At 41.2% G+C, this 138,985-nt stretch overlaps 8 protein-coding genes across 8 annotated transcripts; 5 read left to right on the top strand and 3 right to left on the bottom strand.

Annotated features, from left to right (window-relative positions):
- Window positions 1-30,400: 30,400 nt before the first annotated feature.
- On the top strand, window positions 30,401-36,189 carry henmt1 (HEN methyltransferase 1; the record flags this gene model as incomplete). The annotated part of the gene is made up of 9 exons (XM_079157931.1): window positions 30,401-30,484; window positions 32,032-32,144; window positions 32,849-32,983; window positions 33,109-33,291; window positions 33,397-33,571; window positions 34,730-34,949; window positions 35,126-35,231; window positions 35,452-35,609; window positions 36,068-36,189. 9 exons carry the CDS (start codon window positions 30,401-30,403, stop codon window positions 36,187-36,189), a joined length of 1,296 nt encoding a protein of 431 aa, XP_079014057.1.
- Window positions 36,190-36,434: 245 nt separating this feature from the next.
- fam102bb (family with sequence similarity 102 member Bb) lies at window positions 36,435-58,753 on the bottom strand. The gene is made up of 11 exons (XM_079157595.1): window positions 58,538-58,753; window positions 47,760-47,880; window positions 46,886-46,915; window positions 46,373-46,489; window positions 45,983-46,029; window positions 45,044-45,138; window positions 43,031-43,132; window positions 41,194-41,428; window positions 40,449-40,585; window positions 39,708-39,777; window positions 36,435-39,133 (listed from the first exon to the last, which is right to left on the bottom strand). The coding sequence occupies exons 1-11, from the start codon at window positions 58,681-58,683 to the stop codon at window positions 39,091-39,093; spliced, it is 1,143 nt and encodes a 380-aa protein (XP_079013721.1). The 5' UTR covers window positions 58,684-58,753; the 3' UTR covers window positions 36,435-39,090.
- Window positions 58,754-61,084: 2,331 nt separating this feature from the next.
- Window positions 61,085-72,720, top strand: LOC306694863 (mitochondrial adenyl nucleotide antiporter SLC25A24-like). Its single transcript, XM_079157903.1, has 10 exons — window positions 61,085-61,557; window positions 62,776-62,902; window positions 63,006-63,093; window positions 67,596-67,707; window positions 69,352-69,510; window positions 69,841-69,993; window positions 70,129-70,236; window positions 70,635-70,802; window positions 70,976-71,126; window positions 71,726-72,720. Exons 1-10 carry the CDS (start codon window positions 61,378-61,380, stop codon window positions 71,905-71,907), a joined length of 1,428 nt encoding a protein of 475 aa, XP_079014029.1. The 5' UTR covers window positions 61,085-61,377; the 3' UTR covers window positions 71,908-72,720.
- A 487-nt stretch (window positions 72,721-73,207) lies between these two features.
- LOC306694539 (transmembrane protein 69-like) lies at window positions 73,208-74,958 on the bottom strand. Its single transcript, XM_079157440.1, has 3 exons — window positions 74,862-74,958; window positions 74,300-74,344; window positions 73,208-74,189 (listed from the first exon to the last, which is right to left on the bottom strand). The coding sequence occupies exons 2-3, from the start codon at window positions 74,342-74,344 to the stop codon at window positions 73,455-73,457; spliced, it is 780 nt and encodes a 259-aa protein (XP_079013566.1). The 5' UTR covers window positions 74,862-74,958; the 3' UTR covers window positions 73,208-73,454.
- A 4,114-nt stretch (window positions 74,959-79,072) lies between these two features.
- On the bottom strand, window positions 79,073-83,180 carry tm4sf4 (transmembrane 4 L six family member 4). The gene is made up of 5 exons (XM_079158344.1): window positions 82,727-83,180; window positions 81,605-81,694; window positions 80,365-80,507; window positions 79,639-79,819; window positions 79,073-79,333 (listed from the first exon to the last, which is right to left on the bottom strand). The coding sequence occupies exons 1-5, from the start codon at window positions 82,895-82,897 to the stop codon at window positions 79,316-79,318; spliced, it is 603 nt and encodes a 200-aa protein (XP_079014470.1). The 5' UTR covers window positions 82,898-83,180; the 3' UTR covers window positions 79,073-79,315.
- Window positions 83,181-84,746: 1,566 nt separating this feature from the next.
- LOC306694420 (glutathione hydrolase-like YwrD proenzyme) lies at window positions 84,747-96,938 on the top strand. Its single transcript, XM_079157273.1, has 12 exons — window positions 84,747-84,896; window positions 85,883-86,036; window positions 86,114-86,267; window positions 89,591-89,797; window positions 91,583-91,735; window positions 91,813-91,900; window positions 92,427-92,592; window positions 93,959-94,115; window positions 94,408-94,590; window positions 94,956-95,040; window positions 95,424-95,519; window positions 96,202-96,938. Exons 1-12 carry the CDS (start codon window positions 84,797-84,799, stop codon window positions 96,345-96,347), a joined length of 1,689 nt encoding a protein of 562 aa, XP_079013399.1. The 5' UTR covers window positions 84,747-84,796; the 3' UTR covers window positions 96,348-96,938.
- Window positions 96,939-98,811: 1,873 nt separating this feature from the next.
- Window positions 98,812-105,408, top strand: tm4sf18 (transmembrane 4 L six family member 18). The gene is made up of 4 exons (XM_079157276.1): window positions 98,812-99,036; window positions 102,163-102,231; window positions 102,855-102,997; window positions 104,108-105,408. The coding sequence occupies exons 1-4, from the start codon at window positions 98,857-98,859 to the stop codon at window positions 104,304-104,306; spliced, it is 591 nt and encodes a 196-aa protein (XP_079013402.1). The 5' UTR covers window positions 98,812-98,856; the 3' UTR covers window positions 104,307-105,408.
- A 1,169-nt stretch (window positions 105,409-106,577) lies between these two features.
- Window positions 106,578-117,243, top strand: cp (ceruloplasmin; the record flags this gene model as incomplete). The annotated part of the gene is made up of 24 exons (XM_079158528.1): window positions 106,578-106,738; window positions 107,870-108,114; window positions 108,197-108,409; window positions 108,855-109,028; window positions 109,110-109,201; window positions 110,213-110,375; window positions 110,497-110,635; window positions 110,848-110,987; window positions 111,549-111,689; window positions 111,798-111,842; window positions 111,933-112,147; window positions 112,377-112,533; window positions 112,662-112,874; window positions 113,154-113,358; window positions 114,312-114,451; window positions 114,590-114,718; window positions 114,941-115,047; window positions 115,157-115,212; window positions 115,374-115,445; window positions 115,834-115,925; window positions 116,057-116,196; window positions 116,297-116,353; window positions 116,820-116,925; window positions 117,033-117,243. The coding sequence occupies 24 exons, from the start codon at window positions 106,578-106,580 to the stop codon at window positions 117,056-117,058; spliced, it is 3,228 nt and encodes a 1,075-aa protein (XP_079014654.1). The 3' UTR covers window positions 117,059-117,243.
- Between the last annotated feature and the right edge of the window lie 21,742 nt (window positions 117,244-138,985).

Genomic DNA, 138,985 nt, shown 5'->3' on the forward strand with positions numbered 1-138,985 from the left:
CCATATGTTCTGTGTCCTTCCTCTACAGAGCCCTGCCCTCCCTCCCAGCTCAACGTCTCTGTCAACTGTGCCAATAGCTCTGCCATGTTAAGCTGGAGCAGCAGCCCCAATGCAGTGTCCTACACTGGCAAAGCAGCGAGCGCAAGCGGACACAATGTGACATGTGACGCAGGAATGAAGCTCGGTTGCCAAATGGATGGTCTGCACTGTGGCAAGATGTACACCTTCACTGTGTCAGCCTCAGATGGCGACTGTCAAAGTCCTGACAGCAAGCCTGTTGTCCAAACAACTGGTGAGAATGAGTCGCATCGCTACTTTCTTCCTGTGTCTTCTTTCTGCCTTCATAAACCCTTTCTTACAAATCCTCAATACCGCTTCATTTTCCTTGCTTGTCCTTATTATTCTCTTTTTTTCCTTCTTCTGGATGGCTCTGTGAAAAATCGCCCTTTTCCTTCCCTACCTCTGGTTCTGGAGCTCAATGACAGCTTGGCAAAGTCAATCTGCTGAGGAATACAATTGAGGATACATCCGAAAGCTCCAGAACAGCTCCTAAATGGGCTTTGTTGTAAAATGATTTTGCAAGCTACTGTTTTCAAGGTCAAGAACATATTTTCTTTCTGTACCAAAAAAAACAACTCTTAATCCACCGTGTTTCCTGTGCTGTTGGAAAACTGAAAGAGATGAGAGAAGTAGCCAAAAAACAAAATCTATGAATGAAATGAAGTGATTCAGTGACTACTACATGAATGTAATCAAAGTACTACCGAGTCTCACTCTCTGCCTCCTCTCAGCCCCGTGTGTTGTGAAGAGTGTGCTCAACACCCTGAACTGTAGCACCAACATACTGACCATCAGCTGGGCGCCTGGATCCATGCCATTAAACTACAGCACCACCGCCCTGGCTGGAGACGGCACTGTACTTCGCTGCTTAACAGAGGATTCAAGTTGTACGCTGACTGACTTACAGTGTGGACAGAGCTACAATGTGACGACCAGAGCCGTCAGCAGCACATGTGAAGGACACAGCAGCGTCCCCGAAATAGTCAATTCTGGTAAGTTTTGCCAGTCGAGCCACCAGAGCAGTTAGGCTCTATGGAAATACAGAAAGCACAGCAAGCTAAAGGACATGGTCTCTTGGTAGTAAAATTGTTCCCTCCTTCCTCCTGATGTGCCTATTTTTCCACCAACATCATTTCTCTCTTAGTTCCTTGTGTTCCTGTGAACGTCCATGGCGTTGTGGAGTGCTCCACTAACACAGTGGAGGCGTCCTGGGATGCAGCTGCCGGCGCAGCGTCCTACATCTCCGCATTGAACAGAGCGGGAGGTTTCTCCTCTTCCTGCCCTACAGCTGACACAAGTTGCCTCTTCTCTGACCTGCAGTGCGCTCAGACGTACAAGCTCAGTGTGGTGGCCGTGAACGACAGGTGTAACAGCTCCACGAGTGCCAATATCTCAGCGAGAACCGGTAACTGCACACTTTTGATTACAAAGACATCTGAGCCTTTCATTTCAGGCAAACAGCGTGAAAGCTATTACTGTATGACGTATTTTTTTCGTGGATTTTTTTGTTGTTCTGGAGGCACTTGGAGCAAAACATTTGATGTTCTTGCTATATTGTTATTGACAATTAATTAGGATTTGGCTCAAAGCATAGCTATCAAAGTAATGCAGATGCCGCAGTCACACCAGAGCTACCAAAATATACTGACAGTTGAATTCCATCATTTAAGTGAAACAATTCAAGTCATAGTATAAATACAGGCATAATAGTCATCTTCCCCTGCCTCCTCCAGCACCCTGTGATCCTACAAATGTGGCCTCTGCTTTGCACTGCCTCTCTGGTGTGGTGACGGTGACTTGGGGGGCCAGCGCTGGAGCAAACCATTACACAGTTCACGCCAAGGCCAACGGACACATCGACGACTGTAACTCAAACGGCACTTCCTGTGAGCTGACCCAGCTGCAGTGTGGGAAGGACTACGCTGTGACTGTGCTGGCAGGGGACGGGAACTGCAACAGCTCCATCCTCGCCAAAACCAATGTGACAACAGGTAAAGAAAGACACAATGGGAGTGAGGAGCCTTTGTTTGTTGGAACCATTGTCGCTGATGCTTTTGAATATATTGATGAGCCAATTTTAAGATTGCTATTATAAGTTGTGTTTTTTTTTTAATTGAATGTATGGCTTTTTATCCTGCTTTGAAATCACGGATTGTGTTCTCATTGCGATCACTGACTTCACCGCGACAGCTATCGGTGAATTCAGCTGTGCAAAGCTGGTGCTTATGAGCAGGGCCTTAGCCAGGATATCAGAACTACTGATGTCACGAGTGCCCCCAATCGCAGCCCTTACCACTTTCAGAAACTAGAAATATACATACTACCCCACTTCAAAACACCTGAACTATCCCTTTAATGTTTAAATGGGAATCAAGACCCTACATATGTGATATAGTCCCGTCTTTGTCCTTTTGAGAAATAAGTCGTATTCTGATGAAGGTCTTAGGTTTGATGATCTGATAACTGCGTCTTGAATGCAAAATCTTCCCCAATTACATTTTGAAGCTTCTTTAAACCAATTTGATTTAAGGCGGACAGAAAAAAAGGGACATTACAGAGATTTGATATAAGACAAACAATGAACAACCAAAAGATTCCTCTAAAAGGCAAATTTGAAAAGTATGACAATCCCTTGCCCAGCCCCCTGCGCTCCAGTGATCCAGGGTCACTCCCTGGACTGTGTCTCCAACCACGCCGTGGTCACCTGGGTTGAGGACGAGGATGCCATGAGCATCACGGTCAACGCAACCTCCAGCCTGGGACACTCGACGTCCTGCAGCTCCTCCACCAACAGCAGCTGTGTCCTGGATGAGCTGCAGTGCGGACACACCTACACCGTCCAGGCTGTTGAACGAGGAGTCCAGTGTTGGAGCAAACCCAGCTCTTCTTTTCAGATTGTCACAGGTAAGTTATAACTTAAGACTTCTTTGTGTTAAGGCTGTTGCATTCGGGGCCACTTTATGTTGGCGTAGTCTTATAAAGTATTCAGGAAGTATTTAAGTATGAGGTGTTTAGGAACTGACTGTTTACTCCACTCTCACCCAGCGCCCTGTACCCCTGCAAATGTGGACTACACATTCTCCTGTGAGACTGGCATCGCCTTCCTGAGCTGGGACGAGACTTTGGGAAGAAAGAGTTTCTACGCCTACGTCTATTCTGGAGACAACATGACCTCCTGCAGCACCAGCCAGACGACCAACTGCTCCCTGTCCTCACTACTCTGTGGTCGCATGTACGATGTGATCGTGATAGCTGTGGCTGACCACTGCAACAGCAGCGTGCCAGGTGTAACGCAAATACAGACAGGTAAGAGAGCAAGGATTGGGTGATGGGACATCTACGGGGTGTGTGTGTGTGTGTGTGTGTGTGTGTGGGGGGATGATTTAAAATGACCAGTAACCTGAGTTTCTGTGGGTGTGATCTCCACTCCACTCTAATCTAAACCAGTGTGTTTGCACGTAATCTTTCTTAACTACAAAGCATGTAAACTTGACATTTTGGTGGACCTTGAATGTCAGCAATGCACTTTTGAAAGTGTGAGGTTATATAATACTGTAGGCGCTAACCTAAACTACCTGCAGACATGAACAACTATTAGCATAGCATAGCTAAAACATAGATTTAGCTAAAAATCTGATTATAGTTACTATGGAGGGCTACAACGACATTATATGTGATTAACACCTTACAGACACAGTGTGTGATTCAAGCTAGCAAAGGTAGATGGGTAATTAGCATTGTAGCTAATCACAGTGCTTGCATGTTTATCTGTTTAAAAACGAGACTGGGTTTTGGCATATTTTCAGAAAGACTCCCATGGGCACAGATATTATAGCTCCTGTCTTCCCAGTTGAAATCTAGAAAGAAATGCAGGAGGCAAACTTTTCCCTAAAATGAAGGAAGTGATTAGTGCTTTAGCATGAAGACTCAGTTGTGTTTCTCCTCTTGTTTTTCCCCATCAGCCCCCTGTGCTCCCAAAAATATCAGTGCCTCCCTGGTGTGCGACAACAACACAGCGGTGGTGAGCTGGCAACAGAGCCCCAGTGCTGTTTCCTACAAAGTGATGGCACAGGGCAGAGACGGTGATGTCAAACAATGCACTACGAACGACACAAGTTGTCTCCTACCCAACATGCAGTGCGCCCAGACCTACGTGATCACCGTCACCCCCTTCTCTGAAGGCTGCAAGGGCTTCGACAGCAACCCACACAGTTATATTGCAGGTGAGGTGGAAAAAAGCACTTTGACACACTTTGATGTGATATGAACATTGAGTTTGTCTTCGTTCAAACCTATTAAAAAAATATTGTCTACAAAAATATTTTACGTTTTAATACTGCCTTTCTGTTAAGACTCAAGCAAAGGGGGGAAACATGATTTCGCTGGGTTGATCGTTTATACTGTGCTGATGCAGTTATTCTAGATGCCACCAGATGTCAGTGGTGGAAATTAACTAAGTACATTTTCTCAATTACATTATCGGAGTATTTCTATTTTATGCTACTTTATACTACTACATTTTCATTACAACATCAGTGAATTACCTTTCATGTTCAGATTAATACTACACAAATTGATCAACAAATAATTTATGATGTATTGTTATCAGTTAAAATACAAATTTATTGACAAATGTATTTTGTGAATTAACAAATAATTAGATTTCAATAATATTTATGACTCTAAAATGGGCCACTCTGCATAATGAGTACGTGGTACTTTGGATGCAAATATTTTCACTTCAGTAAAACTTTCAATGCACGACTTTTACTGAACTAAAATATTTCTTCTCTGAGGTATTACTACTTTGACTTAAGCAGAAGATCTGAGTACTTCTTTCACCACTGACAGATGCTGGCTTTAAGACAACTATTGACTACTGGATCTCAATTGTTCATAATTTCACTTCTTATTGTCTAATGTGTGTCTTGGTGATTGTGTCAGTCATTATATTGAATATAGGGTGATTACCTATTTTATTTATAATTGTTACACAACATATTAAGTATGTTTGCTACATGCCACAGTTCTTTGTTTGATATTTTCTAAATATTAAACATGTTTTTGCTTCATGCTTACTCCACTTTAACTTCACTCTTCCCGTCTTCTCTTTCTTCAGGCCCCTGCCCTCCCACCGATGTGCATGTGTCCCTGCAGTGTGTTACTAACGTGGGCCATGTGACCTGGACCGCTGCCCCACAAGCAGATCTCTATGTGGTCACAGCACTACCGTCTGCTGTGGATGAACAGAACCACACCTGCACCTCCAACGGAACGAGCTGCTCCCTCACAAACCTCAACTGTGGCGAGACGACCGTCGTCACAGTGGTCACCATAGAGAGGGGCTGCACGAGCGAGCCCAGCCCGCCTTCTACTTTCCAGTCAGGTCAGAGAATGTGTGCATAGATATTAGAGGAATAGTTTGACATTAATGTCAAACTTTTTTCGCTTTCTTGCTGAGAGTTGAGAGAGTATGAGAAGGTTTATATCGCCCCATGTCATGAGTGTGTTATCAATCTTCTCGTCAAGGCGTGTGTTTTATAAAATGTTTTTCAAAGCAGTGTAACAATATTAATACTTCTTAAGGCTTTACATATAGTTTGCTATTTGTATTGAACTGAAATGTCAATAAAAACCTAATTGTGGCATAAATTCTAATAGTTAGACTTTAATCAATGTGTTAATATAATGAATCAGTTTCATGATTCTTACTCTACATATTTATATATATTATATTTTAAGTATTTAACAATCATAAATCATATAATCTATAAGTGTCACAATCATATGAACTATTATATTATTGGTTTTAATTTGCAAAAATGTATCTTTTAATCAGTTAATTTATAAGATTTTCTCTCTCTTCGTCTCCTTTTCTTGTTCTCAGTCATTTGCCCACCGACTGGTGTGACCGGAGTGACAACTTGTAGCAACAATGACATCACAGTAAGCTGGAACCCGAGCTCAGAAAGTGGCGTTAACTACGCCGTCCACTCTGAAGAATATGGCGGGACCAACGCCAACTTCTCCACAACCCAGACGTCCCATGTGCTCACCGGGCTGCAGTGTAGCGAGTTGTATTCACTGACAGTCGCTGCCAGGGACAATGAGTGCACCAGTGTCCTCAGCAAGCCTATAATAAGTGAAACAGGTGATAACTTGGTTGCTCACTTACAATAATGCAGAGCTGTTCCAGTGAGAAAAAGCAATTTTCACAGTGCCATTAATCAGTAAACATCCATTTCTCTACGCTAACAAAAGCTAAAGAGTTAGTAAATGCAGTTGAGGAGCACAGAATAATTCCTTCCTGAATCTCTTTGCTGCCAGCTCCGTGTCCTCCGACCAACCTGACGGCCAGAGCCGAGTGTGGAACCAACTTGGGAAAGCTGAACTGGGCGCCAAGTATCCACGCCATCTCCTACACAGCTACAGTGACTGGTACCCACGGCCATGTAGTTTTCTGTTCATCCAACACAACAACAAACTGCTCAGTGAAGTTGGATTGTGGACGACGGTACTCAGCGGTTGTGGTTGCTTCCAGTGAGACGTGCAACAGCAGTACGGGAGCATCCGTAACTTTTGACTCGGGTAAATGACACATGCAGATGTCTGGGTTGCACTTTCACTGTTTTAAAGCTTAAAACCAACGATTGAATGATTAAATCAATCGTCCTCCCCTCTTGTCCCTTCCCACAGCCTACTGTCTGCCTGACAGGGTGGAAGCAGACCTGGACTGCAATGTCAACTCGTTCGCGGTTGGGTGGAGGGCGAACATCGGCGACATCGGCTCCTATACTGCGATCGCCATTAGCAGTAACGGCTCCCGTGCAACCTGTGACTCCGTGAACACAAACTGCGACATCCATAACCTAACATGTGGCTTCAACTACAGCATTGTGGTCACTACAGCATCAGTCGACTGTGGCATCATCGAGGGATCCGACTACATGATGCAGTCAGGTAGCAAAAGATCACGACTCACGAATCTTAGTAAAAACTCATATCTCCGCATCCTTTCTTATCACGACTCACTGTATTCTTACACCCCACCTCTCTTATTCATCCACCTCTTCACCCTTTCAGCCCCTTGTAAACCAGAAAGGGTGGTGGTGGATCTGCAGTGCAGCACTAACATGGCGTCGGTGACCTGGGGAAACTCGGGGCCAGACCAGACCCAGGTGGTGTCAGCTGTGGACAGCAGAGGAATGAACACCACCTGCAGCTCCAGCAGCTCCAACTGCACCTTCGACCAGCTGACCTGCGGGGAGAGCTACGTTATCAGTGTGGTCGGCCACACAGACACATGCAGCAGTGAGCCAGCTGTTGCAGAAATGCTCAACTCAGGTACTAATAATTTAGTAAATAATAATGTACAGCGAGCATCACATGGTCTACACACTGAAGCAGGACTGAAACCATAGGAACATGAAGATATAATCACGAGCAGAGGTTCTAGGTATGACAGTGTGACTGAAAATTACTTTTAGAAGAACAATAAAATGAATTATGGTAAGATGTAAACGTAACATTTTATACATGTATTTTATGTGAAGAGACATGACCTTAAAAATGTTTGTTAAAGTTTCAGCTCTGCATTTTTAGAACCATCAAGATCCAAAGGTTTGGACTCAAAGTATGAAATTTATTTTAACAAACTGACTTTGACTTGCCGGTCAAAACTATGAACGGTGGTTGAAGAATTATTCAGAATCTTAAAGTGGTAATACTATAAAGTAAAAATAAAAACCATGCATTTTAAAGCTTTATTTTATGAATGTTGCTGTGTGTGTGTGCTGCCTTTTCATGTTGTAGTTGATGGAGGTAATACAAAAACAGTCAATATACTACAAGCTTACTGGAATAATTGAAATCAAATGCTACAGAAGACTACACTGAAAGTGACTCCTTCCACATATCTACCTCTCTTTCTTCCCACCAGCTCCATGTGTTCCCACCCACCTCACGGCAGAAGTGGACTGCCAGACTGGTGTCACCGTGGTCACATGGGACTCAGCACGTGGTGCCAAATCTTACACCGTCTATGCTCGGGGCGATCTGGGCCACAATGCTGAATGTAACAACACTGACACCAACTGTAACTTCCCTGACCTGGCGTGTGGGCAGGACTATGCCATTACAGTGGTGGCTCGCCATGACTCCTGCATCAGTTTGGTCAGCGAGTCCATCAACGCCACCACAGGTAAAAGCCCCTTGAACTACACATCAGAAGCTACAGAATGCACTTGACTATAGGGTGCGTTTCAATACCCATACTTTTTAGTATGCCAGAAAAAGTCTGGCTATTCTAACCCACAATCCTCTGCACAGCTGTCTCTTTGAGGCAAGTTCAAGGCGCAATGTATTGTCGAAGTAGTATGTCCCAATACTGCATGCAACAATAAATACTTTGAAATGGCAGCTGCGATATGTTCTAAAAGTACAAATAAAAAGTATACGATTTGGAAAGCAGCCCTATCTAAAAACCTGAGTGAACTTTGCAGCGCTGTGGAAGGAACCTTGATAAACCCGATACCGTTGAGTTGAGAGTTGGCATCACATTTCTTGGAAAGGGAAGTAGTCTATGATCCAGCCATTTGTATTCCTGTTACTGTACGAGTGGTTTGACACCACTTTATCCGATAATTTGTACTTTCTACAGCATGCAAACACAATAGGTAGATATACACACTTTAATTTTATTGCTGTTTCATTGTTTTGTATCTAATTAACCTATAATAAGCTTTATTGTTATCTATGGTGTCAACAATGTGTTAATAGAAGAGCAGTGTTTCATGGGAAGTGTCTTCTTGCGTGAAAAGTTCACAAAAACCCATTCAGAATCCAACTACAAATCAACAGAACCAAATGCACTTGACAGACAGGTTTTCCAAAAAAAAATCTTTAATTTACAGAAATGACAGTTTTAGTATACACAGTACATACCCACATGAGCCTCTCTCTATGTATTCACGTTTTCCTCTCTACATACCTCTCTGTCTAGGTCCTTGTCCCCACAGCGGTCTGCAGACTACCCTGGACTGTGACACCAACACGGCTCTGGTGTCTTGGACGCCCGGCAGTGGCATCCGCTACTACAACGCCTCAGCAGTTGCCTTTAGCAACGCAGACGAGCAGACCTGCTCCACCAACGGCTCCTCCTGCAACATCAGCTCTCTGCTCTGCGGGGAGAGCTACAGGGTGAACGTCAGTGGACAGGGACAGAACTGCCCCAGTCCGGCACAGAACTGGCACCAAATCAACACAGGTAACTTCTTACACTTCATAGAGTTTAGCTGCCATCTACTCTGAGCTTATATTTTCAACAGTTTATCCATTGCTTTCAGCTAATCATTTAAACTCCATATCAACTACTTTTGGCTATGTATGCTATATTACCATATGACGTTTAGCATCCTTTTACTACTGTTTATCCTGATAAATGACTTATTATCTAATCTACACATATATATATATATATATGATGTAATGATGCATGATATAAATTATCTTTCATTCCCCCAGCTCCTTGTCCTCCAACCCAGCTGATGGTCGACTCTTCATGTGAATCAAACAACATCTCGGTGTCGTGGCAGGCCTCGAAGGGCTCCGCCTCCTACGTGGCCGTGGCTAAGGATGCACAGGGCCGCCAGTGGTCCTGTAACACCAGCAGCACCACCTGCCAGATATCCGGTCTGCTCTGTGGACAGCAGTACCAGGTCTACGTTGCTGGTGTTGATGACACGTGCATTGGTGCCATGAGTGATGTCAAAGTGATTCATACAGGTAATTTAACCCAAAGTCATGTTTGGTTCGTCTGTGGTCACTTGAAACTCTATATTTACTGTGTGAATTGTGACTGATACTACATGTGGTATTTGAACATTAAATTCTTTGGTGCCCCAAGTGGTTGTATTAAAAAAACAAACATGTGAAGGAGGTGGAGGAATTTTAAGTAACTTTAAAAATAATAATACAAAACCTCAAAGTAAGAATCAAAATGTGTCATAGAACGAGAAGTCAGCACATACAGTAAATACCTGAAGTAATAAACATTTTCAAGGTTTCAACATTTATTGTAGAGCCACTGAACTTCATCATCTCTCATCAGACCAGTTTTTCTTTTTACAATTCCACCTCTACTTCTTCACTATTTTATTCTCTATTTTGATGCTGATTGTTAATTTGTTTAATTCAAATTGTCTGTTTCCTTACTATCTGTGGTTGCAAACCTCAAGAATATTTCAGGTTCATCCAAGCAGCTCAGAACCAATCACGAGCAGTTCAGTGTCTCCCTCAACCACTCGCATACCTGAGGCGGAATCAAACCTGTGACCATACAGATGTGACAGATGTTTTCTCTTTCTCTGTTCAGCTCCGTGTGTGCCACAGAACATACAGAACAACCTCGACTGTGTGTCCGGTGTCCTTAACGTTACCTGGCAGTCGACGGGTGACGTTTCTCAGTTCTGCGCCTCCGTGGTGAGCAGCAACGGTCACGTCAGCATCTGCCAGACAAATAAGCTTCACTGCGTAGTGCTCAACATGCAGTGCGGTCTGACCTACAACGTCACAGTGGTGGCCCAAGATGAGGCCTGCAACAGCTCCCATAGCCCCAAAAAGCAGGTCCTTGCAGGTGGGTAAAGCTGCAGGTGATTGTTACAGCACATCTGATTACAGATCTGTTTCTCCGTGCTATTTGAATATTGTTACTGTGTGAAAATCTAAAATAATGCATTTTCCCATGTTTCACGACCACAGTGCATTTTTGTATTTATCCAATCAGTGAGTGATTCAAAAGACTAAAGGACAAAAAAAGCAAAACATGCAAAGTTTCAAATTTCGAAAAAATGTCTTTTTTTTTTTACTTCTATGAACTGTTTTCCTATATTCTTTCAAAAGAATAGTTTATTTTTGTGTCGTTGTTCATCCTCACCTCATCTTCTCCTGTTCCTCTCAGCTCCTTGTCCTCTCCCGACCTTCTTCCCCGCTGTCAACTGTGCCACCGGTGTTGTATCTGTGACCTGGAACAGCAGTGTGGCGGGGGTCGTGTACGCGGTGTCTGCGGTTGACGCCACAGGTCGCCGACACAACTGCAGCGGCACAAACGCCGGCTGTAATCTTACCATGCTGGAGTGCGGGACAAAGTACAACGTCACCATCACACCATCCATAGATGGATGCGTGGGCAGAGACAGCCCCACAAAACTGATCAACACAGGTAAGGATCAATATTTTAGCTTTGCTTGAATAAAGAGGCAGATGTAAACTACTGTTAGTTTTAGTTTAGCTTATTTTGTCTTCTTTTTTATTTACTCTTTTTAAATCATTTAAATGTGTAAGTATATTTTTTGACAAAGTGATAACAGTCGAGATGGATACATTTCACTGTCAGGGTGTTAAGCATAATAAAAATGACAACTCATTCTCTGACCTGTTCCTGGTTACCTCCAGGTCCCTGCGTACCTCGCCTGTCTGATGTGGAGATCGACTGCCTGGTAAACTCAGCCTGGGTGATGTACGAGGAGTCTGCAGGGGCTGAGGAGTACGTCATCATGGCGGCGGACAGCCAGGGCGCCGTCCAGACATTTGCGTGTAACTCCACGTCAGACGGGATGTGCGCTCTGCCGCCGCTGATGTGCAGCCAAAACCTCACCTTCACCATGGCGGCCCGCGACCAGCAGTGTCCCAGTGCACCAAGCAATGCCGTCACGACTGAGACTGGTAGATTGAAAATCAAATTTAACTATATACATAAATAAATATAAAAAAATAATTATAATTTAAAAACAAGAAGTCACTTTAAAAAACTGTTTTATTACACAGCGCTATTGAGCTGTAACGGTTGGCTTTTGTTCTGTTTACATTTAAAGGGTTTGCACTCAAGCTAGAAAGACAGCTAGGAAAAGAGGAGGTGCAGAATTGGCTCTGTGTTCAAATATGGCTCCATTTATTTATTTGCTCTATTTGTATTTCTTTAAAACATGATGTTTCAGATCTCTAGACCAAGTTTTTCAAGTGAAATGTGCTATTTTTTACACAGTAGTTAGAACTAGCCTCTAAAAGCAGCAAAAGCAATTCCTGCACCTTGGCTGTAAGGTGACATACTGAGAATCTTGTTTTTGTGGTGTAAGTATAGAACCAAGGTTCATGCCGTACGTTGGCAATAGTCAGGAGGTTGTTTTTAAATTGTACCTCACAGTGCTTCTCCTTCCCCAGCTCCCTGTCCTCCTGAGAATATAGAAAATTCAGTGGGCTGCGACAATCGCACGATCAGCATCGCCTGGTCAGCCATTCCTGGTGCGGTAACGTACACAGCCACGCTGGAGCAGATAAGTGGAGGCAGATTCTGCTGCAGCACGTCGGACAGCGGCTGTGACATCACCGATCTGCCGTGTGGAGAAATGTACATTTTGGTTGTCGTGGCCGAGGGACGAACGTGCAACAGCTCCCAGAGCGAAGGGGAAATCACCAGGACAGGTGTGATACATATACTGTACATGTCACCAAAATGCACACATGCATCATGAAAATAATGCAGAGAATAAAACAACTACAGCGTCCAGGCTTTGTGAATAGTCCATTAAGAAAAAAGGATAAATAAATGGTCTGTGTTGACCTCTCGCCCCTCAGTGCCATGCGTTCCTCAGAACCTCAAAGCCAGTCTGAGCTGCAGCGACAATGTGGCCTCCATGTCGTGGAACCGCAGCAAGGGAGGACAGATTTACAGAGTGAGGGCTGTGGGTACCGATGGCCACGTGGACGAGTGCAGCTCCAACACGGACCAGTGTGATCTGACAGGTCTGCGCTGTGGACAGTACTACACAGCTACTGTGATGGCAGAGGACCAAGACTGCCACAGCAAATGGAGCGACAGTGACACAATCAAGACTGGTACGTAAAGACTTTCACACGGACGTTATCCAGAGCTGCATACAACAAATAACGTTTGTGCATTTGTTTCTTTTCATCTCGGGTAACCTGGTACAGCTCATGCTATTTATTTATTATTACTGTATTTTCGTTAAAAACACCAAGTACACATAGTTTGACACTTTGGGAAATAAGCTCATACCACTCACATGTCTGTATGGTGAATATAAAGCTGCGTTACGTCTTGTTTGGTCAATTCTGTACAACACTTGTGGTTGACAGTCACTGCGCATGCCGAAGAAATAGTCACATTTACAAGCCTCTGTAAACCCAATACTTGTGGTTTTTATATGAAGTTTTTTGGTGCTGGTAGGTGGATTGTGTTACCTTCGGAGAGAGCCAGTCTTTATGCTAAGCTAAGCTGCTGCTGCCTGAAGCATCATATTTAGTGCACAGACATAATAGAGAAAACCAATAAGTATATATTATGTATAATAACTTATTTAACTCTGGTGACAAAGGTTTACAGAAGAAGACTTAAAGCCCCACAGCTAATCTTCTTTATCTCTTCTCACTAGTGCCGTGCACACCTGCAAACGTCTCCTCTGTGGTGGACTGTGAGGGCAACACTCTGACCACGTCCTGGTCTGAGAGCTCAGGAGCCGACTCCTACATCGCCACAGTGCAGGACAGCAACGGTCAGAACACAACCTGCCAGGGCACGACCGAGGGCTCCTGCAATGTGACGGGACTCGGCTGCGGTCAGATCTACCACGTCTCTGTGGTGTCCTCGGATGGATACTGCAACAGCCCGTCCACTCCTGTGGTTGACACACCTTCAGGTACAGAGAGTCAAGTGACAGATGCATATCTTAAAGGGGAACTTGTCTGTCTTGACTTTCTCTTCTAGTTCTTTTTAGACATCAATGTGGTAATACATTTAAAGCAAGCTAAAGTCAAGACCGTCATAACGGTTTTACCTGTCCTCTCAGTTCCCTGTGAGGCGAGACATATTGAGGCGGTGATGGACTGCTATATGCAGACAGCCATGGTGGGGTGGTACCCAAGTGATGGAGCTTTGTCATACATGGTCACGGCCACCACGGCGTCGGGCCTCAGCGTCACCTGTGAGGTCAACACCACCCACTGTGATCTGGAAGGGCTGCTTTGTGACCAGAGCTACTCCGTCTCGGTGAAAGCTGTGGGACAGACCTGCAGCGGCATCGCTCACATGACAGGACAGCTGCTCACTGGTGAGCCAAGGCACACGAGCTTAACAAAGCTGCAAGCATGCACGCGCAAAATGAGTCTTATTCCCTCATCGACGCTTTTCCTCTCCCCTCCAGGGCCGTGCATCCCTGAGCACATCGTCACCCTGTACAGCCCGACCATCGGCCAGGTGCTGTGGAACGTGACGGCAGCTGCCGATTACTATACAGTTGAAGCGGTAACAGAGCAGGGCCTGGCGGTCTCCTGCAACACCACTGACACCAACTGTGCCTTGTACAACATGAGCTGTGGCCAGACGTACACCGTTAACGTCACTGCAAACAATCCTGTGTGTCAGGGCGTGTCCACCTCGAACGAATCAGCTGCAATCACGACAGGTGAGAAAATGCGCAGAACTTGATAGAAGATGCATCTTTGCACTTGCTAGGTTCTAAACAGTCGGTGGACTTTCTGTGATGTTGTCAGCACGGCGATAGTGTTTAAGATTATGAATTGATTCCTTTTTGAAAGTTAATCATCAAGTAAAAATACAAAACTTTCCATTATTTTAACTTCTCAACTGTGAGGATTTGCTGTTTTATTTCTTGTCTTGTATGATAATAAACTAAATATCGATACGTTTTGGAGAGTTGATCAGACAAAACAATTAAATGAATCAACGAAATAATCAGCAGATTAATTGATAAGCAAAATAATAAATAGTTGCAGCCCTAGGACAGAGAACATGTTTGTAATTTAGGCTTAACGTGACACTTTCGATATTTTCAGTATCTGTTGATGTGAATATTACAATTAAAAGTAATAAACATACGAAGATTCACAGATAAAGTAGCGTATTGGTGTTTATAGATGAAACATATGATCTGTATGCTTCTTTTTCTGCCTTTAGAGCCTTGCCCGCCCAACAACGTGCAGACCAATGTGCAGTGTCACAACAACATGGGCACCGTGTCGTGGGAGGCCAGTTTTGGTGCAGTGGGCTATAAGGCCGTACTCGCCGGGCGTGATGGCCACTCCCTGTCCTGTTGCACCAACAACACTTTCTGTAACATAGAAGGCCTCCACTGTGGAATCGTCTACCACACAAACGTCGTCGCCATCGGAGAAAAACTCAACAGTACAGACTCCGATACTGTCCTTCTGGTCTCAGGTATGGCGTATTCATGGCTTCTGAGTATAATGTTTTAATGAGTTTAATGATATTCCACTGATGAACAGATGGCGGTAATGCAGCAAACAAGAATATGAACAATGCAGGTTTCAAGTATTAAAAATTGGCTTCGCAAATGCACTCAACTGTGTGGCCTCAGGGATACACACAATGCTTTTTGGTGAGAAACAGTGAATGTCAACGTGACTTTGTTAGTTGAAAGGAAAACTCCACAGGGTATCTTTTTAAAAACGATTACATCGTGTATGGATACGTCTACACCCCCCAAGAAATTAGGAAATAAACCTTAGAAGCAAAACACAGTTTATCAAACAGCAGTGAGCAAAGAAAGCTAAAGGCAGGAAACTTGTGTCGAGCCTCTCTAGTGCCTTTGGCTTGCATTTATTATGAAGCAATTAATGATAATCCGTGCTTGTGTTTACATAAGCGTATAGTTTACCGCTAGTGGTATTTAATGTTGCCAACAAAACAACTTTCTTACTAGATTTGCCAATTTTAAGACCTAGAGAGCCTGCAGCTTTAAAGTGTGATCAAGAAAAATGCATTGTGTTTCCTCTATGTCTTTCTGTCCCTTTTGTCTCAAGCTCCCTGTCCAGCTGGAAACGTGTCCGTGGATTTGGATTGCCACAACAACACGGCCGAGGTCTCATGGAGCCCAGCCAATGGAGGAACCTCGTACACGGTGACTGCAGTAGGAGAGGATGGCCACCGGGCTTCATGTGAGAGCGATGAGCAGCAGTGTGATTTGACTGAGCTGCAGTGTGGTCAGACGTATAACGTCAGTCTAGCAACCATCAGCGACCACTGCCAGACTGAGACACTCGCTAATGTCACCTTCAGCACACGTGAGTCGAGCAACATCTCATCACAGAGTAGTTGGGAGTCGAGTGAATGGGAACCACTGAAACGTATCTCAACTCAACATGTGGTCCAGGTCCCTGTAAACCTCTGCGCGTTGGAGTGGACCTGCATTGTGGGATGAGAACGGCCGACATGTACTGGGAGCAAAGGGAGGGAGTGGAGCTCTACATGGCCACTGCCACCTGCAGCATGGAAATGACTCTGCAGTGCAACTCCACCAACTCCACCTGCCAGTTCTCCAACTTGTACTGTGGGGACACCTACAACTTCTCTGTAACTGCATTCAGTGGCATGTGCTACAGTGAACACAGCAGCGCTGTGGAGATTCAGACAGGTAGAGCTCATTGTCAACTAAATAACTAGTTAGGTGATTGATTGATTGATTGATTGATTGATTGGGCTTTAGCTGCATGAAGGTGGAAATTAAATTAACCTCCTGATTGTCCACCCTCATCAGAGTTTAACACAATATTGTCAGTGTGTGAGTCTATATCTATGTGACATGTGTTTTAATTTTATTTATTTATCATTTCAAAACGTTGTCATTTTGTATATTAAGTTGCTGCTTTCCACCCAACTTTATGCAGTTACTGTCTCATCAATTTATCCTATTATCCTATTTATCCTATTTAATTATTAATGGATAAGTCGAATGACAGACAATTCAGCTGCAATTTTAATAATTGATTAAGTAAAAATACAACAAATTCACTTGATCCAGCTTTTTGAAATATAATTACTTGTTTGTTTTAGCCGTTTGAATATGACAACCTATGCTTTGGACATTATTTTATGAAATTGTCTGGATGAAATGACTAATTCAAAAGAGCTAAAGAAATTGTTATTTGGAGCCCTACACTGTAGCGATATTGGAACAAGCGCGTCAGAAGTGGGACCAGCAAAGATCACATCTGAACTAAAATAAGGACATTGTCTCCTTTTCCAGGACCCTGCCAGCCAACTGGCCTCACAGTCAATGGGTCATGTTACAATGAGACTGTAGTGTTGCGTTGGTCGGCAGCTGAAGGGGCATCAGTCTACGTGGTGTCGGCCACGGGAGACCTGGGATACGTCACGTCTTTCCAAACCGAGGAGACGACAGTGGAGGCTGAGCTGCTCTGCGGACAGCTGTTTACCTTCACTGTAACAGCTCAGGATGATCAATGTGACAGCGCTGTCAGCATGCCTGAATCATTCAAGACAGGTTTGTGTTTCTATTTATAGTTCTGCCTAATGTGGTGCACAGAATAATAAGTTCATCATGATGCCACAATTCACCCTCACCTCAGGTCCCTGCGTGCCCGGGCATGTACAGAGCTTCGTACAGTGTGAGAACAGTCTGGCCTCGGTCAGCTGGGCCATGAGTGACGGGGCGGAGTCCTTCTTGGCCATCGCAGTGGGACAGGACAACCACACCCACGTGTGCACCACAAACACCACCAGCTGCACCTGGGACGACCTGCACTGTGGCGAGCAGTACACCGTTCACGTCATTGCCAACGACCACCTGTGCAGCAGCATGCCGAGCAACAGCACGTCCATACGAATGGGTAAACATGCTTCTGTACTGTGCACAGAATATAAAGTAAGGAATAGAAAAAGAAACCTGAACGTGGGAAATTAAATGTTAGAGAAGTCCAACAAGAATTGACAAATACATCTGGCACGTTCCCCAGTTGTAGTGTCACCAAAGTAATTATTTGCTGTTTCTCTGTTTGATATAAAATGTATTATCTGTAGGTTTTGAACTGTTTGTAAGACAAAACAAGACATATGATGACATCACCTAAGAAAATGATAAGCAGAATAATCGAGAATTATTCACAACTAAACGTTTGTCTTCTGTTTTTAGCACCCTGTATCCCTGGGAACTTGACTTCATCTCTGAACTGCACTACGAAGGTGAACATTTTACTTTTATTAATTATTAAACTATTGCATCTTTCTGCACTGTGATGCGCTTTTGTTTGGATAGAGGCTTTTTTAACAAACTGAACATAAAACCATATTGTAATCTGTCTCTAAGGTGGGATCGCTGACCTGGAATGCCAGTGACTCTGCTGAGTTTTACATTGTGGCCGCAGAGAACAACAGTAGCCACAAAGTGCAGCTCAGCACCAACGACACCTGGACCTTCATCTCTGAGTTCCTCTGTGGCCAGAAGTACTTCCTGTCTGTTCAGGCGGTGGACTCTGTGTGCACAAGCATCCCCAGTCAGCCGTTAATGCTCGAGTCAGGTAGGTTACGATTCCATTCACCCTTGTTTTCAAACTATTTTTCCAAGTCAACCGTTTTAATAAAAGCTCAACTCTGATGACCCAGAGTTTAAGTTTTATTATCAAAACAAAAGAGTATACAGAGTTAACATTCCTAATTTTAAAGTTACTCTATTTTGTAGTTGTAGGATGACTACTACTTTCTTATTTTCTTGAATGCAATTATGTATTTTAATTATTTATTGTTTTCTTTTAAACTTGTTCTTTTATACTTTCAAACCACTAAACTTGGGGGATATTTTACTGGGAAACTGTAGTTGACAACAATTAATTAACATTTTTGTATATATCTATGTACATAGATATATATATATCTATCTATATATATATATATATATATATATATATATATATATATCTATATATATATATATATATAAATAGATATATTATTCATTAATCACAAAATCACAAATTTGTTGGAGAGGGATTTAAAATCAGTACAACCTACAACACCCTCTATTTTTCAGGGAGAACATCCAAAAAGAATAAACTCTGCAGCACTGATGTTTAACCGTAGTTCCGTAGACGAGGGCCAAAGTCAGCTCTCACTAACTGTCTATTTTCCCTTCCCCCAGAGCCCTGCCCGCCCACCGGCGTCACCAGCTTCATGAACTGCATCGCTAACATTGCGGTAGTCTCGTGGACCGGATCGGCTGGGGCCAAGTTCTACACCGCCACGGTGACGCAAGAGGACGGCCAATCACGAAGCTGCTGGTCTGACAGCACACAGTGTGGCATGCCCGGCGTCCAATGCGGACAGAACTACACCGTGACGGTCGTCGCCTCAAACGACAAGTGCGACTCTGACCCCAGTGAGGCCGACACGCTGCAGTCAGGTGAGACTATTTCATCCTCTAAATATCTTTGATCCATTTCCTGGCGTGTAAATACATTTGGTCCAGATTCTAAGGGAAGAAAATGTGTTATCCAATTGTTGCCTTAACTGGGATTGTTTTTATGCTCAGTTCACTTGATGACAATCTCCTCCTCCTGCCTTTCTCCAGAGCCTTGTGTTCCTACAGATGTGGACGTGACGATAAACTGCTCTAAAAATCATGTTCTCGTGTCCTGGAGTGCCAGCGCGGGGGCTTTGTCCTACAAAGTGACGGCTCAGAGCACACAGGGAGCCATGTCCTCCTGCGAGACGACAAACCTAATGTGCACCCTGACCAACCTGACCTGCGGCCAGGTCTTCTCTGTCCAGGTGGTGGCGCAGGATGACATTTGCTCAAGTCTACCAAGCCCAGCTACAACGTTCAACTCAGGTAGAACAACTGGATGGACATGAATCTCCTTTGGATGTTTACATGTGAACGTGTGTCACTGACTTGTTGCTGTGTACAAGTGTTACTCCAGTCCTCCCTTTCTTCCCTCCCCTCTCTCAGTTCCCTGCACACCTAACATTGGCTCTGTGGTTCTCGACTGCTTCACCAACTCTGCCCTCTTGGACTGGGCCTATGCCGAGGGCGCCCTGAACTACACCGCAACAGCTCGGTCCTCGAGCGGCCGTGTGTCCACCCGCACAACCAACTTCACCAACTGCGAGCTGAAAGAGCTGCAGTGTGGTCAGACCTATAACGTGTTCACTGTGGCCTCAAATGAGCAGTGCAGCAGCCCGCCAAGCACCCAGCTGCAGGTGGAATCAGGTGAGCTCTAAAAGAAAAAGAAAAGCAAGAAAAGCATCTACACTCAGTCAATTTAAATTAGAGTTTTGGGGGGTAGGGATTTTAAATACAGTTTTTTGGGGAATTTAACACCAAATTAAATCTAGTTTATCTGATCTGTAGTGGCATCATTATTTATTTTTTGGTTACAGGTGCAAAGTAGTTACGAGTCATTATTTTCCACTTCGAATTTCCCCCCAAAATTTGTACAAATATTAAAACAGTGATTAAAAAAGAAACAAAATTGGTGAAAATGTGATTGTAAAAATGCCGAGCATACACATGTAAACGTCAGACCGTAACAGACCCCCATCTGTTAAGATTATACTTCAGGAACCTTCAGATTTTTGTTGTTAGATATGATTAAGACCAGAATTCTACAGTTGAGGAGGTAAACATGGAGGAAGTAAAACCTATGATGATCAAAATAGTCTGATGACTCTTACTCACATTGGGCTCACTTTTTTTGTGAATTAAATAGTGAAAATAAACTATTACCCATTTTTCTGGGGACTCCCTGTAACTCCTTCAACTAGTGTTTAACATTGATCAAAAACCTCCCTCGTGATTTTTTTATTTCTCACTTTCCTCTTCCAGTGCCTTGTCCTCCGGAAAATGTTGTTCCTGTAGTGAACTGCTCTACTAACACGGCCCTCGTGGAGTGGCAGGCCGGCAGTGGGGCCGATTCCTACGTTGTCCAAGCCTTTGGCGTGGAAGACGATGAATCTCACTGCGAGACAGACTCGCAGTCCTGCGTCCTCACAGACCTCATGTGTGGCTTCACCTACAACGTCAGTGTGATTTCCGTCAACAGCGTGTGCAATGTGTCGCAGAGTAACATGACACAGCTGCAGGCAGGTGAGAATGATCACTGAGAATTAACATGCTGTGGCCTTGCCAGCGTGATCGATAGTATTCATTACAGATAAGGCTAATTTAATTATGTTAACTGTGATTTTCTAGTAATATTTGGACATTTTTGGGGATATATCGTATAAATGATGTATGTATGTACTCTTTGTGATTGTACGTACTACTAAACAATACAATATTTCCACAAACCTAATTTAGTGTTGGGTTTTCTCTGATATTGCTAATATTGGACGGTTATTGGACCTATATTGATCCTGAATCATTCTGTCTGTGCCTTTGCAGTGCCCTGTGTACCACAGCAGGTGGAGGCCCGGGTAGTTTGTGAGTCTGGCGCTGTGGCGGTCTCCTGGGAGCCCAGCAAAGGGGCCTCGTCTTACACCACAGTGGCCCAGGGCAGCGGCGGCTACGCGTCTATGTGCAACAGCAACGAGACGACGTGCCTGTTCGATGACTTGCTGTGCGGCCTCAACTACTCCATCACCGTTAGTGCTTCAGATGAGACGTGTAGCAGCGCTGGAAGCTCTGCTGTGGAGCTCAACACAGGTAGACTCACTTGTAAGGCACATTGAATGTCATATTTTAAAGCTCTATTTAAACCTGTCTTCATCCATACCTGTCTGTCTGTCTGTCGGTCTGTAGTGCCGTGCACACCACAGAAAGTAACAGCAGAGATGGTGTGCAGTAATGACACAGGAGTTGTGTCGTGGGAAGAGGAGGAGGGTGTGTCCTCCTACACGGTGCGAGCTTTTGGGCCTGATGGTCACAAGATTCAGTGCAACAGCACCACGACCAGTTGCCAGCTACCCAACATGCATTGCGGCCAGCTCTACAACCTGACACTGACAGCGAAGGATGGACAATGTGACAACAGCCACGCCTACCTCAACCTGCAGTCAGGTACGTTTTTCAGTATGTCGGGTGTCATTTTCCATGAGTTCAATGCTCCAGTTTGAGTGACGGTTGATAATCTTATTAGATATAAAACATTTCTGGGATAATGTTGCTGTTAGAAGTTAAGGAATGTCACATTAAACATCTGGAAAGGGCAGCCTAAATGGTTAGGATCGCCAGGTCCATTTGGATCAGGTTCCAGGTTGGTAGAGCAGCCAAATATTTTAAGTTCTGAGTCTTTTTATTTTAAATGTCAAACACAGAGCAAAACATAAAAAAGGGGGAATTAAAATGCCATATGTGGGCACCACCGTTAACTGATGCAGTAACCACTGGCATTGTCAAAAAGCTGAAATGGAACTAAATGTCAGAGACATTAAGAGTTTAATCGCATTTAATCGCAAGTCCTCAGTCCTGTATTGTATTTACTTAATGTCGTATCCTTTCAAAATCCCTTATTAAATACATTTAGATTTCATTTTCAACAAATTCTCATTAATAACTTCAATATTTTAGAGTCGAAGCCAAAAGATTGATATTTAAAGAACTAAAACATATATTGCATATTATAAAAAAGAAGAGATGAAACTTATAGTTTCCAATATAATACAGAGGCACACTGCAAGTACATCAATTCAATTTCTTTTTAAATAACAAAGTATAAAATAACAAACCCTCTCTGTAATCTTTTTGGCCTTGTCGCCGTCCCGAGAGAATTTCTTTAAGTGCTCTCCAGTGTTTGTTGCGTTGCCGTGTATGAAAGCTTGGAGTAAAAACACCTGTGTGACAGCTGACAAAAAATGAAGCATCGGATTGAGCTTAATATAGCTTAATACAGCCAAAACTGATGGAGACATTCCAACTTGCCGATATGTGAACTTTCTGATCGAAGCCACAGGAACTATATTGTCTCAACGCTCGTCCGTCCTCTTTCTCTCTCCTAGTGCCTTGCAGGCCAACCAACGTCAAGGCTTCCCTCCGGTGCCACTCAAACTCTGCCGCCGTGACATGGGAGCGAGCGAGCGGAGCGCTCTCCTATCATGCGGTGGGTGTTACAGCAGATGGAAGCCACACGACTGAATGTAACAGCACCATGACCAACTGTGATCTGAGCGACCTGCAGTGTGGAAAGACCTACAATGTGAGCGTGTGCGGCCAGGATGAGTCCTGTTCCAGTGTGGAGAGTGACACAGCATACGTGCGGACAGGTACTGTAAACATAGGGGGGGTATTGTGACAGCATTATTTATTATTATGGTGGTGGGGGGAGTTGCCGGGTCCAAAAGTACTTTCCGCCTCAACTTATAATAGTAGTTGAACACTATTACATCAACCTCCCCTCTTGGCTTCGTCTGTCCCCCCTCAGGCCCCTGTGCACCCCAGGATGTGACTATTGCTGCACAGTGTGATGATGGCGCCATGGCCGTGTCCTGGTCCCCCAACCCAGATGCCCAGTACTTCCATGTGGCGGCAGTAAGCAACACCATGGCGAGACTGTACTGTAACTCCAGCGGCACCGCATGCACCATCAGCGATCTACCGTGTGGACAGCACTACAACTTTACTGCGCTGTCTGTGAGAGATGGCTGTGAGAGTATGCCCAGCGCTGTGGTAGAGACTTCCACAGGTATACTTCAATATCCATTCGTTCAAATGCTTCATTTACGCAGGTTCCAGATCCTCCACAAGGATCCGTCCAGTTCTAAACGTAACAACCTGTGTCAGCTGTCGGTAAAGAAAAGAAATAGCTGCTACAAATGTAACGCTCGCATCAAATGCAGGCAACGAGTGTTTCAACAGCAGTTTTTAATATAGTGTGTTTCTTTTACTACCTGATTAAAAAATAAAATAATTGATAAAAACGTGTAACTGGCTTGCAGATGGTGCACATTGGCTTGTCTTTATAAACTAATGGTTCTGTTACTTCCCATGCCTATATGAAACAGGTTATCTACTGCTGTTGCCATGCGTGTCTGACATAATGTAACTCCTACCATCCCTGTGCTTCTGGAGAACGTCTTCAAACAAAGGACAAAATTAAGATATACATTTATGAATTCCCTCCACAGCTCCATGTGTGCCCAGGAATGCTCGGGGCAATCTGGACTGCGTGTCAAACGATGCCTGGGTGTCGTGGGACGCCTCAGAAGGAGCCCTCAGCTACTATGTGATGGCCCAAGAGGTCGGAGGTCACAACATCAGCGGCACATCCGCCTCCTCTCCCTACACTATCCCAGATCTGAAATGCGGGGCCCTTTACACCTTCCATGTCACTGCTGTCAACGAACACTGCCGCAGTAATCACAGCACCTTTGAGCTTGTGACAGGTATTTAACAAGAATCTCTACTCTCACTACACCAATTTTGAAGTGAAGTGCTGAAATGTTGTCCATGAAAGGTTACTAGGACCATGTTCTGCGTTTACCAAACACTAAATGAAACGCTATGACGTTCTTGTCTGGCACAAAAGTGCTGTTACGCCGATATCTATGGGTCAGTGGTTCCAAACATTTTCGGCTTGTGACCCCTTAAAATGAACACTTGTACATCAAATGGTGAGTTTTCTTTCCATTTGATTGCTACTGGTAAAACTATTTGATGTAAGAAGCAAAGCTTTGAGTAATAACTACATTTTTCTTTCTCAATTTGTGTAGCAAAACAATGTTTTTTCTTCTTTTCCATCCCAGATAATCATCAATTGTGACCCCTTAAATTCATCTCGTGATCCATTTGGAGGGGTGCTGATCCTTAGGTTGGGCACAGAGTTACAACTAGGTTATTCATCAGCAAAACAGGATTTACACTGCTTCTATTTTAAGCTATAGTTAAATAACTGCGTACACAGAGACTTCTGACGCTCCCTCCCCAGAATCATGGGTATTCAAAGGAATGCCATCGTGTCTTATTGCATTGTTTTTTAAAGGGTTTGATTCTATAAAGCATCAATGAAGTCGTTTGACAAGACGGGTTCTCTGAAAGATTAAGTAGAACAAGAAATGAGAAGGATAAAATGCTTATTTTTTCCTAAATTGACTAGCTTTTTAATTTGATACTGGTAGTGTTTTCTGAAGCTATTTCTTTCTTCCTGTCCTGCTCTGTAGATCCTTGCGCTCTAACAGCCATTACTGCAGTGACACAATGCAACAGCGACACGATCCTGGTTGAATGGGAGATGACGCAGAACACACCGCTCTACGTGGTGACCGCCGAGGGCCGCGACCAAACCTTCATTTCCTGTAACAGCTCCTCCCACTCGTGTGTGCTCCCGGATATCAGCTGCGGCATGCATTACAGCATCATAGTATCAACCTCTTCTGATAAGTGCAGCAGCCTCAGAAGCCCACCAAAGAAGATCACAACAGGTAGTTTTCAGCACAGCAGTATAGCCTGGTTCACTGGAACAGATTCATGTATTCATCACTACTTCTACACTTCATATATCTTGTAGAAGTATTAAACTTTCAGTATTGAAGTTTGTGTTTTATGTTGTATGTGAGGTTATACTGTATATTATGTCTGTTTTTTCTGGTTGCGCTATTGTCACGGATTTTGTGTTATTGTGAGATCTGTAGACTGTGAAACAAATGCTTGTGTGAACCCCAGGAGGAATTGCAGCTGCTAATGGGGGCCTAAATATACAAACAAACACACATATTCAAGGTTATGTTGTTCTCTCTAGCGCCCTGTGTCCCAGACAATGTGACAGTGGCAGCGTCCTGTGAGGAGAATGGAGCCGCAGTGATGTGGGGACACTCCCCTGTGGCTACATCCTACCTACTGACAGCCACAGGGTGGGATGGACATGGAGCGAGCTGCAACACCTCAGTGAACAACTGCACCCTGGCTGATCTGCACTGCGGACAGACGTATAACTTAAGCATCACCGCCAGTGGAGACAACTGCACCAGCGAGCCCAGAACTTCATCCTTCAGAACAGGTATGTGTAGAAAATACAAATAATCAAAAAATATTCAAATTGTTACTTGCAGCCCTAAATAAAGTCATGCTATAGTTTAATAAAAATCAATTTCTGGTGTTGAAAAAGTAGCTTTTCCGATTCTTCTTATATGCACAATCTAGCTGCTACTTTCTAAATTTGGTTTCTACATTACCACCGAGTTAAACTGACAAACTGAAGCTACCGTAGAGCAACCTGGATTTTCCTCCTGCTTGAATCTCTTAAGTTATTTTCTCTCTGTCGTCGCAGTGCCCTGTGAGCCCTCTGGTCTCGCTGTGGATATCGATTGTGAGAGCAACTCTGCCGTCCTGTCTTGGGGTGCCAGTGAGGGCGCCGTGGAGTATTTTGGCTGTGCCCAACCGATGGATGGAGACGCGCTCTACTGCAACAGCACAGTCGCCTTCTGCACAATCGATGGCCTGAGATGTGGTGACGTTTACAATTTCTCTGTTGAAGCCTCAAACGGCGTCTGCAACAGCTCGTTTAGTGCACCTCTGCGGGCGGGAGCAGGTAATTATTTTAAACTAAAAGATATAACTACTGCAGTTCACCATGAATATCAATGCTCCAATTAGTTAATTGAGCACAAATTCATTTTTACATGGAGAATAAAATATGCAGAAAACGTGTTACCTCTAGTCCTATGTATTTGCAAGAATTATATTTATTTTACTGAAAAACTTCCTTTGTTTGTTAAATATAGTACGTAGATATAAAAAATATTTAGTCTTTCTCAGGTAACAATAATTAACAACCAATCAATAAACTGATGCTATGTCTTTCCCATTTGCTTTAATACTTGCAATGTAGTACAGTTAGTCAAGTGGTAAAGATATTGTAAAAATCTGTAAATCCCACCAAAAAGTCCAGAGAGGAAGTTTTTTTTATTCTTTAAAATGTGTTTTCAAAGGACTAACCTTTACAAGTGGTAAGCTGGTAAACTCCAGAAATGTATCTGGGCTAATTCCATTGCTAAAATACTAATTTAATCTCTAATCCCTTTCCTCCTCAGCCCCATGCGCTCCGACTGCTCTGAATGTCCGAATGCAAAGGATAGGCAAAGCTCACTGGGCCATGACGTCATGGGACAAAGTCAATTGTTCTGATGAGTACCTTATGGAGGTAACCGGTCCAATCCAAAACAACCCACAGACCCTGATGCAGGTCTCTTCTTACTGGTTGCCAAGGCCATACTTTGAGTTCCCAATACCTTGCAGCACGCCGTATAACTTCACTGTACGCTCCAGAAACTCAGGCGGGGCCAGCGAGCCATCCAGTGCCTTTACTGGAGTCTCAGGTAAGTTTACACTGCACTCATCCCGGACTGTATACAGACTGTGAGGAGTGATTTTATCTCTACAACTAGGCAACTGAAAGTAAGAGGAAACGTTCATATGGTAAAAAAACAGTTGTAAGAGTATAAAATGTCTTCATAGGATGTTACAATTGTTGACAAATACTAGAAATCAATAAATATGTATGTGTCCTTATTCTGCTTTCAACTACATGTGTTGTAAACCATGTATTTAAGGACTATAAATGTGAAATAGGGGATATAGAATAGAGCTAAATGCTGTATGTCTAGCAATATTAGGGGGAATGACCATTTTTACAACATTATTCTTATTTCTGTAGTGAAACATTAAAATGATTATGATTAACAAATATTCTTTCATTTGAAAATTGCAGTATTTTGATAAAATTTCGATTAATTGTCCAACCCTACCTAAAAATGATGATGCATGATTTAAATACAACGTCCCCCAGTCCTTCTGTTAACTGCGTTCTCACCGTTTCTTTCCCCAGTCCCCTGTGCTCCCCAGAATGTGAGATACACTGGCAACAGTGCGTCTGCTGTGCTTTCCTGGAATGCATCGGTGCTTACCACAAGGTACACCGTCTACAGTGTGTCGGGGGCCGCCCGTGTCGAGCTTTGCAACACCACGGGACTCTCCTGCCAGCTGACCAACTTTGATCCGAACACCACTGAAGTGACAGCCAGCAATGCGGTGGGAGAAAGCATCCCTACCCGAGATATCACAGGTCAGACGCACGGTGAAAACATCTACAGCGCAAACACGATTCCCTCTATATTGCCACTTTAAAATCCAGTTTCTGACATTTGACACCATTATTTGTCACCTTCCCTCAGGTCCAGGAGGAGCTCGCAGAAAAAGAGATGCCCATTTAGATAACAGTAAGTGTAGTGTTATTACATCACCTAGAGAGAGTGTGATGCATAGGAATGAATCTGAAATCATCATAGGCATTGTGTACATTGTGTTCATTTCTCACCCATCTCTCTCTCTCTCAGATCTTGAACTCCCAAAAGTGCTGAATGTAACAGTAAGTGGAGTTTCCTTGTATGTGAAGTGGATGACGGTAAAGAATGCGACCGAGTACACAGTCGAAATTGTGGAGAAGCAGCAGACCAACTGGCCACCGAGAATGAGAACCGTGGAAGGTAATATTTACATTGAGACTGACCTCAAGCCGTGGACCACCTACTGCACCAGGATTGCAGCCAAAAACGACATCGACCACAGCAACTACTCCAAGCCAGTGTGTAGAACCACTGGTGCCTCCTCATGAAGTACCACAGACACACTGGACTCAGCAGAAACACCATCATATGTTTGTGCTCTTCTCTCTGTAGCATCCATAACACGATTGTTAACTGTTCAATCTCTAAGAACTTTAGAAGGAAACGTGTAAAAAGAAAGTAATTACAACTACAAAGCCACAACATTCTTCTGTTTGGGGGTACTTCTTGCATGTCACAGATAAATTATGATCGAACCTGAGGAGAACCTTTTAGATTTGAATGCTTATGAATCTTTGTTAGCAATAGCGTATATATACAGTTTAATAATTATGGCTGGTATCATAGCAGCATTATGACATTAATGCTGTCTAACAAAGTATTGCTGAAATTCTATTTATCAAAAATGGTTTTATTTTCAAGGTTCTTAAACTCTCTGGATGATCGTAGTGTAAACATAAGCTGATATATTTTCAAGCAATATTTTTAAAACCATGCAGTATATGTTCTAAATGATGTACTATGTGACTTCTCATTTTGTGAACACTTTGACAGATCTTTTTTTAACAATCACAGAAATGAGAGAATAAAAAACTAATCTGTGAAACATTAAAACACCCCTCTGTATGAACATTAGTGTTGAAAACTTTCCTTTGAGTTTTGTTACTTTAATGTTGGTATTCACTCCGTTTGGCCATTTAATCGATTCATACCTCATAATGTTTGTTTGTTCTATTCTTTCTTTGCAATGTCAAGGCTTCACCTGAACCTCAATTTTATGGGAGACTGTTAAGTTTTAAGGAAGTTTTAAGGAACGATAATGTTAAACCCTTTGACAGGATACCTTAAGGAAATAAATTAATAGCTTTTCTAAACTAAGGGTGTTAAAACTCAACTGGCAAAGGTAGCCTCAAAAACATAGTGCTTTACTTCCTAAATGTTTCTTATTGCAGTGAAAGAAAATACAGCTGTACATCACAACAATTGACTTCACTGTCAAGATTAGACAGAAAAAGGTATATATCTGAGGATTAAAACTAAAGGAGAGCCAAAGTGTAACTGGAGAAACACCACCTGTGCTGTCCCGTGCTGCTGGAGAAGGAGTGTAGTATGGACAGAGACAAAGTTGAAAGACAGTGGCACTGCCACCACAAACACAACCATATAGAGAACTATGATAAAAGTAAATCATAGTTGTATTCGTATTAGTTTGTTTCACTTATTGTACTCGTATTAGTTTGTTGAAATATGGGCTAAGCGTGAACGTTTAATCAACGTCTCTAAATAGTCGGCTAAAAAACGTTCACTTTTGAACCACTTCTTAACTTAAACGGTGGGCGTAGACGTCTTTTAAACGTCTTTTCAACGGAAAAATGCTCACTGGGAGATTTATACTACTCCTCGCGATCTGTATTCACACTCATGGTTTCCATCTTCTTTACTCATCTAATCTTCCGTCAGTCTAACTTTGTTTTAGGTGTTATTAAATGTCAATCACTCTAGCCTGCTCAGTCTGGCTCGCAGATGAAGCCGTTTATGAGCGCGAGCCAAGATGCGAGATAAAAACGTCCTGCACAACGGAAGAGTGCCTGATGCTGTCACACGTGAGAAAGTGTGTAGCGTTAAATCTAGATGTCATTGCTTTTGTTTTTGTATATGGTGTATGTATACATGGAAATCAGAATCAGCTTTATTGGCCATGTATGCGTGCGCATTTGACTCCGGTTACTTCCCATCGTACATATGTGACGCACACAAAATGTATGGTCACATTTTTGTTACTTGATGAATATTTGATTATGATATTTAAACGAATTTCTGTGATTTGCCAATGTATTATGATTGGCAAATCACAGAAATTCGTTTAAATATCATAATAATCCTTTAGAAGTGTATTTCTATCTATGCCCAGCAGATGGCAGTGCGACGCTGTGGTTCTGCCTCGCGACCCGAGACTTGTATGTGCGCGTTCAGCGTTAACCTGAGTTGAATATCGTCAACATGGAGCCAACGTTCAGTCCGGCGCTGCACAAGCAGAGACATCAATTCGTCATCGATTTTGTCAAGAGGAACAAACCCCAAAAGGTAACGTTACTGTCTCAATGAGACACATACTTCACACTTTAGCTTAAAGCAAACGTTTGTTTGTGTAACGTTTGCTAACGATAATTCAAAAGCTAACGTAACTCTAGCTAATTTATTTACCGAACCAATAACGTCATAGAGCTAACTATAGCTAACTTTAGCTTCAGTCGCAAAACCTAAATCAGGTTTTTGCATTCAATGTTTAACATTGTAAAGTAACAACCTCCAAACTATCTTTGTTAATTGGAAACAGGTTTATCTCTTAAACTTGAAAGTCAACGTTTGTTTACTAACTGAACAACAGTAGCTGCTAGCTAACCTCTTCATGATCTAACGTTAACGTTAATTAACTATTATCGTCAAGCGTGCGTTGGAAAGTGCACTTGTGTTTCGATTCTAACGTTTACGGTAAATGAATGGAGGCCATGCGACGGATGGGCGAAGGAAGCGCAAAGACACACGTGTGACAACTAACGGTATTTCCGGTGTTCAAAGGAAATCTAAATACATATATGGAAATAAGATCAGTTGGATAATATCACAGGATTTATAATATTACCTGTGTCCCATATCAAATCCTACTAAGTGGTTATGGAAATTACTTTATTCTTTGGTTTTGACTGATAGATTTATATTTAACTCTGACTACATACAGTCTCAAAATCAAGCATTTTGATATAGATATGGTGAATTGTCAAAGTTAAAGTATTTCATTATGTACTTTGAAAGGCCTTCTTTTCTGTGAAAACACATTGCTCCATCATTTCTGACAATTTGATAAATTTGAGTTCACGACATCTTTGACTACAGAGCATTGGAGTTGACATATGTTTTTTTCAGGGCCGATACCCATATAAATTATTGCTAATCACAGAGACAGATGGCCGATATTTATATCTGCAGTAAAAATGTTTTGCATTTTCAGCAATATCTGCTGGTTGGACGCAGCTCCAGTATGCGTTCCTCTGTCTCTCTGTGGCACAGTAGCCTTCAGTGACGATCGGCTGTTACTCCTGACGTACAACATCCTTACTCCCTGATCCCTGTTTAGGGAATGCTGGTCAATGGAACATCTCTCGACAAAATTGCTCCATTCTGACGATGATTTTGCTTTTTATTGGTTTAAAATTAGCTCGTAAACTGGCTACTTGTGAATCAATCAGGTCGTACACGTCGGCTCTCAACTCCAACTCCAGTTTCAACATCTGTAGACGACGAGCAGCGCAGGTAAAGAGAAGTCAGGCCTGAACATCTGCAGACCTATTTGTCCTCAGAGATCAGCTGTGGAACTTTTCAAAGCATTTACCGTAAAGTTCAGAATAAGGATGCACCTGATACCGATATCAGGCCGATATCGACTCAAATAGCTGAATCGAATATCGGTGACAAAGAGTCCGATACATTTCATTTTATCATATACTATATACCGGAATTTAAAATCTTGTTTTATGTTTTGACCCATGTGTAGTGGGCTTAACATAAGATTAGACTGCTCCCTCTAGCCAGGAGTTGCTCAGCGTACATCGTTACTTCTCTCTTCTCCTCAGGTGGTGGACTTGGGCTGCAGCGAGTGCAGCCTTCTCAAACAACTGAAGTTTCACTGTGAAATGGAACTGCTGGTTGGAGTGGACATCAACGGTGCCAAAGTGAAAAAGAAGATGTACGTATGTTTATAAAAATCAAAGGCGTGTGTAAATACTTCATCATACAGTGCTGGGCTCATGGTTGAGATCACAGAGAGTTTGATGGCAGGTGAATGCAGAGTCAAAACAATCAACTGACTTCACCAACAGAAACATAATCAGCAACTTGATCAATATATCATGCCAGTTGTTTAATCAGGTAAAAATTGCAAATATTTCCACTGGTTGTAGCTTTATAAACGTGGATTTAGAAGCAAAACAATTAGCTTATGTCTAAAATAGTCTAAACTATTAATAGCTTAATATAAAAAAAGATTCATCAACAATAAAGAAATATAATTTGTTGCAGCCCAAGATAGAGGTCTATGCAAACTCACCTAAAATATTCAAATTAATGATCAATGGCCTTTCCACCACAATGCATTTCACCTTATTATATATAAAACTTCCATTTCTTTTCTTTCTTAAATACAGTTGGCTTGCAATCATTCATTTGGAAAATATCATTTTGTAAAAGAATAAAACAATATGATCACATCACTATTGAAGGTTGATCGATTATTTTACTGAATTATCACCCAGCCCTTTTAAACATTAATCATTTAACTGACTGTGAGTCTGGACTAGTGCACCACATGTGAAACCTCTCAAAAAACATCTTGGGTTCCTATCTCATAACAAATAGTGATCACTGTATGCACTGTGCTTTATGTTCCTTCAGGCGTGGATTAGCTCCGATGTCAACGGACTACCTGCAACCACGTAATGACCAGCTGCTCGTTGAGATGTACCAGGGCTCAGTCACACAGAGGGACTCCCGCCTCAGAGGGTTCGACCTTGCGACCAGTATTGAGCTGTAAGAGGCTGATTATTGTCTCTTTCTTTTGTTTATCAGGGCAGGTTCTCTCCATCGGTTTGGTTTTTCATCTTTCTGTCCCTCTGTGCCATTCATCCTCACCACGCTCCCCTGGCTTTCTGCAGCATAGAGCACCTCACTCTCGCTAACGTGGAGCACTTCTCTGAGGTGGTCTTCGGTTACATGACTCCAGCGGCAGTTATCATCAGCACCCCAAACTCCGAGTTCAACCCGCTGTTCCCTCGACTGGCGGGTTTTAGGCACAGCGACCACAAGTTTGAGTGGACCAGAGCCGAGTTCAAGTCCTGGTATGCTCGCTCGACGATGCATATGACAGAGAATGTTAACCCTAAAATACATCAGCACTCATGAAGATTTGAACTGAACTTTGCTGACGTTGCGTCCCTCCTCAGGGCTCTGAAGGTGTGCGTGGATCACGGTTACGAGGTGGAGTTCACCGGCGTTGGACGGCCACCTCCGGGCCAGCAGGAGAGATTCGGCTTCTGCTCCCAGATCGGTGTGTTTCACCGGCTCGGGGGAAGAGAGGTCTGCAACGTGTTTTGTGATGATGCGCTTTCATACACACTGGTGAGAGACCTTGTTCATAGACCAGTGACTTCTGAGTCTTCAGAGAATATGAATGTGGGGATTTTTGGTTCCCCGCTTTATTCACCGAATGTTTTCAGGTGTCTGAGGTTGTTTATAGTTTCCTTATATTCTGTCAGCTAATGTTTAGATCACCATGGATGCTAAGTCCACACAACGTTTATAGCACACTATATTTACTCTAACTAGATACAAACAATGTTATATCAATGATCCTAAATACACAATATTTTCATAAAATGACTTATTAAATAGTCTTATTAAGCTAAATGTCCATTTTCCAATAAAAACAAGTTTTGTACTCTTTCAAACTCATTTTTGCAAAACACAGTATAGTCATAACTTTAAAACATTTATTGATAAACAAGTGGACAGATCCGCTCTTACAAATTCAGATTATTCTGAGCGATTGAGAGTGAAGATGTGAACAGGAAACAGATTTTATAATTTCATGCAGTGTTTTAGTTTGTATTCGTTGATTAACCTAATTCATTCAGTATTCACTGAGCAATATCGATGTGACAATAAAGATTTTCTGGATGTGGGGCGGTAACACAAATTCATGAGCCCCAGAACTGGTGAGTTTCAAAAAGGTGATCTTTGTCGGCCTCTGCTGGTGACCACCAGCAACTACAACGTGGGTAGGCTTGGTCGTCTGCATATGGAGCCGACTGTAAGCCACGCCCACTGCCCTCTTAAAAATATAAACCTGCAATTCACACAGTCAAAAACTACTTTTAACTATAGATGAGTAAACTAGCTCGTCAGAGTCTGGAGTTTAGAAAAGGAAGTTTTTAAAGCCAGATATTTCTACAACTAGAAATATCAGTAATAACTGACTTACTGTTATGGATCAGCAGCCAATCAGTCGTAGTAAAGTACTAGGACTAAATATTCTATCTTTACATTTCTCGTTAATGGTATATTTCACGATTTAGCATGTTTTCTGGTGATTTAATAAATAAATAGTCTATATGTATTGTTAGTGTCAATCTATACGATGTAAATGTTTATCATGATATCGCGATATGATCACATAAAGACGCTACATCTTCATATGGAATTATCGCCCAGCCCTACTTTCTATGAAAATCTGATATTGTGATCTGCCTTTTTCTTTATAACCTGTTTCTGTATTAGCTGTATAGTAAGAACTACCCCAGCCTGCATGACAACAACATCTTGCGGAGGGTCCTGGTGACGGAGGTGTTGTACTGGGCAGAACAGCTGAGGAGGAAATGGGTGGAGGAGGAGACCGGCCAAAGGGATGACGGCGATACACCGGGCCCGGCTGAGGGGGGAGGGGAGGAATGCCACAGAGCGTCAGAGCAACACCTGGAGATGGAAGAGAAGCAGACAGGTGAACAGTTCCTAAAAACCAGTGTGTATATTTGCTAAAAGAGGACGCGCTGATTGGAAGTAATGGAGGCTGCAAAATGCCATTTGTGTGTAAATTAAAGGTTTCTCCACGATAGCATTGTATTTTATACTGCCAGTATGTTTCCTGTTTTTTTTTTTTTTAAACTTACCTCACAGCAGCAGCGTGTGGAGCAGCAATGAAGAATCTGGTGGAGCATCAGGACGTTGAGGATGGAGAGCTGTTTTGGACAGATGGCCAACAGGAGTCTGGCAGATTGAGCAGGTTTGTTTCCTTGAGGAAGATGAGGATGAAGAGTATTGCCACGTGTTAAAAGGCAGTTTGTGGCAGACGGGCCATGTTTGTGTGGCATCTGTACTCATTACACTTTATGCTTTACCGTGTTATTAACATACCACAGTAGACGGTGAGCTGTTCTCAGGTTTGGCATCTCACGGGTCTCATGTCATGATGTGTGTGTGTGTGTGTGTGTGTGTGCTGGCAGGTGTGTGTCTGTACCTCTGTCCGTGCTGTGGTCCCGCTGCCCCAAAGTCGGTGCCCTGAGTGGAAGTCTCGGTAACCTCAGGCGGCTCCTGATGGATCACCCCGACGTTAAACTGAGCCAGGACGGCTCTGCTGTGCTCCTAAATTACCAGGAACAAGGTACCGTTAACGTTCCATCACTTTTACGTCCGTCATATTATTTGTGTGTAAACATTTGTAATGAGAAGGGGACCAACGTATCTCTAGCGGCAATGTTCCACTCAAAGGGGACTACTTGACACAGTGTTGACTTTTCAAAGCAGAGGCGTCACTACGAGACGTATCGATGGAAAAAAAATCACAAGCGAGGCTGTCATCAGACATGTGCTCGTCAACCTGCCACAAGCAGAGCTGCAGACTTTGTTTAAACGGGGACCAATAGAAATGCAACACCAAGGGTTGCCCAGCAGATGTCACCATTCTTACTGTACTCAGTGTGTCAAAACGAACTATTTGCACAATGCTTCACAGAGCTTAAGTCTCCCTCTCTACAAATTAGCCCATTGCATTTATGAAAACATCAGCTGACTTTGTTTCCTGCTCTGCTTCTTATTCTATGAATATAACAACTGAAGAAGAGGAGGATCGTGATGATTTGGAGGACAGCGGGTTCGCAGAGGCCAGACGGTGCTCCCACAGTGTTGAGCCGGAGGAAGACTGGGATGCAGATCACGCGGCTTTGTTGTCTGGGGACAAGTAGGCGACTTGTTGAGTCAGCACGTGGTTACTGTTGTACCAACGATTCACAAAAGCACTGCTGAAACTTTGGCTCTTGGGTTTATTAGATGGCTTGTTTGGACTGCAACTTTGTGTTCTGTGTAAATATCCACTGGCCTCTTAAACAGGAGTACACTTAAGCACCCTCAATGTAAATGGTACAATAAAAGATGTTCACATTGTGATTGCTGTGCATTAAAGCCCAATCTCACACATGCTCAAGGTTTTAGATGGTTTTATTCAACAGTGCAAGGTACACATTTGAAGCATCCAGCACACTCGTTGGCCGAGAGGACAAGTCTGTGTTGGGAACCACTGGACAGCGTCAGAACAGATCACTTCACAGGAGAATACAGTTTACAGTTTTATAAGAGCTTCACAGAAGAGAAGAAGAGACCATGTTTGTAACAACATGTTAGGTACCGAGATAATCACACCTGTGTCACACAGGTAAAACAAATTATTTTTATCCAAAATGAACACACAAAAAACTCCAATAGTTGATATATGTTGGCCATGAATCATACACTTAACACCATCTTAACTATGTAGTGACACTTTTTTTCTTAACAATAAAATATTTAGCAAAAATATGGCACAATATCAGCACTGACAGCTTCAAAAACAAAGACGATATCTTTTTAACGACTTTTAAACCATGCCGAAAAAAAACAAAAAACTGATTTACAGTTACGTCATACGCTGCGCAAACACGGAAGTGATGAAAACTAAATGCTTTCCTACGCGCTAAAGAGGCAAGCGGAGTCATTCCTTCGATGTGGTAATATTCAGATTAAAAGATGGCACGATATCAAATGAAGAAACAGCTTAACAGAAGGACGTCTTCATCGTGCCGAACGTACAGACATAGAACAGAACGGTGACGTATAGTTAAAACACCATACACTGATGACACTTTGATATAACACAGATATAGTTTATCTAGAAGAGGAAGTATCCTACCTCTACTATGGCTTATGACAGGAGATTACAGATACTGTACAGTCTGCTTTCAATAGTTATAATGCGTCTTAATATTGTCTGAATATGCATAGGCCGGACGGGGTCCCGGGTAATAACAGTGTGTTGTGCACTTTGGCAAATTCTCTAACAAACTGACTAAATTAGACTGGAAAGGCAAACACTCTCCTCACATCTCTTTTGTTTGAGATTAGATTCACTGATTGTGTTGGATACTTAAAGTGGTTTCAAGATGTTAGGAGGTACAGATACACACACACACACACAGAACTTTTGTTAAACAGGTGCTGTTGAGTATTTTCTTCATGGCAGTGGATTACTTAACTAGTCCTTCTCTGTACAATCATTAAGTGAAACACATTACATTATGCAACAGTCACACATAAACACAATTGTTGGTACGTCACAGGGTCCTTCATGTGTTCACTGATGGAAGCTTCTGGTCAGACAGACGTAGAGGTGCACAACAGATTCATGAGATATTTGCCGTACAGTGAGATTCAGCACAGAAGCCCCTTTTATACTCCGTGTTTACTGCTCCACAAAGGCAGACAGTAGTACATTTGTTTCTATAATTTAGGCTGAGTTCTTAACCCCCAAAACAGAATTGCCATAAAGAAGAAGCAATAAAGAAGCAGATACTGCGTTTGGATAATCTTTGGTGAGTTTGACGGCATAGCGTGTGTATGTACCCACTAAATGTGTTCTTTCAGCTTTCTTGTCCTTGTTTACGAAAATAAACTTTATTTTGATTATCGTCTTTAGATTACAGGAATTAAATGTATCTGTTTTTCTGGGTGTCTATTATTGATATATATTTATAGTAAAATCAATATAATTTACAAATTAACATATTTGTGATTTGAAGGTAGCTTAAACACACCAAAGCACATTAATGTCACTAGAGTCAAAAGAAGAGATGGAGGTCACTGACATCTGTTAAGATAACTGGATCACCAAGATGTCAGTTTGTGTTAAAACGTTTTGAAGTAATATGTTGTAACCTTTGTAAGGCAGAATAGTACTGGAGGGTTTTATACACAGCTTGGCAAACAAATTAGATCATCTTATGTTTACGATTAAGCAAATTGTTCGTGTTCTCCCATTTTCCACGAGAACACATCACATCCTTCCACTCATTCAGGATAACAGGAGAACGGTTTCTACCTAAAGTGGTCTTTGCCACACACACACACACACACACGCGCACGCGCACGCGCACGCACACGCACACGCACACGCACACGCACACACACTTTCACTCGTCAAACAGCTCGAGTCTGAGGCCTCGTCTTTGTAGTAAAACATTCTCAACTTCAAACACCGACGGTTGTCAGAGCGCCAACAACTACAATGTTTTTTTTAGCAGCAGCTTATAGGCGAATATTAAAAAGAACATCCTATTTGAAGAGGAAGGTCTAAAACAAAGACTCAGAGACTAAAGGAATGTATTGAAAGCGCATTGCATACTCTTCTGATGATGCACACACACACAGCCTGTCCCAGTGTCCTCCATCAGAGAGAGATTCACTGTTTTCTTTCGGTTCCTCACAGTTTAAATCGAGTCGGTTCGGCTGCTGGCTGAGGAAGTTGACCTCAAACAGATGAGGCTAATCTACACCCAGAAAATGAGTTTGTTACATAACGTGGTAATATTTTGAAGTCTCTTCCCTTCACGTGTGTTTGTTTAGCCCGAGATAATAACGGTTCACCTCTCTATCGGCGAGCTACGGCGTCCTGCAGGACTCTTGAACACAGGAGGGCACTGTTGTGAGGTCAGACAGGGTGCTGAGCAGGTCGTGTGTGTGTGCTGTAGGAATGCAGATTGAAATTGACACAGCCTTGCCTCCAGTGTTTTTTTAGATGCAAGCGGTGTCGGTCCACCTCTGAGAGGCTGCAGGTCTTAACGCTTTATCACCACCTGCTCGTACGCTCCAGCTCCCACCCTGGGACAACGAGGAAAGACGAGATTAGCAACACAGTGTAGTATCTGGCACACGTATCGCACAGTAGAGTCAAATCAATCATTCCCTCTTTCAAGGGTTTCAGTTATCCCTACTTATCTAGCTCCACTTGTCTTACAGATAGTTACTTGTTGTACATCGGTTTCACACTACTCTCCGACCTAGTCCACCTCTTAAAGTGGCCTTGAATCGGTTTCTCAGCCAAGCACATGGCAGATACTCTACGGCATGACACGGCTTCATATCTACATTGTGAGACGTTTGACTTAAACCAAAAATGTCTACCTCACGGTGGTGCTAGAGGAAAGGTTTGTAATAGAAATATCATGGCAATCCATCTAGTAGCTGTTGAGTCAGTCTGAACCAAAGTGGTGGATCAACCCTGAGACTTATATTGCCATCCTTATTCCCATTTGGAAATAAAAGATCTCCCAGACAGCAGTTTTTGCACCGATAATTGTTGAATCTTTAACAAAAGACTTAATCAGCTGCCATCACCCTCTCCATCTTCTAAGAGAAACAAATCCTTTCGTACGAGTACGCTGTACATGCTCACCTGGTGGGAAGGTGATGGCTTCCGAGGGCCGTGCTTCCCCCGGGGCCGACAAACAGACGCAAGCCTTCCTCTGGAGCAGACAGAGTTGCAGTAACATTTGGTCAGTACAGCGAGCATCCACATCCTGTATCATTCCTGTCATGAGGAGCAGCCAGTTGCTAGGCAATCTAAAAATAATCATGTATCGATAGCAGCTTTCTTTTCCTACATCTGAGCTGCGATGAGACCTTGGAAAGAAAAACAACACCGTGCTCCTCAGAGCACACAGACTGACTCACGGAGGTAACGCAATACTGTCGAGTCATTGACTGTGTTGACTTTAACACAGCTGCAGCTGATGATGGATCCATACCAACGACGGATGTTTGTGGTTATTAGAGCACAAACTATCGGTCTATTGGTTGATTAGTTGTCAGCATCTATTTTGATAATTGATTTAGGGTTTGAGTCCATTTACCAGCAAAAATCCAAACATTTGCTGATGCTTCATACATATTTTCTGTTTTTCTTTCTTTTTCCAATTAAGAAAATGTAATGTGCTTTTTTTACTAATTTCTGACATTTTATAAACAAAATAATTAATAGATTAAGTAAGGAAATAATTGGTAGATAAAAAAGATTCTGAAAATAATTTTTAGTAGAATTTGTAGTATATACACAAAACACTCTAAAGAATTAAAACCTGCAGATATATGGCGATTCCCATAAACAGCGTATTATTTCTCTGGATGTGTAGCTCACCTTCAGCACTGGAGTCCAGCAGGCTGGGTGTAAAGTCTTGACTCTGGAGAATCTTTTCTACAACATCGTCAGCATCCACCCGCGTGTCGTCCATCCTCTTCAGCTGAGACTCCATGGAGTCCTGCTTCACAGGGTGTCTTAGGAGAGGACATAAGAGAGTCATCCTGTGTCTGCTTCACCGATGACGGCTTCCACTGACAAATGAAAATGCTCTTTTATCATGAACGAAATCTTCATTTAGTGCTAAGCAGGGATGTGGTCAACCAGTGAGCCGAGGGATTCCACCATGTTTTTAGTAGAAGCGATGTCTCATTGTGGCCTGTAAGCGTGAGGTTTGTCAGTGGAGACTTGAGCTGCAAGTGGGAGCTTCGTATTTACAAGTACAATTTATGAGCGTGATATGGATTTTCTCATCTTACACTCTGCTAAAGTAAAACATGCCAAAGTGTGTAATAAATACAAGACTAAATGCTGTTCGGCTGAATATGAAGTGCACCTTCAACTAAAGAAGTCCCTAAAACCCTCCCCCGTCTTGGGTTTGAGAAGCTACTCTGAGTTCCACAAACACAATGACGAACGTTTTCATGAACACAGAGAGCCCTTATTGACACCACATAATGAAACCACAGACAGTCTTCTGCTGCTTCCTGAAATGTGATTATATCTAAAGTTGGTCAACTTCCTTAAAAGAACTGCTCCTCTGTGTTGTGCTCTTTACTTGACCAATGACCCTGAAGAGACTCACCTGTTGAGTCGTTCACAGGACGACGCGCTCCTTACTGGTGTACCCGCTGGGTTGCTAGTGGTGGCGTTGGGGACCGGATGCTCGGGTAGAGCAGGACAGGGTCTGGACTCTCGGTCCCGGTCCTCGCTGGGCTCCGGGATGCTGCCGATGCCCGTCGAGGCGCTGCCAACCGAATGGTTTCTCCGGTGGCTGAACTCTGACATGCTGGAGGAGCGGGAGTGGCCTGTGCTGTACCCTGAGATAGACGGCAAAGATTTGATCATATTTTAGAATATGATCTAAATATGACCTGCAGCTCTTTAAATTGGATAGAATGAGAAGTAAATTGGAAAGCACTTAGGATAAAAGCGCGTTATAAAAGCAGCCATTTCTCTGGGTCCATGCACCTGATTTGACAGTAATGTTAAGTAACTGCCCGGAGGAAATCCTGCAAACGTGTATCGTAGTATTCACAATATTGCAAACACCAGCTATACATTAAACTATGCATTGTATGTAGTAATAGTTTCTGCAGTAAAAGTCCAAAAACTGCTGTGAGGAAGAAAAGATTGAAAAGAAAGCTGATTTTGCTGCGCTGTCGACCAGATTTGCAACTTGCAGTGTTTTAAAAGGTTTAGTCCGTCAGTAGAGTTGCAGTGAAACCCAAACACGGCTTCATAAAACTCATCTGTTGAAAAAGGCATTTTAGTAATGCTAGCACACTGTTTTATCATTATTGTATATTATTGTTTGAGTATTTTATTACATTTTATTTTTGTATTATTTTAATTGTGAATGTTTTGATCCAGGTTCAACCATGTAAATCACTTTGTGACTAGAAAATGCATTCCTTGCAGAAGATGTGTGTGAACGCTGGCAGCTGGAAATAATTACAAAGCACTGATAAAAATACACAAATCTTAAAGCACGAATGCATCGCACTGAACAGCTGAACAGCTGAACTGCATTACATAAAGCAGCTGAGAGCTGAAATACATTGCTGGAAAAGCTGGAAGCTAAACTGTAATACTGTCTCAGGGGGAACCACTGAAATACTACTTTCTGTCCAAGTACTTACAGTTTTAAAAGATAATTCTACCCAAATATTGTTTTCTCTCAAATGACTTACTTTTAATGATTTGTTCCACCAAAATACTACTTTCTTTTAAATATTTGTACTTATCATTTTAAAGGTCTATTCCAGCCAAATACTGCTTTCATCCTAACGAGATAATTAATTTACTCTTCCACCTTTGACAGAGTTACAGTTTAGCTTCTAGCGTTTTCAGCGATGTGTATCAGCGCTTACCTTCTTTATGTAATGCAGCTCCGCTTTTGACGTTTTTAAAGTGCAGTTGTTCAGAAGTGCATTTGTGCTTTAAGAGTTCTGTATTTACAGCAATGCTTTGCAATTCATTTAAGCATTAAATTGCTTAAATGTTCAGTTATTACTATCATTATTATCATCTGGGCATCAGCTCCTTACAGCCATGGAAGGGCATACTTCCCACAAACTAATATGAGGCAGGAAAGGGCCATTAGAGCTGCTCTCAGTGCATCTTTCTACTTCCTCTGATCGGTTATTGCAGTCATGTGATCGGCCTGTAATGGAAACACGAGCCGCAGGTTTAAACTGCTCTGGTGGAGTGTCGATGGAAAATGATTGCACCACTTCGCTCCTCTTTAGTCAAAAGCTTTGTGTGCATTATGTAGTTGAGGCCGTTTTAACTCCGTCACTCACCAATCCAGCTTTGACAGCCACATGCATTATATTACATAAACATCCATATACCGTCTCAATGATTGCCTGCCATCAATGTCAGGTCTACAACAGTGAGTCTAAAATAAAACTCCGTACCTGAGAGTTTGGACTGTTGGCTGGCGTAGCTGGATGTTCGGGAGTGGCCGCACCCCCCGAGGTCATCAGAGACAACAGGACACTTCCCTTCTCGACTCTCTGCTGCATTACAAAGAGCAGAAGAAGAGACAAACGGGATGACAACGGCATGAAAGCGCTACGAGTGTCTGTTCTTCTATGAAACTGCCTTAATTTAAGTAAAAAAGCTACATGTTAGGTTTTCTTATGCCTCCTCAAAGAGTCCGAAACTGGAGCCAAACAAGCACGGAACACGCTCTGATCGAGACCACAGACATAAACTCAGTTTCATGTAGATTCAGTCATCTATTCTGTACAGCTGGATTCTGTTACTAGCTGTTGATTTGTTGCTTATTTCTACAAACAGAGAAAACTTCCCTCTGCCTCCCACACGGTCCCTCACTTCAGCATCCCTGAATTAATGAGCGACTGACCACAGCTGGTAAGGAGCTGAACACAGCAGTAGCAAAAATAAACACATTTAAAACGAATTATTATCCTAAAAAGATCTTGTTTTTGATATCCGCAAGTGAAAAGAATGTCCCATCTGCCCAAAAAGTAAACAGTTGTGTAAAATGCAATAAACCGGTGTTCAGTGATCACAGACAGAAACAGGTGGTATGCAAATGTTTCTTGCCATTTTATCTTAAAATTTGTTAAAAATGACAAAGAAACATTATAATCGGTAGAATTGTTGTGTAGAATTCATTGTTTTGTGCAAAGACGAAGAATATTTTTATTATTATGAAGAAAAACTATTGATTCTAACTCTGATTGCAGGTCATTTTTGACCCACTTGTAGGTTCCAGTGACCGATGCACCCAAAGGTTAACACCTGCACATTCACTGCAAACATGCCAAGACAAGATGATGCTGATGAAAAATAAATTTGTGCACATGCAAATTACACAACCCCCCCCCCAACCCACCCAGACAGACTCGCTTGCACACACTCCTATTTTTAACCATGTAAGAGCCTGCAGGACAGAGCAGATTGTAGCTGATCTAACAGAGAACTAGTTTAAATTATACATGAAAGAGCTGCGCTACATTCTGAAGCTTCCAGGAGGAACAACACTGCGATGTGTTCACACATGGAGAAACACACACAGAGCAAGAGAGACGGGGGTGAAACACGGCAGAGAAGTGTAGCAGCTGGAGAAGGAATATCTTCACAGTGCTGGACGGGAGATGGATAGCAGTTACATAAAGCACGAGTGCACACATACTAAACTCAATTGGCCTGCATTTTACTGCTAAACTCTGTGACAAATAAGGCTTTCCCTCTCGTAGCTCCTTCACAATAAAAGCCAATCATTCATCAGTGTGGAACCTTTTAGTAACGTGAGCAGCACGCCGTGGTCGGTTTGCATTAGCGGCAACTGTTAGGTGTGATTTCAAAGCTGTTAATGTAGAGCGACACGAGTGAGGGGCGGAGTATGTCGAGCAGGGCTTTAAATCAAAGGTTATGCGATAGTTAAACATGTAAGCAATGCTATTTATTAAATATAACAGAGGGCTCTTTCAGAAGGTACTACTTACAATAGGTTATTCCCTCCCCTAATCTGAATTTGGCCAGTAAATTTGGATTATAACCACTCTAACAATATGCAACCAAATAGTTTTCACCGTTGTTGGTGAGATCTGGTAGCCACTTATAATAGAAACTGACACTACAAGGACAAGCGCTGAGGCGATGTTGAGCAACAGTGAGTTTACACAGATGAGCAGATAGGATCCAACCCAACTGAAAAGAGCTTTCGGCGTGGTCGAGATGTTAAGAGGAATATTTTAGTTTAAGTTTCTTAAACCTGCGTTTGTCCAATGGAAGATCCAGAAGGCTTTTTGTCGAGGGGAACCAGTGCGATGGCCTACAAAAATACCTCATCCCTGTAGCACCCCATGGGGTGGTCTAGTGTGCTCCATCAGGTAAATGTTTGAGGAAGCCAATGGGATGACTAAGCAGGCCAGAGGAGTGTAAGAGGCGTGACTCACCAGAACAACCCTTCTGGGAGTCTCCTCCCCTCCTCTCCTCCAGCAGGCTCTCTCCATCCCCCTGGATCCCGATCACTGTGGCTGTGGAGGGAGGCCTGGTGACACACAAATACAAAGCAAGGTGAGGAAGACATAAACGGGGGAGCTATGGGAAAACATTAAGATTAAACAAAAGGAAAATACCATTAAATTAGTTATAAAAGCTAAGGCTAAAACGTGAAAATATACTGCAGACACTCAATATTTAAAAATATGCTGCAATAAAAGAAGATGCCGCTTTTGGCATTAACACACAGGCGACTGAATAATTTTTAGGTCAAATGTTGCCCTTGGGTGAAGCAGCATTTCCCTCTCTGTGCTGACACACTTTCACTGAAATCATATTTATACTAGAATAACTTGTGTGGCAACGTACAGTTTGTCACACGCAGGATGAACTGAATCAGGCCTTTTGACGTGTGAAAGTCTGATGAGCCAGCAGTTCTTTAGTGAGCGTATATCCGTCTCATTTCATTCCCATGAAACTTTCCCAGGCCTTGCTGTCAGCACCACACTAACAGCAGCAGAGTTGACGTCATAACTTTGGCACATAATACTAATACTTCTTTTCTAAGACGTTGGCATTGTTTGATAGTGGTAGCAGAGATGCAGACAGGACATGTGGGGAAAGAGAGGACACTGCTTTAAGTTACGGTCCGGGTCTGTTGTATCGACATTTTGGCACGCTGAGAGTCGAGCACAGGCCGAGTGGAGAATAGTTTAATTCTCAAGCGTCTGCATTTAAATGGCTGTACTATTGAAATTGTATGGTTAAGAGTCCCAAAGGACTGAACCACAATCAGCTGACACACTTCCTGGCACACCTAATACAGACTCTGAACTGCAGACCAAAGCAGATTTTGCACCATACTCAAAAGGAAAACTATCACTTTAACTTACGTTTTGAAACAGGGATCCCCTGACATGAGCTGTGTACTGATGATGACCTACGAACAGAAAAAGAGACAGTTGTTCATTTATTCAGGTTTGCTTTGCATCAAAGGTTTCCATTAGCCCGGAATCCAAAAGTCACTTTTTTTGTGCCTTTTTGTTCATTAGCTTTGTCACAAATTAGAGACTGTTACACACAATATGAAGCAGATAATATATAAGAATACAACAATTTCTGGCTACAATCTAATGGACTAACTGGCAACCTAGCCGTTGTTGTTGTTCCAAGCGATCCTAAAACATTTTCCTTGCCTACTTCCTAGTAAAACACCAGGCTTGTATTTCCTCCTAAAGTCAGATCAGACCGGTGCGGCTGTGACGCCGTAGCTGGAATGTTACCTTGAGAATGGAGTTATCCTGGCGGGTATTTTTGGTATCGTAGCCTTCCAGCAGACATCTGCGAGTTGTATTCCCTGAGCCGGCAAACTCTGCTAAATTCAAATCGGCAAAACCAAGCTGAAGGAGAAAAATGACACCGAGTGAACTTTTGTTTTTTTCTCTCAGGAGGCCGATGTTTTGACCAGTCAGCACTATGACAATCTCTGGATGTGAAATGACAGCAGTGAGGACATGAGCACATTTTAAAACTAAATATGTAATATTCTACAATTTCAAGATTAAGGGGGAAAGGGCTTTAAGTCCACAAGAACAAAATGAGCACATTTTTACTTGCAAACAGTGAAAGAGAGACCGACTGACATGATGAGCCAACCTGCAGGCAGTGAAGGCCATCTGTGCGCTACGGGCTCACTTGGCTTTCTACATAAATACGGCTGATTACTGTAAATCTAGGTGACCTGGAGGTTGGGTTGGGAGATGGGGGTTGGATGAAGCGAGTGTGTGAGGAATTACCTTTGCATATGCCTTCCCACCTTTCAGCTCCTGGGAAAGAGAAGCAGAAACATCGAAATGAAACATCGGAATTCATGCTTCATTGAAGCATGATTAGGTTTAAATAAATATGAAAGTTTGATTAAATGTTTTAGCTCCGTACAAATCAAGAGAGTGATTCACACTCTCTAGTCCCGGCACAAACTGTGTGTGTCCTTACACACGTTATTGACCTTTTAAGACTTACAAAAACGTACTACTTTAATACTGGTCTGGTAAACTATAGAGGAGAAATCACAGCAATAGGTTGCTGCTTGACATTTTAACACTGGTAGAGTAAAATAACACAGGGTTCTGGGGACTTGGAGGGCAGGGCACACCAAGAACAGCTTGCAGCTACGGTGAGGAAACACAAGAGGCCTTGTCACCAGGAAGGCGTATCCCGGCTCATCCACTCCCTTGTTTTTTCCTACCTTATATCCTAAAAACGTATAACATGACATGATGAAACAACCAGAGAACACTCGTGTTTAAGGTGAAATATCAGAGGACAGAACAGGACAAAGATTTCACTGTGATGAGTCTGTGTTCTTCAGATTGCTGTGCTTGCGTTTTAGAGTTCATATTTCACTCTCCGGTTTCAATTTGCTGCATTAAAAGTGAACGTAACCAACACCGGAATTTAAACCCAGGTACAGCAATTCTGTCAGCAAGGATGAGACTCTTTTTTTGCTTCCTTGTTTTTACACTGACAAGAACGACAGCCTTCGTTTTCTGCATAAGATCCTCGCCTGAACCTCGTCATCCTCGTGCAAAGCGTCACCTAATGGATCAACAACACCATGGAGGTGCATCTGAAGTGTGACATGTGGAACACAGTGGCTTCATACGGTACCTTTCTGACAGACACCCGGCACACACAGGGGTCCAGCACCCCCGTCCCCGCATTGGCACTCATCTTGCAGGGGAACGAGAACCGTTTCCTCCATCGAACACAGTTGGCCTGCACCGGCTCCCTGTGAGGGCAGATCACGCAAACGTAGACCATCGTTAGGCCCTCTGTTAGGTCAGATATCATGAATTTGTTCTGCATGGGTTGCATGTTGGGGGTCTAAAAGGATCATTTACAATTGGATGTTAAGACATCTTGAGTCGAGATTGGTGCAAAATACTGGCAGGGTTTGGGATTTCATTGCACATGAAGCTCAATCGTTTGAACGTGTCTCTGTACAGCTGAAAAAAACGGCTCATTTCCTTTTCGTGGTTTTGGAAAAGTCACATTATAACCTCTGATGAACGGTCTGGCTCTGTACCAGAATTATAATGTATCATATATTATACATGGGAAAGAATGTTTATGGCAATATAACAAAAGTTTTAGGCTGTTTTGTGTTTGTGTGTCTGCTTCAGCGTCATATTCAACATGTGAGAACGTTGGCTTCTTTTGTAAAACGCAAGAATGGTCGGGAAATAAATAATATATTATTTAAAGCAAATTGTTAAGACAGTGTTTTATGTTCGTACCAAAACAAAGATATTGTATTGGCGATAGTACAAACGGAGAATACAATGGCTTCTATCAAAGATTTGTTTTTAATATATAGATCACATTTTTTTAGATAAGTATCATTGCCACTTGTTTTTGCTGCCCTGATAACATTCCTAAGCTGTGAAAGCACAACTTCACTTCATTCATTTTAATTTCATTATTAAATAACAACGAAAGCCACTCGGGTTGAATGACTATTGGATTAACAATCCTCACATCTCTTCCCAGTTTAAAGCTCACTAATTACAGTCCTGTTTTCACCTGTGGCTCGTGTGACTGCTCAATCGGCGGCAGGTCTAGCTCGTTATGGCACTTGAGTAATAAAGAAAGGTGCAGGGCCGAGATCCTTTTTGCGGCACTGGCACCCAGTGGCAGGTGTCGGAACTGTGTCAGTCAGGTGCCACAGCTGTGGCAGTCGAGCGGCACTGAGCGGCACTGTTCGGCACCTGAGTGGCACTGTTCGGCATCTGAGCGGCACTGTTCGGCAGCTGCCGAGCTGAGTGGGCGGAGCCACATTTCTAGAGAACACACATTGTTGTTACGACAGGTCAGCTGCCATAAATCAGTTTTATGATTTTAGTTGAGTCACCGGAGCCATCCGTTCTCTGTATACATCCTGTGAGTAACCATGTTGTACTTTTTTGTTTGTTATTCATTTTATTTAAGTATGATTTTGCTGGTTTTGCAACAAAAGGAAACATAATACACTCCTTCCAAATTATTACTTTTATAGTCATTTACAACAATCGGCAAAAATAATGAAACTAAATCATCCGTTTTATTATCATTTAAAAGTATATATATAAAAACGTTTTTAAATGAAAACCCATAAAATCTCCAATCCAAAAATACATGTCTGAAAATATCTGAAATGTCTGAAAACAAGCTGCCAGTGACAATAGTTGTCACAGGAGTTCCGCCAGCAGTCAGAGGGGTGTCGGAGGGTGCCAGAGAGTGCCGCCAGCAGTCAGAGAGTGCCGGAGGGTGCCAGAGAGTGCCGGAGGGTGCCAGAGAGTGCCAGAGAGTGCCGGAGGGTGCCGCGAGCAGTCAGAGGGTGCCAGAGAGTGCCGCGAGCAGTCAGAGGGTGCCAGAGAGTGCCAGAGAGTGCCAGAGAGTGCCGGAGGGTGCCAGAGAGTGCCACGAGCAGTCAGAGGGTGTCGGAGGGCAGAGGGGTGTGCCCCCCCTGGTCCGTGTATGTTTTGATAGTCTGTTTTATGGTTTATTTGTTTTTCTTTTCAAGAGCGACGCAAAGTCAGACAGGTAGTTCGGAAGTAAGAATATGTCAAAAAAGGTAATAGAATGACCATATACAAGAAAATGGTTCGTCTATGATGCAAGCACATACCAGGGTAACATTAGGAGACAAATAAATAAATATAAATGAATAAATGTGGGCTGATGGGAGTGTGTTAGCAACAATAGTTGACTACATGCGATTTAATATTAATTTATCCATGTACACAGCAAGAATGAAGTTTTCGATTAATCTGTGGATTGTTTGATGCAATACAGTTTTTAATATAGTTTAATCAAGGTCATTTTTGTGTGTGCAGAGCTGTTGCTATTTATTCTTCCACCGTATTGCTTTGCTGCTTGAGTGAACGCAGAGCATAGCCTGTAATAGCCTGAATAAGAGTGTTTACCATTTCTACCACTAGATGGCAGTATACGTGTATTTCAACCATAGATTTGTCATATTTACTTGTGTCTTTGTTAATTGTCTAGGTTATTGATACAGATGGATTTAATGCTGATTATTTCATCTGATATTTGATGTTGATGGTTAATTTGCAACCTAGTTGTATAAATCATGTATTTACTTGTTATTTGTATGTAATAGAAAAGTGAGCATGTGTTCATGAAGCAATACATAATGACAATTGGAAAATAAAGAGACGTTTGGTTCATTCTTTTCAAACACTTCGCCTAATTTACCTACTTCATTGATTTAATTGTCACACTTAAATCCTGAATTGACCGGTGAAACAGAAGAAGTTAAAATGCCAAGATGAGAAGATATAATGTTGGTCAAATACTGTGGTCCAAATTAAATTACTTCAGTTATATTGCCATCGAGATATAGAAAGTTTGATTCTAGAATATTCGAAAAATTCCTAATCTCACAAGACAAGAGCAAAAACAAGATTAAGTTGTTCTCCTTTCTTCATTGCTACCATGTTAACTGTCTTGTGACCCCTTAGATTAATCTCTGGAGCTGTAGGCGGATGGAGACCGTCAGAAGTGTTACTATTTTGAAAATGTATCACTGATTGTGGTCATTTTAGTTCCACCTTGAATCCAGGTTTTAGGTCAGCTTCTCGAAAGCACAAAGGGCCTACAGAATTAGAATAATTATATTTCAAAGAGAAAACTATTGTTAAACGTCCAATTGTCATTATAGGGGATCCCTAGTTACTTGGCCAGAGAGGGATGCCCAAAAAAGCTGTCCACAGACCTTTTGCCGGATGCATCAGTGGCTGCAGACTGGTATGAGGAAGAGGTGGGCTAACTGACCCAAGTGTCACACTTTGGCAGCAACCCCTTTCACAGTGAAAAGGACCAGGAAGCTGCAGAGAGAGAATTTGCTCTGCAGTGCCCAGATGCGGTGTACTGCTGGCTGGACAATGCTGTCAATAATCTGCCACAACCTTTTAGAGATGGACTCAAATGTCTGATTGATATTATAAGAAAACATTGTCAGCACTGATGTGTTTTTTTAATTGTCTCTTGCCTCACCATCTACTTGTTAATTGGTCAAATATATATATAATGTGGAATGAACAGTTAGCGGTATTGTTACACAAGAGACAACAGTATTAACAGTGGTATGAATAATCAAGCTATATAATTCACCTCATTCTAGTAATGGCTTCTTAGTTCTTCTTATATGTGCTGTTGGTAAGTGTAGGATTATTGGTTCAATTGACAAATGTCTTGTCTGGTGTTTATGTTGCAGATGGGATGGAGTTGTGTTTTTTTACATTTTGGGGATAGAAAGGGAAGTATATATATATACTATATATATATATATATATATATATATAGTATATATCTGTCACGCCATTACGTTTGAATATAGTGTGTTCATTTGACTAAGTTTTATTTTAAAGAAGATAATGAACATGAATTTCATTTTTATATGTTTGAGTCTTAAATAATAGGTCATATAGTCAACTCCTACAACAGTGTTCACACACAAGCACTGTGCTAAATCATTCTTTAGACCAAATTGCCTACATAATGATGTGATTTTGTGAGAGGTGCTAAGACGCTGACAGCAGAGTTACAACAGAACAGGTTAGAGGTTGATGATGATGGTGCAGTGATGATATAGTAATGAAGGTCAAAATGGGAAGCACAAGTGGTGCTATGACTAGGTGCTAACTGAGGCAAGGTCCACTGAAGGCTGTTTACCTATAGAGTGCAGTGATGAGATTAACGTGTTATACATTTACAATATTAGCAATTTCCTGCCACGTTTTTAATATTTTGTAATACTATATTGAACGTAATTTTCTTTTCTTTCTCGGAACTCAATCACGCTGCAAGCAATCGGTCCATTTTGTAGTCTCAGATGGCTTAAGTGTTGCTGAAAGAGCACCCTTCTAACGTGCATTTAGCTTGTTAATATAGCTGTATAGTAGTAGTGTGATGCCAATAACATAACGAAAATAACAATGTGGCCTTCTGTATATGTGGCTAGAAATATATTTAAATATATATTTATATATCTCTTTTTAATTTATGCCTGTTGAAGTATAGATGTGACCAGGCGATGTGAGGAGAGCGGGTGAATTCACTCAGAGACACAGTCCTAGTATAGGGTCAAAATGATGCTTTTTATTTTCAAATTAAGACAAAAAATTGGGGCTAAATGAAAAAAATGTAAAGTCTTACAAAAGGAAATAGAATTGGATTGTCAGTAACAATAAAAGCAAATAATAATAAGCAATGTCAACAGTTGTTTCAATTAAGGAGGCTACTGCAGGCTACATTTAGAGACAGACTATTTGTGGTGTGGTTATTTGATGAGTGTGAAATTAATGAATGTTTGTGTGAATAAAGTAAGGTTTAAGGAAATGTTTGAACTCACAGTACTGCGATACTCTCCTGGTGCAGTTGTTTAAATAGAGGTGCTATGGAAGTGGTGTGTGTTAAATGAAGATGTTATGGATTTGAATGACAACAATGAACAAAATACAGACACAGCAAAGACACAAACAAGTTGCGTGATGAAGGGCAAAGTCATCTCGGGACAATGCAATTGATATAAATCAAAACATTTTCAAGGTTAATGATAAATAAATGAAGAACTGTGTTTCTATGGCTAACTGTATGCCTATGCTCAGTTTGCCTTAAGAATCCAGCATTCTCTGTAAAGTGTGAACTTTTCATCTTTTAGAGAAAAGTAAATCCTGAAAGTAATGTCACAATTTATTCTCTTTCTGTTAATTTCAAGTGGAGCAGATAAAAAAACCCAGCAGCATTGCAGCCCAAGACCCGACAGACCAACAGGTAATTATTGTGCAAGTCTGATATAGCATGTCTGAACACATCATTACACAGTTAAACAAAAGGGTTTATCATTTTCCACCCGAATTGGATGGTGAATTCCAAATTGGGGTTCCACTACATTATTCACACTCCAGTGAAATCCTGCTTATGATCCCCCGCCACCATTACAAAAAAGTTTGGTTATTGTCTCCTATAACACCGACCCGATCCAACGTTTGTTTGGTTTGACACAACATACATGGTGCTCAAGGACCTCCAGTCTGGTACACAAGCAATATGTGCACATCACTTTTAGACGTTTGGAAAAAGTATTACTGTGCTGATGTAGCATTACGATGTATCACTTCTTTCTTGTTGAAATTAAATGTGCTATTTAGTTATTGTTTCATATTTTATAGTCAAAGTGACTTCAAAAATTAAATATACTTCAAATGAATGGTGTTTTTTATAATGCTCCTTTTCTTCAAATGCAGAACAATGGCAAATTAAGACGACTGGAACACACTTTGTGGGCAGCCAAGTGGTGCCAGACCAAGGTGTTCAAGGGAACAGTCACTTTGCCAGAAGTGACAAATATGGACAAACAAAACCAGCTGAAAGCGCTAGACGACCGTGCAAATATGGATGAAGACGAAGACTCACCACAAAGTGTCTTCGTCTTTGAATTCCAGTATCAGAGCGATTATGACATGTTTTGTGAGGAGTTCATGGACAAGGGCTACATGGCGCATTTAAGGAGTGCGATTAGTTTTCAGTGAAGAAGGGACAAATGTTTGGGTCGCCTAACATAGTCTTGTTCATTTGTTGATAAATTCTCATGTTGTTTTTATATGTTTAATTGGAGTGGATTTCATTTTTTTACTTGTTCAGTTTTATTTTGATTCTAATTAAGATATATAAAAATGTCCTGACAGTCTCTGCGTCTGGTTCTATTCCTTGTGTGTTCCCACCCATGACAACTGCAGCTTTATTGATTCAGCAAATACTAATGCTTTCATGTGTAACAGAATTTTGACTATTATTGAATTGTTCACCATCACATTAATTACATCTAACAAGTTTCAACAGCACTTTTCATCGAAAACAGAACAAAACAGAACCTAAATCGAGCAAAACCGAACCGCACACTCTGACTACTGTCGGCACCCTTCTGACTGCTGGCGGCACTCTCTGGCACCCTCCGACACCCTCTGACTGCTCGTGGCACTCTCTGGCACTCTCTGGCACTCTCTGGCACCCTCCGGCACTCTCTGACTGCTCGTGGCACTCTCTGGCACTCTCCGGCACTCTCTGACTGCTCGTGGCACTCTCTGGCACTCTCTGGCACTCTCCGGCACTCTCCGGCACTCTCTGACTGCTCGTGGCACTCTCTGGCACTCTCTGGCACTCTCTGGCACCCTCCGGCACTCTCTGACTGCTCGTGGCACTCTCTGGCACCCTCCGACACAGAACAACTTAATCTTGTTTTTGCTCTTGTCTTGTGAGATTAGGAATTTTTTCAATATTCTAGAATCAAAATCAATGGCAATAAAACTGAAGTACTTTAATTTGGACCACAGTATTTGACCAACATTATATCTTCTCATCTTGGCGTTTTAACTTCTTCTGTTTCACTCGTCAATTCAGGATTTAAGTGTGACAATTAAATCAATGAAGTAGGTAAATTAGGCGAAGTGTTTGAAAAGAATGAACCAAACGTCTCTTTATTTTCCAATTGTCATTATGTATTGCTTCATGAACACATGCTCACTTTTCTATTACATACAAATAACAAGTAAATACATGATTTATACAACTAGGTTGCAAATTAACCATCAACATCAAATATCAGATGAAATAATCAGCATTAAATCCATCTGTATCAATAACCTAGACAATTAACAAAGACACAAGTAAATATGACAAATCTATGGTTGAAATACACGTATACTGCCATCTAGTGGTAGAAATGGTAAACACTCTTATTCAGGCTATTACAGGCTATGCTCTGCGTTCACTCAAGCAGCAAAGCAATACGGTGGAAGAATAAATAGCAACAGCTCTGCACACACAAAAATGACCTTGATTAAACTATATTAAAAACTGTATTGCATCAAACAATCCACAGATTAATCGAAAACTTCATTCTTGCTGTGTACATGGATAAATTAATATTAAATCGCATGTAGTCAACTATTGTTGCTAACACACTCCCATCAGCCCACATTTATTCATTTATATTTATTTATTTGTCTCCTAATGTTATCCTGGTATGTGCTTGCATCATAGACGAACCATTTTCTTGTATATGGTCATTCTATTACCTTTTTTGACATATTCTTACTTCCGAACTACCTGTCTGACTTTGCGTCGCTCTTGAAAAGAAAAACAAATAAACCATAAAACAGACTATCAAAACATACACGGACCAGGGGGGGCACACCCCTCTGCCCTCCGACACCCTCTGACTGCTCGCGGCACTCTCTGGCACTCTCTGGCACCCTCTGACTGCTCGCGGCACTCTCTGGCACCCTCTGACTGCTCGCGGCACCCTCCGGCACTCTCTGGCACTCTCTGGCACCCTCCGGCACTCTCTGGCACCCTCCGGCACTCTCTGACTGCTGGCGGCACTCTCTGGCACCCTCCGACACCCCTCTGACTGCTGGCGGAACTCCTGTGACAACTATTGTCACTGGCAGCTTGTTTTCAGACATTTCAGATATTTTCAGACATGTATTTTTGGATTGGAGATTTTATGGGTTTTCATTTAAAAACGTTTTTATATATATACTTTTAAATGATAATAAAACGGATGATTTAGTTTCATTATTTTTGCCGATTGTTGTAAATGACTATAAAAGTAATAATTTGGAAGGAGTGTATTATGTTTCCTTTTGTTGCAAAACCAGCAAAATCATACTTAAATAAAATGAATAACAAACAAAAAAGTACAACGTGGTTACTCACAGGATGTATACAGAGAACGGGCGGCTCCGGTGAATCAACTAAAATCATAAAACTGATTTATGGCAGCTGAACTGTCGTAACAACAATGTGTGTTCTCTAGAAATGTGACTCCGCCCACTCTGCTCGGCAGCTGCCGAACAGTGCCGCTCAGGTGCCGAACAGTGCCGCTCAGTGCCGCTCGACTGCCACAGTTGTGGCACCTGACTGACACAGTTCCGACACCTGCCTCTGGGTGCCAGTGCCGCAAAAAGGATCTCGCTGTCTCTCAAAGAAAGCACGCGCACACACCCACCGCCAATAACCAGAGGGTAAAACCAATGAGAGTGAGGTGTAGCCGACTCTCAGGGAGAACATGAGATGAAGCGAAACAGAGAAGTATGCGTGGGCCGCATCTCGATAGCCCAGATGGCCACTCTCTCACTGGCATCCTCTCCTCTCCCACTCACCCAACCAACTCCCGTCTGTCAAGACAGCCCACGTGCCATTCATTTAGATCAGCGTTGCTAGATTTAAATACAAGCATAACTGATGGTTTTCTTACATACCGTACCAATTACAACAAGTCCAACAGTTTGCATGGGAAATAGGGGACAAAACGAGACAAAAATCGGAAATGTCATAGACCGTGTTGACGACGTAAGACGATTAGCAAGGTGTGCAGATCCCTGTTAAGACGGTTAAGGCTGACTGACTATTCAGGCCCCGAGTCGCGCACCGCATCCCGGCCTCACTGTCAATAAAAAGCACCAGATGCGTGACTAATGTTTCACAAACGCTGACTTCATCCTGGGCTTGATACACTTTAGAGTGAACTCCCAGAGCCCGGAGAGGGAACTTCCAGCCAGCTGGACTCAGGCATGCTCTGAGAATCCCGGCTTGACTGCACGTACTGTAACTCACAGCACTTCTCAGCGCAGCGAAATCCCATTAGTGAGTGTGAGTAAGTCCGGTTCTAAGCACACGCAGAGGTCGTCTCTCTTGTAGATGGGTCAGCTATCTCGCTGAACTACAACTGCTCTCCTTTTTAAAAAGACAGATGTGGTCAGGCTTCAGGCGTAACCTCTCTCATGAAACACACAGAAAACCAATGACTTAGACATGACTTTGGTGCAGGGCTTTCCTATCTGGAGCTATAGAGATTGCCCATAACAAGGACAACGTGTTATGGGCAGGAACAAGGGTGCAGTCGTGATGACAAGCCACAGCAAAGGGAAAAGAAAGGCTCATAAAAACAACAAGCCTCATTTCCCCTTACACTCACAGTGGGGATGACTCAAAAGAGCAGAGAAAACATTGAAGTTTGCAGGTCCAACAAACAACTGCTGCAAATACTCGTGACTACAAATTCTTCCGAACTAAAATATTTCAGAGCCAGAGCAGGATGTTTTAATTAGAATCTCAACCTTTTGAAATCCATTGTCTGGGTTTGTGAGATTAAGGAACCATTTTACAGCATTGCCTCCATTTCATTTAGCTACAGTGGCTGCTCACAGAAAATTGCCGCTATATTAAAATTACCTAAATGTCACGACCGTAGAAGCATAACCTGATTAACACAGTCCAACACATCTATCAAGCCACAAGAGCTACTCACCGTGGAGCAAACAGAGGGCTTGTTACATAATCTGGGTGAAGCCCTCTAATCCCTACAGCTTCACTCCATTAAAATGCTTTTTTCCCCTCTTTCTCCAATGCTAGAAGCCAGTCCATGTATCAGTGTGATCCAAAAACAAGACACAGACAGAGGATATCACCGTCTTTATGAGTTATAGTTCATTTAATATAAATATCTATGGGTTTAAGATTATTGTTTGGGGGAAAAAAAGGACATTCATGGGCATTTTCTGACATATTTTAGATCAAATGACTAATCGAAAGAATAATTCTGCATTAATAAATGATGAAAAAAGCCAACTAAAAAGCACCAAACTACAGAGGGGGTGACTGTTGCTTGTCTCAATTTAACAGCAATAATTGCACTTCTGTGGACTCCAGGGTCAATAATGGGTATAGAGTGGTTTCCTGTCTTGCCAAACATGGATGTCATTTAGCATTCACTATGTCAGTTTCCTTTAAAAAAAAAAAAACAACCTATAGCGAGGACAACTAATTTACAGTTTTAGTTGCCCTCGTGGGACACAAACATGGTGTCAATCAAACACCTACTTCAGTGATAACAGGGGCCAGACATATCAATGACTATTGATTAAACAATAGACAGTTGTATGTATGTGACAGGTCAGCTGGCTCCATATAGCGCAGTAATCAATCCCACGAGGAAGTTAAAGTTACACACCCTGTGAAATGTAAAGCGATGTCGCGTGGACCACGAAGAGAATGCCCAACTACTCAGCTAATGTTAGACTCTAACGGTTAGAGGATATTTAGGAGCACTGTCTTGTCACTCTGCTTAAGTTTGCTCTCACCAGGTTTTAACATGTCACTAGCTTTCACTGGAAGGTGACGATGAATGTGAACAAGCGAAAGCGCCGTTAAAGCGGCATACAAGTGACTGACGTGAGCTAGTTTCTATCATGTAGCACGTTAGCTGGTTAGCTTGTAGCTAAAGCTGCTCAGCTAGAAGACACCTACACGCTAAAGACAGCCATTAACGCTGCACACTCGGTGTGTTTATGACCGTTTAAACAGCAGACAAGCCTCACCGTGAAGACTCCTCGGAGAAGCCGCCGTCCAGTAGCCTGACTTTACAGAAGAGGACACCGTTGACAAAGGGGACAGACGAGAGCTCGTCCAGCTCAAAATCCACCTTAAACTTGAATTTCTTCTTTTTCATCATCATTAAATCCATACACCGATTCAGTACTCTCGAGAAGACGCTCTTATCTCGCTCGTCGCTGACATTACGGCCCCATTGTGTTGTCGTTCAGACACAGTGTTGTGCTGTGGGAGGATGGTGAAGATGCTGGTGAGAACAGTCAAATCAGAGACGAACAGAGGCGACGAAGTAGAGCTACTTCCTCTTGGGGATTTTCAAAATAAACGTGTATGCTTTGAAACCTTAATACTTTAAAGAAAATACCAGTGGTGGAGGAAGTATTCAGATATTTTACTTAAGTAAAAATAGTAATACTATTAAGTATGGACGTTACTCATCATGCCGAATGGCACAACTCAGAATAATTCATATATGGGTAATAGTTACTGTCGGATTCATGTGCAAATGGTAACGCTTGAGTGTATTTTAATTACCTTATATACTGCTAGGTAGTTTAAGCTATAATTATACATCATGATTCATGAGTTGATCGATAGTTGGGATTAATAATAGCAATCTTTAATTTAACTCGTGGCTAAAGCTATAGAATAAATGTAGTGGAATGAAATGTTCAACGTTTACCTCTGAAATGTAGAGGAGTAGAGGTAGAAAGTGGCATAAAATGTAAATACTTAAGTACAGTATAAGTACCTCAAAATGATACACAACACAACACAATGTTATTCCTATATATGATCTAAGACAGTTCAAAAACTTAAGTAAATAATGAATCCCAAAACCAGTGTGCTAAAACTCAATTTTTTTAAGTCATGGAGTATAAAATCTGAAACTGAACTGGGAAAGATGTTATATGAGAGCACCCAGAGGAACACTGAGTTTATGGGACATTTTCAGTGTCAGAACTGCGAACACTGCAATAGATTTAAGTTAATTTGGGTATAGAAAAGAAAAGAAACGTTCTGTGTGTCAACAAAATCAGTCTTCTATATATTGTCTATGGAGCATCTCCATACTTTATACTTAATGACATCAAACGTTTGAGTCTAACCTGGTTTCTGGCTTTTAGAGTAGCTTGCGTTCATAAATATTGATTGAACTTTCGTTAATAATTTCTTTGTTGATTATATTTCGTATTATTATTCTCAATCTGCAAAGTAGCAATAAATAACTAAAGTTATGAAATAAATGTAGAGGAGTAAAAGGTACAATATTTTAAATGTATTGGAGCAGAAGTACGACGTAGCATAAAATTGAATACTCAAGTGAAGTACAAGTATCTGAAAATTGTACTTAAGTGCAGTACTTGAGAAAATGTAGTTAGATACTTTCCAACACTGGATGCATGTCATTTAGACTGAAACGTGTCCCTCTTTTTATTTTGAAATAGATCAGGATTAAACGGATGTACAGTATTGACAAATGACTTGATGGGAGTTTATTAAAGCCCGCCTCCTCCCTCCGTCGCCCCTTTGCGGTCAATGAAAGCAACAGCAGCACCGATTGGACAAATTACAACAATAAAGTGAAACCAGCTGCTGTTATGTAATATTTGTCGCCATCTCGTGGTACAATCAAGGCAGTGCCATGACAATCTTATTAAACTTGACATTTTTCAACCCGTTTTCTTTCACTACCCCCAAAATATCCAAAGTTTTCAATGTGCACTATAATTTATATAAATCACAATTACACTGGTATGACACACATTAGTGCATATGTATACATTGTTTTAATTGATTGAGTATTCTGTTTTATTTAAATATTTGTTCATGCGTTTATGTGTGTGTAGTGTGGAGGGGGCTATGTACTAAAATGAAAATAAAGCTGAGTCTTGAATATTCACAAGAACGACTATTTGGTATTTTTATTAGAAGTTATTGTGTGCAAAACGTGAGTTTGTAAAGACCATCGATGCACACTGAGAATGTAAGAGGTTATAACCCGACGTAATTAAAGCTCATGAGGTCTGCAGCATGCCAGATGCAAAGTCTTCCTAAAGTAGCCGCGGAACAATCATCGCCTCCCCCTCCCCCTCCCCATATCCAGCTCTCTGCCTCTTTCGTCGTCAAAGCAATGAAGCCTCAATTTAAAAAGTTTGGGGGACATGTTTTGCCTGGATTCCTGCTGCCAGATTCCTGTGGGTATGACTCACTAAACTGAATCAGACCGCTAGAGCCCACTCGGATTGGGACGATGGGTTATTCCGGTAGACTACTACATGTATGCATATATGCGTGCGTGTGTGTGTGTGTGTGTGTGCGTGTTAGAGGGGTGTTACACCGCAAAAACACACAATAAAGGATAACTTTGGATAAATTGGAAAAAGCAGGAAGTAAAATCTTGCTCATGAATATTAGTGTAGGCTCTTCAATGCAAAGTATGAAATACTAGCCTCAGCCTGTGTTATTCCTGCTGAAGGGTGTGTCTCTGTGTGTGTGTGCGCAGTAAAAGAGGAGGTCTTCGGGCGAACTAAACCAAGTGTCCCCACCCTTCTGCTCAACGCTGTCAACCTACCTCATCCGCAAACAGCCTTCTTTAAATCTACGTGAAACCTAAAGTACCGGATTCTTTACCGCGTTAACGTATGAGGGCTGTGCTGCGACTTCGTCTCCAAGCTGCACTGCGGAAACCTCTCTGAAATCCTGCTGCTTCAAACCAGAAGTGCCAGCCACAAGCATCGGGTTTGTGCGTGTGTGTGTTTCCACAGCAATTTAATTGCCCTATTTGGTATCTGTGTGCAGAGTGGTTTTCGTTCTCACTTCAACAATGTATCAAGTCGCAAGGAAGCTGTTCTTTACGGACTGCCAGTGCGCCGACGATGCGTCGAAAGTGTACGAAGATTTGTTCGCCAAGCTGGACACCAACAAGGATGGCAAAGTGGACGTGTCCGAGCTGAAGGCGGGCCTGGCTGCGATGGGCATCAAAACCAGGAAAGGCGTAGCTCAGGTAGGAAGAGCCACGGACACAGTAAACAGTCGCATACAGGCCGCATAGCAAGAGAGGGAGAGTTGTGTTGTCTGCTGTAGTGCTGCATTCCTGAAGGAACTGGTCAGGCAGCAAATTGCAATTACTCTGCATTCACCCGAAGTAACCCTAACAATAAAGTACAGGCCTCAGAGGAAGTGACTCAGTACATTTTCTATTGGACACAGTATCAGGGATTAAATCAAATATTGGATCACGTTTTTATAATCTGATTTAAATCTAAATGCACATGTTGAACCTCCGACGAGAGAGTTTCAGAAGCTCAATTTGAGTCTCATTTCCGTCAGGATTTTCTCACGTGTTTTCCCCCTGATAGTAAAAAAATAAATCCTATCTGGTTTCTCTACACAAAATAACATCAGTCTAAGGCTGGTACAGAGCAGATGAAGAGAAGGTGCACCAGAATGTCTGAAACTGTCTCAATTGAAACAGTAGGTGCAGGTGAGCTTTTATTGTGGGCTGCGACTCGAAGAGGAAGGTTGACCCACCTTTGCCGATGAAATACTCTGACATTCCTCACGCTCATCAGTGAGTGTGATGGCTGTAAAAGTATGAGTCAGAAGAAGAGAGGTCATTGATTACAGGTGCTGTAAAACAGGCGCTGTAAAACAGGCGCTTTCCATATCTGTGCAATTATGCGATAATGATATAGCTAATAAACGTGCGCAGTGGCTGCTTTTCCAAACGCCTCGTTTAGTTAGTTGTGTCTATAATTCAGCTCTTGATGCTTTTTTCTTTCCATTGATTAATTTCCATGTGGATATCATTGCACCCACGTGGCTCCTGACTCTTGAGACCATTCAATAGCACCACTGAGGTCCAAGTTTCAGTTTATCCTCCGAGGAACTGATCCTGAATCAGCACATTGTTGTGTGCACCTTCAGTAGTGTAAATTCTCTCTTGATCTTAGATGGTCCCTCTGCAAAGAAGAACAGTCTATTTGAATTGCAAATGAGTAAAACGTGATTAAATTCAGATGTAACTGAATAAACTCAAAGCATGAAATATAAAAACAGTCGGCCACAAACTGGCAGAATCAAGCAGCCGCTGTGTGAAAAGGAGATAGCAGAATTTACCGAAACCTCTCCCACCACTCAGTGAGGGGGTCAGACAGCCAGCAGACTATCGTACTCTATGACACGAGCAAACTGGATTTCTAATGTTCTGTGTTTTCTTTAGAAAATCATTTCCTCTGGAGACCAAGACAAAGATGACGGGCTCGACTTCAACGAGTTCTCCAAGTACCTAAAGGAACACGAGAAGAAGTTACGACTTACCTTCAAGAGCTTGGACAAAAACAATGATGGTATGCCGTAATTATCTCATCTAGGCAACATTTTGAAGTTTATGAATGCTGAAGATTTACCTTAAGAGTCAAACTAAATGCTGTGTATTTACATTTTCAACAGGTCGTGTGGACTCTACGGAGATAAAGCAGTCACTTGCCGATCTGGGAATGGACATCAGCAAAGAGGATGCGCAGAAGATCCTTCATAGGTATGTCTGCTTATTTTGTAGCTGCTAACAATATAGGAAGGCCTCTCTGCAGTACTTGGTGTGCTGTAAAGAGTTAGGTGAGAGTTAAAAGTTTTGTTCTGGGACAAGGCTCATGAAACTTTTACTAGAAGTGAAAGAAAGATGTTAAAGGAGGGGACCAGTGTGAGGGACTGATAACCAGATCAGTCTGAGACCTGGCCTGGTGCTGACGGAGCCACATGATAAAGAGCTGGCGAGACGTCTGACTGTGAATCCCAACTTTAGAGACTTTTCTCTAAAGTTTGGAGAAAAGGCAAGCTCAAAATATGGCAGCGGCAGCTAGTAGAGGCACTTCCTGCCATTGTTTGTGAGAGGTGCCACGGCAGTTTAGCCTTTATTTTTCATTATTTGACAATATGTGACAATACATTATGGTCCTTGAAGGTATGACTTGTTGGTAGTTGTAATTGGTTTAGTATACAAATGCAGAATTGTAATAGTATGGCTACTCGTTTTTATTAAACTAAGCTAATGTAGGCTAACATCAGTTGGTACTTGTTGCCCATGGCAACAATAAACCCTTTTCAGGCATGTTGTACTCCCTGGAAGTAGCATTTCCATCATGTGATTTTTGCATTAATTTGCAAGGTTTCCTTGATTATTCTTGATGTTCTTTATCAATAGTTTTAGCAAGGCATCCATACAGTTATATACTACAATGTTATTCAAAATGCAATAGTCAAATGTATGTTAGGACAAGAAGTTCAAAGTTAATGGCAAGAAGCCAGCCTAACATATATGTTATTTAATTTTATTTTATTTCATCTCATTAAAGCTCCATGGCATGACCTAAACTGTATACTGTTTGCCAAAAATATTTATCGTTCATGTGGTGTTGTAGTTTACAAAATAGTGACTGTGCTCCAGTTGTCTGCACCCAGAGATAAACAGTGAAACACATGTTGAAGAGCGGCGTCATTGACCCATTTCGCCACATGAAGGAGTTTACCGTTAAGTGAGCGCTTCTGTCAGGAGTAAACTAATGCAGGGCACATACATATGTTTTATTTATCACCACAGGTAGAGAGATGTTTTCCTCGGTTTCTTTTTGAAAATATATTTTTCTTAATTTATAAATCCATTGTGCAATGAAATTCATTAGCATAGCCGTTAATTCACCCCAGTTTAGTCTGCTGGTGTAGTTGCCAAGTACCAACTGATGTTAGCCTACATTAGCTTAGCTTAATAAAAACGAGTAGCCATAGTATTACAATTCTGCATTTTTTTACTAAACTAATTACAACTACCAACAGTCATACCTTAAAGGACCTTAATGTATTGTCACATATTGTCAAATAACGAAAAATAAAGGCTAAACTGCCGCGGCGCCTCTCACAAACATTGGTAACTGCCGCGACAACTTGCTGCGGCAGCTGAGCTTGCAACAGGAAGTGCCTCTACTAGCTGCCGCTGCCACGATTTGAGCCAGCTCCTACTGAAAGTTTGATTAAAAAACTAAATAGTTTCTGTGAGCTTGGTACCTTTGGTTGAGAATCATGTAAATTCAAAGTATCTTCCAAATGAGAGCAAACACTGTCATTTATTCATTTTCTGTGACAACTGGGTTTCAGGCCCAGGTCATTTTGATACTCAGTTCATCTGGTTATCATTGCCTTTTTAAAATACAACGTTTCTGATGCAATCACAGTTTTTGTACTTCTAATATTCACTTCCCTGCTTTTTGTACTTGAACAACATGTCAGTGCAGATAAACAGTCTGCAGACTTCCTCCACTAGATACGGGATCCATTTATAAGTACTGTAGTTGTGTGAAATAACTACCTACTTTGTGAACATCAGGATATCTTCCTGAAAATGTAAAACTTCATTTAATTACATTTTTTAATTTAATGCAGCGGGTTTGACATGTTAGACACACATATTGTTAATTTAATTACCAAATAACAGTAATAATAAAACAATTATTTGTATGCAGGGCTGTAAATATACATTTTTACATAATATTTACAATATTTAATGTTTTAAAAAGTTGACCATTTGCACATTATGCTCTGGCCTACCTGTGTTAGTGATGAGCTTACTATATTTCAGTGATGTGATTAAAACCTGTACCCTGATAGTAAAACACAATGTTTTTTCTATTAAATACAGACCTTTAATAATAATCATTTCAGCCAGCACAATTTATAAAACTAGATAAAAAAACTTTATATTCCCACAAACAATATCCATTATCAGTATGGTTAAAATATGACTAGCCTGTTCATTGACTGAAGTGACTCCTGATTGGCTCGTCAGTTACTGTTGTCACAGGGTTTATTTCCTGCCTTGTATTAAAGTGAGTAGGCTACCAGTACAGCTAATCAAGAGGAAGAAGAAACGGTTCAGGGGAACTCTCTTTTACTAAAGTGTACAAAGACAGCACAAGATTGGTGCCTGCTTTCCTCTGGACATAAAATAAATTAACATGCAGGCTAATATTCTCTTCCACATCCTTTGTTAAAAACTTAAAGAGAATATGTACAGTATTTACAGTTTACTCGAAAAGTTCTGGCATCACTTTAATCTAATGAAAACATGATGAAAACACAATGTTTTTGTTGTTGTTGCAGCGAAAGTAAAATGATAAATTGTCATAAAAATAGTGTATGAATTGCTTAAAGGAACTGAATGTAATAGAAACTGACACAAAGTAAATACAGTACTGGGAAAGATAAAACAACAACAGAAGTTTAGGGGTAAAGTTAGCGGTTAAACTGACTTTTATCATTTTGTACATGTATCTAATGTTATAATGGTAGACTACAGTTTGAATTTCTCAGTTTGCACACACATAAACTACTGCATATAAAAGGTACAAGATGTATATTATAAGGTATAGGACATTTCACCACCAATGAAGGAGCATGTTTGACATCAACACATGACACTGAATTGGATCCTGGTCAACACGTCGTGCTGTTCTTTGCTCTGCTAGTCAGACCAGGCTCACGCAGTGAGCTCTACTGCATGTTCTGTATTTGCATAGACAAAGTGAGACGCAGCAGATGTACAGGAGCACGCATGATAGAGAGACCTAGAAAGAGAAGTAAAGCAGGATGTGCATGACTGTGAATCAGATTTGTTTGAAAGCCACAGAGAGTAATTGATGAGTGTGTCAGCCAGCCGCACTGACATGGAGGAAGGAAATGAATTGGAAGATGCACATTCAGAGCAGACGAGGACAGAGATTGACTGTAACAGAGACCAAACAGGAGACACGGGAGACACTTGGTTTCCTTTTTTTCGTGAATTTGTTTCAACGTGTACTAAAAATAAGCTCAGAAATATTTCAGTTACTCAATTTTTGTTTGCCAACTTATTTAGAAATTCACCTAATGTAGGCTCAAAGATTTTTACTGTTATATTAATTTGGCGGCGGTTTGAATGATGTAACTTGTGATTTGCATGCTCCCTCACCACTACTATTTGATATAGTCAAATCTCTCTCTCTCTGTCTCTCTCTCTGTCTCTCTCTCTGTCTCTCTCTGTCTCTCTCTCTCTCTGTCTCTCTCTCTGTCTCTCTCTCTGTCTCTCTGTGTCTCTCTCTGTCTCTCTCTGTCTCTGTCTCTCTCTGTCTCTGTCTCTCTCTCTCTCTGTCTCTCTCTGTCTCTGTCTCTCTGTCTCTGTCTCTCTCTGTCTCTCTCTGTCTCTGTCTCTCTGTCTCTGTCTCTCTCTGTCTCTGTGTCTCTGTCTCTGTGTCTCTGTCTCTCTGTCTCTGTCTGACTGAACAGAAGTAAGGAGGAACTTAATCGGTCTAGAAAGTGAACGGTATCTGGAACAGAGTACCAGCATTGTTCCTCATACAGTGGGACCTTTTCTTTGGTGGAGAGCTTGATCATGAGACGTGAAGATAAATTGTGACTTTTATCTAATCTTCTCAAATATGAAATATCAAAATATGTATTAGTGCCTGATATTTCATTCCATGTGTTCTTTGTTTGTTCCGATCAACTATGACCCGTTAAAGATTCTGGACAGCAGATTGATCGGTTGCTTCAACTTCTGGTTAGATGTCACTGTCCGTTCTTATTTTGTTCATTGAAAATTGCAAAATTTGTCTTGGTGCGCTGCAGTTTAAGTCGCTGACCATGTAATCACAAAGACCCTGGTTGAAGGCCCTTGTTTAATGTCATCCCACACCGCTCTCTCTCTATCAGTTGCTGTCAGCTCTCTTCTACACTTTACCTAGTGAAAAAGGCCAAACTAATTTAGAAAAAAATGCTAAATCTGTAAATTTAGGTCAGTAAAACATACACATTTCCGAAAATTAGATAATTTATTGTCCAACCCTAGTTGGTGGTTTCTCCCCTTCTACCCCAACACTGAAATACAAAAACCATAAGTCACCTTTGCACATATGAGCCAGTAAAGTTACTTGAGTCTTAATTGGCCCATTTATTATTATTATTATTATTATTATTATTATTATTATTATTTATCCTCTGTCTTTCCTTGTACAGTATCGATGTGGACGGCACCATGACGTTAGACTGGAATGAATGGAGGGACCATTTCCTGTTCAACCCAGCCACCAACCTGCAGGAGATTATGCGCTACTGGAAGCACTCTACGGTAAGGGGGGGGGGTTGATATTTATGAACATAAATATCAAACACAATGTATCACCCCTAAATGGTTTGCAACAAATAATCTTCAAACCCCAGTGTTTTAACTGAAATTTCACATGTAGACAGTTGGCTTCATATAAATATACTTTACTATGGTTGCATGCCAGGGACACTCCAGTCAATGGCTGATCTCTGACGTTTGCTGCCTCCGTTCACTGGTACAACCTCAGAGGCTAAACTGAGCCGGACATAAGCTAATTTCAGGGGGATTAGGTTGTCAGTGGGAAGTGGACAGGTCATTGAGGGAGGAAGTGCATCTTGAGGACAGGACAGGAGAGCTTCCCACCATCTCCAGGATTCACGTCGATGGTTGCTGGCCACTCTGGATTCGGTGTTTCTCCACTCGTGCTGTGGATTGGATCTGCCGACCCTTGATGTCTCACTGGCCATTTTATGTTAAGGATCCTGATCTGTCTGAGAAATAAGAGTTTAGGAGGGAGCTCGTACAACACTGGGACTGTATTGCACTGGATCGGCGGCGTGATCAGAGGCTTGAGATGGCCATGGCTCTGCTGCACCCTCAGCAGCAGCAGCAGCAGCAGCAGCAGCAGCAGCAGCAACGGGGCAACTGGGTTTTCATCGATGACGGGGGGATCTATGAGGTGGACATGGTGGGTTCGGGTTTTTAGCTTCACAGTCCAGGTTGTTGTGTAAACTTGGTTTTCTACATCTGCGTGGCCCATAAATTTCAAGAAATTGCAGAAATTATGTGTTTATGGTAATTAAGAAATAGTCTTGCCATTATTCACGTTGTCCACTAGAGAGCGCTTTTTTTTTTTTCAACTGTAAAATGTTCCATTCACTACATATCCTTGACACAATCCTAAATTAACAAAATGTAAGGGGGGTCTTTACTTATATTATGTTTTTTATATATATATATATATATATATATATATATATATATATATATATATATATATATGCATTTGCAGTCTCAGCTTAAGAGTAAGTGATGTCGATGCTGCCTCAAAATGTTAAATTTCTTGATTTGACAGAAAGTTCTGTAGCACCAGTAGTCTGGAGTAGTCTGAGCACAAGACAATATGTTGCTCTAAATGAATCATCAATGCAAGCCTTCACATCACTTTACCATTTGTCCACAGCTTTCTTTTATCTAACTGAACTCTGTATAAATTACATTGCAGTCGGAAGTGAGACAGAACTACATTTAACCGGTTTGTGCCGTGCAATTATATAATTGATCTCGCAGCATGAACGTGTAGTTATGTAAGACTTTGGATAAGGACATTGTGTTTGTCCAGTCCTGCAAGGCAATTAAGTTGAGGGCAGCGAGGCTGCTAATCGCTCAGTTACGAAGCTTTGTAATTAACTTAACATGTATATAAAATGCAGACTTCCATGGACTTGAAATTATATTTGAAACGATACAAAGCTCTAGTGAACGTCACACAGGTCTATTTTGGCTCTGCAGTACGTCAGCATCTATCAGTGTGAGAGTCAGCAGGGCCCTGAGAGGTTTTTGAAGAATTTCAGCTCCGTGTTGATGTTTAGAAACTAGACGCAATTCACACAGTACTTGAAACATGTCTCTGACTGTGATTTGTATATATTGTGTTGTGTGTAGGTGCTGGACATTGGGGACAGCCTCTCCATCCCTGATGAGTTCACAGAGGAGGAGAAGACAACGGGCATGTGGTGGAAGCAGCTGTCAGCGGGGGCCATGGCCGGCGCCGTGTCCCGTACAGGAACTGCCCCGCTGGACAGGATGAAGGTGTTCATGCAGGTGTGTGAAACGCTTAAAAATCAAAAACATGGTGTAGTTAAAGCAGGGTGAAAAGTATTCACTCAACACTGGTAGTATGTGTGTAGTAATATGCTGTATCATGTGGCATCAAAAAAGGATAATCTCACATATGATCATACTTACTACAGAATTACTATAGAATGTGGAGACGCTGTTACAGTAGATAATGTGGCAAAAGGGAAAATATTTAAGGGGGTTGACCTGTTTGTAATTGTATTTAATGGAGCTTAAATGCTGCCTTTTAATACTTTATAAATGCACTTACTTTTTAAAGTAATAATTTACAATGCAGGGTTTTTTCACGCACAGGTGCATTCCTCCAAGACCAACAAAATCAGCCTGGTTGGTGGTTTTAAGCAGATGGTAAAAGAAGGAGGCGTGGCGTCTCTGTGGAGAGGAAACGGTATCAACGTACTGAAGATTGCTCCTGAGACGGCCATTAAATTTATGGCCTATGAGCAGGTAAATGATTACAGTACACGCTGTCATAATATTGGCCCCAAGATGCAATTTCAGCCGAAGTTTATTACGACTGAAACGGTCCTCAAGAGTCATTGATTTGTGATGCACTGCTCCCTTATCGCTGTGTTTCATTAGTTTAAGAAGCTGCTGTCCAGTGAACCAGGGAAGGTCAAGACCCACGAGAGGTTCATGGCCGGATCGCTGGCTGGAGCCTCAGCACAAACTGCCATCTACCCCATGGAGGTGAGCAGAGGTGGAGGCACGTACAGGTCTATCTGTGTTAACGGTTTGTTTGATGGCTGAGTGTTAAGAGTGGCATCAGGTTAGGGAACATGTATTTTCATATACCTTTTGATGACGAAGGTTGTCTGGTCTATATTAATTGTCCTGTGAACATTATTTTTTACCTTAAATAAATCCTGCCTTATTTCAGTCTGACCTGAAAATAAAGAGCCAAGTAAAAAGAAATGTGAGCGTCTTTACGGAATGTCATGCAGGTTCCCTTTTCCCCTTGATTTAAAAAAAAAATGATAACATAATCTATCAATAATGACGCTTGTGAAGCTGCTGACTGCTACAAAGCGTCAGTAGAAGTGCAGTCAGGTGAAGAACAGCTTTGCTTAAACCCTTTGCCCCTGCAGGTGATGAAAACCCGCCTGACCCTGAGGAAGACCGGACAGTACTCGGGAATGTTCGACTGTGCCAAGCAAATCCTGAGGAAGGAGGGACTGAAGGCGTTTTACAAGGGCTACGTTCCCAATCTCATGGGCATCATCCCCTACGCTGGCATAGATCTGGCAGTGTACGAGGTACGTGGGAAATGTACATACAAAGCTCCACTTCCATATGCAACATCCTCTGTCATTGGAAGCAGTGAGGGATTTCCACTTGGTATGTTTTACTGTAGATGTCACGTTTTGATTCTGTGAAATACAACTAATACTCCTTTCTCACACACAAACACTTCCTTTATCCTCACCAGAGCTTGAAGAACCTCTGGTTGTCCCGCTACGCTAAAGACACCGCTAACCCTGGCATTCTGGTGCTGCTTGGCTGTGGTACTCTCTCCAGCACGTGTGGCCAGCTGACCAGCTACCCTCTAGCTCTGATCCGCACCAGGATGCAGGCTCAAGGTACAGAGAACCGAAATCCATTTAAAATCCTGTCAACTTGTGATTTAGCACACTGCTCCCATGATCTTATCCAGAAGGGTTTACACAAAGTGTAGTGAATAAATAGAGAAATGACCACTGAAAGGCACTGCACTACCGTAGCTAAAGTAAAGATTGTGTTAACATTGCGTGAAATATAACGTCATTGTGTTGGTTTTCCTGCAATTGTGAGGCATTTGGCGGCTAAAGAGCCTGATATTTCCTTCAGGAGTTAGTGGAGACTAAAAGCAGGGCTAGAAGCAAGGTGAAAATTAGACTTACGTTCAGTTTACAGCTTGTTTCTGCTGCCCCCAAGTGGCCACACATGATTATTGGTTATTGTAAGTTATATCCAAAGGTTCATAAAGATTTTCTTCCCACAGTTTTTTGGGACAGCAGTGTGGGGAGGGTTTCATAATGGGTTCAAAGACTTTGAGAGAAATGATTGACTGTGATTAATAAATGGAAATAAACCTTTGGCATTCCCTGGGTGGCTACTCGTGGTCTAATAAATACTTGTACATTAAATTAAAGCACTGAGATCATCATCTGACACTGGTATGTCTCTCTTTGTTTCTCAGCGTCTCTCGAGGGCTCAGAGCAGCTGCCCATGAATCTGATGGTGAAGAAGATTCTGCAAAAGGAAGGCTTCTTTGGACTTTACCGCGGCATCCTGCCCAACTTCATGAAGGTCATACCGGCTGTCAGCATCAGCTACGTGGTGTATGAGAACATGAGGGATAGTTTGGGTATTCAGAAGTAGGCAGCGGAGTCATCTGTGTCTGTCTGTGTCCGTGATGAGCAGGGTTTCTTTTTATTATTTCAAAAACACGTCACTTACTAGCATATTAGGGAAACTGTCATGTAAAGAGCTTGTTTACCTGTCGGGTCACCAAAGACTCAAAGCACTGCAGATGGAGCCGTTGCAGGACTTTGATTAAACTGTTGAGCCATTTTAAAAGAATAGTTTGGAGAATTCTTCAGTATTCACAAAGGGCTTATGATTTATAAGACTTTATCAGTCTTGGGGCCCAGTTTGGATTGACCGACTTTCAGTTCAATCAACCAAAGAAGTAGAGATTAAGAATCTGAAAAACCAAAAAAAAACACTTGGGAGAGGTTTATTTTCATTTCAAAACATTCTGTTTTGTGTTGTTTAATTGTTGATTTGGGTCGGAATGGTCATTTTAAGTATGGGTCCTGTTATGTCACATGTTCCTCTAAGTTCCATGCAGAAAACACTTGTTTTGCTTTCTTTATATCTAAAATCGACATCTTCCATTCACTCACGAACACTCGTTCAGCTTTGTATACGGTTTCCCCAAATATTGTGTGACGTTGTGCGAGTGGGGAGCGGTTTCACCAAGAAATCTGAGGAAACTTTTGAAGTGCAATACTGTATTTACACTTTGGTTGACATTCTGGTATGTTTGAGACAGGTGTGTCCATTTGTTCAAGTCTGGTGAATGGGAGTCATGTGCCTTTATCTGTGGACTTCACCCTCTATTTGCCTTTCTATCCAATACTTGGTTCATCAGATGCTGGTGTTTACAGTAATAAAGACATTTGAATACAAAAGTGAGACGTTTTTAGTGCATTTGTTTTCAGCTTACTGTGATTGTAATGTTTACATTTGACTGAATACCTTTGATGTCCGTCATGAATGTTTGGTCAAACATATCGAGGCAAGTAATGAATCGGTTGTGATCTCAAAACCTGTTCAATCTGAAAACTTGTGCTGCAAACCCAGATGTATTCTGAACGGAGTACAAGCGTTCACTGGAGCCTTGTGTGTTGCGCAATGTGATGGTGTGCATTTGACCCGAGGCTTTAAGCACAGATTACTCCACTTTAGAGCTTTTGTAATACCCGTTTTCTCAGCTATGTCAATACTTCCTGACTTTATCCGTCTGATCCCGGCCGTGTAAAAGGACAACGTGGCTCCGCTAATTTGTTGCATTAAACTAAAAGGACGCACTGGGACTGATAGAAAATTGCTCTTCACCTGCTCAAATAACGTACCAAAAAAGGAATTTCATCAGAATATTTAAAAGATGGACTAACAGACAACTTCTACACAGAGGCTTCAAAGTGAGGCCCCGATGAGGAAACGTGCTGTACAGCCGTCTGAGAACAGGATTAAGTTATTGCTTCCTGTTCAGATTATGACCAGACAGTGATTGAGACAGAACAAGAGAGGAAGAAAAGTCTAACCACGAAATAAGATCACCAACATAAAAACATTGTGGCTTTATCGTTTTATATTTATTTATATATATATATATATATATATATATATATACACACTATTTAATCTGACAACAGCTTCTTTTCTGGGTATATTCCATTAATTATGAGTGTACCCATGAGAGAAAAAAATGCCACGACGGTCAGGATGGAGCGAAGGGCTTTGAACCAGCTGGGGTAAGTGGGCAGCAGAGACAGATCATAATGCAGCGAGATTCCTAGTCCCATAATAACCATGGTGACTGCGGGAACAATGTTGTCGCTCATCAGCATGGACACCCAGGCTAACAGGGAGGGAACCACACTGTTGGCCAGATTGATCCAGTCGGGTTTGGCTGGGCTGCTCTCAGGAAGAGCAAATCCCCAGCGAGCTCCACCCAGGAAGGAAACAATCGAGGCGCTGTAAGCTAACTGAGCGTAGGCCAACTCTGGAAAGTAGCTCTCCGTCACAGCCATGAGCAGCGTGGGGGCGATGAAGGGGATTAGTCCTGCAAACCCGAGGTACAGAGCCGGTTTGGGACTTTTCCACAAGTCCTTCATGTCGTAGCGCAACAGTTGCAGCTCTCTGGGAGCTTCAAGCTGTGGTCGCTTCTTCAGCCTCACAGCAGAGGAGTGGAAATGTTGATTCCTCACTAATAACGGAGCCGCATTGATCTGGTTCCTCTGGAAGACCTCGGTGCTCATGGAACCGAGGCGAGCAGGAGGTCCGACTCGTCCGTCGTCCCTTTCTGAGAACAGCAGCCGTGGGCTCAGGGCTGACGTCCAGCATCTTTGTGAAGGACCTGCCCAATGCCACGCCTACAGACAAGACACTCATATCAGCACATAAAATACATTTCGGTTTTTAAAATGATAGAAATATAAGCAAAAGAGCTTTTGAAGAAACAAAATCACAAATAGTTTGTTACCTTCTGGGCAGAAAGGCTGCTTTTTAATACAGCAGAGATCATCATCTGACAACAAAAATGTAAAATAAACACATTTAAACACAAAAAATAAAACACATTTAAGATTTCACTCAAAATTAAGAAAAAATGAGCAAATTAAAAGTACAACTAAAAACCATAACATTTCAAATAGATTAGGGCTGCAACTAATGGTTATCATACTTTATAAAAAAAAGTTTTTCTGTCAAATCTAACATGAAGCTGGTACAGGAACCAGTCTGTCATCACTGTGTTTACCTTCCCTGCTCATGTTTCCTTACTCAGCACTACCAACATGTTAAAGTGCCGGTAGCAGCTAACTGCAACTACAGCTCAGACAGATACACATAACAGCTACAGCAATACATAAACAAATACATATGTAGCGACTGAACACAAGTGCTGCTTTATAAAGTCGCTGCAAAGATAACCGACACGACGACACGTTACTGAGTTAACGGCTAACATGACACCGCTGAAGCCTTCTTAAGCACGTGGCTGACAATGTGAACTCACAGCCCTGAAACACGGGCACCGTATTTACCTCCGTCTCAGGAGGAAAACATCATACTTCAAACGGTGTTTAGCAGTTCCCGGGGTCACCCAGCTAGTAGCGGAGAAACCATAGGGCGAAACAGGCGAGACACGTCGGTACGCGGTTTATTTCTTCCGTGTTCGCCAAGAGGCGTCCTGAATCTATGGTTCCACGAGAACACAGTGAAATAATAAATAAATAAAAAACGTTACTTGTTTCCATGGACTGTTTCGAAGAAAGTGGTCGTGAACTGGACACATGAGTTCACCAATTAACAAGCCCGATTAATCAGTCCAAATTGTTATTGTTATTACTATTTTATTTTAACTAAATATGCAGCAAAAATCGCCAATACGTCTGAAGGCCAATTCACTCAGTTTAAATACAAGCAAATAATGTTTATAAAATAAATATTATATGGGATAGAAAGTATAGCTTAACATAAGAGACATATTTAAAAAAAAAAGAAAAAACATAAATTCAATTCTGAGCTTGTGGTTTGAATGAAAAAATGGGCTGTAGTCAGAATTCTTTAAATACAAATAATACGAGAACCCCCCAGGCCTCGAAAAGAAACAGCACATTATAACGCTCTTTGGCATGAAACTCCTTAAGAAAACTTTGTAGTGAAGACCTGGAGGGAACTGTGTCAGGGCTTGGCCACTGTCTACCTGCAGTACGACGCTCTAGATAAGGCAATGCTCTGTGCTCAACAAGCTGTGGAGACAGGAGGCCACATCAAAATAATAACTGAAAAAGGCAATAGGTGGAGGTTGGCAGAGGCTGTACACTTAAGGTGGATATTTGCAGATGGATGGTAGAGGCTGTAGGTGGAGCATGGAACAACAGTGTGCTGCATTTACTGATTTGAAAACGAGAATTATGAATCAATCGTGCTTTTGCTTTGAGTTGTATATTAAGAAGACTTAAACTACACATACTTAACTTGAACTACACATTCTTAACTTATACTACAAATACACTTTTACGTGTTATTTTGCCACACTTGCTACAGTATAATGACTGACATAGATGAGACAATCATTACTCACAGACAAGAAACACTAAAATTCATAATTCAATTCATTTAAACTGAAATTCAAAAACACCTTTAAGTCAAAACACAAGAAACAACAACTGGACATCTGTTACAGGGCTGTTGTTGCATTTCACATCACATCAGCCTCTTTCTGGCCACTCAGTGTTTCTTACCCACTAGCTGCATTGATGGTCCAAAAAACATATCTTGTTCTGTTGAGTGTTGCTTCATATTCAGAAGTATATATAGTACTCTGCAATACATCACAGAACTGGATTCATCATATGTTATTACTCACTGGGATTAATCCCATAATATCCACATGTCTTGACAGTGTACCTGCTCTGTAACTCCTCTCTCTGACCTCCAGTCACTTCAAACTGTAAACCACGTCTTGTGCTACTGAACCATGAGCTCTCTGTATTATTTCACAACTACTGTTCATATTTAAGGCTGATATAAGATTTACTAAATGAAAACAATACATTTTACAACAAGATAGAAAAAAACATTTCTAAATGATTTTGATCCAGATTGTTATACCTTGAATAATTATTATGGACATATTTTTGTTATTTCAACAGAAAAACAAAGAGAAAAGTGTTTGTTTCTGACTATTCACCTCTCCATCAAGTTCATTGAATGTTATAAAGAAAGCCCCGTTGGTTTGCTGTATCTGTGGTGCTCCACTGACTGCTGTGATTGATGCTCATTGCTCCTCTCCTCCAGGTGGAGGCGCTGTAGGACAAACAAACACAATTGGTTTCTGAATGTTTTCATGGGAACTAGACTATAAAGAAGCTGATAAAGCTGCCGTAACATGTCAAGACATTGTTGTTGTCCCAGCTGTTTGTTGAACAGTAGAAAGAGTGTAGAAAGACTGAGTCCCGCTGTGTTGCTCAGGCTGCACTACAGTGTCTATTCACAGGCGCGACCCCACCGCACGTTGTCCTCCAGTGAAAATTGTAGGTTTTGTCTGGATCCCTCCGTGTATCCACCCTTTTGAGGGAAAAGTAAGAAGCACTTTTTTCACACCTTGTCTTGTTTTCACAGGAGCACAGTTGCAGTTTTGTCTCTCTGGGGCGTGTTACTTTTAAGCAATGCTGTCTGTCACACAAGCATACAAATAACACAGCTCTGTTTGGACAGTGGACGGTGTAGTTCTGCAAGCACATCATTTATGTAGATGATGCAAGAGGGTTAGAAAATCAATATAACTAGTTCTTGAATTATTTCACACATCATTTAAGCTGTTTAATTTTTGAAAGGAAAACTGTCTATGAATATCTTTCAGTCTTCTTTGCATTACCAACTCTGTTGAGTCAGACATGACAGAGCTAAAAACTTAGTTGTACAGAAAAATAAAATACTTAGCTAGTGCTGTACTTAAGTGAGGTACTTTGTGTTTTACCATTTTGTACATTATAATTCCACTACACTCCACTACAGTTTGGAGGGAAATATTTACGTCGCTACATTTACACCTATAGTTACTGCTTAATGTGAATATTAACAGAGTGGAGCTTCACTATTTTCCCACCAAGCTTTGGAGCCTAAAGTCAAGGCCCCCATATAGTCAACCTACGTTCCATCTGTAATTTAGTTCCCTGCAGCGATAATGAGCTTTAAGCTTCAAGCAGTCAAAATGACAGCTCTTCACAGTGCGTCTGTGCTCACCCTCAGGGCCCGCGTGAGGAGCTCAGAGGAGAACCACTGCTCCTTTAAATATCGTTAGGCAAAGAAGCCACTGGTGGAGACACAGAGTCCCTTATTCTCCTGCAGGTCACTTAACAGTGTAAATGATCTCTTTCTCTCCTTTTGATACATTTTCCTGAGGGAGAGCTGAGTATCTTTTTTCTTTTATTATAACAATCCAACCATCATGAAATTAAAGTTTGAAAAGGAGTCGTAGGCCTGTCCTGTCTTTAACAATACCATCTTTCTCAGGTAGGAGGTCTGCAGTTTTTGGATTCAAATATCTGCAAACAGGAAGGGAAGACGTGGCTGGGGAGAAGGACATTTGGGTTTTCTTGCTCAGCCTGCTGCCACTTTGACACTGACGCACATAAGAAGCAAACATTGATGTTCGGACTGTTGGCCCTTTTCATTTTGGCACAATGCAAATAAACTGTTGTATGTAATCAGCCTCTTACTTACATCCAAGTAAGGACCGTAATATTTCTGTGTGTTTACTTGCAGGTGGTGGGCTGCTGGAAGTGCTGCAGCACTATTGATAGACTGCCTTAATACAGTGATACTTTGAACATCATCATACAGTGACATGCTGGCTGTCATCATTTAAGGCCAGGTCTGGATAACTGTGGGTAAGAAAGTTTCAAATTTCACTGTGTTATGTCAAATGATGTAGAGGTCGTCAAATTGGCTCCAGGTTAGGCCCAATTAGCAGCCATAATTAGTTTTGTCTGCTATGTCATTCACAGACTTACAGAAAGATATACTTTACTAAACACCAGACAAGTTAGTGCCTCATGAAACGACATATATATTTAAGTCTGTACACAAGAGTAGTGAAAAAAGCCCAATGGCAGTTACATCCATTCCTACACTGACTAATCAGTATAATATATTTGGCCTGTGGCATACCTACAAAAAAACACCTCCATAGCACATTTGCTTTTGATCATTGATAACACCTGTACTGAAGTATGTTGCAGAAGCATTTTGGGGATAAAAGCATTGTAATAATTGTTTTGCCTGATATCAGACAGAACTCACTACACTCCGTTTCAGTTGACTCAAACCCGGTGGAGTGGGTGGATCCAAAACCTGGACCCCGGCACATATTTGTCAGTGAGAAGATTTAAGTTTTATTGATGCTGTAGATACTCGTAGGTTCATCTCTATGACCTTTTAACCCCATCAGACTCGTGCTTACAACACCAAAATGCCCAGCAGGGGGCAGTCATGCAACATCTATTTTTCCAAAAGGTTGTTTTCTAACAAGTTGCTGCCTTTGTTTAGGTTTGTCTGGATAAGAAAAAACAAACATTTAAAACAATAGCTTGGTTTCATGCTGTCTTATGCTCCCATCTGCTTTACATACCAACAATAGGATCTTTATTTACTGACTTAGCTGAAGGGGCAGACAATGATTCAAAAATATATAGCACGGCGAAAATCATTAAATACAGTCGTGTTAGAAATTAGTTAGAGCCAAAAATGCACAATCAGATTTAATAATAAAAAGAAACTGTCATTAATGTTTGCTAGAGAGTAAATGGAAAACCCTTTAAATTAGAGCTCTGTCATTTCACCAGTGTTGTTGGTACACACAGTGTAATCGAGGAACTCTTATGCAAAAACTTAGAGCTATGGCATGAAGCAAGAAACTACTGTCATCCTCTAAAAACAGAATAAATACAAGAAGCAGCCGCCTGTTGGCTCTCACAGCTGTAGGACGTGCTCAGACGGCTCCATCACCCTGAAAGACAAACATGAACATTTTCAATACAAAATTGATGTTACAAAGAGAAAACTATCAATTACGTCTTCTGTGTTTCTTTCATGTCTGTGATTTTAGTGCTTTTCAGTGACTGAATGGACTATTGCTACAGTTTTACAGAAAGAAAAACAGATAGATAAATAGATAATTAGTAACAACAGTACTAATAATCATAATCACCATAATAATAAAAAGAAATGTTTGTAGAGTTCGCTTTAAATTCATCCAATTCTTCTCACAAATTGACTCAGCTGAACCCGTCTTATCTCAGACTAGATACTGACCCCTCCACAGCAGTCGCCACACAGACATCCCAGCAGGCCGTTCACCACCTGCACAGCACACAGTGCCATCTGGATTAAACCCATGACCAGCAGCACAGAGAACAGAGAGAGATGCCAGGACACCACGCCAGCCGGCTCCAAACAACCCGTCGTCCAGGCAGTTTTGTTGGACAGGTAGTCACTGGAGAGGGAGGGGGAAGAAGAGACAGCAGGTTTTTATCTGTAGACAGTTTACATTTATGAAGAACAGATTCATTAGTGAGTGAGTTCAATGTTTTGCCTAGCCTGGTGTTAATGATATTTTACGTTAAAAGAGTGAACTGCAGCAGAGGTGGCACCAATAAAAATAGGTTTGATTCTTAAAGTGAGCTATTGAATGAAGGTTGGTTTATCGAAAACACCAAAATATTTAGTGTGAAAGTTTATTGTTTCTCTTGAAAATAGTAGTTTGAAAAATGGGATATATGCTTGTTCACTTTTATTGCCATGAGTGAGATGAGAGGATCAATACCACTAACTATCAGCAAAAAGCAAATAAGCTTATTTCCCAAATGTCAAACTATTCTTTAAAAAAACTACTAGTCGTAATTATGAAAAGAAAAATCTAAATTTGACATCATCTGAATTTTCAATGAAAGAAACTACATGCACATCTTTAGTGATGATGCAGGTCGTTTAGAATAAGACTTAACCATTTTAATACTTAATTTGAGTAGTGTGTCTCACCCGTTTGAGAAGGGATAGCCCCATTGCGTGCCTGTGCTGTTAACCATACACTCAGGTCCGTGGTTTATGGCCACAGCAGAAACTATAACTGAGTAACCAGCCCCCGCAACACCCACTGCTGCAAACAGTATGGAACTCAGCATCTAGAGAGAAAAGAAGAAGTTAATGGAAATCAATATTTTAGCAATCTCGCGGTTAACTTCTGTCACTCCATTGAAGTTGTTATCTCAGTGTGCATAGACCAGGCTGAGGGTCACGAACAGAGCCACTGAGGTTTGTGTGTGTGTGTGTGGTAATCTGACAGAATCTTTCCTGGACCCCACACACGCAAACACACCTACACATTCCTGAAGTATCGATCAGTATATGAACCGCAACAATAGCAGCTATGTGTGATAAAGTCATGTGACACAGGAATTTCTTCAATTTGGGTGTGAATGTGTGCTTTTGCTTTTATTGCGATATAAATCATGGATGGTGTGTACGTAGTGCCATTGTGTTTATTTGACAAATTATTAAACTTTAGTTAACAGGCGAGATACTGATCCACTGGTAGAAGTGGTTAAAATGAAATCAAGCAACACCCTGCAAGCCTTAATGCCCTATTATCTCTCTTTAATTAATTCATTAATTTTTTGCTGGGCCATTCATGAGGTTCATATGTTTCTTTGTATCTATTCCCACCAAAAATATAATAAAAAAGGCACATAGACTATAAAAGTTGTTTGTGGTGAAAATGGTCTTCTTTCTGGAGAAGTTACTAATCGAGGTCCTCTTGTGGCGAGCACAGCTCAGAATATTATTTATATAATACAAAGACGTAAATATGGAGCAAATTCAAAAAGGTTACAGTGACTGTGACATGTGACATGTCACAGTAAAGCAGAAGTGTACAATTATAAAACTGACGATGGCTGAATTCCACTTAGCTGCTTCAGTTCCAGCGTTGTGATATTGTGCAAGATAACAATTGCAGTTGTTCAGCTGTTAGGCTAACTTGTTTGAATTTATGATGTTGGCTTACTTCCTAATCCTCAGTGTTTTATTGACCTTCATGTAAATATGTGTGTGTGCGTGAAACTAAAACAAAACTCCAGTTTCTGCAGAATTATTTTGCGATCCATATTTAATTTGATCCCGTCTTGTGAGTCTAATTTGGATCCTCGCATAACTTTGACAAGCCAGAGCTGTGAATAATAATTTCATTACGGTGAAAAGTTAAACTGAAATATCTCCTCACCGCAAATCTCCGCCCACAGCTTTCGTTGCCACAGCAACCGCAGCAGTCATTGTTCTTCAGACCCAGGAAGACCAGAGCCGGGAAGATCATCTGTCGCACACACACACACACACCCCAAGTACACACACACACACACACACACACACACACACACACACACACACACACACACACACACACACACACACACACACACACACACACACACACACACACACACACACACACACACACACACAGATATAAAACAGTCAAGAAGATGATGAATTATTTGTTCCTCTCCTGTATGCAGGTCCAGGAGGAAATTGAACTGCTCACCATAATCATTAAGATATGAAGTAACTAGTTCCTAAACTTGCCATGTATTAACTCTGCACCAATTTTCATCAGGATTGATGCCAATAGAATAATTTGAAAGGTTCTAAAATCACACGTAGTGGTTTTAAACCGGGTCCTAGATTCTTTAAAAAGCTGATATGATAATATTCTGTTTTCTCATGTGAACTAGCAGTACGGTACAAGATCTAATGACTTGTACCGTACTTGTACCTACACATGTAGGCCTATGTGTAGGCCTACATTTTAGAGCTAATTGGATCTGTTACTAAATCATTTTTTTTTCAGGAACAAAAATGCAAAAATTCCATTTTTAAATGAGGATTTGCTTTTTTTCTTCTTTATTATAGCAAACTAAATATCTTTAGGTTCTGAACTGCTGAGCAAGCAGGCAAAATCGAGAGCAAGATCAAAAGCCACCACCTTTGGATCTGGAATACAAAAAAATATTTTGTGCTTATTTCTGACATTTTATATATTGAATGGATTTAGGACGGAAATAAAAAGCAAATAATTTGCAGATTAATCTATGATTAAAAATAATTGTTAGTTTCGGCATTAAATTCATTTTTGTTATTTATAATCTACTGTGTTCATGAGTCTACACAGACACAGAGATAACATCGGGATGACAAAATGCATTCAGTATCATGTGCTTAAGTTGCAACTTATTACGTTTTTAAAACTTTACAAAAACATCAGAAGAAATCAGCTGTGACAAAATCATGCTGATATCATGCAGTGTACTCTATTCTGAATTTGATGTCGTAATTTTAACGTACTCACCAACACTCCGGATCCCAGAATGCCTCCAAAGTACAAGACTTCGTCTGTGATGTGTTCCCTCTCCACAGATGTTCCACCGGGGAAGAAGAGCAGGATGTTACACAGCACGCACACAATCGACAGAGGCATCAGACTGATCCCCAAACACTTGGCAAAGCCGCCTGAACACATTTTGACACTGATGCTTCAACCTCCACTACAAGTAACGGCTCCTAAACTGTCTCAAACCCCCACTAATGCTGGTCTTTCAATTGAATCTCAATCTGACAAAGCAAGGACGTCTTGGTTATAAAATAAAAAAATTAAAACTGCAGCTTTCCAACACCACCAGTTCCGCTTACACCTCTAAAGCTTGGTTGTCCCTTCAAAAAGCTCTGTCCGCCTTACTGAATCTTCTCAGTGAACCTGTCTGCCTCACCTGTCCTGTTTCTTATTTGGTTTATGCTATATTTGAGCCTTTATAGCCCACACCCCGCCTCACTGCTTCACTTTTATAGCAGTCAGCTGTAATATGGCAGGATCACACACACACACGCACATATACAAACACACATGCACACGCTTGAGACTGCATGCACACACACACGTTAATGTGGGAGCACCCGTGTGTGCACACTGATACACCGCTGAAGACACAGTGGTTAATGTTCTACCATGTGGTTTGTGCTCATGGAGACAGAAGAGGAAGAGACAGACGGTCGATACAGTGGAGCCCTCATGGCTAATCTGCACTACTGGTTTAGTGAGAACAAGACAGAGTTCCTCATTAGAACTGTTTAATCTGTAAAGTTCTATAAAGACATAATCATTTCTCATAAGTAATGTTTCATCACGTGTTACAGTATGTGAGAAATCTATTAGTGAAACATTATGATTCGGAGAAATTATCACATTAAAACCCCACAAAATGCCAATAATAAGGACAAATTGAGGATCATCTGACCACAAACCACCCTGTAAACTTGAATTAAGGTTGATTAAAAATAACTCTATCGAAAAATCATTTATTTTCAGAGTTTTATAATTCTAATTGCTATTTGTGCGGTGAAAAGACAAACACATGTATGTCATTAACCTGTACACATGTTCACGACTTTGGGTCATTTATTAGCTGATAACATTTGAAAGGATCCTGGCCTCTGGTCTCACTTTTTCAGGTCTCAATGATTTAATTGGTGATGATCATGTGTTTTATTTACTTTTTTAAAGTAAAAACAAAGTTCAAAAAGTGGGCTCTGACATCATGTCTTCCTACTCCTCTCCCCGACTGTTTAAAACCTTACTGTCTGGCAGGATAGGCCAATAATAAGTCCAACATCATCTGAGTGACCGACAGCTTCTACTCTCTCCTTATTCTTGATGCTCTAATATTTTGGCTGACAATTTGTCCAATTGTGCCCTTGTCCTGTAGAAATAATCAGAGATGTAATTTCACCTATATTTTTCGTAAATTTAAGTGACAAACCTAAACTTGAACTGAACATACAAGTTTGCAAATGGGAGTTGAGATAAGTTTCCGAAGAAATTCTGCTCTCCATCCTAAACTTAATTATTGTTCTTGTAAGTCTTGTTCTCAGAACTTGTATTTTAGCTTTAGGGGGGAAAATGGGTATTAAGTGCAAACGCATCAATACTTGTAGTTGTGTCTGTTTGACATACTTATGGCCTGGTTTATTCCTAACATATCACTGTGGTTGTTAAGTGTTTTACAGGCAAAACAAATGATAAATAGATGAAAAACTGCTAGATGTTGCTGGTGGGTCCCCACACATGACACATATAACCTCTAACTAGCTTGTTATTCCATCATGATTCCTCTTGAATAATGGCCTGAAGATAAAATGTGAATATCAGTTAGGTACAAAAAGAAAAACAGGTTTCAGCATCCATCGATGTAATCGGTCCCCCGTTTCTCTGCTACCGTCCCTGTTGAGCCAAACTCAATTGAGACCCGAGTAACCGATTAGAAGTTGCGAGTCCTGTCAGGCTGTCAGTAATCAGTCCAGTACGGTTTAATTGTCCCTGTGTGTTGCCTTGTTTCTGCCAACAGTCGCTGGTAGTTAAAGCGGGATGGATAGCGACTTGTCCTTCTCCTCTCGCCGGTCACCTGTTGTGTGTTTACACGGCTGTGTGGCATCCAGCCAGCCGCTAGCTACCAGTATAGGACTCGGTGAGTGGAAAACAAAGTGACAATCTCCCGAATACGTTTCGCATTTTTCCACATAATAACTAAGTTAATAAAATCAGGAAGGAAACTAAGAACAACAAACATCATTTTCAATTAAACTTGGAAAAATCTACCAAGAATGTGCTCCACATAAGGACATGCAGGCAGGTAGTTAACGTCAGTTAACCTGGTTAAACGCTAACCTAAACCCAATGCTAGCGAATTAGCTACAAAACTGTTAGCACAACAAGTGCCTCGAAGAGCTGGAGGACCAGACACATTAAACATTACAGAGAGAGCGAGTTTAAAGTGGACAATACTGAGTTTAACCTCACTGACAAGAAGATATGGTTTTCATTCAGACCCCACACTGTATGTGACACAGTAACGTCAGTTTATAAGCATTTAGCCAAAGTCCAATAACAATTATGTTCTTGATTAATTTTGTCAGTAAAATATAAAATAATATTGTAACTGACACAATCTCTGTGAGCCCAAGGTGACATTGTACTGTTTTTTTTCCTACAAAATGCCAAAACACAAACATATTTAGTAGACCGTCATATAAGAGAAAATAAAGCAGCAAGTCCTCATACTGGAGATCCTGGAACTGAAGAACGGTTTGACAATTTAGCTTGAGACAATCTACTGACTGTCTAATCATTTCACCTCTTGAGAAAACTACAAATCTCCTATTACTGGCAACCATCCATCTATGTTTTTGTTTATTTCTGTCAGAGTGCCTCTGAGATTAGAGATACCAATGAAGATGAAGGGCATTTTATTTGTACTGCTCACAATGCTAACATGGTACGTAGGGCATCTGAAGAGGAGACATTGAGAAGATACGTTCTGTTTGTAATATGTAAAGTTCCTCCACATGTGAGGTACTCAAAGTGGTAGTAAATTGTACCTGAACCATACACTGATAAGGACCTTTTAGGGTCTAGGGTTGTATTAATCACACACGGACGTGTGTTTGTGTCCAGATATCTTGAAGCGTGGTGGTAATGCAGCAGATGCTGCGATTGCTATAGCAGCAGCGCTGGTGGTAACAGAGCCGTGCAGCACCGGTCCTGGTGGAGACGCCTTCTGCTTGTTCTACAACGGAAACACCGGAGAGATCAGAGGAATCAACGGCAGGTGGAAACTCTTCTTTCGCTGCTGTTGTTGTCTTCATAATACAGAATGATTAACTGAGCCTCCCTCTGTGTCCTCAGTGGTCGTTCGCCCAGAGCTCAGACCCTGGACTTCCTGGAAGGACGTGGTTACACTGCGGAGGCACCTCCCTCACCTGCTGATGCCTTGAATGTCACAGTACCAGGGGCCCCTGCATGTTGGTGCGATACCGTGCAGCTGTTTGGCAGTCACAAGGTTTGGTGTGTTTGTGTATTCATCTGTGTGTGCTGTGTTTGATGCAACACCCAGGTAGCCAAAAGCCCATCGAACATAATCATTCACATGACATAAACAACCTACATGTAAACACTGCAAAGGGAGCCTTATCGGAACACCAACAACAAACACACTTGGAAGTAGGACTTTTGACTCTTGTGTCAACAGTGGTGTTGAAGGTGGGTCAACAAGATACAAACAAGGAGGGATCAAACTGGCTCTATGGATATTCCCTTTTTTGGTCAAACAGGAGTTACTTCTCCTTTTATGGGAGGTAGGTATGTTTTTTTTTACAGGTCTAATAAAATGTGGGCAAGCTTTTGAAATATGGCTCCTAAACTTGAATTAATTGGAGCCACTGATCTGTTTTTTCTCTCCTGGGGGGTTGGGACTTGAACTCAGCAGACAAAAACTCCTGTGTCAACAATATACTTCAGCAATAATCATTTGAAGGCTGAAGACTTATCTGCTTTAAATTGTACTCCTGGCAGATGAGAGCAGTCACACTGCACTTCACAAATATACAATCAGTCCATGTCTCTTGGAACTGTCTTATCTCTCAGGTCAACCTCATTTTGCAGTCTTGTTAAAAATAAAACTCCAAAATAAAAGACTGGTGAAAAATGTAAATGTGTAAACAAACTTTATTTGTGGGCAGGACTTCACAATAAAACAATAAATTGACATTGTCCTCACAGGCTGGACTTGGCACCTGTGCCCGTAGTTTTAGAGCTCCTGTTTTAAAATGGATATAAAGCAGTTACATGGTCTTAAGTTGTGTGTATCTTTGCATTGCTTGTCCACTCAAACTTCATTTGTCCTAGCGGAATGAATGCTTAAAGGGGACATACTATGAAAAACTAACTTTTTGTGTGCACATACATTTGGCTATCTGGAGTCCCTACCAAACCACACACTGTGAAACAAGACAACCAGTCAGTTTTTCTGGGCTACCTAGATTAGAAAACATGTGATTCCTTAAACCATTCAGATTTGGCTCCCCTTCCTATGTCACATGCGGGCTCATTAGAATATAACACCCTCCATCTGAGTATCTCCCCCAGTGGTGGGCCGTCAGGGCCTGCAAAGCCTTCTCTGCTGGCCTAAACAGAATCACAAAGTTATAGCTATTTTATAATTTAATATTTTTTCTTAAATACATTTAATTTTTTCTTATATGTATTATAATTTATACAAATATTTTTCCCATTATCTTATTTTCTCATTGCACAGCTACTGTGCTCCTCAGTTGCTCTGCTTCCAGTGCAGCTTGTTTTAAGTAGAGCTTTTATCCAATCAGATTTCACCTCTGTGTCTCTAGTAAGAAGAGAGGCCCCAGCCTGCAGACTCACCCAGTGCTGGCATGTGCAGTTTAAATTGAATGGGGACGATATTGTTGATTCAACCAATCAGATCTTTCGTTTGGGATTCATGGCCGCACCAGAGCGGTTTGCAGGCCAAGTTACGTCAGCTCAGAGTCCAGATGCCTCTCTGCCAGCAAGGTGCAGAGTGTGCTGTGATTGGTCAGTGGGCGGGCACGTGACTATGTGCCCGCGAAACATGATTGCTAGCAGAGCTTTGTAGCAGACAGAGTTCAAGTGGAAATATTTGATAGACATTTTACCTAGCTTTGTTTTTTTAATATGAAATGGCGGAAGGAGGAGAAACGGATTTAGTGGCGGAGTTACTGGGAACGCTTTTCTCAAGAAGGACATTTCTGAACAAACTGGACAGTAAGAAATGACCCCACAGCTAGCAGCCCTGACCCAGCCAGGAAAAGGATTTGTATGCAGCGTCAGAAGCGTTGCTCATATTATGGCTGGGAATGTGTTTCATTTTAACTGAGCGTCGGTACTTTTGGAGAGACTCCAGTGGATCTACAACTCACAACCGCGGCCCGCCCTTCGCCGGTCCACGGCCGAAGACGACCACCGAACGCGGTCGAAGGCGACCACCGAACTGCGGCGGAAAACGGACCACCGACCGGCCGCGGAAGACGGACAAGCGACCGGCAGCGGAAGACAACCGAACCTCGGTCGAAAACGACGACCGAACAGCGGCGGACCACGGACAACCGACCGGCGGCGGATCCGGTTGGACTTCTTACTGGAACTGATGTACTGGGATTAAACTCTTTGTCAGCACATTTGGTAAGTGAACTTCGTTTGTTTACCTCTACTGTTCATTTGTCTATCGTGGCGTTTTTATGAATAGTATTTGAATGGCTCATGCTCGTGTGGTGGAATGCGTGGATCCGCTGCAGGTCTGCTGGATTGATTTGTTGCTTTGTTGTCATATGAATATATGCGACTGCTCTTGTGAGTTTGTCATTGTGTTACATTGATTTGGACTATATTGTCCGTTAATGACGCAGCGTATAATATGTGCTTGTATTCATGTATCTGCACATTTTATTTCATTTGTCAAATGTTGCAGTGTTATGTGAATATGCGGCTTTTACACGAAACAAATAATAACCCGTAGCTGTGACGTCATAATGAGGTTATTAGAAGTGGAGAGCAGCACTGAAGGCCCAGCTATAAAATCCACGGCCCGCCACTGATCTCCCCCCACGGCTTGAGAACTGCCTTTGAAAAGGTGCGCCATATTTTTCTCGCAAGCCAATTAGAGCAGACTGTGCTTTTTGGGAAGTGGTGCTTCAGGAGAAAACATACGATGAATTGTAGATAATGTCAGTGCAGCTATAATTGGATTTTGAGAACAGTTGTCAGTTGTCTAAAACATTATTAGTAATGTTCCAGCTTTGGTGCCTCTCAAAACCACACAGACGTTTATCGATGGGGAAATCACCAGGAACAGTTTATCCACAAAAACAGGCATCTGCAGACCTGAGTACAGCGTACTCGCTAGAACAGTTTTAAATTAGAGTTACGACTCACTTTTTCTCAATTTTAGATTCTCTCACTACTATTACAACAGCTGTGCTTATTCACATAGATAAAGGAACGAGATACATGCAAGACATTCACAACTTTTAGTTTTATGCTATCAAAATGTGTCTTAGGAAATTAAATATATTATTAATGGAATGGAAGTGAGTATTTTTCACATTAAGGGAATTTTGGGACATCAGAAAAGTAAATAGCACTTCATCATAAAGTAACCGTGAAGGGTCTTCTCATTTGCACGGACTGAAAACCCTCCGAGGAAATTACAAACCAGTTAGTCTCCAAATATTTCTTCTCAAAACAATGACTCACACTTCCTGCTCAGCGAGGTTTCCTGTGAGGTAATAAGCGCGTGCTTCCTCTCCCTGTTTCCCCGTTTCCCTGTTTCCCTAGCTGTCCTTGCAGGAGGTGATGAGCGGGGCGGTGGAGCTTGCAGAGGTGGGATATCCTGTTGCAGAGGTAACGGCTCACCACTGGGCCAAATGGGTGGCTGCTCTGAGAGACGATGGGAAGGAACTAGGTGGAGACCTGCTGATCGATGGTCAGGCACCCAAATGTGGACAAGTATTCAGAAACCCAACCCTGGCCCAGACCCTGAAGGTAAATCATTGAAACTAAAACACACAAACGCACAACGCATGTTAATAGGTCATGTGAGGAGCACTGGGCCATTCTTTTCAGAACTTTTGTTCTGAAGGAAACAGAACAACGTAGAATCCCAGAGAAACCGCTGTGCTGTTGCCTCGTCTTCCCAGAGGTTTTATTCTTTCCTAAACTTGGCTTAGCCTTCTATATAGGAAGACCTTGAATGAACAGGGGGCAGCATGGATAATTAACTCTGAAACCATTAGTGTGTTGGACTCAATATGGATGGGAAACAAGGTTGATGGAGGAAGGAATACAGGGGTGGACAAAATAGGAAGGACATGGCAAATTGCGAGGGGAGGATGGAGGGAGCCTGTATACCTGGCCATCAACAGAATCCTTCATAGCTCAATGCACTTACAAATAGTTTCCAGTAGATCTTCGTTAACGTTTATTAAAATATTGGCAAGCTTTCATGGTGGAAAAAGTAGAAAGCAATGCCTCTGTTTGTACCTTGTACTGTTAGCCGCTTATATCTAAGACAAACAAATAACCAGAAGTGGTTTTTATGCTGGTTTAGAAAGTTTCTATGGATGTTTTGACACGTTTTTCCCACTATTAAAAAACTAAAACCTAACTTCACCATTAGGATCCACTGTAACCATAGCCAACTTTTAACAACTAGACTGCAGGAGCTACCTTTTATTAAACTATGCCACGCCATGGCACCATGGGATTAAAGTAGTCTGTGTCTACTTTAATCTGTGTCGGTCGGTCGATCCACCACTTTGAACCAGGCTGAAATATCTCAACAACTATTAGAGGGATCGCTATTATTGTAGAGAAATCCATGGCCCCCAGAGGAAGAATCTCACTGATCCCCTAACTTTAAATCTAACACCACCAGCAGGTTTTTATTTGTCCAATACTTTGGAATAAATAGCAATACAATACAAACAATTAAAAGAACATAAGCACATAGGCACGACTAAGCACACCGTAAACATTTTTACTGAAGTGCTTTTGAAAATTCTTTGAAACATAATTTAGATGACGTAATGAGACGCTACAACTCGCCCCTTAAACCATTTTAAGTGAGGTGGTGCATTTTTGAACATGCTGGGACAATGTAACATTCATAAAACCACGCTCAATTTGTAGTTTCCTGTCGGTGTGACTTCACTAGAACGATGACTGATCTCACAGTTTGTGTATTTTTGTGTGTTTGGCTGCTTGTACGTCACCATTAAAGTATGCACTGGTCAATGCTCCTCTGTATCACAACATCAAACAGTCAATCAGTCTCTACTAATTCAATAATGCAGGAACACTGCCAAATACGCCCTTTAGAAGTCCCCACACACACACACACACACACACACACACACACACACACACACACACACACACACACACACACACACACACACACACACACACACACACACACACACAGTCACGTTCCTGAGGCAGTAAAAACAATAGCAGTGACCTCAGCCCCATTGATGGATGTTTTCCATTGCATCGTAACGGTGATTCCTCAGCGATGACGGTGTGTGATACATTTTTTATTTTTGTAGAGAAAAATCACTCATTCACACACACACACCATCCTGTTCATTTGCTAACATTGATTGGACCTGTAGATACTCACAATAGTGGACACGTATCTTTCATGTTGCATTACATGATATTTTAATGGTTGTGTTTTGTGCTGTGGTTTTAAAACGTGCACATGGACAGGCAGACTAGGCTGATTGATTGAACAGTTGATTGACTGGCGGACTGATGTATCGACAGGAGCTGGGTGAGCGTGGCAAACCAGCTTTCTACCAGGGCAGAGTGGCCCAAGCGATCGTCGAAATCATCAACCAAAATGGAGGAGTCATGACCCTGGATGATCTCAGTAGCCATGACAGTGAGGTCATCACCCCCATAAGCACAGAATACAAGGTGAGGTCAGCGAGCATCTGTCTGTATTTTTTTTTAAAACGTGGTCAGCAGAGGGAATGACTCCATTGTGTGTTCAGGGTGTGCGTCTGTGGGAGCCGCCTCCGAACAGTCAGGGGTTGACTGCCCTACTGCTGCTCAACATCCTGGAGAACTTCCCTCTCAAAGGTATTCACTGGCATGCTGATGTAGCAGAGATGCATTAGGACTCCATACTAGAGAATCCCACGTATAGCTATCAGTCTGGCGATGTGGATGAGTCAAAATTCACTTCATTCACTTCCCCATTCTCATGCTCACATTATTATTCATATTTTCTTGGTTTTATTTGGCTGGGATTAGATATTCCCCTCTTAAATCTCTGCCTCCACAACATTACAAAGGAGGTGAATGGAATTCCTAGCGACCTGTCCAGGGTGTACCCTGCCTCTGCACCCCTAAAGGGCTGTAGGTTCAGGTAATGATGGTTGGATGCTTCTTGTAGCTTTCCACTTGAACTGTCCATGGGATAATAACTTCAGTGGAGAAAAAAGGAAAAACCTCTCCTCTACTCCTTCAAGGGGACAAAACCAAAAGTCATCATAGAATTTGATTTGCACTAATCTGTTGTGTGTGTGTGTGTGTGTGTGTGTGTGTGTGTGTGTGTGTGTGTGTGTGTGTGTGTGTGTGTGTGTGTGTCTGGGTGGGGCTGCAGGCCATAACAGCTCTGACTACATCCATGTACTGGCGGAGGCTGTGCGCTTGGCGCTAACAGACGCTCTGCGTTACCTGGGTGACCCTGATCACGTGAGCATCCCTCTCGAAACCTTACTGGACAAGAGCTACAGCCACCAGCGAGCGCAGCGCATCTGCATGGACAGGTGTGTGTTTCTGTGTGTGTCCGTTAGTACCAGTGTGTACCTGTCGTACTCTGTTGACTTTAGATAGCGCCGTAGACTTTTACTTCCCCCCCGACATAAATGTTAATCCCTTCATGCCTCGGTCCTTCCTCCCCTCCTACACTGTTCCGTCTCCTGTTTTGTGTGTATGTTTTGGCAACAATATGTATTTATTGGTCAGTACTGTAGACTTTGACCGTATTTATCAGGTCTAAGACAAACAGACTATAACATTATTTTTATACTGTTCATTATCTCTTAACGATCTCCTAACATGCACACACATGTACACACGTATTATTCAACCCATAAAAAAACACCATCATTTAAATACCTGGGGGTGCACGTAGAGCCACACTGGACCCTTCTCCTACATGAGCTGTACCAACTTCTCCCCTCGGGAGGGGCTTGAAATAGGCCTTTTCCATACACATGGGCTGGCTTGGCTGGACTTGGTTTGACTCTGAAGGTGTGTCTTTAACTGATGAATTGCTTTCCTTGAGTCTAGAGTCCATTTATGTCTCACATATGCTTATAGATGTGATGTACATATGAGTCACCATATATACTCGCATTAGACTGCATGCAGAGGGCTGCATCCCACACGTACACGCCTCGCACTTGGACTTTATTCAGTATCACCTTAACTCAACCTCTATGATTCAACCAACCCTACATTTAATGTGAATCAGGCCCATTGTCTCTCATTAATACAAACAGTAAGAAAAGCATTGTCTTCACAGTCATTATGTTCACATAATAAACCAGGGAACAGGGAGAAATCAAGTGAAAGCAGGAAATTATAGATCATGTTTACATGCGCTGCTGCAATTACCTGGTTACTGTTAAACCTGTGTTTACATGCACACGGCAGTCAGACTCCTCAGCCGACACCCTACGATATATTTGAACCAAGGCTGTCATATGTTTGGTCTGATAAGAACATTAGGACTGACACACTGAGAAAACAGGTAGTGAGAAAGCACACAATTATAAAGGTTATCTAAGCGATAGCCGGTGCTTCCAATGTGCAAGGTTGACAGTTGGGGCCTTTATTTTCCTATTAGATATATTTGATGAAAATACTATATTTGTATTCCATGTGAAAATAAAATATCATTAAGTAGTAGCACATTGTCTTAATATTTATCTTTCAGTGCATTTTAAAACTAGTTTTTTTGCTGCATGAACATGCTAAGGAAAATCCATTTATTTGTTTTTTTTGCAGAGAGTTGTGTGATTGGCGAGGTTGATATCACCCTCGTGTACTGTATGCTAAAACATGCTGCTGGTGCCAGCCGATGAAAAAAAGTAACAACCACAATGTCTGATGTGTGTTTATCTGTAGGGCGATGGAGGAAGTGGAGCCTGGCCTAACAACAGGAAGTGACACAGTCTATTTCTGTGTGATTGACAGTCAGGGCAACGCCTGTTCATTTGTCAACAGCACCTATATGGGCTTTGGAAGTGGGCTGGTCCCTGAGGGTTGTGGATTCTCACTACAGGTGTGAGGGGTCAGAAAGAGGGTATGCCATTGTGTGCATGTGGGGTAGAGAAGGGTGTGTAACACTGAGTGGCAACATCAGGGGATTTGATGAATAGAAATAAAAAAAATCATGGACCAGACTTATGAAGACTTAAACTTCATTTCCATAGAATTTATCCAATCTGAAAATAGAATTTCCAGATTGCTGGCATTCTAAAACAATAAAACTTAAAAAAGGAGATTGATAAAGTTGATTATTATGAAGTTTATCATTATAGTGTTTTCATGAAATCCCTTTTTCCCATTCACAGAATCGCGGTGCCAACTTTTGTCTGCATCGTAACCACGTTAACTGTGTCGCTGGGGGGAAGCGGCCGTATCACACCATAATACCTGCACTTCTCACTGACTCTGCAACCACGTCACAAAAACCACGACTCCTTGCTGCACTGGGAGTGATGGGGGCATTGATGCAGCCACAGGGACACGTCCAGGTACGCTGTGAGCAAGAGTAGACTGAGGTGCAAAATTAATTGCAGAAAATTAGCTTTGGGATAAAGTATAATAAGTATTAAAGATATGTCCCTTGCACGGTTTTTAATAATTTGTCTCTCTGTTGTTTGTGAACATTATCTTTTGATTTGTCCGTTTTGCAAATAAGTTGCAATATGTTATTTAATAGTCAGACTAGATCCGGCATTTGATAAATCAAAAATTGGAAACACAAACTATTGTGTGCAGCAGGCTAGGGTGACTTCATTACATTAAGTGACTTGAACACACCTCACTTTAATTATGGTTCAGTCTTATGAGATTAATGTGTTCATGAGTTACTGACTGACGTTGCCCTTGTGTTTAGGTGTTGTTGAATATGTTGGAGTTTGGGATGAATCCTCAACAAGCTCTGGACGCACCAAGAGTCTATGTACAGTATGACCACAAAAGTATGTCATGTCCTCTCAAAACACACACACACACACGCACACACACACACACACACACAATCACACACATGCAGACTCTGTATAGTCACATATAGAGAACAGTATGATAGCATAAACATCATTTTATAATCACGTACAACAGCTCTTTCTAATTACAATTCAGCTGTCTGGCTCTCTAATCCTGGGATTAAACACCAGCCATTTATTAGCCATTACAAATGTAGTAGGATGGTGTTTTTCTACTGATGTGAGTTTACATTATAAACTAACTGAATTCACATGAGATTTATGGGAATTTTGTGAAAGAAAACAGTGTGTCCCATGCTTGTGTAAAGCACTTTTTGGAATGATAATCATACTGTGATTAAACACTCTGTGTCTAGCTGGTCAGTGGTCGGTTCATTTGGAGGAAGGGGTCGGTCAGGAGGTAGCTGAGGAGCTGAGAAGACGGGGCCACAAAGTCAGCTGGCCAATCACAGGTACCTTTTGTTATTTACACAATTACTGTTGGCAGTGGCTGCGTGGTATTTCTTTTTTACATGATAAGCATGCTACGGTTCCAGAAAGTAGACCAGTTTCTCATTCATTCATCGTAAAACACACAAAACTAACAAAAACAGAGGGAAAAAGGGCCATGGTGCAAGATGCTCCATTTGTCTCATTGATACGTATTTTATTACAAATAGGTGCTACATGTAGGAAAAGGTAATGTGTTTCATTAATTGTTATATTGATTTAACGGCCATAAACAAGACCATGACTGAAACAACTGGTGAAGCATTCTGGGTGAGTTAGCTACTGCTGTCTGTAAAATGCTTAATTCTTCAAATTAATTAATTCAGTCAAAGAAGAATACAGCATCATTTAACTATTAATATCTATTCATATTTTACTACCTTTTATTTTCAAAGTAACCAGTGAAGCCATTTTATTAAATTTCACAGATTTTGTGTGTGGACTAAAGACTTACGGTTTCACGTGTTGTTTAATTTAACTGATCATCATTTGAGATAAAGAAAAACATTGTTCCAGCCTAACTGCCTTAGCATGCTAATGAGACATGGGATGTTTTGGTTTGCTGTTCATTATAGTGATAAAATATGAGACCGTTTAATGGGCTCAATGCATTTTTCCCATTTCTCTTTTTGCTCAAACACACAGGCCACATGAGGTCACAGTTTGGGCGGGGACAGATCATCACAGTGGGGGATTGGTGGAACCCATCTGTCAGTCAAGCTGATCATCCATCCAGGGTGCTGTGGGCGGGATCAGACCCCAGAGCAGATGGATGTGCTCAGGGATACTAGCCATAAGTGACCTGTAATATTCAAATACTTAATACTTACTCAAATTCCTACACATGAACTGTAGAACAGAGTTACTTTGAATATTTGGCGGTGACATAATTCACAGTTATCGCCAACGTTTTTTCTTTGGCATCTTTATGAAACCAATTTTATTACCACGTGATAACTTGACAACAACTCAGGTAATTAACGCAATCGTAGCACAGCATCATAGCATAACACATTAAACCTTTGTAAAGTGTCTTTTTCATCATACGTCTCCCCACATCCTCTTATATTCAAGCCACATTTATAAGCTAGTACACTGTTTTGTTCGCTCTTAAATGTAGAACAACCAATCGTATATGTGTGACATTACATACAAAAGATGCTCTTCCTCAAACCCTGTCTTTGGGTTGAGATAATTCTCTGTTTCAATGTCTTGAACTTTGAGTTTAGATAATATAATTATTTGATGTGAATCAAGTCAATCAGAGTATCTCCATTCAGATTTGTTTTGCATTGTTTTCCTACACCTTAAAGTGAAGTAAATGTACTGATTTAACAGCCTGTATTGAAGTGATCTGTGAAATATGATGGATATTTTTATGATTTTATGCATTTTTACAAATGACAAATAAATCTATAATTTTTGTATAATTTGCTTACTCTCAGACCTTTTCTCCTACACCACCGACACAAATCAGGGTCTAATGGGCGCATTGCCATCAAGGACAAACCATTGCTACTTCGGACACTCCATGGTCTGGCACTTTCAAACAAAAAGATTTATCACAGACTCTTATGCAGATTACCATGACATTGGCAGAGTCAATTGTTTTTATGGCCTTTTCCACTGTCACAACTCTCAGGACACATGATCATGATCTGGTACATGGCATATGCAGGTTTTCAAGCAGGCTAGGTGGAGTTGGTGTATGTGTATGAGCTTTATCCTCTACTGAACATTAGCTGTCGGGGAAACGCCCTGTTGCCCCTCAACATACCACACAGACTGGATAAATTCAGAGACAGACAGACAGACAATACATTTAATTACAGTATATGCAGTGGCTTGGGTTGTGTGAAAAAGGATGTTTGTGAGTAAGTGAGTTGGTAAACGGCTTGCAAACCACTTGCACCGTGGAGCAGGCAACCCGAGCATGATTCTACTTCAACACAAACCTCTTGATGTAGAAACAAGATGTTGAACTTTGTTTCATTGTTGATCTCCTTACAGCGACCAACAGCACCTGGTACCAAATGTTTACTCCTATAACGACCCATGTGTTCTGTCACCCAAACACCCTCCGCTTTACATAATCTGTCTTAATTAACACTGGTTGAAACAGCTTGTTAAAGCAGGTCGTTAGTGGCCCGTTACAGCTTTCGGCACAGTTTATCTGGACGTTTTGCATTCCAGCTGGATTATAAAGTAGCTCACAACATGCTGGGCCCCTAAAACACTCAAAGTACACACATGCACAGTCTTTGTGGCTTTCTGACACAGCACTATTAAGAGTCATGTTGTGCCCTATTGCCCCACATAGACCTGCTGAGCTGTTTTATCATTCCAGGAATATAACATTCCATTTTACTGTATAACAAATACGTTTGATACTTTGATGTTCATTTTGTTGCTTTCAGTAACATTTTGAATTCAGGACTTTCAATTGTAATAGAGTATCGCAATCAAGTCAATCAGGCCATTAGTTTATCACCAGAAAATTTACCCTTTTTATAATTGATCAGTCATTGAAGTCATCTATCAAGATAAACATAAAACAAGATTCTTTTGTCTTCTTTCATATCACGACTTAACATTTGGTCTTGGGACTGTCGGATGAAACGAGCACATTCACCTGTGGCTCTGAGAAGTGGTGAAAATAATTTTCTGACATCTTAGTGACAAAATGATCAATAATTGATAATGTAAGCCCTTGTAAAGATATAGTATTTATACTTAATAGGGTATATATAGTGTACACATTTGTAAACCATGTGAAAATAGGGGTTTAGTAAAAATAGCTCACTGCTGTATTGACTCAGTCATTCTGAAGGAAATGTATTCTTTAGAGTATTTTGTGAGGCCTGGCTGACTAAGAGGCTGTGGGAAACACACGCACACAAACAACACACACACTTGAGGGATTTCTCATGTCTTTGGCTGAGCTCTGTGCAACCGTTGGTCTGCCCCCTTCCTGTGAGTGTGTTTCCTGGAGCACGTTGTTTCATGGCAGAACTCCCTCTGTAAGGAAGGAGAATCTGTTGAACACACACACACACACACACACACACACACACACACACACACACACACACACACACACACACACACACACACACACACACACACACACACACACACACACACACACACACACAGCAGGCTCTCCTCACTTGTTTTTGTTTCCTTGCTCCCCAGCTGGTCCGACCCTTCCCTCCCCTCTTTCTCTCTTTCTCTTGCTCTCCTCGGTCCATTCCAGTTCTCTCCTCGCTGCGGTTGTGAGTGTACTTTTCGGGGTGAGCGATGTGTTGTTCGGTGGGTTTCGCCAGGTCTCTGGGTCTGGCCCTGCTGCCTCTGGCCCTCTGCTGCATCCTGGCCAACCTGCTGCTGCTGTTTCCCATGGGAGAGATCACCTACATCCAGCAGGACCGTCTGGCCAGCTACGTCTGGTACTTTGGTGGACTTGGAGGAGGGGGAGCACTGGTGAGTTAAAGACATGCATTTGTATTAGATTATGAAACCTTCTGGTTAGTCTCTAGTGATATTTCTAGGATTACACTGAAGGTTTTGGTAAAATCTGAATATTCTGATCCCAACTTTGTCATCTTTGGTCAGATCATCAGATTACTGGAGGTCAACTTTAGTGGTCTGGTGAACATACACCAAACTTCAGGTGCTGGTCATGCGGCAGTGACATATTTTGAAGAAAGGACAACCACACATTACAGTCTCAATATTTATATATATATATATATATTTTTGTTTTTGTTTTTGAAAGCTCAACTTAAACGTAATGCAGTCCAAAGTTACTATTATAGTCTTGCTTTATATTTAGTAAAAAATGTCTTGTACCAGTTTAAAAAAATGCAGTTGACTGTTGAATTGTTTACTTTTTTTATGCCGATCAATAATCTTCTTTCTGTGTAAACAGACTTTAGACCAATCACTGATTTATTATGAAAGATTTCAAACATAATACCTGTTCTCCACGGTGTTCATGTCCTTTCATTTTCTGCCGCTCAAATAGGATTGGATTGCAGTTGCAGCCGTGTGAGCTTGGCGTACAGACCAGGCCTTTGACAGAGATGTATATATTATTTTTACTTTAAGTCTAGAATCTGTATTTTTGGCAAGTTTATGTCATTCATTTTTACATGGTATGACTCAAATTGAGCTGTTACTGAAAACTGTGAAACTTCAGAGGTCACGTGACCGTTTAATCCGACTATGACTTCTGTATGTATTTTCTGAACCGCTCATGAAGTATATAATGTGTCAGATTGGATTATTTTGCCTGGCAAAGGTGGCTAAACAATATGGATGTAGGTTTAACTGAGGTCACTGGTACCACGTGGTGTAACTCATCTCTCTTAGTTTCATCTTGAGAAAAAAAAAGAAAGAAAACTTGACTTTTTCTGACCAAAATATGATTAAATGTCAATGTTTCCCCTTCAGCACCATTCAGTCTGAGTGTGTTTGCAGTTGCTCATTGAGAACAATGGAGTTTTGTTTGAATTCACAGTTAATCTGTCTGCTACATGCTGCTGATCTAATGGCTTCATGCTCCAACTGAGCTGAAAGGAGCTGTTCTTTTAGTTTCTAAGGGGGAACAGAGGAGAGATTGTAATTACTCAAACAAGATTAACCTTGTTGACCAACAGAGCCCTTGTGTTGGGTACACAAAGCTTTACTCTTTCAAATATTTAGATTTTTATTTATTTTTTTAGTAAAAAAAGAAATTACTCAAAACATCTCAACATGTAACTGTAACAGACCGTATTCTGCAAAGAAAAGGTCCACATTTCCACTTTAGCAGCAGGTGTTAAAGTGTGTTTCCGCCATTTAAAAGAAGGCATTTCTCAGCTGCTCATATCTGACTTTCTAATGCAGAAGAATTGTGATTTAACTGCAAATGTATGCAGGAGTTTAGTGCAAAGCACTTTTGGTACTGCAGTACCTCATTATTAGAAAACTTTATTTATAGAATTTATAGCAGAATTACTGTGTTGAATCAGCACATTGGAGACCAATCATTTAAAAAACGGAAGACGATGCAGAACAATGATCAATGAATGAAGTCCAGTCAAGTTATGATAGCAAAAGGTCTTGACCTTAAAATGTTCCTTTAACATGCTGTTAATGCCACTTTATGCAAGCGTTTCACAATAAAAGTGAGGGGATTAGGCCCCTTGAACTGCTGATTGGTTCTTAATGTGAACTATGAAGGACGTTTGTATTAACATCAAACAGCAGAAAATGGGAATGGACCACAACAAATCTGAGGAATTTAGAAATATAGGCCCTCTAGTGAGAAGCCTTACTCACGATTTTAGGAATAGCTAATATCTGTTTTTAGAAGATAAAACTTTATCTCCATTTATGATTTTTTTTGTTTGTCTGAGATTACTTTTGCCTTTTTTGTCCTTTGTTTTTTTCCCCTTTGAGCTTTTCCTTTTTTGTAGAAATGACAGAAAGCTAAAGAGTCAAAGAGCAAATTGATCCCATCTGAGAGAAATCTATCTTTAGCTCCCTCCTTTCCTCTCCCTCCCTCTTCTTCACTCATTTTTACTTCTCTCTCTCTCTGTCTCTCTTCCTTTCTCGCTGTGCACTTCCCTCTGTATTGTCAGTATCACTCTGCCTCAACTCAAGGACAGTGCTTTAGAGGGACACTCAGGATGTGTATGTAACGATGCCTATGAACTTTGTGTGTGTGCGTGCGTGTGTATGTGTGTGTGTAGCATCTTGGGAACTTCCCTCCCTCTGTTAGGATGTGATTTAAAGTCCTTGACCCCTGGGAGAGAGACAGCACAGGAAAGAGGAGGAGAGGAAAAAGGGAGGGAGGGATAGTAAAAGTGCACCCTGAAACAAACAGATGTAGGATTGAAATTATATTTCTTTCTCTATCCTGTAGTTATCTTGCACTAAGGCACACAACTATAGGTGGCCAATGCTCTTGTTTGAACAATTGTATTGTCACAACAATCAAATGCATTGTCATTAAATTAGTATAGATGTGTATGATCCTAAGAGGATAAATCCTAATGATTTTTATGTAGCGCCAACATCAGGTCCCTTATGCAACACTTTAGTTCAGGATACCTTTAAATCTCATTTCTATGTTAATGCTAATATAGCATGCTGGCAGTCTAAGACAAAAGGACTCCCTGGTCACTGTATAGTGCACCATATTTTCATTCTGCCATGTTATTTGACATGCTACACAATGCTATGCTAGCATGTGCTAGCATTCCGCTTAAAGCACGGAAAGGCCTACGAAGACCGATGCTGACAAAGTACCTCTTAGAGTCTAAGTTTACTGTACGTATGTGCTGTATAAAAACAATTGACATGACTTGTAGGGCTATAATAATACAGTATGGGTGGTGATAATGATATGCTTCCGGTAACTGCTAGCAAAGAGAAGCAGGATCAATAATATTTTCTTGTAGTAGAATATGATTATTAGCCTAGCTTACGTAGCTTTAGCATCTATATATACTGTATACATAGGCCTACTACTGTAACGATTTAATGTGTATCACTTCCTGCCATTTCAAATGATGAAAAAAAAAAATGCTGCTGTTCAGAAATTTAACTCTGTGTTTCCAGATGCTGGTTCCAGCTGTGGTCTTCATCACTCTGGGGAAATGTAACTGTTGTTGGAATGAGAGCTTAATGGTAAGGGCCTTATTAAACCATCACAATCAAAATCCACAGGAGGTACTCTATGCTAAGCATCCTCCTTTCATGCTGCTCTCTAAACATATACAAATACTTATACATTTCTGTTTGCTGCACACAGATCAAAATCTGAATATATGGTTGTTTGGTCTTTCACGAATTGTAACTCTTAGTGTCCCCATTTTACTGCCATTTTCTGTTTCTTTCTCACCACTTGGAGAATAATACTCAACAGCTGTCATTAAGCCAACCAACACTGTGTCCTTATGAGGTGGAATGTTAATGCTAATCAGCTATAATAATTCAACAAGGGTCCCATTGTTACTCAAATCTCAACAAAGTAAGCTTGGCTCACACCATTCAAGCCACATGCACAGCTGCTGTTATGTGTGTGTGTTCATGTGTGTGTGTGTGCGTGTGTGTGTGTGCGTGTGTGTGTGTGTGTGTGTGTGTGTGTGTGTGTGTGTGTGTCTATAGCAGTCTCTGTATCTGATCTATTAAACACATAAATGAAACCGTTAACATTTATACAGACAGGCATTCACACATACAGTCACAAAGGCATCCCAACACGTTCATGTTCTTCTATATAATCACTTTGTGTGTCTGTTGCTCTCCAGATGTGCGGGTCAGTGTTGGCAGCTGTGGTCGGCCTGGTGGGGTCTGGTTACTGTTTCGTCATGTCAGGATTTGCCTTGGTGCAGGGTCCCCAGTGCTTCACTTCTTATGGATGGTCATACCCCTTTGCAGACCAGGGGGGCAGGTAGAGAGATGCTCTGTGTGTGTGTGTGTGTGTGTGTGTGTGTGTGTGTGTGTGTGTATTGTGGCATGGGGGGTTTATAAACAGAGAAGAATGTGTGCATACATGTCTACAAGGGCGGCAACTAATGATTATCTTCATTGTTGTTGTTTTTTATTCATTTATTTAGCATTTAGTCTACAAAATAATTGTGAAAATAGTGAAAAATCTTCATCACAACTTTCTTGTTTTGTCCAACTAACAGTCCAAAACCCAGTGATTCAACTTAAAATGATATAAAAAAACAATTGAGAAGCTGGAACCAGTGACACTTGTGCCACTGTTGCTTAAATGATTAATAAATTGATGAATCAGTCAGTTCAAATCTCAATTTTCACAATACAGGTTTTGAACAAAAACAACAAAGCATTGGATAATTCACGATACTTGTTTGAGATTTCTGCAGCCTTATGTGTTTTCTGTTAAGTGCAATCACAGAAGGATGAAACAGGTGGAAAATTAAAAGATAGGTATCTTCACAGAATGCAATGCCAAACCAAATGGCCCATTTCAGTCCGGGGCTCAATATCGACGTGGTATATCGACCATGTTATAGCAGTATGCTCCAACAAAGCATAGGGTTGACTGGCAGTTTCCTTATATTTATAATTACCTGCACAACATCTAAAATATAGTGGATCTTGAGTTGATTGTGTTTTTGTCAAACTACTGCATTTGCATTTATTCTTAAATTAGTGCACATTATAACATTTGATGACAAAATACTTTTTTGATATTATTTCGACTTTATATTTCACTGGTAAACAGAACGAACTGACTACAAACAACTGTAAAAATGGACAGTTTTACCCTTTGTCTGTGACTAGGTGCCCTAATCTGGAAAACAATGGACTTTGCCTCCACTTTGTTTGTTAATTTTGTAAATCAGGACACTTTGCCATGTGTCGACTTATGTCATCAATGTGTACTTAGAGACAACTCTCCCCCTCAGTATTTCAGTATTTTAAGAATGTGGTGCGGCACTCACAAAGAGTTGTAACCAATGCAAAAAACATATATAATATAAATGTAACTGCTGTCTGTGATTGATCTTTCTCTCTCTCTGTGTCCCAGGTATCTCTTACAGCCAGAGACGTGGTCACGGTGTCTTCAGCCGGTTCACATCGTAGAGTGGAACGTGACTCTGCTGTGTGTGTTGCTGGGCCTGGCTGTGCTCGAGTTCATCATCTGTCTGTTACAGCTGGGAAACGGTTTAGTCAACGCCGTCTGCCGGCCCTGTTGCTACAAGCAGGAGTATAGTCTGAATGCGTAGATCAACATTCACACATGTATGTCGACTCACCTGCTGAGACACAAGTGCCTGTGCACACATAAACAAATCACACACTCAATATGTATGCACAGATACAGGACATTAATGGACACACGTGGAAGTGGAAGTCTGCACTCACAGCACCATGTGTACAATTCAACCTTACTTAGACACACCTACAGTATCATGGACGTCTGACAGCCACGTCAGTGTAATCACTATATTTTCAAGCTTTTGATTTGCATTGATGATGATTATGATTATGATGATGAGCTTTTCTGGTGCAGTAGTCTCAACATTTCAAAGGCAACAGGTTATTAGTACATAATAATGTAGATATGTGTGTGAGTGTGTGTCCTGAACACTCCATAGAAAATATAGTAAACTAAAATAATGAAGACAAAGTAGATAATGATAATTATATTAATAATATTATTTAGTATATTGTCCTATCCTATATGGGTTAGGTTTCACTGAAGTCAGTAGCAGTGTGTGAAACTTTCATTTGCTTTTTTTAAAGAAGATAAAACCTGTTCTTCAACTTGAGTGACGACTGTTCACTTCATGAAATTTATATTCTTTATTTCAAGGTTGCTCACTGTCTTTGTTATCATTATTGGCGGTATACTTTCTGTACCTTCAGAAACCCAACAACTATATTACTGTTTTTGTTGCTAAAACAGATGATATTACACTTCAAACCAATGATATTAAACTAGTTTACTTAAGATGGCAGACACATATTTTTTGATAATGTTGGAGAAGACATAAGCTCGTGTGTCATTGGTGTTGCAAGGAGAGATGCACATGAACATTATTTAGTTGTTGATCCGCATCTTGGCTGACATGATTATCTGGATGCACCAGGAAGTGGTTGTTGTTGTTGTTGTTCCAACATTTACACACTGTTGGATCACTTAAGGATTACGAGCAGATTTTTGTGTTTGTACATTTGTTTTAATTTTCAGAGCATTTTGTTGTAAATTGTTTTCTTTACATCTTTCGCAAGCTAGATCAGTGTAAACAGACATTTTATATATATTTTAGTGACATATTTTTATAATGTTTGTTTGTTTGTGCCGCCTTTAATAAAAAATGTCTATTTCCATTTGAAGTATCCAGTGAGTCATTAAGCTGAGGCTGATCTTTGTCCACAAAAACAGGTTCTCTTTTCATAATTGGCACATACTCCTGTGTGTGTATATGTGTCCGCATGCTTGACTCCCCTGCTGCACCTCCTCCTGTTACTGTTACTGTAAACAAAATGTTTCCACTAACTTATCTGGAGAAGGGGCCTTTGACACAAATGCAATATTTGCTTACATTTAATAGGTCAACATGTAGGTTTGTGTGTGTGTGTGTTTAAAGTGTCCTGGAGTTTCCAGAGTTGCCCGTTATTGATCGATGTCAGGACACAGACTGAGTAAATGTGGCCTCAGACCCTGCAGTCAAGTCCATAACAAGTCATTTTTCAATTCTTTATCACAAGGTGGCTGTGGGGAGAGTATTTTTTGTATGTCCATGTTACATTGTGAAAAAACGATTGCGTTTTAAACCTTAAAACAATGACAAACCAGTTTTGGTAGCAGAATTCATTGACCTTAATTGTCTTTGGGGTAGATGAAAGTAATTCAAATGAGTTTTAATTATATTACTTAGCTTGGTTAGACTGATTTTGTGAATTAGGACAAACGCAAATCGAAGCAAAGGAATCCGATTTTTCTGTGTCATTTTCAACCTTGCAGTTAATATTGGACAGCAGTATTGACTGGATCAAAAGTCTAAGTTTTTTCATCACTGGCTAGACATGATCAATTTTTGGCTGCATCTCCACAAGCACGGAAAAGATAACTGACTGTGGTACAGATCTGGCTTTCTATATTCTGGCAAATATGAGATATTCTGCATAATGTCTGATGTAAATGTAAGTTAAATCTGATCTCTTTGTGGTTGGACCATCAAATGTGGACATTGCAAAGAAGAACATGTTCTTATGTAACTGTAAACTTTTGATCAAAAAGGCGGTCAGGGAACTCCCTCCCTCACCTCTGTGATAGGTTGGCTCAAACCCTGTCTGTTGGTCAGTGAGCCCTCTGCCCTGCTTGGCTCTTCCCATCAGTCAGCTTAGGTAGTATAAAGACACACAGAGGGTCTAAAGTCTCTCAGACAGACTGACTTACAGCTGTCAGTTGTCTGCACTGCTTGTCTTCATCATTATCATTCTCTGAATCGCTCAACAGAATTAAAGACTCATCGCGCTATATCTTCAAAATGCAGCGACTGGGGTTAAGGGGAGTATTGCTGCTGTGTTGTGCAGCAGTATGTGTGTCTGGGATGAGGAGAGAGTACTTCCTTAGGATAGAGGAGGTGTCTTGGAACTACGCCCCAAGTGGGATGAACATCATTCAAAACCGCACACTGCAAGAGGATGAGTGAGTACATACTTAGTACATCGTCTTGATTATGTTGGAGTCAGTCCAGTCTTTCGAAAGTTGGTCCAAAATACAGCAGCAAGACTGTATCTTTCCTGTAACGGCCCCCCTTTAATTGGAAAATAAATCATCATTTTGAGATTTGTTTTTATGAATTTGCAACATATTATAATTTAATATTATAATATTACATTATTATTGTAATTTGTCAACCTTTCCAATATCCACTTCACCCCCATGATCTCAATTAAGATGCATGGATGATTGCCTATCTATGCAATTTATAAGTCCCGTGTTTAGATTTGCTTTCTAGTCCACATTAACATTAGTAGGACTACAATCTTCACTGTGGTGTGAAAACCTTGTATCTTGAAAAAAGGCAACTTTAAAGACACGAAAAATAGCCTTATTTTAAAGAAAAATTCAGTGTCACCACATAGTGCTTAGTTTCCTTTGGAGAGTGATTCTTTATATTTGATGTGCTTTCTGTGCAAAATGCCTTTTACATTTTTACTTTCACCCATTTAACCAATTACTTATGTTTCATTTGAACTATTTATTTTGTACTTTTTAACCTCTCTGGTCAGCATGCTTTAAAAACCAACAACTGTACTCTTAAATAAATTGATATATTCCTTTATTTATATACATGCAGAATTCAGCAGATACAAAAAATGCCCAAATATTGGTTACACACACTGACACCACACACAAGAACAGCAAAACACAATATTGCGTTTTTGACAAATACAAAATCATAATTATAATTAATCGCAGTAATAAATTGTGTACCACAAGTAATACATTTATCTAGATAATCTAGGAAGACCATTTGTGGTTAATATCATGTCAGATCATAAGCAGTGTTTGTGGGTAAAAAAGGTCTATTGGACATGCTGACTCACTGTCATACTGTCACGACTTACTGGGAAACGTGATTAGATCAGAGCCATCGTTAATGTTATGAGTTACACCTGTGCTTTCCCTAAAATCACAAATCTAACTGTCGTGATGTGAAAAGGCCCGAATATTTTTAGCTACTGAAAGTTTTTTCAGTAGCTTTAGCCAATCACAGGTATTTGTAATATTTGAACTGCAACCCATAATAATCCTCGTTCTCTCTCTCTGTAGAGAAGCCTCCGTCTTTTTAAAGAAAGGCCCCCAGCGCATTGGCTCCATCTACAAGAAGGCTGTGTATAAGCAGTACAGCGACAGCAGCTACAGGACAGAGGTGATGAAGGCGGAGTGGCTGGGCTACGTGGGACCCCTGTTGATGGCCGAGGAGGGAGACACAGTGATTGTCCACCTGAAGAACACGGCAAACAGACCTTACAGCATCCACCCACATGGACTGAACTACAGCAAGGGCAATGAGGGTGAGGGATTAATGAATTGATGGGCAGGCTTAACAGGCTGATATATATGTGTGACTCTGTGTGCTTGTATCGGTCTCTTCAGGAGCCCTTTACCCAGACGGTACTGGTCCAGAGCTGAAGCGTGACGACTCAGTGGCTCCTGGTAGAATAGTAACATATGAGTGGACCCTCCCAGAGAGCAACAGCCCATTATCAGAGGACAGCAACTGCATGACCAGATTCTACCACTCCCACGTTAACACACCGAAAGACCTCAACTCAGGACTGATGGGACCCCTCCTTGTCTGTAAGAGAGGTACTGGAACCTTTTTAAACTTATAGTATCTGGTGATGGAACTTAAGTACATTTATTTAAGTGCTGTAATGTTTTCAGGTACTTGTGCTTTAGTTTTCATTTTCTGCTACTATATCGGCTACTTCCACTCCATTACATTTCAGAGGGAAATGTACTTTCTGTTGTATATTCTGAAGGGGAAGCCTACTTTAAGGCCCAAACAACTTTTTCCTCATTTAACTTCTTACTATCAACTTATCCATTTTTCAGCTAATCGTTTCACCACAAATGAAACTATCAAAAAATATTGCTGGATTCTTGTCAAATCTGTGAGATCAGCTGTAGCAATACCAAAAAAGAAGTTAATTGAGAAAATAGTTTTGTAGGAGCACTACTTACTGTAGGTTTCCCCTTCAGTACATTAATGCATGTTATCCTAAAATGTCCTCTCTCCACCCCTCTGTAGGAACTCTGGACCTACATGGAGACAGCTCAGGAGACTATCTGTACGCTCTGCTCTTCATGGTGTCAGATGAGAACTTCAGCTGGTACCTGGACGACAACATCAGGACGCACATTACAAATCCTGCCAGTGGCCTGAAGGAGGATGAAGATTTCATTGAGAGCAACAAAATGCACGGTGAGTGGTAGTATCCAGGTACACATATGCATATCCATATACATACACATACAAATACCTTTAACTCTGATTTAATTGCAGGTATAAATGGTTTTCTGTATGGTAACCTGCCTGGACTGAGCATGTGCCAAGGCAACAAGATCCACTGGCATATGATTGGCTTAGGCAATGAGGTAAATATTGTATCATCATCATTATTATTATTGTTGATAATAGTTGTATTATTATTACTATTATTAATGGTATTGTTATTATTGTTATTATTACCACTAATCAGAATATCGTTCTAGTTGCATGTGTCATATTTAAAAAAAAGTCTTAGTTGAAGAACATAACCAACCAAAGCAATATATATAATAATATGCAACTAGCCCTTCATTCCTTTCATTTTTCATCATCATATTTGCCACGAAGATCATGCGATTAGTCGCGTGTGTGCGCACAAGTGTGTGCACCCTTGAGTAAGTAAGTGAGTGAGTGAGTGAGTGAGTGAGTGAGTGAGTGAGTGAGTGAGTAAGTGAGTGAGTGAGTGAGTGAGTACTTCTGTGTCTCCCCTCGGTTAATCTTGCGTTCTGCTGCAGCAAACATAATATTTTTCGGTGCCCATGGCTGCATGCTCAAGAGAGCCTCTCATGGTTGCGATGACTCGCACTGTCTCCAAACAACTTTCACAACTATTTTATACTGCCATTGACTGCCTGCTGGCTCGTCACTCACTGCTCTCAACCATTCAATCACACAATACAGCAGTGGTCGTAGCAGACCCACCTTGCGGAGATCTGCTTTCTACTGAGTGAACCGTTTTGTAGTTATTGTCTGTTTTGTCTTTTTGAGTACATTTAGAAGAAGCTAAGTGTATTTGGAAAGCTTTGTCAGTCTGAATGGGCCTATATTGATGATATGTTAACGTATACCAAGTACCTGTAATAGGATCACATTTATTGTCAAATTGAGTGCATGCAGTTCTAGTTCTCATTTTGTTGCTGAAAGTCTGAACAGTAACTGTCACATTTACAATTGCATCTGGCATCTGTTGATAGTTTGTTGAAAAAACTAAATTTGTGAACATGTGTTACTTTTTTGCAGGGCTGCTAAACTGGACTCACAATAGCCCACACCATGTCTTGCTGTTAGCAGCAAGCACCTGGTCTTAACCCAGTTTAAATTCATTTTATCTGCAACAGGTGGACATGCATTCAGTTCATTTCCATGGCCAGATCCTGACCACTCTGAACCACCACACAGACACAGTCAGTCTTTTCCCCGCCTCCAGCACTACAGCTGAAATGGTAGCTGACAACCCTGGACACTGGCTGCTGACGTGCACTGTCAATGACCATTTGATGGGTGAGCCGACTTCCTTAATTCTTAATTTGATTCAAGCAAGACCCTTTTGTCGCCCAGTTGGATAATTAATGAATTTGTTTAGTATTTGTTTGTGGAGTTTTGCTTTTGTGGTTTTGTCCAGCTGGAATGCAGGCTATATTTGAGATCAAGAAGTGTTTCCCCAACGTCCACAAGCCCCGGCCACACGGTGAGCTCAGACCGTTCTTCATTGCTGCTGAAGAGGAGGTCTGGGACTACGCTCCTACGCCGCCTACTGATGGGTTGGTTACTGTACACACACACACACACACACACACACACACACACACACACACACACACACACACACACACACACACACACACACACACACACACACACACACACACACACACTCTTACAGAAATTGTCCAGGCTAATCTTCATGATGCTGTAAGAGAGCTGTTAATAATTTGTACTGTGTGTGTGTCTGTGTTTGTGTGTGTGTGTGTAGTGAAGCAGATATGTTTGTAACTAGAAGTCAAAACCGTATTGGAAGCCGCTATAAGAAGGTTCGCTATGTGGAATACACGGACATTACCTTCACAACAAAGATGATACGCAGCCCAGAGGAGGAACACCTTGGAATTTTGGGTAATCCAGGCTGGGCAGGGGTTGGTTGCACTTTTTTTTCCCCAGAGTCAGAGATGCTCTGGAGGCACAAATAAACTAATATTAGTACAGCCAAACATGCTTGTTACTAAATGAAAAATGCTATATATCAATAGTATGGTATGTAACTAAGTATATTATTATATGGCTTGCTCCCCTTTCAGGTTAAAACTTGCTACACAACACTGGACTGTAACTAACAGTTATTTACATCATTGACTAATCTGCAGATTGCGTTTTCATTTTTTATTCATCACAACTTCCTAAACATTTTCAAATTGCTTGTTTAGTCCAACCAACTCTCCCAAACAAACAAAGATATTTGGGCCTTATTGTTGAAGGCATTAAAGGTCTTTGTTCATATTTTGGACAGACTTCATCAGATCACTTCAACAACAGTTTGCCAGTTTCAACACTAACATTTGAAATATGTCGGCAGGATCTTGTTAACATGATGAGACATCTCCCAACATAGTGTCATCTAATGGTCCTTTGTCCTAAATTTGTGCTTGTGTGTCTACTTGTGTCCATCCATGTCTCCAGGTCCAGTGCTGCGAGCTGAAGAGAAGGACACTATCAGGGTGGTGTTTAAGAACAAAGCCAGCCGTCCTTACAGTATACAGCCTCATGGTGTTCAGTACAGTATAGAACAGGATGGGACGCTCTATCACAATGAACTGGAAGGTTAATACAAGCACATACACTCACACTGTTATCAATGTACTAGATTATACATTAGACACTTTCTTATCTTGTTTTATGTCTCTGTCTTTCCTGCCCTCTTCTCCTCAGAGTCCCATACAGCAAAGAAACTGCGGGAGTTGAAGAGGGAACCAAGTGAGCTAAAACCCGGATAGTTTCAGTGCCAGTCTAAGTTAGCATGCATTAACATCATTATAATATTCCTCTTTCTTTTAATAAATGTAGGAGTGGTGACCCCTCCCCCAGCTGCTCTGGTCAGACCTGGGACGTTGCACAACTATGAATGGACGGTGCCGTTGGGTGCTGGTCCAGTCCAAGGGGAGGCTGACTGTCTGACCTATCTGTACTACTCTGGAGTGGACCCTGTTAAAGACACCCAGTCTGGACTGGTTGGACCGCTCCTTATCTGTCGTTCTGGATCACTGAAAAAAGGAATACAAGTAAGGAGAGAGCGTCAGACACTAAACTTATGTTTAATCAGGTCACATCCCATTGGATCTGGTGTTTCCAGATCTGATTTTGGGGATATTTGCAGTATATGTGGACCTACATCTGATACATATCTGGCTTGTGGCAAGAAGGCTGGAGAACAGCTTCAATAGAGGGACACAGAAAACTGAAATGACTGAACACCTTTCCTCCTCTTCCTTCTCTGTTCTCCTCATATAGAAAAACTATAAGAAAGAGTTCCACCTCATGGCCACTATGTTTGACGAGAACCTGAGCTGGTATCTGGACGACAACATTAAGTCCCTAACCACTGCTCCCACAAGGCCTATTTTTAACAAGGAGGACGAGGGCTTTATTGAAAGCAACAAGATGCACGGTGTGTAGGAGACGCACACTCGCACACTGATCACTGGCAGCTCAGCTTCGCTTAGCTTTTTCCCTTAATGATTTTATCATTTTAGAGCTAATCACTGTAGTTTTTGTTTCTGTGTCTTTCTCTTTTAGCAATCAATGGCTTTGTGTATAGGAACCTCCCAGGCCTGACCATGTGTAAGGGGGATACGGTATCATGGCACGTGTCAGGACTGGGTTCAGAGACGGACATCATCAGCCTTTACTTCCAGGGAAACCGCTTCATCTACCGCCAGAACAGACGAGACACCATCAGCGTCTTCCCTCACATCTCACACACTGTCACTATGGAGCCAGACAGCATGGGTATACATCTCTCTCTCTCTCTCTCTCTCTCTCTCTCTCTCTCTCTCTCTCTCTTACGCACACATGATTGTACTTCTTACTTGTGAGAACCTTCAGTGACATTGTTACAGCTGAGAAAAGTTTTGTTTTGATCACGCAATTCAATCAGAATGAGAATATAACGTTTATGTGTGTGTGTGTGTGTGAGAGACCCAATCATTTCAAACATCAGGTGATAATTAGTGAGCCTAACGTGTACATTGTGTATTTCTGTACATATGATGATTGTGTTTGTTTCAGGTCAGTTTGAAGTGGTGTCAGCCACAGTGAACCATTACCGTGGTGGGATGAGAGCCAACTACACGGTAGCGAAGTGCAGCATGTTTCAGCGTCAGGGTGAGACTATGTTGCACTCAAAAACCTACTACATCGCTGCCATGGAGATGGACTGGGACTACTCTCCAAACCGTACCTGGGACGCTGAGATGTTCCGCGGTCAGGAGAGGTACAGTTCCACCTGCACACCAATTTGTTTCCCCCTAAGATGTCAAAGTCATGACCCGACCTATACTCTGCCTGTGTATGAGGAGATAGCTTGGTTGGGGTTAGGGTAATAATATCAGGGTAAGCCAATCAGAGGCAGAGTAGGGCGGGTCATGCCTTCGCCATCGTAGGAAAAACATATCGCCCCCTGCACATCTACAGCATGAAAACAGTTGCTTAATAAAAGATTGATGACAGCGGAAACCATGCATTACCTATATTAACATTCATACAGTTTATTTTATTATACACATATTGTATAAAACTTGAAGGTTGATTCTCTGACCAAAACCAGCAACAACATGTATCTGACTAAGAGGTATTGCCTGTTAAGCTTGATGCATCTTAGACCTCAATTTTTGCCCCAAAACCCATCAATGAGCCATATTGTTACCGTTGGTGAGATGTTACTTCAGTACAAACACACACACACACACACACACACACACACACACACACACACACACACACACACACACACACACACACACACACACACTGTAGTTTATTTTTGAGTCAATCCCACACACCGGCATGCAGCTGAGCACCATGGAGTAATCCGTATAAAAATAGTGCCCAACACGTTCTCTGTCCACTCCTGTTTGAGTAAAGCTGTTTTGGAAAATGGAGCCTTTTGAAAATGAGAATATTTATTGGAGACCTGTTAAAGGTCTTGCGAAGGAACCAAAGGGGCTGAGAGATGGACTAACACATTGTTGGTTTTGGTGTTTTCATGGGCTTTTTTGACAATAAGAAAAATGTACAGTAGAATACCACCAGTCTTATCCTTTAAATCTAACTTCTCTCCTTACTATTTCATTTAACTCTGCTCAGTTATTTATGTCAAGATGAAATAATATTGCACCTAATATTGCACCCCCCCCCCCCCCCCCCCCCCCCCCCCCCCCCCCGCAGCCCTGCTTCTGTCTTCCTGGACCAGCAGGGTGGGTTTATAGGCTCCCGTTACAAGAAGGTGGTCTACCGCCAGTTCACCAACAACAAATTCATCAAGCAAGTGGAAAGAACAGCTGATACAGAACACCTCGGCATTATGGGTAGGCTCTCAGCCAGGACAGCAGAAATGCACAAACTGTGATTGTAATATAAAAGCCACAAATACTATGTATGACACATCATGTATTTATGTTCAAGCTTGATTGGTCTTGTAATCAGAACACTTCCCCGTCTTCCAGGTCCAATGATTCACGCTGATGTGGGAGACAAGGTGACGGTGGTTTTTAAAAACATGGCGTCCAGGCCTTATTCCATCCACGCCCATGGAGTCAAGACAGAAATCCCAGCAGTTCATCTCACCCAACCAGGTAGTGTCTCTACCTGCTTGCAGACCATCAAGAAATATTGGAATTAATCCCAGAATGCAACATTTTAATTGTAGATTTTGTAACAAAGTTAAAGCGCCTATGGCTTTAATTTTCTCAGAATACCAAAAGGACTCTGCAAAGGTCCTTCACTTAGCTCCAATAGACTGTGTAACGTTTTTCACGTAGTATGGGATTCAATACCTAGAAAAATGTCTTTCCTAGGTGAGACTCACTCCTACCAGTGGTACGTTACAAAGAATACAGGACCAACCACAGAGCAGGAGGAGTGCTCTGTGTCAGCATACTACTCCACTGCTGATGTTGCCAAGGTACGCTACACACACACACACACAGACACACACACAGACACACGCACACACACACACACACACAAACGCACAGGCATTCACACACTTACCTCGTCTCCCTGCCTAACAGGACCTGTACAGCGGTCTGATTGGTCCGTTGGTGATCTGTCGCCGTAGCTGGGGCAGGTGAGTGTCTCTGCATCATTTCGTGCAGCATGTACTGTGTGCTTGTGTGTTTTCAAGGTATGATGAGGCAGGAAGGAATTTTTGTTCTGCATCACAAAACAATACTATAAAGTATTTTACAGAGTGCTAATATACAGCTTTATAAACTGTGTTTCTTCCAGGAGTCTTGGTGTGAAAAAGGAAGTAGAAGAGTTTGCGCTGCTTTTCCTGGTTTTTGATGAGAATGAAAGTTGGTAAGTGGAGTCTAACCTGAAAACTAAATATTAACGTTTTAGACCTTTAGTAGTTAAGGTGTCTAATTTAAATGCAAAACAGATTTTGTCCCTTTACTTCATGGTATCTAACAATGAAAATGTTGTTTTGATTTTATATTCTGAGGTTTTGAAATTGTCTGAAATTGTATGCCGCCACCACCATACAATGGAATTGTAACACTATCAATTTGAAATCCTTACTTTCTGTAAACCCTCTCACAGATACTCAGGATAATCCACACACTTTAATGTCAACGTTTTCCGTTTAGAGAATTTCATCAGTAGATGGTTCAACAGTGAAGTTTATAGGCAATTTTACCGGGTCCCACCTCATATCCTTTTATTATTATTATTATCATTATTCCAGGTATCTGGATGAAAATATCAGGACCCACATCAGGAACCCTCGCACAAACTTGAAGGATGATGAAACCTTTATAGAGAGCAACAAGATGCATGGTGAGATAAAGATACACACAAAATAAACGGCATCATTTTGACCGATGGTATTTTTTTTACTTTAGATGTCTAACGAAATGTCCTTAATGTCTTTCCAATATGTTTGTTTGTGTGCTTTTCTGTGTATGCAGCCATTAATGGTTATATGTATGGAAATCTGAATGGTCTAAACATGGAGGTGGGTGATAAGGTGTACTGGTACCTGTTAGGAATGGGCAATGACGTGGACATACACACCGCACACTGGCATGGACACACTGTGGAATACAAGGTATACAAGACAAACAAAGCTGCAAGACATGCCTACACAATCACACATTACACAAACTAATACACACAAATTCCAACTATTCTTTGCTCTTTCTCTCCAGCTGGGTGGAGGTCCTCATCGTACTGATGTGTATGAGCTGTTTCCAGCAACCTTTCAGGTAAAACCTCAAAACATCCTGACATGGCATCAACTGATTTGATTTGGCTTATTATATTCACACGTTAGTGAAACTTCAAGGGATCATAAAAAGTTAATATTCATCATCCATTGGATTGTAAAACATATTAAAATATATTTTCTTAAAACAGGTTACAAAATTAATATAAACACACCAAATAAGGAGTACAGATTAACTTGAAATATTTTTTTGCTCACCTTTAAAACAGGAAATCAGGTAAAAGTATTGTTTTAATTGTACTGCTGCATATATGATACAAGTGTTCCTTTGCCAATCCTACCTTCTTCAACAGCAAATAAATATATATAAAACTTTAAATGTTCAATTAGAACATTTTGCATGAGTTAGTTGCAGGGAAACTGGATTCTGTCGGCTCAGTGCTGTCAAACATGAATACAAATGAAACTTGTAACTCACTTGACGTTTCCATCCTCTCCCTGTTCAGACTGTAAAGATGCGTCCTCAGTACCCTGGTTCCTGGCTGCTCCACTGTCACGTCACTGACCACATTAAAGGTGGCATGGTGGCGATATATACTGTTACTGAGAAAGGTAAGAAAACTAATTGGGCAGGGACATGAATTCAGGCTAGGAGAAATACTAATGCGAGATAATGAGTATACTGTGCAAAGAGTGACATGTTTGTTTCTCGTCAACAGCAAAGAAGAAGGGAATCTTTGGCTGAACAGTTGAGAAAAAAGGATAGAAGACAGCAGAGATGAGCTTACATTTTATTTCAGGACCCAATTCATTAAACGCTCTTCATAAAATCATCTTAATGTGAACGGTTACTTGTGCAGATAATTACATCTCAGAATCACAATATATATATAATAAAATGTGCATTTTTCTGCTTTGATATTTTCCCAAATGACACTGAAGACTGTAAGAATACTGAAAAAAATAAAGAAAATTGTCAAATTAATGAACAGTTCTATATAACTGTTATGTGTGGCATGTAATGACATCAGCCGGGCAGCAGGGGGCACTGTAGCCTTAGAGTTGCTCTGTGTGCGGAAACTAACATAATTTGTAACACAAGTGAACATTGTTGTCTTCAGCGATGTAACTCACATAGCACATCAGTAGGGGAAACATGTATCCTTTGGAAGAACCTTTTGAGTGATTACAGTGAGGTGGGGATGTAGTGTTCCCTCAACAATTTGATGCCTTGGGCATGATTTTAGTTGGTGCCCATTTCATGGCAACCAATCATTGTGTTCACTCACACAGAAACTGCTACGCTTTATGTCTTTCAGAGCTACACTTAAAATTATTTTTTTATTTTTTTAAATTATGTTGTAGGTTATTCCCTAAATGCCTGAATAGTCTTTCCAACTTTCCCTAATGAAAATTGGTGATTGGCAACCCAGCAATTACGGCCTATTTAATAGGCTAGTTATGTTGTTGTAAAAATTTAGATTTGTTTTCATTTCAACATTATAACTCAAACACCCTAGTGGGCTGAACAACATTTATTGAAAAATCATGCAGTACATGTTCCCTAGAGGTCTCATGCTTGGAGGGTTAAAAGAGAAAACTTAGGACTTAAACAAATGTTAGCCTAATGACAAAAGTCATGGTTAGGCTTCACAAGCATGCACATGTGCACTGGTAACCTGCAATCAGGATATTCATTTGTGCATATACTTTGACACAAGCAAGGGTTGAGTCTGAGCCTCCAGTGGATGGCAGTAATATCACTTTAATGCATATTTAGCAACATTAGCAGTCTATGACCTGCAAGGCTGCATCTCTGCAGCTACAGACCAGTGTGAAGCAGCTCAGGTGTCGCTGACACATGTGTCTGTCTGTAACTGCTGGGCTATGTCTGTTTGATGCAGTGTGATCATCTGACTTTCTCCAAACATTATACACAATAACACTTTAAGTGCACTGGAGGGATGCAGGAGTAACACATGTTCGACTTGACTTGACCAATATATTTAGATGAAACTAAGGAAGCAATTTAGTAAAGGAACTGACAGTTCCTCTTTTCATCCAGCTGATGTCACTGCGAACTAGCAAGTTTGGATCCACTTCTGACTTTTCAAGATGATGCAACTGTAAGCCTTTGAGCTTGTCAGTGTCCCACAGAGGAACCTTTGAGAGGGGATCCATTAGGAGCAGTTAGTCCGCAAGTACCGATGAGAAATTGAATCGCTCCAATCTCTCATACACATCTGTGTGCCACGTGTCCTACAAATCCTGCGAGCGGTGTCTATGATTCCTGGAGTCTAGTGTCACAATGAAAGTGCTCGACAAGGCAGTCTAGAATCCTGGAAATTAATCCCAAAATAGAAGATGCTATTAATCATTTTAGCATGTTCCAGACTCAGATAAAAGCCTCAAATATATTCAAATAAATATTCAGTTTGACAGGCCACTTTATTCTGACTTCGCCCCTTTTTCATCGTTCAAAGGGATCTGATATTGTGAGGATTAGCTATCATCACCAAACACACACATACCAACAATGTAGAAGCTCACACACTCTGAGTGCAGATCAGTGTCTCAGCAGCCACCTGCAGTGCTCCATTAGCTGACTAGGAAATGGAATTTAAAAGATTCAGACCATGAAATGTGGCCAATAATGCCAGCTCTGATCTAAAACCTGTACTGAATCTCAATGATTCTGTTGTGTCATATTCAACTGGTAAAACTTTGCCTGATACTCGCTCTCACTCAACTATGGTGACTTTACCCGAGCCATAATATGTTGCTGTTTAAGCCTGCTGAAGGAGACACAGCTGTCTGATTGATGGAGACAATTTAAAGCTGCAATTCAGATTTGAGAAGAACAAAATAATAAGTATGAAAGTAATGCTAGCAACATGCGAGGCTGTGACTTTCAGACAAATGTGGTTACCCAAATAAAACAGGTTTATCATCTTTACGGTAGCAATGGTAACATATCTCGGACACATTTTTAGACTTGGCTGAACTTTCAAACTCAACTTTTTCAGTATTGTAGTTTGTTGTATTTTGCAGCTTGACTATGTTCACAAACATACAGACTGCACTGTCCGACAGGCAAAACAGGTGCATGCATCTAAAGGCAGCTTTAAATACCTGGTGCAAACTAACTTTAGGCGGGTGAGAAAAGACAAACAATTTAAGCAGTCAAGTTACATTTAACTGTACAATAACTCAAGAACACCATATTCAAGCCAGAGTTGGTCTTGCTCGGGCTCACAGGAAAAGGACTCCTTTGAGTGCTTCTTTCAGCTAGATGCCACAGCCTTGTGCCTTTTCAGTTCCTCCTTCTAAACCCTGTATTGAAGAGCTCCACAAGTGCTGGTTAAACCCTAAATTGTTCTCCCATCACACTAGTGGTATAAGTCATCAAGTGCATTTTTTTTGGAAGAATTAAATAGAACAAGAGTTCTGAATGTAACTATGGTTCTATGAATTCTGGTTGACCGCCAGTGTTGCCTGTCACTTGGAATCTGGGCGAAAAGATTCTGAAGGAACAGAATGCGTGACGACTCGAGGGTCATCCAGAATTCATTGAATCATCCAGAATTCATTGTACCATAGTTACATTTGTAACTCCCATTTTACTGCAACAATATACATACTTCTATGTGTTGTCAAAAATATTTTTTCTTCATTTACTTGTGTTTGGTGTATTTGGATACAGTGCACTGAGCTCTCAGGGCCACCTAATATACAAAAAATATATCCACGTGATCAATTCACCAGTGATCCGTTTGATTGGCAAAATACAGTTACTGCTCCAATCTTCACATCAGAACGCATATTAGATCGTATTAGAAAAGTGCAGCTTCAAGCATCCAATAAGTGAAACTGACTAGCTCTCAATGGTAAAGCGGGATGTGACTGTAATGTGCTTAAACCAATGCATTCAACCTGAGTTACTACCTTTAGTTCAGGCTTAATCAGCACAAGCAGCACCCTAAACTATGAGAAGCTTTTACTTTTACTGTGGATTAAAGGTATGCAATCAGCTCCCACGAGGGCTCATTATGTGCATGCTATGGTGCATCTGTGCAAGTGCATCTCATCTGTGCTTCTGTTTTTGTGTGTGCTGTTAAATTTCATGGAGGTGTCTCTATAAGGTCTTTTGGGATGCTTTCTGATGCAGCCTGCTAGTGTAAGGACCTAAAAAAGCCCTGTTAGTGTGCTGCTGAAACAAATACTTGTTCTGACTCTGCCTGGACAGAGGGCCTATTAGGACTGATACCCTGCGACATCAGCGTGTTGGAAGCAGATGGCTGGTGGTGCCTGCAGTCGTATCTCTCTCCCACACCAGGCTCTCTGGGCAGATTCGACATAAGCTTAATTAATGATTTGATAACTGCAGAGGCGTTAAAAGGAGCATGGAGACCAGCGTGAATTCCAAATGTAAGTGCTAAACTGGCTGGTGCGATGTGAAGGGATTTCTTACCACATGCTTTCCCACATGCTCTCTCTATCCCTCACACTTACTCAAATCGGCCCAGTGTGAGCTCTCCAGCATGCTGAGTGTATGAAATAAGTTGCAGAGCTAAGAACTGAACAAAGCAGATGTTTTCTGAAAGCTGTGCTCCCTTTGAGCTTTCGCACTACAGGGAGTTGCCGGTTGTTCTGAAATCTAGATTTAGTCACTCATGTGTTAGATGTGCAAGTCAATTTGGATGATTTCAGTAGTTTGGACTTTGTTAGTCGAGAAAGTCTTTTTGTATTTTGTATTTTTCTCACTGATTTGAAGTGGGAAGAGCTCATTGGGAAAAATGTGATGCCAGGTATTTCTGTGCACCAATCAGAGTTCAGTCAGGATCACTTTATTTCCATGTTCAGTATATCTGGCAGCATGGCTCTGTTCTGCCGTTCTGGGAGCACCCTTCCGATCCAAGTGCATATGAGAGAGTGAGAGCGGCAGCAATGACCCCCCATGGGTACTGAACAGAGCCGGCATCAATGACAACATAAATGACATTGATTAAGTCAGACATAGTATGATAGGAGGAGCTGGGGTATAGGCTGGTTGCAAGCGGCTTGCAGAGCAAGCAGTAAGGCTAAACCATCTTAAATAAGGCCTGTTGGAGATTTGTCCATTGAGGAAAATCAGCTGATGCATCAGCTGACTGGACTGGCATCAATCAAACAACACCAACACAGTTTGAGTGTTAAGTTTATGAATAATTTAAATTAACTTAACTTTTGCTGATATAGTGATGAATATGTGACGTTATAGAGAAATATATAAAATTGTATACCTCTTAAATTTTAAGAATCTTTGAAGTTAGAATAAAGTTAAAAACATAAACAAGATTTAAAATCAGAAGATGTAGAAGATAAATCACCAACAAATTACAGTATGCGCAGTATAGGTGCACTACTAAACTTCAAACAAAACACCCCCAAATTTAGCAGTTTCAGTGTCAGAGACCAAGTGAGACAACCATCATGATGATGGTGACAATCATGATGATGATTCACTTCTGAATAGCCTTCCTGCTTCAAAGAAAACCCACCCAAAAAACTAAATCGTTTTTGCCATTTTGCACCACAGAAGGATAAAAGATGCTGTTTCCTCCGGCCAGGCTGGAAGAAAGCATATTTATGCACTTGTTTCTATGGAAACAGAGCAGGTCGGGTGTCAGGGGACAGCATGTGTGATCTCCGTGGCTCTCACGCTGAATATATAAACCCTGTGAAACACACCACATTACTTCCTTGCTTTGTTGAAAAACACCAAACAGCCGCCTGTCAGCAAAAATAAATAGTATCCTCTCAGAGTAAGGCCAGGTATAAGTCTGGGAAGTCCACGAGTAAATCCATACACCATAGCAGCAGCAGCAGCAGCAGCAGCAGCAGCAGGAGATTGAGTAAAAAAAGCACAGAACACATGGGACTGGGGTTAGCATCCTTCATTATCATGGTTTTGTTCAAAATAGCTTGAGGGTTTATTCTTGACCTTGGAAACAGATGGTTTTAGTTCAATACAAAAAAAAAGTGTTGACTTTCTAAAGAATTCATCCAGGACTAAAATCCTTGCCTAACTATAAGCAGCTTTGAGTTTCTTAAATACCCTTTTCCATTAGGAAATCAGACTGGGATTAACAGACAGGAGAGTTAACTGAAGATCTGGATGATGGGATGTGGAGCAGGACTTCTGATGACCTCAGCGGAAGGAACTTTGGCTACTGACATGATGAAGACCGTTGGTGAATGAGGTGGAGGAGGGTTTGCGTCCATTCGCACTCAAATGACAACTGACAGCAGAGAAGAGAACAGTCTTTTATTTAAAGTTTTACGGCAATGATATGATTGGCTTCAGGAACATTTGGTTGGTTTAACTAGAGCCGATATTCAGCAGATAGAGAAGAAACCGGAGAGTGAGAGACAGAGAGATTTGTGAATGACTAAGAGTCTCCCCGACTGAACTCCTGCTAAGCTTCATTAAAACATGAATCATGCTTTAGTTGCCAAAATGTATTAAAATAGGCATTATGTTTCTTTCAAGATGTATTTCCTGTTTCAAATTAGTTGTTCAGTTATTATTTTTAGGATCCTAATCACCTATTGATTAATCACACCTTGCTCAAATGTCCACATACTTTCTACATTTCTGTTCACACAGAGTGCTTTGATAACTGAAAGATGATTACAGGTCATATATGAGAGTAATTCCTCTCTCTGTTAGCCAGACACCATGACTCTGACGCAGAGTGGTGCAGATGTATTCAAACCAGTGTAATTGAAAGATTACTTTTTTTAGATAAAGACAAGAGCAAAACTAATAGCAACAAACATTTGCACAAACAGTGGAGAGATGAGTTGTACTGTTGCAGTAGTTGGTGCCATATCATTACCATGAGACGACATCTTAAAAGTGCTCCAAATATTGATTGAAGCGGTCTCCCTGTTAGAATTCAATCTTGTTATCCAAAACACTGAACAAAAAAGGAAAGCAAAAGTGACAGTCGGGGGAATTTGAAATCCAGCTGGAATTCCAAAAGCTTGTTTTTTCCCTTTCTTCTTTTTTAAGTGCCAGCTGGTCATCTTGTCTAAAATAAGACCGTTCGAGTGGAGTTTAGCCAAGGACATCTATAAGCTCTGAAGCTTCTATTGTCTGTAGTCAACTCTCCTGGTAACAGAAAAACTGAGAAAAACACCTGAGTGATTGAGTGACCTTGGGTTTGTTTGTTGCTGTCAAACTCTGAAACAATATACTGGGGAATCTGGGGACTTTGATTCTTAAGACTCAAGTTTTTCAGCAACAGCAGATTAAAACTCCCCGGAGGACATGAACATCTAGTGCTGTCAGATGTTCCGTCTGTCTTTCGTCTTTCCTCTAAAAGGCTACACATGTTGAATATTGTTCAGCCAATTTGAAACGCACCGGCTTCATTAGCAGCTATCAAATTTGACGAAGTACATGTTTAATAGGCCGTTGTTATTATAGGCTCTGCTTGGCATAAGCATCCCCTTATATCCACTCTACTCCGCATCATAATCGGACAGTTTGTCAAGGAACGGTCCCTTTGTTTCAGATAACCTTTCAGCCCACCTTAAAAGTAATTATGAACTCATTGGTGTGAGCAGCTTATAGTCACAAAGTCATAAATCATTTCTGTCCTCCGCACTAAGCCTGATCAAACTGAATGAAAACTATTTAGTGCAGAGGATTTCCGTCTTTAAATCCAGTGATTAAAAAGGATTGAAAGAACAATGAACTGAGGAAATGTCTATAGAGCTGATTTGGTCAGACTGGCGGTACAGACTGTGTGGGTGTCAGAGCGGCATGTCGGATAGAAAAACTGCCTCATAACTGATTTCACCCATAGATTGCATGTCCATCAACATCCGTGTGTCTGTGAGTAACACGCTGACCCTCAACCATCTCATTTTCTAAAGACATTATATCAGCCTCAATTTGTCAGAGAGCCCCTGCAGCTTTAGTTCTCAAGCTAAAACATACTGTGACTCAGTGGCAGAGCAGGGACGTGCTTCAATCAGAGGATCGGTGGTTCGATCCCCCGGCTCCGCTAGTCCATGTCAACGTGTCCTTGGGCAAGACACTTAACCCCAAATTGCTCTGTGTGGTTATGGGTATTAATGTTAGTTATGTCTGATGGGCAGGTGGCACCTTTCATCAGTGTATGAATGGGTGAATGGTGACATGTAGTGTTAAAGCGCTTTGAGTAGTCGTGAGACTAGAAAAGTGCTATACAAGTAAGTCCATTTACTTTCACATTTCTTTGGAAATCCAACTGTCCCACAAATGCCCCTCTTTGAATATCATTCAGATTCTGTTACTATTGGATCTCCCCATCACCACCATGAGCTAGATGCACCTAAAGGTTTCCATTAACCACATGTTGACTTTACTCCACCACCAAAGATGGAAAGAAAGTCTGCAAATATTATAACTGATGAAAATATTATTGTAATTTATATCTTATTGTGCAGAATTATAGAAAGCACAACATTTTGCACAAACGTGTCAGCACTCAAATGTACGCAAGTGTGCTTTTGAGTGTGCGTTGATTCTGTTGTCACCTAAGATCAAATCCCAAATAAGAAACGTTGGTGAATGTCAGAATCTTAGTGGGTTTTAGGAAGATATTTCATCTTTACATCAGGTTGGTGAATCTGTTTTAAAATAGTTTTTTAGCCCAAATAGAGCAGCCAAGCAGAGATATTTGATACTAAATGGTTGTTTTCATGTATCACCTTGTCTTTTTTATTAATTAATTAATTTAACATTTAAATTATTTTGCAGCTGAGGTGGTGGTGAGATACAGTACAGAGAAATACTTACCGTACTACGGTTGCTTCACTCTGCTGAAGCTTTCAAGCCTTCTGAAGGTAAATTCAAAGGTTTATCAGAAGCAAAAACTAAACAAAATCTTTAGTGTAAAATGGAAATGTGATTGAATTGACCTACTTTATCTAGGATAAAATAGGCCTAACCAAACTCCAATGAAGACACAAACCATTTTATATTATGCTGAAACCATCGCTTGTCCCTTTTGAACTACAGTGATGAACCCTGTAAACATTACATATGACAACAGGCTTGTCATATGTAATGTTTACTAAAATGTCCCTAAAACAACCAAACAACCTGAAACTCTGTAACTTTCCGCGATGATTTGTGGTTTACAAGCCTGAAAGAAAACGCTCCTCCTTTGGAAATCACAGCCTTCTCCTATTGTCCTTGGTTCATCCCCCAAGGCTCTTCTTTGATTAAAAAGCTATTGTCGTTTTTTAAGGTTGTCCTTGACTCAAGAAAATCTATACCAGAGGATTGTAGTGAATAATAGAGAAGTTAATTTGATCTACAAATCTCTGTATTTTCTTTTTGTCTTTTTTTATCTTAGAGAACAAAAATGAGACTTGCCAAAATGACTTTTGATTTAGTTTTAATCTAAAACACAATTTTTTTCTGATGCATTTCTTGACTCACATTAAAGCTAACTTATTGCTGAACTTATTGTTTACTGTTTTATGACTTTGGTGAATACAGCTCTGATTGGTAGGGGATGATGTCAGGGGTACAAATAGTTGATACTGTTTCCTATAAAAGCAGTTTTACTACTTAGTTCGACACGTTTCTACCCCTGCTTTTACACTCGCAACGTTATGTTGCATTTACAGTTGTTGTTGTGGTTCCCCATAGGTTGTTGGATGTTTGCATGAATAAACATAACACATAACACAATGACTGATAAGGAAAATACTAAAACGTAGTGTAGAAACACACTATGTGAACATGCATGCCGACGACAACATCAACAACAACAAGCATGACTACGCCAGTGTCACTTCATGCTTGTGTTTTTGTGACAAAACATAGTTTGGAGACCTCTCTGGGACTCTTCTTCAAGTGTTTGACCCCCTGTCGACGGTCAGCCATGTAGTCTGAAAACCACAACGACTTCAACACTCCCGATAAAAAGACAACAAGTTGTGCAGTGTGAAAGTTACAGCGATCTGGCAACTTTGAAAGTCAAGTAGTGTGAACCTAGCTTTAGGAAAAGAGCGAGGTTGATGTTAACTTGGCTAATGACTCGCGTGAGTCACGGGACAAATTAGTTGTGTGACTAACGACGAAGTGACAAAATGTCAATGTTTACTTTTAGTTTCATACAGGACACAAACATGGGTCTCCCAGATGAAAGTCCTGTGTTTGTGGACTATGTTGCTCTTCATACTAAGTGAGTTGCTTTGACCATCTAATAATGACGGGGGTGGGTTTACATTGGAGTTAGTTGAAAGCACGGTGTGTCTGTTTCAGACGGCAAAGGGCACTGACCAACTGCTATTTGACGGGTTGGGAGTGTGAATTGGTTGCACACACACATGCATGCGAAGCATAGCTCGTGAAGAAATTGTGGTTACATGTTTATCAAGTTCTAACGTTAATGCCAGTGGCTCACTGGTTTTAGCTGTCAATGGTCGAGCTAAATGTGGAAACATGTCAGTGGTTTCATTGTCGATCAGTAAAATGGACTTTCTGGATCGCTCTCATTAACTCAGTGATACACCCATTCGCTGTCACTCACCACAACAGAATATCAGAGAAAATTGGAACCTTTGCCCTCTCCCGGTACAGAGAGAATTTAAATGGTGTGATCAAACATTTATAGACCAGACACTAAGGTCGAGCAGGAGTTTAACATTCACTCCTTGTTCACCTCGAACGTGCATGCTCAATTCCCGAGGCCGAACACTTTCTTAGTTTAAAACATGATCATGTTCTTTACTCAGAGGTAGTTGTAGCATTTTCAGTATCAAAAGATCCCTGTCAAATTGATAGTGATATCCAGACATAATTACTATAAAAAAACGTTGTCAAGATAGTCTCACACCAGTCTCACACCACATCACATCAAATCTCACACCAGTGGTAATAATGCTAGTGTGTCTGAAAAATTACTTTTAAACAAAAATGAATTGTATTTATTAACTCGTATGATGATTGCAAGATTAGTCGTGATATGCTCGTATATTATTACAGCCCCTACACACACACACACCAACAAAGGTGTGTTCACTTATGTTGCCTGATTAGTGTACAAAGTAAAACTAAACCCACATTATTCACACTTCATGTATGAGGCAGTTTCAAAGTGCATGAAAAACATGAAAACGTGAAAACAAATTGGAAAATAAAGTTTAAAGATGTAATAAAAGGAAATGAGAACTATGTCATTGACATCTTGATCTCCTATATTCCAATTTTATTGCAACTGTTAGTTTGGGACAACTTACTCAGTTATCATCTTTATTGGTCATAGCTCCACCGAGCTTCATCTTGACTACAGCAAAGACTGTGGTGGTGTGAGGGACTTTAAAAAGGGGTTTTTCTCTGATGGTATTTTTATTCTTGTGTTAATGGTTTTCTTTTTGGTTTTCCTTAATGCAGCACATTTCCTAACTAAAACTAAATTGATGTGGTTTAGCTACTTCAACACATTCTTTATATCCAAGAAAGGGTTTAAAAATGAGAGGAACATAAAGCAGAAAAGTTAGAAAGCTTTACGTTTCTCCACTTCATCCATCTTGATTATATAGAGCCGTTTGCTTAAGCAGTGGTTACATTAAGGCGCTGTTTTTTCCACAGAACAGTAGCCCAGCAAGTTGAAAACATACAGATTTTTGTGGCCACTCCGCAGTGACAATTTTTATCGATCTTGCTGAATTCGGTAAACAGTGAGCAGAGTTTATGTTTTAAAACCCAGACTATAGAGTCTAATCCTTTTACAGTTGATTCAGTTTGATTTGATTCACATCTACAAATTGAGTCAATCAAACGATGGATAAAACAAACAGATCCTGTCACATATTATGTAAAATGCAGTTTTTACATAATGGTGCAGCTGATTTGAACATGTTTACAACATTCATGTTTGGATTTAGAGTTAAATGCCCTATAAAGTAGCATATATCAGATGCAGCACAGCAATAATCAACAGATATTTAGAGCTGCATTTAGGGTAATGAAAATCACAGTTGGAAGCAGAGTACATGAACAAGTCAGACTCATGTTTAAAGTTGTCTGACTCTAATATAAGTTCTTTAGATCACAAAACAGCACTCTGAACATTTTTTTATTTTCTTTGGAGGTTTATTAATATGCTGTGCTCATCGTTGTTGTTTCAGGCTGTTTTAAATGGTTCCCATAATCATCAGAGTGCGGTAGCTCAGCATTACGAGCTGCAGTGACTGCAAACTACAGTATCTTAATAGAGATCTCCGTTTGTGCTTGAATAAACTCTCAATTATGTGATTCAACTTTTAATGCAAAGCAAATGGCAACATTCTGAATACTTAATATAATAAAACACAAAACATACAAGTATTTGGTATTCAGAGTAATCCGTAGAATAATTAGTTATAAATGTTACCTTGTACTATTCTGAGCCTACTATAAATCCATGTGTGGTTTCTAGACGTAATGTGATGTCACGTACTGTAAGAGACCCAGTTCCCATAATCGGTCTGAGAGATTAGACAAACCAGATTTAAAGTTTTCTCTACAGATAGGAAATGTATGGTAAGATGAAAGCAACGTTTTCATGTAGCGATGCTCAAAAAAAATCTAAATAAGTCAGTTTATACTTATTACATTTTCACTATTGGTCAAAAATACAACCTGTGCATACAGCAGTGCCTTGTCATCCAATTTCCTGCATACTCTGTTTCTTTTGAGCATGTAAGCATACCTAATGGTTCAATTTGGATTCAGACTAACGTTATTGTAACTTGTTTAGCCTTCAATATGCACCTTTTCATTTCCTGACACCCAGACTCGGCTTGTTGGCCTGACTTGAAGTATACAGTAGGTGTTTTGCAGCAGAGAGTGAATATAACGAAGGTGTAACAACAACAACAACAAAAAGCCCTATCCAACATCGACGCTGCACTGTACATCTAAAAGCAGCCCTGTTGACATAAGGAGGAAGCACTGTGATGTTTGAAGGTAAGCAATAGCTGGCAAGAACTTAAGGTCTGTCTGTTCCGTGCTTGTCTCCATAATGAACCCACCTGGTGGACTTACCTGCATGTCAACACATTCAACACATCTGGCTATTGGCATTTCCCACTGAGTTAAGAGCAGTGAGGTGTGATGGTGAGCGGCACGTAAATCACTGTAGAGGATGTAATCATCATGCAAATCTGATCGCAAGAATCCAGACCACACACACACACACACACACACACACACACACACACACACACACACACACACACACACACACACACACACACACACACACACACACACACACACACACACACACACACATTCATCTGACTATCAATGTCTGCTCCTTTATTATTGATGCTCTTCATATCCCCCCATCCACCATTGGCCTGCACTGTATATTATGAAGCCGTCTAATGAAACATAAATGGATGTGGTGGGATTACGATAACATGCCTCTCTGACTTAGTCTCAGACAGTGAATCCTCATTGGTTGAGGGCTGAGCTGCTGCAGCTGAATGGGTGGAAATAACTGAATACTAATACAACATAATATCAGTCAGAGATCTCCAAAAGCCTCTTTAGCACTGAAGATATTAAGATGTGAATCATTCATTTCCACCCAATATAAAAACATAATTGAGACTCCTATAGGACTTCCATTATTCATGTTCCTGCAAGCTGCGGTCAGATTCCAGATAGGCTGGGAATCCAAAGATCTGTGTAATTACAGTATGAGGAATGGCCAAACGATGCATCAGACAGAAGTGATTTTCCTTCCAAGGTTCTGCGTATTATTTTGCTCTTTCATTCTTCAGCCTCCCGTCCATGCCAGGTACCTATAGATCACACAGCTGCAGTATTGCTCTGCTATTACACAGCCTTACCTTCAATGGGTTTTCATTTCAGAATAACAATGGACTCGTGACTAAATTCCAGTTTCCATTGCACCGAGTAGAGGTAAGAATAAAGGGAGTTTATTATCACGCAGGCAGTGGGTTTAGCAGGTATTAGTCTCGTCTTATCAGTTGGAGGCACAATGAGCTGGAGCTCTGGGGTGAGAAGGGGACCAAACCTTAGGGCAGCAAAATGTGATCCGTCCCATCCTGAGAGTAGTCGCGGGCCTCTGCAAGGAGGGCTGACATAGCAATATGTGATATTTTGCCATGACTGTGTAGTAAATTAAACACCTTTTAATGTGCTCTGCATCCAAAACTACCCATACTCTGAAATCAACTCCTTGTTTTTCATGCATTTTCTTACGAAAGTCCAGCAACATGAGGCAATTTCCGCTTGCAACATTCCTACAGCCTTTTTAAAAGAAACTTCACTGTTCATAGAAAACTAATAAGTTAGGTTTAGTCAACAGAAGTACTTAGTTGGGTTTAGGAAAAGTCAACATTGACTTCTTGTTTCCCACAGGGCACGAATGACCCATCTGCCTCGCGTCCCACCCGCCCTGAGGGGGTTTTGCGATGTATATTACATATGAATTGATTTCGTTAGGTATCTACAAATTACAGCATCTTTATTTACGTAGGTTTAGCTGCGAACGCTGTGTGAGAACAGCCTGAGGAAAACAACTATGAGTGTTGGAAGGACATGGAGTGTGAACTTTTGTCTCCAGTGCAGACATCCCTGTCTTGTGTGTCCGGCTCCTTCGCACCTGCTGAAGATGATCCACTGCCACTACAGCTGGTGAAGCAAGCTGGGTCTCAAACAGGGCTTACATGAACGTTGTGGTCTATTTTTGCTGGAGCAGCTTGCATCTCTGAAGCATTACACTCACTTGAATATGAATTTGCTATTTAATGAGTAATTATTGACTTTGTCTATATGTACGTACATAAAACATTTATCTTCTCTGAAGTCATTGATCCAGGATAAGGAATGACGGTTTTCCTCCTGCTGATATTTAGGAAAGATAAGACAGGATGTGTACACTAATTAAAACAAGTAAAGTAAAGCCAAGTGGGTTTTTTTCAAAACTTGTTTTACTTATTAAACGCAAAATACAACTAAAACACTTTGAGTGGACTTTGGAACAGTGCCGGAGTCGTGCTACATCATGTCACAACTGGAATGTGACACCCAGATTGGACTTGCATGGCAGTAAAACAACATGCTAATTCAAACACACATCCAATGCTGCTGTTTCCTTAGAGAGGACAATCATTAAACATATTAAAATTGATAGACACTGCATTAAAACAATGAAAAGTACGGCCATATGTCTCTGGATTTTTTATATTAGAGACAATTCTCTTTCCTCAAACTGATGGTCCATTCATCATCATCTGTTACCTCCTGCACAAAGGCACAGATAGAGGGAAATATTGTCAACGTCATCCAAAAGGCTGTCCAGAGTTTCACTGTCTTTTTGATGAATGAACCAATTTGATGGTCTGCTTGCGTATCAGTTTCTCTCTTGCTGCTGTCTGTCTTTGTTTTTACATGTATGTCTCTATTTTGTTGGTCTGTCTTTCCGTCATCCTGCATACTGTCTTGGTGGTTTCCTGCCTGTCTTGTGCTCTGTTTCTTGATCCTGTCCATGTCTGCCCATACGTCTGTCTTTGTCTCCCAAAAGAACAAGATCCCATGTCAAAGGAAATCACTTTGACAGGCAGACAGCTTTGAAATCCACCGAGCGACCCTCCTCTGCTTCTCCTCACTGCTGACCTTTCACATCTACAGTATCAGCACTTATTCTGTCACAACAGCATTTTTACCCCGCATCCTGTTTGGTTTTGTGTCAGAAAGATAAGAAAGAGGGAAAGAGACAAAGGCTACAAAGACACTACTTAAGCCCTTAAACAGAATTCATGGCTGCAGTTGGATAAGTAGACCTGAGACAGACGAGCCTCCAAATGGGGGCAGGTTCCTGCTGAACAGCCCTTTTCTGGATGAATTCATTTGATCTGAGGGTCTTATTTCATTCATGTCCTGAATCCTGGACACTCTAATAGGAAGTGTCACACCTGTCCTACACCTGAATGGGCCAGTCGTTTTGGCTGCTGCAGTTAACGCAGCTCCTCAGAACTACTGTCATTCAACAGTTTTTGAAAAAATGAAGATAGAAAAGTATCTACAAATAGGCTCCCTCCACAATCTTTCCACTGAAAATTGTAAAACTTTGTCCTGAACCAACTTTTGAACAGAAGGCAATTCACGATGCTTTGGAGGTTTACTGTTTTAATATCCATTAACAAGAGTCAGTTGTCTGTGGTTATTACTGGCCACCCACCTTGTTTTAGTTTTTTTAAATTTCAAGTGCTGTGAGAGTTAAAAACTTTAAAAAAATAATGCTTTTCAACCTCTCCAAAAGGCGATCAAATCTCTGTTAATAAATACAGACACAAAATACCATGCAATACATTTATATATTTACATATGTATAATAATTATATTATATTACATCATATTAAGTCTATCTGGGGTTTCCCTTCCACATAGTCTCAAATATGCATCTAAAAAAAAACAGGGTTTAAGGCAATTTTGCACTTTCCACAAAGTGTTATATACGTTATAATCCTGCCAAGAACATACCTGTTTTCTTCAGTCTGACGGTTGTATTGTTCAATGCCACGTCTGTACGCACCGTCAAGCTGAGAGGCAACGTTCATTGTTCCCAGTAAGCCTAACTTGATCTCATTATCCACATGCGATGCACAACTCTCGTGCTTTATCGGTCTTTCTGAAAGATGTTTCAAGTCTTTAAATCCACTTGCTGTCCTGACAGTTTCCCCTCTGAAAAGAAGAGATGGAAAGTAGAACAGGGCTTTTTTTTTATATAGATGCTAGCAGTCAACCAAGTTTTCCTGTTGAACCACTCTTGGTTGAATTATCCTTTTTTATCTTTTCCTTCTTGAGATTTGATTAAGCCATCCGGTCAATGTGGGCCCATCGTCATCCCATCGTCATGTTTTATTTCCATTTTTGCTCCAGGGGTAAATTGCTAAATCGGACTTTAATCCACACGAGTCATCACTACTTTTGTAACGTTAACGTAAGTACGAAATCAGTCCCTCTTTAGCTAGCTAGCACAAAGTGTACACTCTTGCACCATTAAAATCAACCAATGGGATGCTTATAGGGGCTCTAACCATCAGCCATCATGTGGTTTGGCCAGTTCTGCCGTGCCCCACGAAGCAGAAATGGGCAAGCAGCTTCAGGCACAAAGACAAAGTTACACACACTACAAAGCAATATGTAGTGATGATGAAAGATTGCAAAAATGTCATGAAGTAGACGAATTTTGCCATTATTGTATCTGAAATAGAGAAAAGCTTATAACTTCCCATGTACAGCAGCGCCCTCTGGTGAGGCAGAGCCCCACGGGCCCTTCATGCAAAACTGCTGATGAACAGTCTTAAAGAACATTCATATTACCGCCAGTCCTTCGTGACCAACCAACATCTCTTACTACCCCCTCCATTCAACGCAGTCTAGAATCGGGCCTGAGTACAACTTCAATAGCAATCCTCTGTGCAAGGACGTGCTCTGCAACAGCATTATGATTGTTGATTCAGTCTGTATACTTTATTACTCTGTTGGGCAAGAGGGTAGTCAGCAGAGATCTCAGACGTATTTTTTATAAACTCTGTAACAAAACAATCTGATGAGAACCTGTCAATCTTTCTGCCTGATTCATGCTAAATCCATATTTTAGTCATGTTCATGTTGAGAGGCATTTACAGTATTGTTCACCACAGTCAGGGGCTGCAACTCAGGGAGAAGTGTTCACAGAATTATCATGCTGTTTCGGTGATTCTGTAGTGTTTAGGGATATTTTGTGCATCGGCTAAACACCGTCTGCCATCCCGCAGCCTTAAATTACCACTTCATAACGGTTTCTCATTGACATTCATTGGAAACGTTCGAGGTGGCAAACTTGTTTTCGATGGGTTCACAGCAACAATCTTATGAATTCAAATTTAACATTGGTTTTACAGAATGACTAAAACATTGCTATTTCGTCCCTGTGATATGCTGGAGAGCCTTTCAAAGGAACCAGACTTGAAGTTGCAGGAAACAGCGTCTGGTACATCTCCATTATGTATTACTCTAAACTATGGTGCATGTGGCGAATGGTGATCTTCGTCCAGCCAGTGACACTCCTCTAAAACTCCCTCTGATGAAATCAAACTTCCGTGCTGTAAAGCAGCTCGAGGCATCCTAATCGCTCAACATGCCTGCATGGGCTTTCCTGGCTTCTGGCAAAAAATATGATGAAATAAGATGGTGAATGCAATTACAAGGAAGTCAAGAGGCTTGTGCTGGAAAATTCAACATGAAGTATGAGGTGTAAAAGAGGTTCAGAGAATGTGAGAGGCTGCCAGTCTTTGTAATTTTATATGAATAGATTCCCAGGAACTTTAACACAATATTTTACTTTTCAATTTCTCGTCCCATATGTCATGGCCCTGTTGAGCTTTCTGTAGGGAGATGTCTACCAATGATCATGCACTCTTATTATAAGCCAAGTCAAGTCTATTTTACTGGACCACTTAACAATCACGTGTTAAAAACAAGCAGGTGAACCAAGTTTGATGCCATATTTATTGGAGAGCATAAACAGCCCTTTCACAAGACAGAGACTCATTCAATTCAGTGTTAAACATACAGTACGGAAATGTGTTTGGTGGAAGTTTTAAGTTTCATGTATTTATCATGTGCAATTCATGAACTGTTTAAAATGACTGTTGAAAATGGTCTAGTTAAAATGCTTTTACTTCCAAATTTGCAAAGGAAGTAACATACTTTATTAGAATCCTTTGTTTTTTGTCATTATGTTTATTGTATGTAGATGCGAGGTGTCATGTGCAGAAGACATTTGCTTAAAAAAAAAAGTTTCTTACATTTGCGAGTCAATTGTTCAAGTTTGTTTCAAGTAATGGAACTATTAATTAACACAGTAGCTACAACTTAATTGGTTGTTGTACGTCTGAATATGTGTGTGTATACTGAAATACCAATTACTAGTATCTTATACCACGACAGTGCACATGTGTGAGAACTAGACTAAACGCTATTAGACTAAAGTTCCTCTGCTTGCAGTGATGCTTATTGTCTCCATGTTCTCTAAAAAACCCTATTTCTACCCTTTCACACTCACATGGTTAAGAAGGCTCCTGTCAGAGGAGAGACACTGGCATTGTGTTCGAAAGCAACGGCTGCAGGAGCTTACGATCTGGGAGCTCTGACAGCAGCTGTGAGGAAAAGCTGAAGGAGAGGAAGAGAAAAGTTTGTAATTTCTCTCTCGTCAGTCCCAGCTGCTCCATGCAACATTCGGACAAAACAAACAGGACAGTAGGAGCATTCATTTCATTTCTGTCTCTTCCACACCAGTAAGTTAGAGAAGTTATCTGAAGGATGGGAAGTTATTATTGGATGATAGATAACCTGTGCGGTTGAATCTCTTAAAGACTGCGTTAGGTGTGCTGTACAGATGCAAATGATGTGACTTCACTATGAACATACGAGCTTCATATGGATGATGATGATGTTTGCATGTATATGTCTATCAGTAGTTTATGATTCAATGCAGAGTTTATTCCTGTGTAGCAGGGGTCCCCAAACTTCTTCCTGTGAGGGCCACATCACTGAACATATCGTTTGACCTAGGGCCGCACGATTATGGGGGGGGGGGTGCTACTCGCAGGTGAGCGACTGTTGCATCGTGCGCGCGGATCGTGGCGGAACACCGCGGTGCGCGATACAGAGAGCAGGGGAATTGAAAACGCGCGACCATGTAGTGACAGACATGACATGCCGGCGTGTAAATAAATTAAGCTCAAGTACTCGTCCTTCAAGCTCCCGTCTCTCTGCTTCTTCTTCTTCTTCTACTCTTCTACTTCTACAGGGTGCGCGCATGACAGCTCTCATCTCGTTCGCCCCCTGGTGGTTGGCTGATTCAGGAAGCGTTTGATTTGATATGTAGCAGAGCACGTATTTTAAACGTTAATATCGCAGACGATCATGCTCATTTAATCGTGGCAGCCAAAATCGTGATCGCAATTAAAATTCGATTAATTGTGCAGACTGAAAAAAAATCATAATGCGTCTCTGGTATTGTTCAGGGGGCCGGACCAAATGTGGAGGCGGGCCGCATCCGGCCCGCGGGCCGTAGTTTGGGGACCGCTGCTGTGTAGCAAGAAGTTAACGGAACATTCTGGTTGCAGTGACTCGCATGTGCCGCTATAGTCACGTGACTTGTTGGTCATTCGGTAGCGACTTGAGACGTTAGTCAGTAGAGTTAACATCAACCTCTCTCTTTTCCTAAACCTATTAGGTAACTTCCTGTGAAGACGGAAGTTTATTTTGAAAAATAAACTATGCATGTAAAGAGTGGAACTGACATGCTGTCGCTAAAAAGTCAGAAACTGTTGCTAGAGGAACCTAGAGCTTCATAATTTGGGACACAAATTTGACTGGTATGAGAATCTGTTGATATGCTGTGGCAATAAAGTCCATTTTAATTTAATAACGTTAAGGGTATTCATATGTGAGCCGCGATATGTATTGACTGTCTGAAGACATCTGAGCTGTTTTTCTGCCTCCCATTAGACCCCCACCCTCCCCCGCTCCCCAAACAAGGATTTTGTTCACACCAGGAATGAGCAGGTGAATGACGACAGATGTGTCCTTGTAGAGGAGCTTTAATGACCTAACATTTCTCCAGGAGAGTTTTCTTAGTTATCATATATTTGGACCTCCTCCTGTAGAGCAGAATAATGTGTATCTCACCCTTAACCAGTCCAAGCCAGGAGACCAGGGGAGAGCTTGACTTTATTTTTGAGAACTGGGAAAAATTGAGCTGACCTTATATCCTGAGATCTCCTGTTTGGATCTCATGGAGCTGAGTTCCCCTGAAAATATTTTGGTGACTCATTCAGCAACCATTGAGTGCTGTGCTGTCTGTTGCTGATGAGTGTGTGTGTGTGTGTGTGTGTGTGTAATGGGGTTTGGTGAGGAGGCTCCCAGATGTAGCAGACCAACCTCTAATTACTCCCTAGGAGGGATGAAACCACACTCCTGTATGTGTGTTTGTGTGTCTCTGTCTACATTAAATGAGTGTAGGGAGTAGTTTTCTTTTTCTCCCTGAACACTATAAATGTTTTCTAACTTTCCAAAACAGGCTGGATGTCCTACAGTCCCACAGTCAGTCAGTGGACACTGTTCTCTCTTGTACAACGATGAAACCATTGGTGGAATGTACATTTGGAAGTATACTTATTCAATTTGGCTTGAGTGTTTCCATTTTATACTACTTTAAACTTTTAAACTCTACTACATTTTCAAAGCCAATGTTGTTCCTTTTACTCTAGATTTATTTGACAACTTCAGTCAGCCAACTAGTAGGGTTGCAGATTCAGATAATTGTTACGAAATATAAATCAACCTATACATTGTGATGTATTATTATGAAGTCAGCTAGTTGGCAGCATGAAAAATAATTGAAATTAGCACATTAACCAGCTGCAACAACATTAGTACATCATGTACCCAAAGATGGCCACTAAAGAAAGTGCTGGAACGCTGAAAAAGAAGGGAGATAAAGGACAAATGGAACAACTGTGATCTGTTACTCTGACTGGCCCCGCCCACTTGACCCATACAGACTTTACAAAGGGAGCAGTGTCTTCTGAGAATCTCAGTAAGAAACTATTACTGTTGAGTCGTTGTTAATAATTAGTATACATTAAGTACGCTGTAACTAATCTGAAGGAAGGCCTACAAACAACTGATTTGTGCACAAGTCAGTTATTAAACAACTTAAAATCACACGGTATCAGTCAAAGAAGAAAAGGTCAAAAAAGCCAAATATCTGTATAAAGATCAGAAAATGGAAAAGAGAAGCAAAAATAACTAAATTAACAAGAAAACAACAATAATTAAAGTAACATTTATGTGAAGTTTATAAAGTTTTGCTTTAGTGACTTTTTGAAATAAATTCTACTTTTGATCTTTCTGATGTTGATGCAGAGCATATTCCTCTCGCTCTGTACCGGTTTTAAAGATATAAAGTGCAGCAATTTGTCTTGACAAGCATCTACCTCCTAGAATTGCCCTTGAGCCAAACATTGATTCCCTTCCAGTCGTGGGATGTTAATGTGTATCTTATCCTGACTTGGACTTGGCTATAAGAAAAACATCTACTCAGGATAAGAAGCATAATGCTGGGATGAATAAGTATTAAAGATCAAGATTGTAATCACACACACTTAATCTTGCAGCTGCTGCTGCCTTAGCCAGGTTTTCTGTTGAGCTTTTTAAAATCTTAGTGGGACTAAGATGAATTAAATAAAGGTTTAAATGTGCTATGTGTAAGATCTTGCCACATGCTCCAAACAAATAGGGGTCAGTTTCACCTTTACCACTGTCCGTTAGGTGACTTTGCCTGGAAGAGAGTGGAGACAGCTCTGGCGGGGCAGCTCTACTTTTTCGTCCGCTCATGTTGGACTGAGGGCAGACTGGATGCTTAAGTGACTGAATGCTCATTTTAGTCGATTTCTGCAACATAATACATCTTCACTGTTACTTCTTCACATAGTCGATAATGTTGTGAGCTCCTAATTGTTCATTGTCTGGGTGCTCAGACAACTGTTTGTAAACTCCTCTGTTTTCATGCGTATCAAAACCTCCTGGGTTAGGCAATGATTAATC

This window comes from Pholis gunnellus (genome assembly GCF_910591455.1).
Source record: "Pholis gunnellus genome assembly, chromosome: 4".
Lineage (NCBI taxonomy): Eukaryota > Metazoa > Chordata > Actinopteri > Perciformes > Pholidae > Pholis > Pholis gunnellus.

Excerpts from the sequence above, each read along its gene's own strand:
- fam102bb (XM_079157595.1), bottom strand. The coding sequence starts at position 58,683 with ATGGATTTAATGATGATGAAAAAGAAGAAATTCAAGTTTAAGGTGGAT. Across the intron at positions 47,881-58,537 it reads TTCTCCGAGGAGTCTTCACG|GGAGCCGGTGCAGGCCAACT; the intron begins GTGAGGCTTGTC and ends CTGCCCTCACAG. Across the intron at positions 43,133-45,043 it reads CTCCCAGAAGGGTTGTTCTG|CAGAGAGTCGAGAAGGGAAG; the intron begins GTGAGTCACGCC and ends TTTGTAATGCAG.
- LOC306694863 (XM_079157903.1), top strand. The coding sequence starts at position 61,378 with ATGTATCAAGTCGCAAGGAAGCTGTTCTTTACGGACTGCCAGTGCGCC. Across the intron at positions 63,094-67,595 it reads GCGCAGAAGATCCTTCATAG|TATCGATGTGGACGGCACCA; the intron begins GTATGTCTGCTT and ends TTCCTTGTACAG. Across the intron at positions 71,127-71,725 it reads CACCAGGATGCAGGCTCAAG|CGTCTCTCGAGGGCTCAGAG; the intron begins GTACAGAGAACC and ends TTTGTTTCTCAG.
- LOC306694539 (XM_079157440.1), bottom strand. The coding sequence starts at position 74,344 with ATGATGATCTCTGCTGTATTAAAAAGCAGCCTTTCTGCCCAGAAG. Across the intron at positions 74,190-74,299 it reads GCAGCCTTTCTGCCCAGAAG|GCGTGGCATTGGGCAGGTCC; the intron begins GTAACAAACTAT and ends TCTTGTCTGTAG.
- tm4sf4 (XM_079158344.1), bottom strand. The coding sequence starts at position 82,897 with ATGTGTTCAGGCGGCTTTGCCAAGTGTTTGGGGATCAGTCTGATGCCT. Across the intron at positions 81,695-82,726 it reads TTCTGGGATCCGGAGTGTTG|ATGATCTTCCCGGCTCTGGT; the intron begins GTGAGTACGTTA and ends TGTGTGCGACAG. Across the intron at positions 79,820-80,364 it reads GGCTATCCCTTCTCAAACGG|TGACTACCTGTCCAACAAAA; the intron begins GTGAGACACACT and ends CTCCCTCTCCAG.
- LOC306694420 (XM_079157273.1), top strand. The coding sequence starts at position 84,797 with ATGGATAGCGACTTGTCCTTCTCCTCTCGCCGGTCACCTGTTGTGTGT. Across the intron at positions 94,116-94,407 it reads GTTGTGGATTCTCACTACAG|AATCGCGGTGCCAACTTTTG; the intron begins GTGTGAGGGGTC and ends TCCCATTCACAG. Across the intron at positions 94,591-94,955 it reads AGCCACAGGGACACGTCCAG|GTGTTGTTGAATATGTTGGA; the intron begins GTACGCTGTGAG and ends CCTTGTGTTTAG.
- tm4sf18 (XM_079157276.1), top strand. The coding sequence starts at position 98,857 with ATGTGTTGTTCGGTGGGTTTCGCCAGGTCTCTGGGTCTGGCCCTGCTG. Across the intron at positions 99,037-102,162 it reads TTGGAGGAGGGGGAGCACTG|ATGCTGGTTCCAGCTGTGGT; the intron begins GTGAGTTAAAGA and ends CTGTGTTTCCAG. Across the intron at positions 102,232-102,854 it reads GTTGGAATGAGAGCTTAATG|ATGTGCGGGTCAGTGTTGGC; the intron begins GTAAGGGCCTTA and ends GTTGCTCTCCAG.